This window comes from Chrysoperla carnea, chromosome 2, assembly GCF_905475395.1.
Source record: "Chrysoperla carnea chromosome 2, inChrCarn1.1, whole genome shotgun sequence".
NCBI lineage: Eukaryota > Metazoa > Arthropoda > Insecta > Neuroptera > Chrysopidae > Chrysoperla > Chrysoperla carnea.
Window position 1 is genome coordinate 21,041,095 of NC_058338.1, and position 144,179 is coordinate 21,185,273.

Genomic DNA, 144,179 nt, shown 5'->3' on the forward strand with positions numbered 1-144,179 from the left:
CGCATGAGTCAAGCTACTGAATATCATATTTTCCAGTGGTTCAAAGAAAGTTCTGTATAAAAATATCTGTAAAAAACAGCCAGAACTTTTCAAGTAGAATTTTGTTTTCATATCGTTATTATGGGAGAAATTCGAGCCGGTACTCATCCATGCTTCTATTGTTAACAACATAAATTTCACAAACTGAACCTTTGAAATTCAAAAAAACTTCAAAATTAACTTATCATAATAATTATGGTCTTTCATATAAACGAGAATTTTTCTTCATTTCTTTATCTCTCTTTTTTATATTTTGAATATAATTAATTTATGACATATGAAATAAATAATTGTTTATAAATAAAAGATTAATTTTTGGATGAATCATTAAGATATAAATTTATATATATTATGTAGACTTTTATTAACAGATAATAAAATATAATGTGTGTTAAGTTGCACCATCTTCTTTAAAATCAATAAATAAGAAGCCTCAAATATTTAACTTAACGTTAGTACAAATATGAATTAATTCTCTGCTAAATCTTATTCACTTTTAGTTAAGGCGGTAGCCTTGGAGGAAATAATAACAACTGGGCCAACATTGATTCGTGTTCGGGAGGAAACTGTTGAGCATTGGGTTAAGCTTGCAAATCAAGACTCGTCCAATATTAAACTAAAATCGCATTATAAGTAAGGTTAGATTAGAGTGGCTGTCCTGGGGTGGGACACACTTAGACCATAGAGTTCGTTGTGATATCGAAAAAATGTTGGCCCATCCCCGACCATTACTCCATGAACCATTTGCAGCTGTTTAAGAACAGTAGAAGAGATTTGACGTCGACGGACTCCAGGTCGGAGAGGTCGTCAAAGAGAGGCTGGCTCAAGTAAGTCCATCTCCTCATGACAAGAGCTGAGCAATGACAGAGAAGATGAGACAGCTCCTGCAGTAGTCGTGATACACTGCCAGGCCCAGGCGTTCAGCAAGCCTGCCGCTCAACCAGTGTCCTTTAATAGCCACCACAACTTTGTGAACAGAGGCACTTGGAAGTGATATAAGATCTTCAGAACGCCTGCGATTGTACTCAGACCATATCTGTCTTGTAGTACCACAAGTACGTTCCTCCCTCCATCTAAGATTGGCTCTTTTTAAGATATCCTCTTTGAGGAGCAACTTGTAGTTCGCAAATGGAATTCCCGGATATTTATTGATGCTCGTGTCCGGCAGCATTGTGTCATTTCTTTTATAAAGTTGTTAAGTTTGCATCTATTTTTACCATTTTTTAAACTTTAGTATGACTTAACTTTACAGCCTAGATCACACGATGGTAAAAAAAAGAAGTGCTAGCTTCAGTGACAATCGTAAATAATTATTTTTAAATTGTTGTTATGAATAATCAAATAATGATTTTGAGTGTTTAATCTTATATATGCTTAACAATAATAAAATAAGTAGAGAAACCAGTTTTTTTTTTTTGACAGTGATAGAGAGTTAATAAATTCATGGTACAAACATCAATTAATTAAAATATTATTGTTTATTTTATTTTTTTATTTTTTTCGAAATTTTCTTTAAGTGGTTTGTGGAAAGTTGGTACATAATACATTAATTAAATTTTTTATTATTTATTAATTTACCCTTGAATTGACAGTTAATTATCTAAATTATATAGGAATATTTTATGAAATTTTTCCTATCATTCGAATAATTTAGATTTGGTAATTATGTTTACAAAACAAGTGAAAACTAACAATTGACTAAGTTAATTGTTGAAATACTATGTATAGAAATTGTTGGATATCAGTGCTTTTAAAACATTCAGAAGCATAGCGAAATTAATCTTTGTAGTGCTACATTCTACACTCTACTATTTGGCTTTCTCTAAAAAATACATATGATTTATAATATTAAGTGAGATGATACTTCATTAAATATTTCCAAAAAAAACACTATTCCCTGCGTTCTTAAAAAAAAAACGCTTTGTAGGCAGTCTGAATTTACAAGCTTTTCAAATGAAATATTTATACCAAAGTTTATAAAATTTTTACCACAACTCCATATATATTTCCAATTCGCTCCGAATCACATTAATAACCCATTTTTTTGAGTTAATTATTCTCGGATTACATTAAAAAACATAATGGTGTTGTTTTGATACTTTGACCATAAATTAAGATTAATGTTGATTGCAACATTTGGCGTCAAATACCAAAAGTTAATTATATACACCAAAAAGGATAAATATAAAATAAAATTTACAACCATTAATTATATTGTCTGGTTTATTTATATTCAATAGGTTTTATGTTTATCTTTTTTTGAAAAAAAAAAATCAAAATTGTTATACCATATTATACAGGTATACAAATATAAGGTAGTATGGGTCGTCAACAGACCATCTTGTTTTTCAAAATTTTGAATAACGTACAAATTCAATACACACATTACCATAATTTAATCATATTAATTAAACTGATTTTATAACAATTAATAATACATAAAATTCTATTATAAAAAAAATAAATAGTATTTTGACCTATCATTTGATTAGTTATTGCAGTTATAATTCCTATATTATCGACATATTTTACTCTAGAAATCTTCTGTATCATTATGAAAATAATAGATTTGGCAACGTTACAACGATTAAAAGCGAGTTATGGTTCTTTAAAATTTTCGAAGTCGATTGTCTATTTAATAAAAACAATTTTTTGTGGCATATTAATTAAACTTGTCAACCGATGTTAACGACGTCTCTTAATGATTTTTAAAGTTACTATACCTACTGTTAATGAAACATACGGAAATTATAATGTGAACTATGCTTAATCGTTAATACTTTTCGATAATGATCGATAACATGTATTTTTTTGTATATATAAATTCTTTAAACACTAAGCTTTTTTTGGTGCGTTATTATGTTAACACGGTTTTTTGGAAATATGACAATTTTGGTCTTGTATAAAGAATAACGCACGATCCCATTGGGTCAATGTTAAAGGTACGATTTTTAATTTTCAATGTTTCATTAAAAAAGTCGATAAGGCATTCTCAAACTTGAATGAAACATTATTTAGATGCTTATATTTAATATAATAAAAGACTAACTGCTCTAACTGCTAAAGGCTAAGTTTATTTTTATATTTTATTCATACTACCTTAAGTATTCACATATATGGGTGTAATTAATGGAGTGACTAATATTATATTATTTTAATTTTAAAATGAGCTTCATTACATAAAATATTTGATAGGTAGTCGATAATATAGGCCAACCTTTAAATATATAAAAATTACAGGAACTGATATATAAAAATTGGTATCTACCTACTCTCATCAAATTACGTGAAATTTAGTGAAGTTTTGGGTGCAGCCATTTCAAGTACGCCAATTTTTAACCTTTCACCTATAGAATAAAATTTTCATAGACGCAGAAAGAAAAAATGGTAATTTCTACGTTTCCACAACTTTTTGCAATTTACTCGAAATGCATTTTAGAGAAAAACTACTTGTACTTTAGATTCAGCACAATGAATCTTGAATCTAATTTAATCCAAACTTAGGAAATATGAAGATTAAACTATGCCAGAAAAGAGTGCTAACATATACTCTTTTACCGAGCTGCAGGCAGAGAAAAAAATAGAAGGAGCATTGCTTAAAAAACAATCAAATCAATTAATTAAAACAAATGATACAAAATGATCTATCATATATATTTTAAATAAACAAGAAATTATTATAAATTTAATATCAAATGTTTGATTAAAAAAATCTTCCGATATGGCTGTCAATATATTAACATATTAATATCAAACCGCATATTGTTAAACAATAGTTAATTTTCTATTCAAAATAATATCATATATAATTTCTCATACAAAGCCATTGTTTTTAATCCGAAAAAAGAAAAAAAATTGATACGACATTTTTATGTTTTGAGTGTTGTTGAAATATACAAATCAAGTAATGCCATTGACGTCACGAAGCAAAATTTAATTAATACCTTTAAAAGTAATGGAATATATTAATGCAGTCTTTCATGTTTTCAGTTGCATACATTGAAATGTGAATTTGTATTATCGTATCAATTTGATTTTTATTGTTTTAAAAATAATTTTTTTTCATAAAAATATTATTTATCAAAGATAATAAATGAGAATTGTAGGATATTTTGAAATAATTGTCGATTTTGGCCAGAATTTCCTAGATCAACTTTTGTATTATATAAATATATATTTCGACTACCACGTAATCATCCTGAATATGTAACCAGTCAGATAAATTATGCAATATAAAAACAAGGATTTATGACGAAGCTGGTCATAAATATAATCAAATAAAACAAAAGAATTTCTTAATTAAAGCTATGGAATTCATTTGTGATATAAATATAAAACCTAAAAAAGGGGAGCTTTAAGATGTCGAAATAATGACAACTTCCTAATTTTGTATGTAGGTATAAGTCGCGTCAAATATCCGATTGATTATATACAAAATTCCCCGATTATTTGCGATTAATTTGAAATTTTATTGGCTGGGAGCCAAATCGAAGTGTAGTAAAGCAGATCTTGAAGAGGATTGAAGAGGAGAACAAAATTAGGAATTTCTATGATTTTGCAAATTGTAGATTTTTATCAAATAATTCGCTGAATGTGAAAGTTATTGGTCCAGCCTTCAGAGCCGATATCTACAACGGCTTGTTTATAGATTCTAAAATACGATATAATAATATATATACGATAGATATTAAAATACGATATAACATAATATTAACATTTTATTACAATTAATTGATCAATATCATAGAAAACCGGTTTAGTCTAGATCATTATTAATATTACATACTCATAAATTGTTGTATAAAAACGTATACCTATATTATATTAACAAAAAAATATTTTATATATGCATTAAAGTATGATTGATTTTAACAGAAATATTACAGAATACATCAAAAAAGGTGTAACTTAATCTGCGCTATTTCTCATCAAATTTCTAAATTTCAAGTGTGTTATCAAAATCATTTGTAATCAGAAAGAAAATTTTTGCGAATAAATATGAGGTTTCAGCGTATGAGGTGTATTTAAAAAATCGACTGTGACAAGTGAAATTTACAAAATTTAAAAAACCCCAACAAATGCGATTTAATTCTTGAAAACCGAATTTTGGAAATTTTGCTATAAAATGTTCTCAGTCAAGTCGGTTCGACCGCTTAGGGGCTACGATGACACTGAGAAACACACAGACGCACAAATAAACACTTTAAACTTATAACACTCCTGAAATCAATATCATAGTGATGGTCAAGAACATCAGATGAGATGAAAAGGATACATAGAGATCTATCATTTTTTTGGACCAATTTTTGGAAATATTTTTAATTAAAATTGAAATATTTGAGTTGAGTTTGTTCTTTTGAATTATTGTTTTGAATTACCTTATTATTTTACCATTTCACTTTTCGAAATGAATTGAGATTATCGAGATTATCGAAATGAATGATTGATTTTACTTAGTTCTTCGGATTGCTTTAATGGTAAATTTCGATCGTAAAAGGTAACAGATAAAAAACTTTAAAGTAAAAAATCTACCATAAAGGTGTTGGGTCTACCATTTCTACAATCATATTCATATTATTTCCAAAAATAATCTATTATAAATTATTCTTAAAAGAAGCAATTTCCAGTGGTAATGTATTTTCATGCTATAAATAATTCACACATTCTTTTTAAATTATATATAGCTAGTTTTACCTTGGCTGAGAACATTCCTTTAAAAGTATAAATAATACGTACACACAAAAAAAAATTAATTTCTTTTATGAAAGAAAACCTTGAACTTAATTTCGTTTAATTTACAAAATAAAAAAATATAATCGATAATATACTTATATTTGGTTGGAAATCTAAAAAGTAAAATATACAGAACCAAGATATTGTTCTAAATTTCAAACAGCTGTATCTCCCCGAAAAATCATCAAATTTGAAACTGCTATAGCTCGTTTGAAAACTTGTATTTTCTAGTTTTAGAATCTATTGCTAACAAATTCTTATCAACCCTTGCCACTTTGCAAGGAGGGCGGAAAAGGTTAGAAATGTTATCACTAAAGTTTATATAAAGCTTAGAAGCGTACCAAAATTTTAAAAGTTATTTTATAACAAACATTTTAAGATTACTCAAGATTACTCTTGAAAATGAGGAAAAAAATTTTGGTATGAGCTTTTTGGACTAAGATATTCGCTTTCAAAGCAAAATTGACACTTCTGGATTTATAATCCTGTATCATCTGAAATAATCATCGCACTGAAATTTTTTGCTGATATCATTCGAAAACTGAAACTGCCTTCTTGTAACCCCTTCAACATTTCTCAACTTTTCAACTCTCCGAACAAATAAGCGAGAAGTGATAAAAATATTTGAGCACTAGATTCCAAAACTAGAAAGTACAAGTTTTTTAATAAGCATGATAAGATTTTAAATAAGGCTTTTTTTGTATAAAATGGGGGTCAAGTGAAAAAATGCCTAAAATATGAAAAAAAGTCTGTTTTTTCACATGTTTTTAAAACGAAAATTGGGATAGCCGAAAAATTTTATACAAAACAATTTATAAGGGCTTACAAGAAGGCAGTTCCCATCACCTCCACCAAAGCTCGAAATTTCAATTTCCTAAGCTCTTCCAAGTAAAAAAACAGTTACAATTTCCTCGTCTAGTGGTATTTAGTCAAAGAATCATCAGAGGATTATTTCTGTTACATATGGTAAATTAATCAATAAGTTTCCACTGGCTTTTATGGATGAGAACAAAAAATATATATTGAAAATGAAATAAAATAATTTTGAACCTTGAATTATAATTAAAAATTGATTGAATTTGAAGATTAATTTGTTTCTTTATTATTTTTTGTAGATGTAAATTATTGAATGATTAATGTGCAAAACATAATATAAAGAATTTTTTAAATGAATACATTTATTGTGTGAATTTTTTTTTTTTTTTTTTGGTCACATAAAGGTTTTAATTTGCATAATTAGTTTAGTAGGTGTCAAATACATTGTATACAAGTATGTAAGCTATATATATAAATGCTATTATGCATATTGCTGTATTTATATTAATTATTAAGATGGTTTAATTTATTAATTCAATTTGTTTTTGAAATTTATTTCATTTTATTATTATTCTTATTAACATTTCACCTAAATGATCTTGAGTATACTCCACCGAGCGAGAGGATTTGATTAATCTTTTCTACATATACTTAAAAAAACCCTTCAGTATATAAGGTAATTTTGACCCAAAAAGTTCAAAAATCGTGTTCATTTTATGATTGGATGGGTAGTTTCTGAAATATCAACCAAAATCGAATATGAATAGCGATTTGCTCCGAAATTACCCATCCAATTTATATTATTATTGGATGGGTAGTTTCTGAAATATCAACCAAAATCGAATATGAATAGCGATTTGCTCCGAAATTACCCATCCAATAATAATATAAACGCGATTTTTGTGTTTGGTGGGTCAAAATTACCATATAAACTGAGTTTTATCAAAATTGGCTTCAAAAAATTTTTCTCGATTTTTTCGATTTTTTTTGAAGGGGTACCCCTTAAAAAAATTGCAAAAAATCGAAAATTTTTTGTCGTCTCCAATTTTGATAAAACTCAGTATATAAGGCAATTTTGACCCAAAAAGTTCAAAAATCGTGTTCATTTTATGATTGGATGGGCATTTTCTGAAATATCAACCAAAATCGCATACGAATAGCGATTTACTCCGAAATTACGCATCTAATAATAATATAAACGCGATTTTTGTGTTTTGTAGGTCAAAATTACCATATAAACTGAGTTTTATCAAAATTGGCTTCAAGAAATTTTTTTCGATTTTTTCGATTTTTTTTGAAGGGGTACCCCTTAAAAAAATTGCAAAAAATCGAAAATTTTTTGTCGTCTCCAATTTTGATAAAACTCAGTATATAAGGCAATTTTGACCCAAAAAGTTCAAAAATCGTGTTCATTTTATGATTGGATGGGCATTTTCTGAAATATCAACCAAAATCGCATACGAATAGCGATTTACTCCGAAATTACGCATCTAATAATAATATAAACGCGATTTTTGTGTTTTGTTGGTCAAAATTACCATATAAACTGAGTTTTATCAAAATTGGCTTCAAGAAATTTTTTTCGATTTTTTCGATTTTTTTTGAAGGGGTACCCCTTAAAAAAATTGCAAAAAATCGAAAATTTTTTGTCGTCTCCAATTTTGATAAAACTCAGTATATAAGGCAATTTTGACCCAAAAAGTTCAAAAATCGTGTTCATTTTATGATTGGATGGGCATTTTCTGAAATATCAACCAAAATCGCATACGAATAGCGATTTACTCCGAAATTACGCATCTAATAATAATATAAACGCGATTTTTGTGTTTTGTAGGTCAAAATTACCATATAAACTGAGTTTTATCAAAATTGGCTTCAAGAAATTTTTTTCGATTTTTTCGATTTTTTTTGAAGGGGTACCCCTTAAAAAATTGCAAAAAATCGAAAAATTTTTGTTGTCTCCAATTTCGATAAAACTCAGTATATAAGGTAATTTTGACCCAAAAAGACAAAAAATCGGGTGCTTTTGATGACTGATCGAATAGTTTCTGAGATACGGACTGAAATCGATCCAAATATTGCGATATCTCAGGAACTTTGCATCCAATAATTAAACTAACCTGATTTTTATAATTTTTGGATTAAAATTACCCCATTCACCGAGATTCATCAAATTCATAAACAAAATTTTTTTTGATGTGAAGGTGAATTAAGCGGTGGCTTTTACTTTTAAGCCCAATGAAAAGGACGGGTACCATGCTAGTCAATAACAAATTTCCAATTCAACAATTTGCTATCATCATTGGCGTACACAAATGACTATTTCTAGGGAGGCTCCAATCTCTTGATGTAAAATTGTGGTGAGTGTACATAATAGAAAATTTAAGTTAGTTTGCATGTCTGCTGACAAAACATATAGTCAGACAAAATAAGCATTTTCTTTCAAGAAGTATCTACCTACAATTTTTACATAAAGAAAAAGTTCTTCAAAAATTTCATAAATCACTTTTATTATATAAAATTGAGATAACCTTGATGGATTTATTAAATAATAACAATTATTATTTCTTATCAATATTTTATTTACATAAAAATTATCATATGAATAAACAAAATACATATATTGACAAAAGTATACCTACTGAATCATATTTATATAAATTGTATTTAATTTATTTATATATTAATAAAATTTTTATTGATATTCTACATGTGGTAGCAAATAGTTAAATAAATAATCACTCATTTTGTACATTCTCATTTCTCAGAAACTCATAATTAAATAAACTATGGAAAAAACTTATATACATACACGAAAAGTAAATATCAGTTAATAAAAACATGTTTAGTAAAAAAAATTTAATAAATCAATACACTGGACTTCTAGATTAAGAACAGAAAGGGAAAACTTATGAACTTCGAATAATAACTCTATAAATGATAAGATGCCGTGGAAGTATTTACATATATTCGTTGTGTGCGTAGTCATGGTAGGGACAATAAAATCGATGCCAGCGCTTCCAGTGAATTTTGGCGATAAAGGAGGCTGTTATGATTAATTTGCAATTATTTACATATTATTGTTATAGAAAATGTCAAATGAAAATTATTGAAAAATACAAATTAATTAAACTTAATGCATTGAAAATTGTGAAAATAAGAAATCAAATTGCACAAATATTATTTTTCAAATGTAAATTATCATAATTATTTATTTAAATTTGAGACACAATAATATTAAATTTTCAATGTAAGTCATAAATGCAACCCATACAATTATATATGCATCCATACAATTATATAATTATAGTAGTGTATCGTTACCATGGAAACGTCTTCAATAAAGCTCACACACGGTGCAAATATGTTTCTATGGTTGGTAAAAAAAGATTAAAAACTCATATAAAATGATCCGATCGTGAAAAGAAAAGTTTCATCATACCAGTAACTTATGAAACATTTTAAAGTTACGTTCACTGCGACCTGAAACCCATGTGGATTTAGGCTTTTTGGAACTATATCCCTTATCGCACGTTTCTAATATGTTTGCGGGTTGAGAGAACAGAAATTTTTTGTCTAATAAATATATTCTATTTCTATGGTAAAAAAATATAGTGCAACAAAAAAACAACAGCTATGTAATAATCATTAAAGCTATATAATTAAGTAATTGATTCTGATCTTTGGTAATTTCTGATTGTTCTGTTCAAAGATGGCATTTGATATAAAACTTTAAAATGACTTATTTTACGATTTCTTTATATTTTTATTATAGTAATAGTTGATAAGAAAATGTCTATTTTCAGAACTTGGTAAACGAAATAAAATCATTCAATACCATTAATACCATTTCGGCATGGTGCTTATTATTCAATAATACATAATTTATAACAAAAAGAACATAGTTCCTACCGGTTGCCCACGATACCTCTTGTTCTTTTATTATGTTATTAGTAGACTTTCTGTGTTAAGCTTTGATGTTTTGAGAGACTTTGTAACATTTTAAATAACACATCTTTAACTATGTATTTAATAATATGCTATAAAGTATGGCTGACTAACATCAAGGATTTCCTTGATTTAGGAATTCATTCACAGGTAATTAGTTCTCATTTATGTATTAACGATTTGTTTTAGATAATTATCCACATTTACTGCTGACTACTTTTCAATACACGAACTAAAGACAATGCATCGTTGATTCAAAGTCTATATTTAGTAAATCTTTAATTATTTATTTTATACTTTCAATAAATACAGTATATCAAAAGAAAAATGATTATTCTTATTACAAAGAAAAAATAATACATAAAGCGAAAAAAAAATACAATAAAAATTAATTAAAATAAATTTCAAAATAAAACTAATTATTATTTATTATATATTAATAAATAAATTGTAATAATATTAATAAATATTAATCATAAGTAAAATGTAAAAGCTTTAAACTAACTCATGTGGTGTTTGTTGTAATCTATTACAATATAATTTAATCTAAATACACAGCATGAACATGCTCTTACGTTTTTTAATTCATTTTTTTTTTAAATACTGTAAAAAAATAATATTATTACATACGAAGACGTATTATTATTCTAATAATGCAATAATAAAATAAATTATTTAGTTCAACTAGTCTCCAAAAATAATTAACAATTAGAAATGTATATTCTTACAAATAGTAAATTCGGTTAAATGTGTTTGAAATTGATGTGATAAAAGGTTCTGTAAACATTCTCTGTAGGATTTAACTCGTACCTCATGAAATAATCATGAAAAATTGCCAAGCTGGACGATAGAGTCAAGATCAGCTCTGCTGACATTTAAACATTGGATTTCGAGTAATAGTATTTTTTCAAACTTCTATGACTTTCCTTAGTCTCAGCCATATTTAATAAATTGATCCTTTATTTTCCTATCCAAATTAAATATTATTAACTATGTCTTGGGTTTGACCATTAAAATCATTAATCCAATCTCATAAAACAAGTCTTGGTCAACTTTTCCTTAAGTATTAACCAAATCTAACCCAATTCAGCTTTTTTATTATTATTTATATATTGATTTTTTTTGCTGTAGTAGAGTAAAGGCAAGTAAATAAAGTCTTAGCTTATATTAGTCTTTTATTACATCTAGAAAGTAGTTATAGCTCGGAATAATAGCCAGGATCCGTCATTTTAAGCTCCCAAAACCTCTATTAGCGAGAAACAGAAACCTCTTGTTATTACCGCATACCTCTATAAGAGAGAAATGCTACCCATGTACCTGCGTTAGCGAGAAACTCGGGTTAGTGAGAAACTTCTAGAAGCGTAAAATGGGATTGTGCTCCCTTGAACTTTCGCTTATCCAGGTTTGCCTGTATTTTCATTAGGCCAATTCTTATTGCATGTAAAAGCCATTATAATTTAAATATAAAGGCTCCTGTTAAAGACCTAAAGCAGCTTATGAAATACAAACAGCCTATCGAATGGATTCATTAAAATTAATAACAATTGTATAGATTATCTAATTATTAAAGCATAATGATAATTTAAAATGTTATAATAGTTCTTAAATATCTGTTATATTTATTTTAGATTAATTATAGTTACAATAAATGGAATGAAAAGAAATAAAATACTATAGAATTTGAATTGTTTAAAATAAATGTTACAACATTAGCAAAACAGACATTTTCTCACATAAATTTGCACGCTTAATCCCAATACAGTAATTAATGTGAATTTTTGTAATTGTTGTTGATTTTAAGTTAATATTGATAAATATATAATCGTAGTATAATAAAGATTTGAAAAATATTCATTTTCTGAGATGTTCGGAAATCAATGATTGGGTGAATTGATGATTTGGATACAGTTTATTTAATAATCCAAGTTTTTCACACATTTTCCGAAGATATTCGTATGAAATAATTAGCAACCTAAGTTTGTAGTAAGTTGGTCAATTGTAAGGAAAATTATAAAGCTTCAATTGCGAAACACTTACAAATATAAAATTACAAAAGTTTTTTGTGTACATGAAGTATTTGCGTGAAAATTTTTTTAGAATTCTTCTATTCGACATAAATAAATGTGATTTATGTATTGTACGCATTTCTTTTTTTAAATGTTTAATCAAATAATAAATAATTTATATATAAGCTATTATTATTAAAAAGATAAAATTTTTATTTTTATGTTTTTCGTCACAACTGAATTCTTTTTGTTTTAAACAATTTTATATCACATTCATTTGGATTTAGAAAATAGACTAAACAATGTTGGACTTGACATATTTATGTGAAGTTATCCTACACACAAAAAAAAGTTAAAGTATAATCTCTATATATTATAAATGCGAAAGTAAGCATGTTTGTTTGTTTGTTTGTTTGTTTGTTTGTTACGCTTTCACGCTAAAACTAGCGAATGGTTTTTAAGGAAATTGTACAGCAATATATGTGATATATCAGAATAACACATGAACTATAATTTATAAAGATATATTAATAAAAAAAAATAAATAAATAAAAATTAATTTAATTTGACATTACCACAAATTATGGATTTCTGTAAAAGTAGTCAATATAAAATATTTCACGGCCATCTTTCTGATATACTCAATGAATAATTACGATTATTATACATTTAAAAAAATAGAAAACCATACATATATTTTACCTAAGTTAAACAATCCTTACCATTATTTCGAGTGTTATAGAAAGGGGATAAGCGAGAGCAATCCTTACTTTTAAACTCAGCGAAGCGGATGGGTATCACTCTAGTTTTTTATACATTAACTATGCAAATAATAACACTTGACAGTGTGTAAATGTCATCCACGCTCTCTCTATATTTGCAAATATAAAAAATAATTAAAATAGAGCTGAAACAGAATTACCACACCTGCTTTTCATGTTCATACAAATTAGTTGTTTAGCTTGGATATTTTATGGTCATTAGAACAAGCAAATTAATTTTAAAAGAAAAACTGTAATTAGGTATTTTTAGAAATACTAATTACAAATGATTAATTTGTGCCTATCGTGGCCAATAACCGTGTTTGGAAGGTCAAAGAAGAAAAGAGAAAAAAACAAACAATTTGCGTAATCAGCACTGTCTATACATGGTATTTCAATAATTAACTTAGTCAATTGTTTGTTTTCACTTGTTTAAATTGAGTTTAATATAGAAGAACAGACTCGCACGGGACTGAATTTATTTGAAATATTTTGTTATTTATTTTATTTTGAATCAATTTTTCTTTTACGAAATGATTGTGTTGTTAAAAAAAATGTAATAAAACATTTAAACTAGATATTATAATTAGTATACCTAATTAAAACCATTGTAAATGAAACAATAAGAAATTAAGTCATGACAATTAAATAAACCTATGTAATTTAAAACTTGTTGGTTGACTAATTTTTCTAGACTAAATTAAATATGTATATAACTAATTACTTAAATTATTGTTTCTTTTGCAAAATATACCTACATGAAATCAAAACATAAGATTTATTGTAAATTTTTTTTCAACTATAACAAAGTATTACAAGTATTTGTAAATTTGTAATATTTTAACGTTGGAAATGATAGCGTGCAAAATGCATAATACCTACTGGATACAGCTCATGGAATCATAAACCAATCATTCTCATAAACCTCTACGAGTTTTGCATAAAAATTCTGTTTTTTTTTTTTTTTTTTTTTTGAACGGAATTGTCAAAAGGGGCTAAAATATATTTAAACCAAATTAGAATATTTTTAAAACAAATTACAAAAAAAAAAAAAAAAAATGAATAAATAAATAAACGACCGTTCTAATTACATTAAAAATACTAATTTTTGGAGTCTAAAAATACTCTTTAATTAGTACAATTACCAAATGAGTGCTGTATAAATAATTAAAATAAATCATATTTAATCGTCATTAAAAAAATTGTTACAAAAAAAGAAAAGAAAAAATACATAATTAGGTATCATAAGTTAGTGAACAACACACAGCATATTTTAATAAATAATTATGTGGTGTGTCTGATGTGCTATGTGTTCTGATATTTTAAACTATCATAAAAGAATAAAAATTCATTGGGCAACAGTTTCTAAATGGTGTTCTATTAAGGATGAATTTTTTGTGTGTGTCGCTATTTTAGTGCTTTGTATCTGAATTATTTTGACATGAGACAACTAAAAACATTCCGGTTAACAAGGAAGTCTAAATATTTGATACTTGAATGGTTGGTTGGGCAATCGAATAATCTCTCGTAGAGCAGAACGTAAATTGTTCGCCTAGACCTTGAGAATTAACACCCGTAAAATCTAAAAAAGGCGATTCTCTAACCATAGACGATTTGAAAATAAACATCATTTAAGGTATTGAAAAAAATGCAACGAGATTGCAGCATTCGTAATCGATTTTAGTCGCTGTCTCAGAAACCACATTTCCATTCTCAAATAGCCACGATTATTGCTGTTTTGAGTTAAAGTGACTCCAGAAAATGATTTTTTATGCAAGAAATCGAAATTGTAAGAGTTTAAGTAATTGGTTGCAGATGCCCCCTCCCGCAAAGATATGGAAAATTCCAAATAAAATTTGTTATCGGATTTTGATGAAAACTTTGAAGTTTAATTTTGACCCAAAAAGATATATTCTCAGTTTATCATTTTTCAAGAACGATTTTAGTCGATACCTCAAAAACTACATGTCTAAATAAACCGGTTTTTGGGAATCAAAATACCACTAAAACATGTCTTTTCACCCAAAGCAATGATTAAAAAACTTTCCCCGTCCAAAAAAAAAAAAAAAATACAAAAAATTCAACTCGCATTTAGGGTATTATTTTACCCAAACAAACATTTAACCAGTTTGAGTGAATAGTAGACATAGATTAAAATTCTGCACTAAAACTGTTATATTATAGCAGTTCTGAAATGTTTTCACATCTAAAAATGTGATCTAGAAATGTTTTTTTTTTTTTTTTTTTGACTAAATAACCCAAATAAACGAAAAAACATGTCACGTTTTTAGTAAAATAGTACTTATGGTTGATTTTTCAACGGGTTTTCTGACTCATTAATATATAATTATCATAATTAAGATTACATATGTATTATACAAAATATAAAAATGCATACACACATAATATGTATAATTTATTACTAGAAAATAAATAAATTACATATAAATTTTTATCTATTCACTATACTTAATATAATCATATTATAGATTATTATAATAAATTATATTGAGATTTTTATTTATTTATTTTATATATTTGTATAATTTAATAATTTTTGGGGAAAATAATAATATTTATAATTAATAACATATTTTTTAGAGAATAACCTTTGAAAGGCGTCAATACAATAATTTTTCATAATTTAATAAATTAATTAATTTCTTTTTTCTCTTTTTTAGCAATATTGCTTTAATTAATTGTACGTTTTTATCGGCCGTTTATTACGTAACAATTTCTATATTGAACGTGAGAATCTTTGAAATCTCTATCTCTATATATTATAAATGCAAAAGTTAGCATGTTTGTTTGTTTGTTTGTTTGTTAAACAAATTTATTAAAATTTTGAAATCAAAAAAATCGTATTGATATGGCGGTACTTGAAATGAAAAGTTCCAGAAATAAGTTGGCTCCATATGGAAAAATTTTGAATTATAAGGTTTACGAAAAAGAGCTATTCTCTATCAAAAACGCTTAATTCTCTCCGTGACAAAAGAAAGCAGAGATTTTTGTTAAGAATGACTTTTTTTCGTAAACATTATAATAAGAAAGGTTTCCAGATGGAGCCTTCAGATACAGAAAGAAAATATTGATTTTTATTTTGCGTAAATAACGTCAATCTTGACTATTAAAATTATAGCTTAATCTATTAAAGATCAAGTGACGTAATTCCAACATGTTTATTCATCGCTGTATATTTATTTAATTAAGTGACACATTTAAAAAAAGAAATTTTTAAAGATGTAAGATTAATTTAATTTAAACATGTAAAACATGATTACGTCATTCAAGACTATTAAGTTAAGCTTTAATTACGAGAAATTTGGTAATAATTTATTGTGTTTACATTCAATGTATGGATTTTTTTCAAATAAAATTTTTCTTGGACATTTTTTCCGCCACGTGTATTATAAGACACTGGGTTATCACAAAATACATTTAATTAATCAATGTAATTACAAATGTTTTGAAATTTATTTAAAAAAATGTAAATTAATTTTGTTAAGGTCCACTAACTTAATATTTAAAAGGCCATAATAATCATAATAATAACAATAATTTAAATTTTTAATCAATAATATTTTAATATAATTATTTAATTTCAAAAATATCTGGCGACGTTTTTATAACTTTAATGGATAATAAAAATTTTTTTTAAATTTATTTTTAATTTATTTGTGTTTGGTTGAATTCAAATCATAATTACTAATTTCCAAAGTTTCCATAAAAATTATTTTATTAAATTAAAATATATTTATTACAAGCTGAATACAGAGAATTACAAAATTATTGCCTTTTTGTATCCAATTATTCCATCTGGCAGTCCTGGAGCAAGCCCCTAAATCAACAGCCAAACCAATGTTTATGAAAAACAATGTGATTGGCAAATTCCATCTATGGGGTATAGGTATGGAAGTTAGCGAGCCATGCTCTAGCATCACCAAATAGACCCTTGCACTCTATCCCCGCTACGCTTTTCAGTGGCTATTATAAACCAACTGATGTACTGAAACCCAGGATTTGCCTAGCGCTGAATTTCTTAATTTCTTCTGGTTCGAGCAATTTATTTTTATATTTACACATCAATAAAATTGAAAAAAAAAACCCAACTCAACCCACTCCCACTCCCACTCCCACTCCCACTCCCACTCCCACTCCCACTCCCACTCCCACTCCCACACCCACACCCACACCCACACCCACACCCACACCCACACCCACACCCACACCCACATCCACATCCACTCCCACTCCCACACCCACACCCACTCCCACACCCACACCAACACCAACACCAACACCAACACCAACACCAACACCAACACCAACACCAACACCAACATCAACACCAACATCAACACCCACACCAACACTAACACCCACACCCACCCACACCCACACCCACATCCACATCCACACCCACGCTCACACTCACACCCACACCCACACCCACACCCACACCCACACCCACACCCACACTCAACCCAACCCAACCCAACCCAACCCAACCCAACCCAACCCAACCTAACCCAGCCTAACCCAACCTAACCCAACCTAACCCAACCTAACCCAACCTAACCCAACCCAACCCAACCCAACCCAACCAGAAATTACAAAAATTGTGTTTTTTTGAATTTTTTCGATTTTTACAAATTACAAAAAATGTAAAAAAAGTTTTTGTTTCCGATTTCGATAAAACTAAGTTTATAAGGTAATTTTGACCCGAAAATTACAAAAATCGTGTTTATTTTACCATTAAAAGAGTAATTTTCGAGATATTTTATGAATCTGACTGTAGAGCCAACATTTTCATTCCGTTCAGTCTCTTTCGAATTATTTTTGTCGTACAAATCACATCACGTTTTCGAGTTTGACTTCAAGTGTGAAAAGAAGATTCTGTTTTTTCGAAGACGGAAGTCATGTTCCTCAGAGAAATGCATGACGTTTACTACAATGCTGGTATGGTATAGAGACGGATACTATAGTAGTATATAGGTTTTTTCCATTAATTTCCAAAATTAATTTTAAAACAATTATCTAAACGTGAGAAATATTATCTTACTGATTATATTATTCTTATAAAAATAAAACAATGATTCAATAATGACGTTCAATTGAGCCACCGATATTTTTGACTTATCTGTTTAATTAATCCAAATATTATTAATACGTATAATCTTTAATTAGAATTTGTACAACCGATCCAATTTATTTCGGAATAAGGAATAATATATAAAGGAATAAGTAAGGTTTGACAAAATTTTATTTGTTAGCAATTAATACACCTAAATAAAAATCTTATATAACAATCAAATTTGATATTTTTGATAAAAATGGTCCCAAAATTTCATACGATCTTCATATAAATTTTTTTCTAATACTAATTTTGGATTAATATGTAAATAAAAAAAATTATTTGAATCAACAGGCTTCCAAGTTACATTTGTAAATAATGGATCGTTTAATGGATTTGGATTTCCATCTTTTGATTTTGCAAATGTGGTCCATAATTTTATCATACGATGCATTCCTATCTCCTCATCGGAGCTTGGAGTGAGCTGAGAAACTCCTTTTGGATTAAAATTAAATAAGTATGGTAAGTCATCGGCATGCGCCACATATTTTGTAGAATTTCCTTCAAAGTTAAGACTTGTGATATAATTGAAATTATAAAAGTAAACAGGAACATTTGGAAAAGATGCGGCTTGTAGCTTTGTAATATAATACATTTTATAAATAAACATCATATCAGAAACGTACTAAAAATTGGAAAAAACAATTAAATGCAGCTAAATGGTATTGGGAGATGTACTCACGAAAAATTTCTAGGCGAGATTATTGATTATTATACCTGATTTTAAAATAATTCGGCTGTCTCGGTATGGCTGTTTTGCAAAACAGTGAAAGATAGATAATAGACAGAGTCCTTAAAAATTTACTAGTTCCAGATTTTGTCCAAAGTGACTAATGGGTCCATCACAACCACTCTTCACGATGCAGCCATGTTGAAAAGCTTCCTGGAACTAGTAAATTTTTGAGGACTCTGTCCCCCCTCCGATTAAGGCGTAGGCATCGAGCCGACGATATGTTTGACTGGTATTAAAATATAGACTTAGTCATCTGGCATAGATTTTTCCAGTACATCTCCTGGATCATGTATTTCAGAAACTAATCTAACTTACTTTAATCCAAGGTTCAAGTAAATCGTTTGACGGTGTTTGATTTCCATAATAAAATTCCTTAATTTCTTTACCAATATTGAAAGCTTCGTTTGAACCTTTTTTAAAATTTATATCCTTTGGTATCAACTTTTCATAATCTGATTCAGTGAAATTTGGTCCAATACCAGGCCTGTCTTGATAATATAATGCAGATTCATTTGCACAAATTCCAATAATAAGTGGAACTTTATTGAAATTTCCTTTTTTAATATTTTCTTCCACGTGGTGTGTCATGAATGGATCGTTACTGTTTTCAGATTCTATTGTAAGAGCACTCATTGAAATTCCATCCACAAGCGTGCCATCCTGTTAAGAAAACGAGCTTTAAAAATGACGTGTTTACTGGTTCATTTTATGTTAATAAATCTGTTGTATTTGGTTCCTGTCTCGGGCTTATTTTAAATGTGAAAGAGTTCACTTGATGGCAGCTAGTTCCATACACTTTACATTGGATTTATCGTCTAACCATCTGTAAGTTCGCGGTCATTGGATAAAGGCAGAAAAAATGTTTGTTATCTCGTATAGCAGCTATCTCGTTTAGCTACAATTTTCTTTTCTTTTAATATTGTGCATATTTTAATAAAAAATTTGGAGACAACTAAAATACTAATAGACCAAATACTATTTTGTTTTAACGTAAAAATTTGGTGCCTTGTTTATTGCCGAGTGATACGAGCATTAAGACGACAAGAGTGATTTTCCGATAAATCCGATAAATTATAATAAATAATATCGAATATTTTCATACCGGAATACTCTTCAATATTATTCCGGCGTTAACTAGCTCCTTCGTTGATGTACCGTTAATACAGTTTACAATTTCATCTAAGTTATTTGACGAACAATTTAAAGCTTCAGCTAAATGGGTGTAATTACTGGCAGAGTAAACCCAAGTATTTGCACCAGATCCACTTTGAGCAATCGCTCGATGAAATAAACCTTTTGCTAAGGATGATACATACAACAAATGTACCGAAGCCCCACCTGCACTATCACCAAAAATTGTTACTTGATTTGGATCACCATTAAAATACTTGATGTTTTCTTGAACCCATTTCAAAGCCAACACTTGATCTTTTAATCCTGCATTACCAGGAATATTATATTTTGGATCGTCAAAACTTAAAAAACCAAAAATATTTAATCGATATTGAACCTCAACCAATACAATGTCTTCAGTCATTAAATACTGTGATCCTCGATATCCATTAATAGAACCCATTTCGAAGGCACCGCCATGAATCCAAACCATCACTGGTTTCGGGTCTGGCATCTAAAAGTAAGTGAATTATATTTTTAATAATTTCGAATGTTGAAAAGCTGTTTTCTTTATTTTTAATACTTCATTAAGTGACAATATATTATGAAACAGTATCAAATTATTTAAAACAAGAACTGAATTTTGAAGAACAAAAATTTCTTGATTCAAGTAATTGTTTTTCCTATGTAGAAAGGAAATACATTTTGCCACATCATGTGGTTAAGAACTACAGGACAGTTTGTGTTTTAATTAACCAAAATTATTTCCAAGAATAAATTATACCATTTTTGTATGAACGTTCAGAAACAAACAATCTTCATCATATTCCTCGTTAGGTCCTGCTTCAGAAGCGCCGACTTGTGGACAAGCTTTTCGTATTTTTGTTGCATCATACACTCCAGTCCACGGTTCTGCAGGTTCAGGTGCCTGCAATATATCAGGTAATTATTTTAATTTGTAATTTTTTAATTAATTTTTTGTTCTTTTTGAATTAATGTGTTTTTTAATTACCTTAAACCTTAAACGCCCCACAGGTGGTTTTGCATAAGGGATTGCTTCAAATATATAATAAGTATCGTTTAAATAATCTTTGGCTGAATGACCAACTAGAGAACCCTGTTTAATAGTGATTTTTATGTCTTCTTTAAATGTGTTTTTACTTCTGACACAATCCAAGCTAATCTATAAAATAAAAATGTAATTACGGCAAAAATATTTTGTACACAATAATTATTAGATTATGTTTGTAATTTCCAATCAAAGATAAATCACTCATAGTAATAGGTTACATGGGTATACCCAGGAAAATTTTCTTGTGTAATGGTTAAAATTATAATTTTATTTGTTATAAAGGGACTTTAATGAAACGTTTAAAAATTACTTACAATGATACAAATAACTAATAAAACAAATTTCATTTTGGATTTTTAATTTTTTCACATACTTATATGTACCGAAATGCCAAAAATATATTTATATATAAAACCTCATGCGATAAAGTAACATGTCATCAAAACACTTATAGATTGGAAAATATGGGAGAGTTTAAACTGATAATTTATTGATAGTTATTAATAGATCTCATTCGATAGTAGGTATGTCACTTCACATCACTACAAGCTACTTCAGGCACTTGTATACATACGCCACTTCCATCTAATTTTTTAAACTTTTTAGATAAATTTTATCTAAAAAATTTTTTATAAATGAAATTACGGGCTCTAAATATCGAGTAAATATCATGGCAATTGATACATGTAAATAGGAGGACACTCTTCATGTAAAGAAAGTGTCGTTATTGGTACCTAGCCGGAGTCAGCATAGAATTAGTTTACCGGATAAATTGAGTCACCATAAATGAAATGGTGACTCGATTGAAATGAATGAATGAAAAAAAAAACACATCGTGTTTTCCATGCGATTTATTTCCAACGTAGAGGACTAAAGACGATTGTATGAGTTTTTCTATTTTCTCAAAGAAGCTTTTTCTGAGAGAGATTGATATGATTGTAGTAATAAAAATTATAAAAACACAAATGAAATAAACAACTGAGCCGCAACTTTATCGTCATTTCATGTATGCTTAACGAGTATTATATTTTATTTAAACGAATATATTTTTCATGAAATAAAATAATTAATCTTAATAAATATTTCACAATAATTATGTTTCTTTTGTAAACTAAATACTATTTCAACAACAATTTGAACAATTAAATACTATGACAGATACTAACCGTTTTTAAGTACACAGAAACCGCTGAGGTTTATCTATTGTAGTTTTATCCATACATATTTTCGGAAGCTTTGAAAATGTTGGCTTGGTTTTTTAATTTGCTGGCAATCGATGCGGTAACGTTAACGTATCTTTGTATCTGTGCATATCTATGTGCCTATTGTGCCATCGTCGCTTCTAAACTGATGAACCAATTTTTTATTACCATAAGTAATTTGATCGAGAGTATTCTGCAGGTGAAAATTGTGGAAAGACTATTAGAGCATTATTTATATTGTTTTGTGCTTTCAGTGTAGAAAAAGTAAAATAATCTGCTTTGTATGTGTTTATAATTGTTGGTGCGGCGGTTTGTAACCGTATAAAAAATTGATTGAAATTGGCAAACATCTTGATTCTAAAATTCATGTGCTTTACCTCAAAGCGTATGCATTCTATGTTTGCATCCTTCGAAGTTGTCTTATGCTTCGAAGGTGCTACAAAAAGTACAACACTATTCAATTCTTGACATAATTAGGTAAGTGTCATCGACCATGAATAAAGTCGGCTCAAGTGAAAAAATTCCCTCACCGTGTTTGTAAACTCATTTTCGACTGGGTTTCCGCCTGCACGGGAAAGTTTGCGAAATTATTTATTTTGTTAATATTATTTAATATAACATTAAATAATTGAATTAACAAAAAATAAAATTAATATCATTATCAATTTCTCTTTGTGCATACAATAATACCTACAGTGTGTAATCAATTATTGTATGAATGTTTTTTTTAAAATAAATTTAAAAAAAATAATAAACACAGTTATTTACGTGATGTGAATATTACCAACAAGTTATCAAAAAAACAAAAAAATCGATATTCGTAAATTTCTAATAAAAAACATTATTTACTGGTTTGGCGAGTTATTTTCTGTTGGTAGCAACAGCTTTACTTGCCAAATTATTATTGTATGCGGTAGGATTTTCGCCTTAGAATATATACAGAATGTTCGATTTACATCTAGGCCTAGGCATATAAGTAAATTTCACGAATATGATAGAGTGTATGCGATAAGCAATGCATCTAAGGAAGAGGTATTATAGGTGTTATATGAAATTGCAGAAGTGATTTGTATCGTGGCTTATCTGTTGTAGTTCATCTTTTCAACAAAGAAACTCTCACTTTCCAAGCGTCTTGCAACTACCTCAACGCATATCGAGGCTTCAACACATGTTTATACTTGTCATACTCATATTGATATTTATATGCCTAGATGTAAATCGAACATTCTGTATATCGATAGCATGGATAAAAAATTTACATATCTTACACGAAATTACAGAGTGCAAACAATGGATATATGAGTTAAGATTTGTTCTGGTTTAGAAAAACTAATCTTTTCAAGTACTTAATACGTCATAACTCAAAATCATACTGGACAGAAAACATAATAAAGTACAGTCTATAAGAGTAAACTTTGACGATTCTTGTAGGGTCACTTATGCTAACAATATATAAAGTTGGGATATCAGAGGACTATAGCGTTCCGTAATTATGACATTAATTAATATGAGTATCAAGTGGTCATAGTATACAACAAATTCCCAACTGCGTTTTTTGAAACCGATATCTTAAATTAAAACGCTATCATGCTCCTTTGAAAACGCAGCACTTGAGAAAACAGTCGTAGATAAAAAGTTTGGTAGACTCGACAAAAAGAAGCCACTCACAAAGTTTCAAGTATGATCATTAAAAAAAAAGTTCTGTCCTGCGGACTAATCTGCTACACTCGTGACAGCACATCAATATTAACTTATCTAACCATATTATTCATGTGTTTTTTGTACCCTAGTGTATACACTTTTAAGGCTGAGTGTAGGTTGCAATAAATAGTTTTATTACATTGTAACATTACCTTTCCTTCTACCAACGCACCAGTGTACACTGAGACAAAAAGAACAGAAGCATCGAAAGAAACTTTGTGTAAAACTTATATGTAGACATAAATATACATATATTGTATGTTGTATATATTACAATTTCGTTTTTAAAATTACCAACATTTTTCACATATCATTGGACCCAAGGGTTTCTTTATATTACATTTACGAAAGACGGAACATATTTTGAGTTAAGCTGTATGTGTATACCCATTTATACAAGATGGTTCTGGTAGCCAAAGTTCACAGTATTATTAGGTAATGCCTGATATACATCTGTTATTTATTATTAATGTCAAAAACACTTAATATTTCCTATTATATATTAAATAATATTAAATTAACCTGTTTTTATACTTTTTAGATCAAAATTACCCCATCCACCGAGTTTCATCAAATTCCAATTTCAAATTTTTTTTTTGCGTTTTTCTCGATTTTTTCAAATTCCCTCAAAAAAATTGCAAAAAATCGAGAAATTTTTTTTATCTCCAATTTCGTTAAAACTCAGTATATCAGGTAATTTCAACCCAAAAAGTACAAAAATCGGGTGCATTTGACGACTGGTCGAATAATTTTTGAGATACGGACTAAAATGGATCCCAATGTTGCGATATCTCAGAAACTCTGTATCCAATCATTAAATTAACCTGATTTTTATATTTTTTGGATCAAAATTGCCCCATCCACCGAGTTTCATCAAATGCCAAAAATTTTTTTACGGTTTTCTCGATTTTTTCAAAGTTGTATTTTGGTATACATCTATAATCCGTGTACTACTTTCATACGCATTCGGTTTTTCGCTTTATACAAAATGAGGATCAGCCGTTTTTTCGTTCCATTAGTTAACCATAAATGCATGTTTGCTTGTATTTCGCCATCATATATGTAACATTGTACCCAACAGCTAACATATAATAATGGATAGTGAATACAATGGTTTGTACATATAAACACACATGCATACAATATATTTTGGCACAGTAGGCATCAAAATATGGTATTATTGCTCATAAACATCGTAAACTCAAAAGTATACACACGAAAGCAAAAAAAAAACAACAACTATTCATTAAAATAATGTATTAAATCTATTTGAAATTTACTCATGTATCAGGTCAACTATTGTGCCTGAAAGTCGTTGAGGTGCGTCAAACGTTCAATAAAATAAGCCGACCTTATAGATTTGGTCTTTGAGGTAAGATCAATAATTCTGTTTTTAAGAAAATTTGCAAAAAATTTGAATAAAACTACTAGCTGACTCGACTGCTTTGTGTTTTCGCGTAGATAGTGCCATGAGTATTAAATCTATTTGAAATTTACGCATGTACCTATCAGGTCAACTATTATGCCTGAAAGTCGTTGAGGCTCGTTCAATGAAATAAGCCCACCTTATAGACTTGATCTTTGGGGTAAGATCCATAATTCTGTTTTTAACCTCATGATTACTTTTGTCCCATATATATGTCACTAATAATTTGGTGATTTTTTAAGTTGTGCAAAAGTGAAATTCTGTTTTCATTATATTTATACCTAAGTGTTATTCCAAATGAAAAATATATATACATAAGAATGGAATATTTTAAGAATCCAATAGAAAACAAATCAAAACTTTTTGATTAATTCATGAAAGTTTAATCTTGATTGTATCAGGAGGTTGATGAACAAAGTCAAAAATATTTTAGTTTATCCATATTATACAAATGTTTAAATATTCTTTAACAACAACAAATATGTTATTTTTGCATATTAAGTATCATTCAATCTTGGTTTGAAGAATGGATTGGTATGTGTTTATTAAATCACTATGGCTAGGCACGTACGACAGCCGGGCGTTAAAGTATCGAAGCATTAAACTATGAAGATATTATTAAAATAGCATTATATACCTACGATTTTGATTTGTTACAGGGAACCTGATACCTTTAACGTTTACTTTCAATATCAACAAGTGAAAACAAACAATTGACTGAGTTAATTGTTGAAATACCATGCATAGTCAGTGTTGATTTCTTTATCACATAACACATACATACATGTCACACATACATAACTGATATTCAAGTATAGTGCATACTATAAAATTTCCGCCTAATTGGCCCCCACACGGGTAAACAGTGATGTTTACGAAAAAATGTTTCAAACAAAAGTTGTTTATTTTTTTATAAGGAACATTTTTTAAAATTTTGTTCTATCTCTAACGGTTTACAAGATGGGTCCTACGGATCCAAGACCCAATTGACCTATGATGCTCATTTTCGAACTCGACCTCAGATCGATATTTTTTTTTGTTTTTGAGTTATCGTGTCCACAGACAATATGTTTTAACAGAAATAAATGTAAGTTTCTACAATCCGATCAAAAATTAAGTTCTTCCAAATCCAACGAAAAGTTTAACTTCCTCGGTATAAAAAAACCATAGAGAGGGGCGGTAAAGTTTGCAGCATCTGTTATTTATATACAAGTGTTGAATATCATCAACACAGTTTTCCTAGGATCTGATGAATGATTAATTAACACTTCCATCCTATTTCTATTACCTAATTGAGTGTAGTGATAGCTTATGTCAAATGAATAACACAAATAGTGCCCAGTTCACACTCATCTAGTAATACACCGCATGAAATGCCTCTAGTATTCATACATATTCCATCGAAGAACAGAGGGTGGATTCCTCAATAAATAGTTCTCAATGATTATTTTATATTGCAGTTTCATGTTATGGCTCAACGTATGTTATTTTTTCACACACATTGTGAAATATTTCATTTATTTATTATAGTATATGAGGGTGAATTATTATACAAATAATATTTTTGCTTTAGTTTTCTCTAGTTTTCAGCCAAATTATAGTATGCAATTAAATTAAATGACAATTAAACAGTACATTGCAGTAATAAACCTGAATAAACGTTATTAAGCTCAAAATACATCTAAAAATCTGATTAATTTTTTAATTGAAAACTTCTGTATCGACGTTATCGACTTTTTGGTAGGGGTAAATGTTATGGGTAAGTATATGTGTTATAGCCAGTATATGTCTAGCTATACAGCAGACTTCTTGTGTAACATTAGTTCTGCGTACATAACAAATACATTGTTTATGTAAATACAAATACTATCCACAAATCATATGATTATATATTAATTGTTATTTCAATTGAATTGTATTTATACTTGGGCATAATCTTGTACAGCCCGTAATATATTTAAATAATATAAAACCATATAAACATGCATATAATTGTTGCTCGGAGTGTTAATAGATGTTAAAACCAGATTGATGTTGATAATTTTAATTCAAATATTATGAAATTTCAAATTTTTTTACTAAAAGTTCTAAGTTTTCACTTCTATCGGCAGTCCTAATGACTGTCAATTTTTTTTTTTTGATAGAAAAACATGCCTACTACATTTCTTTAAAAAATTTCTGTAAAAAATTATGATGTCTAATGAGAATTGGTTATGTGATGAACATATGCAAATTTAACTACGTTTTTTTTTTTACATTAAAAGTGGCCTCGATTTCATGAACGAACAAAATTGGTCCATCTACGAGGCCTATAAAAAACTTTCACTGAACTTAAAATATAGCAATAGCAATTCGCAAAGATAATAAATAACCCATATAGATACTTAAATTATCTCTACTAAATTAAAAATAAATATTATTGTATGACGGGCAATTTATTCTTACCAAACAGCTGGAAAGTTTTACTAGAAAGAGGAACACCCCATATAACAAAAAAAAAACATCGTTCTTGTAATATACATATAATGGTTTGTATACGTATATATGAGACTTAACGTGGAGTTATATGAGGAGAACGAATGGCTGGCTATACGAATTATATTCAGAAAATATGTAATATATATTTAGTTTATGCCCTGCAGTATAATTTTAAAGTTTCGGTTGAAATTATTATTCTCATTCAACATATAATTTATATTCATTTTATACAAATCTATATATTTGTAACTATTTGTTCCCGTTTCGCAGATACCAACCAATTTCTTAATTAGTTCTTTAATAATTTAACAATATTTTTTTCTACCTTAAACTTTTGAAATTATATAAAAGAATGTATAGTTCGCGTATGTCCTAACATGTAGCTTACAATCGAGTGTTTCGGGTATGAAATGAATCTCTTATGTTGCGTACGCCAAGCACTTAGTGACAACGTGAAATAAAACTCTTAACTGATGCTTCAGCACTTAGACAGGACACTTGATTCCATGTAACCTATAGAGAAAAAACATAAAGACAATTAAAAACATTGACAATTGATTGATTATAAGCGAAATTTACAAAATACCTCTCTACAAACTAAACTGATCTTCTTTAAGCATAGCTAGGAACACTCTTCATTAAATTATCATTCCAACAAACTATAAATAAAAAATCAAAACCGATTAATCCGTTCAGGAGTCACTGGTAGAAAATACATCTAAATTAATCCATGCATACATTGATAGATATTTGAAGTCTGTCAATTAGAATTTGATTTGGAAAATGCATAAATTAATTGCCATTCAATTTGACAAACAGATTACGAAAGATATTCCATCTACCCCATATTAAGCTACTATATCTAATTAAAGTTATATACATTATACGTCATACACGAAGTAAATTCCCTATATAGCATATAAAATATATATGTACAAATACAAAATGAACCCCTAGGGGGTAGATTGGTTTACATATACATATGTATAAAACTATAATTATTCTATACGTTTATTATATGTACTATGTATATAAGACATTATTTGAGATTTAAACAATAAAAAACTATTATGTTTTCGTGACTAAAATGAGTCGAAGCTTTTTTCCTGTGTACCATCGTAGTCACAAAAATTTAACCTGACATAATGTCCGTAAAATAATAATCATTGTAGAATAATAAATTCTTTTTTCTCTTTGTTTTGGATGCGGAACCCTAAATTCACTCTGACAACATAGCTAAACTTCCAAACGAAACACAACAAAATCAAAATGAGTTCATAAATTCTAAACGAATCAAAACGGAAATTTCGATTTTGATTTTATTGATGTTTTTGTGAAAAATAATTTCATCGAGATGGTTTTTAGTCATGTTTCAAGAAAATCTGCTCATTCGTTAGAAGATCATCGTCTCTTTCCTAGTTGTTAACGGGAGCGAAAACTAAAACTCGTACTTGAAACACAGCTAAAAGCACTCTCAATAAAATTACGTTTCAAATTAACAAAAATCAAAATTGATTCATCCGAGGCTTAAATATACTTGTGGCAACATTTTGATGGGCTTCTTGCAAAATATACTTCTTTATACTCCCCTCATCAAAACCTAACTATCTAAACAAAAACGTTCTGCTAAAAAACTTTAATTATCATGCGATGGCCTTTCCTACTATGAGTATGCAACGCAAGTTAACCCTATTCTGTGGCTTGGATTCAAAGAGTTAAAAATTTCTGAAACTAATACTTGAATTGGATCAAGTATAAACTGCTTAAGTGATTAGTATGGATAAAAGTAGCTTTTTCAAATTTAATTTACTACTTTCACAATTATTTAAATAATCGATTTACTTTTTATTTAGTTAATTTATAAATTTTGAAATAATTCATTTTTTTCGGTACAACGTTGTACACATATCAAATATTATGCATAATATATGTTATATGCGGTTGTTCAATTTTTAATCTTCAACAGAATGAATTCAGTTGAAGCTTAAACCGGGTGTCCCGTGACTCGATGGACATAGCTTAAGAGCGTGTTCTTTGGACAATTTTAAGTTGAAGGTGCCTTTTATATACTTTTGTCCACAACCCAATAGTTGAGGGATTATGTGCGCTCTTTTGCCCTATTTGCTATAAGTCTCCTCTAAAAAGCTAGGGGCAGAGTTATACCCACGCGAATGAAATTGAAAATCAATTGAAATTTTTAACCAATCATAGTTTTTAATATGTTATTATCTAAATCATAAGGATTTATTTGAAGTCATGCGTAAAAATTAATTTTATCGTTCAATGCTTTATCATTAAACAAGAGGTTTTACAACAAAACAATTTTGTAACGTAATTTATTATATTTTTCAGAAAGAATTATGAAAAATTTACGTGATTAAGTCAGAGAAATAATTAATTTTTAATAATAACAAAAAATTTATTTACCTTGTGGTGATTAATTTACAAAAAAAATAGTGTTTTGAAAGTTACATAAAATATTTAATTAGACACAGATTGTTAATTCTGTCAAAATTCAATTTCTTAATTTATAAGGTTTTTTTATAACCAATTCTTAGAATAAATCATGCTATTATAAAGGTTATAACTTAAGCAAACACTCATTTAATAAAAAAAAATTTGTTTAATGATTGAAGAAATAGCCGAAGTAGTAGTATATTTTACCACGGCTTCCCAGAAATTTAAGTTTTTACAAACTAAAGATTTACATGAATAAAAAATTATAGCGCAATCAATTGTTGTAAATTATTGTAACAATAATTTATTATATGTTAATTGTTGGTTAATATTATCATTGGTAAATTTTATTGTAAAACAGATATGTAATAAAAGTTGCCTATGTAAAAATAAATAAAACGATTAAAAATTTAATATAGGTTCTCACTGTATGCTTATCATCTTTTAAATCATAGTGCAATTTTTTTCATAGAAAAATACGTTTCTTATATAAATTATTTACAATTATTTAATATGTTTTTAGATGGGTTATGAATTATTGTGCTAAATCCATTATTTTATTTTTGGTAATAAATTACCCCGATATTTAAAAAATTTATTGTCACAATTTATGTACCTGCTAGACAGCGAAATTAATTTTTGTTTGTTGTGACTTTAGCAGATAAAGTTCCTCAATCAGTACACAGATGAAAATTATTCATCGTTCATTGATAAATTATACTTTTACAGTAAAAACCACACATATTAAAAATAAGACGAGTGTGCTTTCGACCTAAAGTAAAACTTCTTTAGTTTTATCTTCAGCATGACCTTGTTTTAGTAGAAAGAGAATTCCAATAATTGCAAGTGTATTTGTACATTTCAGGATTTTGCAAAACACAAAAATTCCATTTCAATAAAAAGAATCTAACTGCAAGAAACATTAAATAAGGAGGAAATTTGTCTTTAGTGGTGGATCTCTGCTACTCAAAAATTTTTTCAGTGTAAGTTCCCAATAATTCTTCGTTATGCTATAGAAAGTTCCTAGTTTCTCCCGAAAGAATTATGATGCTGATATTTTAGTATTTAATACATAAACATGTAATAAATACATCAATAAAATCAATACTTATTACAAAACATTGATATTGATACAAGTCCGTATACAAATAATGCGCTAATATATTTAACCATATAATTTCTGTCATATCAAACTATACATAATTACAGTTATTGTAAGTTAACTATCATATTATATTATACATTAACAATATATAATGTTTATAAATGTATTAATAACAAGAAATAAATAATTTCCTATCAGATCATTAGTAAATATTATTAACTTACTCTACCTAACAACATTAAGACTTAATAGTATACAAAAAACAAGTGAAAACAAACAATTGCCTGACTTAATTGTTGAAATACCATGTATAGACAGTGTTGATTATTTTATCAAATTACAAATATACTTACACATGTCACACGTACATAGCTTATAATCCCATATTAATACATACTACAAAATTTGCATCTAATGTATGCCCCCGTGAATAGACAGTAATGTTTACAAAAAAGTGTTTCAAACAATAGTTGTTTATTTTTTTATAAGGAACATTTTTTACATTTAAACTTTTTTACATAAAAATCCATCGGTTTGCAAGACCTCACTTTTTACGTCCTCAGCACTCTATAATAATTTCAGCTTGATATCTCTTTTCTTTTTTGAGTTATCGTGTTGACAGACAGACGGGCAGACGGACAGGCAATCGGAAATAGACTAATTAGGCGATTTTGTGAACACCTATACCAAAATTTTGTTCATAGTGTCAATATTTTTAAGCGTTACAAACTTGAGACTAAACTTAGTATACCTTGGTATATTTCAAATACATGGTATAAAAAGAAGAAAAAAAAATAGATTGCGTGAATTTCTATACATTTCTACACTTAATTCATTCTTCGTTTTAGTTAAACGACTAATGGTTATAAGAAATAAATACAAGGTCTTCAAACGTATTAAAATTATTTTCTGATTGGATGTAATGGATGTAAGGGGCAATGAATTCATTCGATTTTATATTAATGTCGATTCCATGGAAGCCATATACTATTTTTGATATCTATAGTTATCTTCGATTTCAGCTCGGCTGAAATATTTCGGCTTGTCCCTATGTATTATAAATGTTAAAGTAAGGATGTTTGTTTGTTTGTTTGTTACGCTTTCACTCAAAAATTAGGAAATGAATTTGAATGAAACTGTACAATTATATAGCTCATACATCAGAATAACACATGAGCTGTAATTTACAAAGAAATATTTAAAAAACATTAAATCTATTTGGACATTTTATTGCTCCATCTATGATCATTATTTTGAACCACAAATTAAAAACAATAAACAATTCATAGCCATCTTTTCTGAAATACTCAATGAATTATGAATATTTTACACTTATAAAAATGGAAAACTGTGCACATATTTTAGTTGTGTAAAACAATCCCTTCAAGTGTTAAGGAAGAGGGATAAGTTAGATCAAAAGAGGTGAAGGCTATAAAGCGGTGGTTTTTACTTTTAAGCCCAGTGAAGCGGGAGGGTATAAAGCTAGGTATAATATAAAGGTTGAGGGTATAAATTCCTACAATATGAAACAGTTGAATGATAAACCCTGTACATATACCTAAATATATAAATAAAATCGCTTAATGTAATTTTAAACATGTATAGCTAGTACCTACTCCGTCTATAAAAATATACCAATGTTCAATCTACCATGACTCAACAACAACCTTATAAACATAACAAATCATTCAAAACTCATTATGAAAATTGTATATCTAATAAGTTTTAAAATACATGTTTTATAAACATTATACCGTGTGGCTACATGCGGAAAGACGTTTCGTTCCGTATATTTTACTCAAACATTTTTTAGTATTTTTATTCGATGATTCTGCATTTGGAATGCTAGATTTTCGAAAATCGCATCATAAATTGATTATAGCCAAATTGAATTTTTCCAATATGGATAAGTACAACAATTACGAATCAAATGTATTTTGAAGTTTCTATTAGATCCAAAGTTATCCCAAAAGACATACGCGCCACTTGACCCATTACGCTCACTTTCTTGCTCATATCGTCTCTTCTAGCAGAGCGGATTGTACGGCGATTCATTTTATTGAGGATATCTAAAAAAAAAAAATACATCACTAATTAATAACGTCTCTGACGCAAAATATTACGAAGGAAAATCGAAAAAACGAAAAAAAATATGTCGAACCTTTTTCAACTCTTGTCCTTATTTGCAACATTTTTAGATAGAATTTGCATCAGCATATATAGAATTTGTAGTAGCATAGACAAATAACCTAGCAAATTTTTAATGCGATTCGTTTTCAAATAAAAAAAAAGCCAGTTTAAAAAAAAAAAAAAAATTACTAATTAATTAAAAAAATTAATTTTATTTTGTATAAATTAGAAGTTCGAATAATTTTGAGATCAAATAAAAAACTTGTAGTCATACACTAATAATAAAATTATTTTTTATTATTTTAATTATTTATTATAATATAGTATGTACTACCAAAAACCTAATATAACTTCAATCAAGGGAAAAAAATTTTACATTTTAAACTTGAATTTTGTTTTACATTATTTTTCAATTTTTTAGGCAGAAAAATTACGTATTTAATGATTTATATACCTAGAAGAGTAAGAACATCAAATGAAATTGGATGAGTTTCTTGATATTATTTTGCATTGATAATGAAACAGTTTTTTTTGTGGACCAACGTGTAAGTATGTATATTTAAAAAATAATAATTACAGACTCATAATTTTATTTTTATTTTTTGATAATGTACGCCCGCTTTTATGTTATGTGTACGCCGATGAAATATTTAAACAACAAAATTACTACTTAATTTTTAAAACAAATCAATTTTATTAGGTCTGTTAATGACAACCTCATTCCTCAATGGGAATGAATGGTTAATAAGTTTTTGGTACATTTTTAAAACCATTTGAGATAGGTACATTAAATCGGCAGCTTTAAGTGAAATAATAATAACTAGCGTATCTGGGAATGTTTCTGTTTTTATGAAATTGTACTTTTTAAGGATGAAATAGTAGATACTAAGGAAATAATTTAGATTCAAAATTTTTGTAATTCAAAAGTTTGTGATTCTCGAAAAATTTCTAATCCTTGAGAGTGAGGTGGGCGAACTTAAAAAGTAAGGGATACATTTTTTTTTAAATTCCTCATTTTCAGTTAGTATTTAAATTTGAAGAAATAATCCCCAAGAAGTTGACAAGGGATTACAAAAGTCAAGCGATGTTTTTGAAAAGTTTCAAATTTTATTAGGTGGTTTTGATCATTCAGACGACGTAAGTAGACGTCCCTAAAATTCCTAAAAAATGTTTTAGTTACAAGAAATAATCCTTAAGGGGATGGAAAGGTCTACAAAAGTTAAGGGATATAATTTCTTTTCGTGTTTTTGGCCATTAATATTTGCGTTCTTAGATTACTTAAAAGTATCAACCTACAAAATTTTTTGCAAAAAAAGATGCGACTTCAAAAAAATTTACAAACATTATTTTAAAGAAAACAGGTACTCCTATCAATAACTTTCTTGTAAGCAATTACAATTTGAAGTTGACGCCTACCATATCCTTAGCAAAAATTTGATTCATTGGTATCGATTTCAAAACGAAAATATCTCACAAAGAAATTATTGATAGGGGTATTTGCGGTACCTACAATTCTTTTTTTTTTTTGTGAATTTCTATTTTTGAAAAAATTGTACTTCCTCTTAATAGTGCTTTCTTTGGAACTTTCGAACGTCTATCTCGAAAACTATAGGTAAATGTGGAAACAGAATTTGTCGTTAAAATTGGACCTGGTAATTTTGAATATTATCATCACTTACTTTAAGGTGAGCTCCCATTAAATTTTCAATAAATAATTAAAATTATATTACCGTTTCTTTTGTTTAATAATGGTAGGTACAACAAACGAGTACCAAATACAATAAAAATATTTTTACAATAACAATTTTATTGAAATAAAACAATTAAAATTCCAAACAACATATGTTTTTCCTGACAAGTAAGTTTCCATTAGTTGCCATAAATAAAATAAATATAAATTACAATTAAAAAATGTGACATATTCCATCATAATTCTGAAAAATATATAATTTTATTTATTATTGTACACACACATTAATTCTATATCTAAGCTGAGGTGTGTTTATATTATATCAAGTTATTGCAGTTGTTTGTGTGTCCGTTCTTATTCCGAATGCCTTTTAAAATTTTACGTTAACATTTTCTCAATGAATTCGTCAAATATGTCATCTAGTTATGATAATGTTTTTTTTTTTTTTTTTTTTTTTTTTTTTTTAAATATTAATTTCTAAACTACGAAATAAATGAACGCTGTTGCGTAAAATATATAATAAGCAAATACATCAAACTTTATACTAGGACAACACGCTTTTGGCCAGGGATTTTACATTTATAATTGATAATAGTCAACATTGAATAGTTAAATACCTTCTTTTAGATATATTATATTATGATAGGAGCCTTATAGTCTAAGATATGTTATATAAGACGATTTGTGATAGCTTTTCGATAGACATTGCTATTTTAATTTAATTCTTATCAATTTTGAATGCATTTGCCAATGTTTCTACCATACCTAGGAAGAATTAAAATACACGGAAAGTACTTTAATTTTAGCCGGTGTAGGTACAGCTACAACTCATTTCGGCTATAGAGCATTGAATGTGCAAAATCCGAATACTGCTTTTTGTCAATTGGTTATTGATCAGAAACGCTTATAGATTAACTAGCGACCCGCCCCGGCTTCGCACGGGTGCAATGCTGATACTAAATACACTACAGAAAAACTGTGAACGTTGTATATAAAAACATAGCGGCCCGCTATGTTTTACGCGCTATTTATAGACACGCTCTTGCCGCACCGGGCGGCCGACCGTTACCGCCGCAAACGCTACGTCCTGCAATTTTTAAATCTGTAATATCTTCGAAAATATTCACTTAAATCATACGGTGTAAAGGGCCATATAGATCTATATTAAATGAACAATGTATTCAAGGTATTTAATTGGTTAAGGATTAATGCTGTATTGGTTAAAATCGCTTCGAAAATTAGCCATTATTTGTCGTAAAAAGTAAATGACAAAAAAAAGTTATTGTGGGTTATCCGGCCATAAGAGATAGACATATACCATCACGGACTTTTCTGTAGACCTTTTCAATGTGTACAATACTTAGTACATTATTTTGATAAAACTCGTAGGGTTCAGCCTGCGTTTGCAATGTATGCGGAAAAAATGTAATTATTTACGACATCATATTAGAAACCTCAAAAATAGCAGTACTTCTCCACTATTTAATGGATGTTATTATACATATAAACCTTCCTCTTGAATCACTCTATCTATTAAAAAAAACCGCATCAAAATCCGTTGCGTAGTTTCAAAGATTTAAGCATACAAATGGACATAGGGACAGAGAAAGCGACTTTGTTTTATACTATGTAGTGATATTCCAGTTGTCAGAAATCCTAGTGGTCCAATTTTCATATTTCTCTCACCCTACCCAGAAACAGTCAAAGCTACTAACTTAAAATCTGAAAGAGCTTTTCAAAATACGAAGTTTTATTTGTCATGCAGTATTTGAATTTTTTTTTTTGCTTCATTTGTTCGTAGACTATGTACAGACATCGGATACAGCGAATATACGCGGATATACGAATAGGATTTATTATATCAGATGCAATGTAAGGTATTGTAACATACATGTATATGTATTAAAATTCTATGTTTGTATGCTTTTTTTTTTTGAATACAATAATATAGAAATAATTCCATGAAAATGTGACGTCTCTGTATAATGCTGGTTTGTTGTGTTTGTTACAAGGCTTTACTTTAGTCACATTTCTAGATACGTATTATATTTATTGTTATACATATAGAATCATATGCGGCCCATTTATAATTATTATAGAAGGGTTTGGTTCAACTATATATGTGTATACATACGTAGAAGGGCTTATATAATATTTTGTAATGGGTGTTTCAAAAATATTGTCTTACACGTAAAGCGAATCCAGGCCAAATGGATGATAATGCTGTAATTTACATTATAATGAAAGCAAGTCTAAATGGTCACAAAAATCTGTCATGCGCTGCTGCAATGTTCATAAAGATCGGCGTTAAGATTTTTAAGCCTGGAAAAAATAGGCTTTTTAGGGCTAAATTTTAAAAATTGGTTTATACGTTTCATTAGTATCTGTTCAAATACCAATTCAAATTTACTTCATCAACATTGTATGAGTGCCATGCCGTCTTGAATGACATCACGATTTGACATACAAGTATTTTTGTTTATGCTAGTTGAAGCAGTTTTAATCAAATAACGTCCTTCGTTCTATTAAAATGTAATGTTGTTAACATAGCGTTCGTCATGGCGTGACGTAATACTATCAATACATTCTGATTGGTGTTTGTAGTCACGTGACTGAATGTTTAATTTTAGTAAAATAATCCATACGCTTTATTCATTATTTTATCATGATTACTCATTAAAAACTTTTATCCAACCGATTTATTCTTAGTGGACAAAAGCGTATTACAAGCGTATACCCACTATCTATTTTACTATTTATACGAGGATATTTTGGCTCTTAAGCAGGCGGATCACTTTTATTGTATTTTTTCTTATTAGAAGAAGAGTTAATGCTCTTTAACTATTCTGGATGAAAATTTAGCAAATTTTCGAGCAATATATTTAGTAAAAATATGATTTTCCTTATTAATGGGATAATCTTCATAAAAGTCAGAAAAATTCAAACTCAAATCAATGCTTTGAAGGTCCTGCAACATTCTGAAACATGTAATTGTAAGGATATTGACAATGAATTATCTATAATATCTATAACAAGAAGGTTGGGGTAAATGAAAAGAGGCAATTGTGGAGAAAACTCTCAAAATTGATGTGCTATGTTTCCTGAGTCAGATACGGGCATGGTTATGGTATACCTAGTATTAATCTCAACCATGCAAAAAACATATTATTTACAGATTTTTAAACTCTTGGTACCGTATTTTATTTTATACGTTATTACGTTTATATATTTGGCATGACCTCAACAATGCAATGACTATACTAGGCATATAATACCATACTCTCCTCTATAGCCTTATACACATTGTAATATGTGTCTATATTAAATGTACCGAATGTACATTTATAAAAATATGTTGCGTAGTAATTATTCACAAAGTTGCCTTATTAGTGAATCTTTAACGTAGAATTAAAACTGTAACGTAAAATTTTCACAATTCATCATTTTATCTTATTGAGTATTAAAACGGTATAAAACCAGATGGTTTCTTCTTTTGATTCATATTATAATTGTCTCTAAAAATAACATTGGTGATTACGAAAGAGTAAAAAGATAAAAAAGGAAGTATCAAGGGCAACTTGATTCTTAAGAAAACTCAAATTTTCAAGTGTGTCTATCTGCATTCAGCACATAAAACCATTATCCTTTAATAAACCAGGAAAAGTTAAAAACTAAGAATACAGTTTTATCATTAGCTAAGTAGAGAGATTATTTGATTTGATTTTAAATTTCGAAACGAAATGGTATCAAATTGTCAAAAGTTTAAAGGATAGTAAAATTTAGCGTCCTTGCACTGTCACCCATTCGGTTTTTCAGTGTTTCATTGAAATTTTAAATAAACAAGTGAAAACAAACAATTGACTGAATTAATTGTTGAAATACCATGCATAGTCAGTGTTGATTTCTTTATCACATACATACATGTAACACATACATAACTGATATTCAAGTATGGTACATACTATAAAATTTCCGCCTAATTGGCGCCCTCACGGGTAAACAGTGATGTTTAAGAAAAAATGTTTCAAGCAAAAGCTGTTTATTTTTTGATAAGGAACATTTTTTACCTATAAACTTTTGTTCTAGCTCTAACGGGTTACAAGATGGATCCTACGGACCCAAGACCCAATTGACCTATGATGCTCATTTACGAACTCGATCTCACTCTTTACGTCCTGAGTACGCTGTAAAAAGCGTACTCAGGACGTAAAGAGTGCGTACTCAGGACGTAAAGCTTTCAGCTCGATATCTTTTTTCGTTATTGAGTTATCGTGCCCACAGACAGACGGACGGACGGATAACCGGAAATGGACTAATTAGGTGATTCTATGAACACCTATAGCAAAATTTTGTGCTTGGCATCAATATTTTTAAGCGTTACAAACTTGGGACTAACCTAAGTATACCTTGCATATTTCATATATGCATGGTATAAAAACGCTTTTACGGCACCTTCCTACACAATAATATATGTTAAGCAATACTTTGTACATGATATCATGCGAATGAAATATAATATAACGAGAACAGAGTGCCAAGCCACACCACCTTCGATATTGCACTAATCTGGCAAGTTTTACCTCGCCCATATCAATACCAAATATGTTGTGGGTATATATAGAGAGATAGATTATCTGTCTACGTATTTTTAACATATATATGTGAAGCTTCTAATAGTAAATTCCGTGTATTATATTGGCTATACATATATATAGATATTTACGAATTATAAAACATATCCTATCTATTTACATCGTGTGATTTATAATGTCTAGTAACATACATTACCGGGTGATTTGACGACATATTCAAATTGTATAATATTAAATTAAAAATAAATCTCCGACACAAGAAGGTTGGGGTAAATGAAAAGAGGCAATTGTGGAGAAAACTCTCAAAATTGATTTGCTATGTTTCCTGAGTCAGATACGGGCATAGTTATGGTATACCTAGTAGGAATCACAGCCATGCAATAAACATACTATTTACAGATTTTTAAACTCTTGGTACCGTATTTTATTTTATACGTTATTACGTTTATATATTTGGCATGACCTCAACAATGCAATGACTATACTAGGCATATAATACCATACTCTCCTCTATAGCCTTATACACATTGTAATATGTGTCTATATTAAATGTACCGAATGTACATTTATAAAAATATGTTGCCACACCACCTTCTATATTGCACTAATCTGGCAAGTTTTACCTCGCCCATATCAATACCAAATATGTTGTGGGTATATATAGAGATAGATTATCTGTCTACGTATTTTTAACATATATATGTGAAGCTTCTAATAGTAAATTCCGTGTATTATATTGGCTATACATACATATAGATATTCACGAATTATAAAACATATCCTATCTATTTACATCGTGTGATTTATGATGTCTAGTAACATACATTACCGGGTGATTTGACGACATATTCAAATTGTATAATATTAAATTAAAAATAAATCTCCGACACAAAATAAAGTCTGATCTATTTGTCTGTGACATCGTAGCTCCTAAGCGAATAAACCGATTTGGATTTTTTTTTTTGGAAAGCCAACTTAATCGAGGGTGTTCTTGACTATGTTTCAAGAAAGTCTGCGCAGCCATCACCTCTTGTTTAGTTATAGACTCGAAGCATAGTTGAGAACACTCTCGATCAAGTTATCTTTAAACAAACAAAATTTAGTTGGTTCAAGCGTTTAGGAGCATTGATACCGCAGGCAGACACACAGATACACAAATACGTTAAACTTATAATACTTCTATTTTAGTAGAGGGTTAATAAAAAATTCAAGTTATGGTAAAAATTGATCATTTTGCAACAGGTCAATGTATTTAATCAAAAAATAATCTTTGAACCTTACATGAAAATTCTGAATACAACTTCAAATATTTAAAAGAAATAAACATCCGATAAACTTTGTTTTCATCATAACTCCGTCAATTTTCATGCAAATGAGTTGAAACTTCATTTTCATGGTTTTTTTTATAGTACTTTAAAAACTGTACGATATACTTTTTTTCAAAAAAAAAAAACCTCAAATTTTTTTATTATTTGACGTTAAATATTTCGAATTTCTATCGGCAATAACTCGGAGAGTATTGACTTTTCGAAATATATTTCAATGGCAATGCTTTTTGCTTAGAATTCATTCTCATATCGATTCCCGTTGTCATTCAAGCATAAATTATTCCACCTACGAGAAGGGGTGACTCCCACACCCTGGACAAGATCGCACAAATGTATGTTTTTAACTTTTGAGTAAGCTTTAAACAATGCAGTCGCACAGTTTTCATAAAGTTTCATTGACTTTTCCTGGATTCCAAGAGCCTAAGTAATTATACCTGAACGGCTCTCTCTGTTATATATTGTAAAATAATTTGTTATTTTCCAATTCGCACCGTGCTTGAGTTTTATTGGAGACATTTCCATGGTAACGATACACTACTTTAATTATAGAATTGTATGGATGAATATTTAATTGCATGGATTGGCATTTATGACTTACATTGAAAATTTAATATTATTGTCTCACAAATTTAAATAAATAATTATGATAATTTACATTTGAAAAATAATATTTGTGCAATTTGATTTCTTATTTTCACAATTTTTAATGCATTAAGCTTAATTAATTAGTGTTTTTCAATAATTTTAATTTGACATTTCTTTAACATTAACATGTAAAAAATTGCAAAATAGTCATAACAGTCTCCTTTATCGCCAAAATTTTTCACTGGAAGCTCTGGCATCGATTTTATTGTCCCTACCATGACTACGCACACAACGAATAGTTATAACTAGAAAAACCTCAATAGTTACAGTCTCACATTACCTATTGTTGTTAATCTGTTAAATTATGAATCAGCATATCTAATATTGTTTTTAATATAATACAGTCACATGTGTATTACTGATATACATTTATGTACATATTAATAATACTTCAGTATGTTAATTTAGAATGAAAATTTGGCCTTTGTTGTTTTGTCATTATTATTTGAAATTTATTCTATTTTTTTTTTTAAAACATTGTTTGTGATTATTTATGCATATTATGTTGTTTACCCGTATTCTTTTTTAGAATATTTAAATGAATACATATGCATTTTTTAAAGACTACTTTCATTGAATAGCAAATACTAAAAATAAGGACATAGTTAAATTTTTATATACTCTACATATACTGAGTTCATTCGTTCTTAATTTTAAAAAGTACCTGGATGACCGCTTAGCTCGGTATTTTTTTAGTTAAAAAAAAAAAAACACAAATTTTATCACTAATATATGACCCTTTAAAATGCCTCCACACAAATACCAATTTGAATGTCCCGGTAATGTACTTTATTTCATTAACTATGATAAATATCAGTAGATGTCAGGAAGAGTCATATTTTGCAGTTTGTATCTGTTTTTCCTGAAAACATGGATAAAACTAAATTTTCTAAAAATGAAACCTAGCTAGATCAATTAATACAACACTCAATCAAATTAGTTTTTTTTTTTTACCAATTGACTCGTTTTGATCCAAGGTTTACGAACAGTACAAACAAATTTAATCGTATTCACATTTTCAGTGATTAGTCAGTCATTTTCATGTCTACTCACTTTTTCATGGGTTTAACGCTTATTTGTATGGTGCTGAATGGTATTGTTGTCTAGGGGGGGGGGGAGTGTTAGCCACCTCATCTAGAGAATGGAAAACTGTATGTGAAACCTAACGGAAACCGATAGAGGAATAAATTCTAAGAAAAGAAGTGTCATTAAAGCATATTCTAAATTTACTCTATAAGCATTTTTTTGTAACTTTATAATTTTTTAAATTCACCGAATTCACCCCTCTATCGCGTTGTTGTTTTCAATATATATTTTTCGACGCTCTATAAGAGAGTGCTTACTACTCGGCATCATAAAATTTTTGTTTCTTGAGGTCTTATGTACTTTTCCTCAAATTTTCAACTCTATATGTAAATGAAAGAATTTAGTTGTTTAATCCTCGTATACGGTAGGTACTATATCAAAATTTATGGCAGCTAATAGAAAAATTAAAACGTTTCAGTGGGGCCTACCTATATCACTTTCCTCTATGTATATGCTTATCAAGTTATATATGTATAATCCGTAACCATATCTTCCTGCCACGTAAATATGATGAAGCACCGTTGAACGCATATACATATACAACGTAGTTGGTAATATCACATTTTGAATTGAAGATGATGAATTGGTATACTGATGGTCTAAACTGTATATTAATCTATATACATAGGGTGTCCCAGAAATTGGAATGGATGCAGATGTCAGCTTTCATGTTTAGATGGTAATATACTAGTTTTCACCGCCGTTTTTATCTTAATTTTAATAAATTGGGTCTGCACGATAATCCTGTATAAATAAGTAAAATAAATATTTTAACAAAAAACGGACGAAAATTGAAAAAAAAAAATTGTAAGTACCGACTCAAATCAATACTTTTCTGGTGAATAATAACGCTAACGCTTATCCCAAAGAAAACTACTGATTAAAGTCGATGCTCTTAAATTATTTTTAGTAAGTTGAGGCCTATCTTCATAAGTAATTAACAAAATTCATTTCACGTATTAAATTATATTCTAAACTACAAAGAATTGAGAAATTAAGATACATTTCAAATAATATTATTCCTCCAGATTTCTTTCTTGTTTTTAACCCCCGAACCAAAGAATGGGTGTTATAAGTTTGACCGCTATGTGTCTGTTTTTGTCTGTCTGCCTGCGTTTCTGTGTTATCGTAACGCCTAACCGGGTGAAACGATTTAATTTTTGTGTTTTGTTTGAAAGGTAATTTTTAATACTTTCAATGCGTATAAGTCTAGTTTTTTTTTCGGGCCACCCGCTATATTTAGTGTAATATATAATAGATTAGAGTCAGAAACAGCGTATATAGATTGTTACACAATATTCAATATTTTATTGTTTGTACGGAACATAAGAGATGTATGTTACATAATTTATATTAAAAGTCACGCAAACTTAAAACTATTATAGATCCAAAGGGGTTTGTCTTACATACCGTTCATGCCAATCACAATGAATAACAACAATTGTTATTAAAATTGGTAAATAAATTTCCCCTTTTTAATGGTAATCCATTTAGTATATTGAACATTGTAGAAGGTCATAGAATGAATAAACAAGGACTTATAATTCAGTTCATTAAACTGTCAAAATTATTTCAGAGACTGTTTCAAGAACTGGTCCTAGAAAAGTGCTCTTGATTATGTTTAATAATAGGAGAATGTTTAATTATAAAAGGTATATATCTTTAAAAAGAGTAAAGATATATATCTTTTAAAAAAGTTTGGAGAAAATGGACACCAAAGTTTTTGTCCTCACACGAAAAAATGTTTCAAACAAAAGTTTTTTTTTTTTATTAGTTACATTTTTTTACATTGAAACTTTGTTCTATCTCTAAGGTATACAAGATGAGTCCTACGGATCCAAGACACAATTGATCTATGTTGCTCATTTACGAACTTAGCTCCACTTTTTACTTCCTATTCACTTTTTACGCTATATATACTTTCAGCTTGAAATCTCATTTCATTTTGGAGTTATTGTATCCACAGGCAGACGAGCAGGCGGGCTGACAACCGGAAATGGATTATTTAGGTGATTTTATGAACACCTAAACCAAAATCTTGTTCGTAGCATCAAACTTGGGACTAAACTTAATATACCTTGATATATTACATATATACAGGGTATAAAATTGTGAGATTTCAAGACAGTCGGAAATACTGTACTGACTATTAAAATTGTAGAGAAACTTTTTTCATTTCTATTTAGATTAAAAAGTATGATTAAACAATTTGATAATTATTCATTATCTACATATATTTTTGTAGATAATTAATGCTTTGTATGACTTTATAAAATTGAAGTAGATATAGAATTATAGGGCGTCATAGGTAAATATTTTGGTAATAAAAACGTATGATATTTTAATCAAGTTGATATTTTAATCAATGAATTTTTAAGGTCATCTCAAAATCGATTATTTAGACTAATTTTGTTATTTAGCAGTTACTTATTAATTTTTACTTGAAATATATAACATCTTTTCGAGGTTACCGATGTTTTAGGCTGCACCCGGAATCCACTTTTACTAAATTCATGGCGGCACCTCTAGTCTGTTAAATTGCGAGCTCGAAATTATTGAAAAATTTAAAGCTTTGTACCAATACTTTTTACCAAAATCTGGACTAATTCAAACTACAAAAGAGTTTGTTGGCCTAAAATTTGTCTATAGATAGTTCCTAGTGTTTGGATCAATATTATCAACCAAATAATTTTACTCTGCTTTTTTAACATAAATGAGATTTTATTAAAGCAAAAAAATCATGAACATTTCTTATTAGTAAAACAAAAAATAAATATACAAAAGCTAAGGGAACGTGTTTCGAACTTTCGAAGCATTTTCTTTGAAATAGAACCGTTTGGCTTATTGTGAGTTTAGCCTAGCACTCACTTTTATGAGTGCTATCCTAAAAGGTGCTGCTAGGATTTTAGATGCAAAATAATGCATTTAAAGTTGGAGAAAATTATTTTTTTTTTACTTGTCATATTGCGCTTAGTATTTTGCTTATGGAGTTCTATGTGGTATTGTAATGACCTTGAATTTATTAGATAATAATTATTCCTGTAGAATCAACGGCTTTAGATTTATTTGTTTAATGCTGACTAGTTTTTCTCATGTTTACGCGATTTAAAATGGTTTTTTTTTTCAGAAATTAAAATTGTATATCATATAATATAATTGTCTCCCCTCCGTAGAGAAAATGTCAAATTTCTGCCCGCTGTGCAAAACTAAGTTGCCACTCTTTGCCTCCGTCGGGGAGAAAAATATTATACACACCAGGGGAGCAATGTTTATCACACTCGGCTTTGCCTCAAGCGACAAAGAACATGAGATCTGAGACATTCTTTACTTTTCTGCTCTCTTTATGTGTAATATACTATTCTCTTCATTGTCATTACAAAGATATTATTCAAAAGTTATGCATCATGGCTCCACTTAAACTTGTATGTAACCTTCAATCAGTGGAATATTTTGGAAAAAAAAAACTTGTTAATTTTTTTAATCAATTAATGGCTCATTATCTCGCTTAGTTGTGATGAGTGTTTGATATTTATAAATATCGTTGTGTGTATAAATACTTAAAATTCGGAATAGTTATGTTTTAGAATTTATAAATTGTGTTCAATATGAATTATTTTGTGACTTTAACTGTAAGTACAATTTTTATTTTACTAAAATAAAAAAATTGGTAATTTTTAAAAGAATATGAGGTGCTGCTTAGAATCATATTTGTATCATTCAGTTGCAAATATAACTTGTTACTGTTCGGCGACATCGTATTTTCGCATAATTCTTATTTCTTCATTCTTGAAAATGTTATATAAGTTTTTCTTTACTCATGCAAGCTAAATACACCTTTTTCGCAAGGAAAATAGTGTTTGAAAAAACATATTCAAAGCAATGTTATAATTAATCATGTTATACAGAAACATTACCTATATTATTTTGCCCAACTTTTGGATAAAATCTTTGGAAAACTATAAACCTTTGAGCTTGTGATCATTGAGACGCCTGTTCTACTTTCTTTTCCAATGGTTCAGAAATGTTGGCTGTAAACTATTTCCCATAAAGATGCTGCGTGGTTCCAAATCACATTCAATTGGGACAGCTATATATTATCACACAAAAAATCGTAAAGAAAGATATAACTAATTACACAGTTGTAATAAAAATTGTGTACAACACATGCAAATTGTCTATTTTCTCCTGGATTGGCCGAAACTGCATTTTCGTCTATAATGATATAAATTAATTTTTTTTTTATAATAGATATTTTCGATCATTTTTATAAGTACTTTTAAAAACGGACAAACAAATGCTATTAAAGATGTCCCCACTGTGACAATTAGTCAAGGAACATTAGTTGGTAAAAAATCATTTGATTATTGGAATGAAACATTTTATAGCTTTGAAGGCATACCATATGCAAAGCCTCCGATTGGGTCGTTACGATTTAAAGCACCTGAGCCAGCAGAGCCATGGGCTGGAACTTATGATGCAACGCAAGTAAGACCAATTTGTCCACAACCTAAGGGAAATGGAAATGAGTTATTAGAGCAAAATGAAGATTGTTTATTTTTAAACGTTCATACAAAAATGGTATATAAAAATGAACTATTAAAATAAGATTTAGGTACTGATACTAATTCAAATTTAGTCTACAGAATTAAAACCAGTTATGGTTTGGATTCATGGTGGAGGCATGCAAGAGGGCAGTATATTTGAAAATAATTATGGGCCAGAATTATTAATGTCTGAGGATATTGTTTTGGTGAAACTTACATATCGCTTAACAGTTTTTGGTAACTTTATTTTAACATATAAACTCAGTTTTTCGTAACGTAATTTATCATTTAAAATATTTTAGGATTTCTTAGTTTGGACGATCCAAAATACGAAATTCATGGAAATGCTGGCTTAAAAGATCAAGTAATGGCCTTGAAATGGGTACAACAAAATATTCACCATTTTGGTGGAGATCCAAATCAAGTAACAATTTTTGGAGAAAGTGCAGGTGGAGCTTCAGTGCATTTGTTATATTTATCACCTTTAGCCAAAGGTTTATTTCATCGTGCAATATCTCAAAGTGGAGCTGCTGGCAATCCCTGGCTTACATCACCAAATAATTATCATGAATTAGCTCAATCTTTGAATTGTGATTCAGACAATTTGGATACCATTGTAAATTGTATTAATAGTACCACAGCCGATGACATTTTGGCAGGATTTCTTAAAATACAAGAGTCGGAAGAATTCAATGAAGTAAGTTGAAAATTAATTTATTATTTATTATTTTAAGCGTTCGAAATTTTCTCGAAACCTCTTTTGGTTCAATTACTAATTTATATAGGATTAACGCCTGTCCAATTTTTAGAAACTGAGAAATGGGGAAGTTATAAAATACAACAGTTTAACAATTGAATCGCCTAAAACTTCAAACAGCTTCCTTGCAGAAAATCCTGAAGATATTGCAAGAAACGGAAAATTCCAAAGAGTACCCATTATTATGGGCTTCAATACCCATGAGGGAACCATGTTCATTGATTTAAACTGTGTTAAACCAAACGTTACAGACTATCGAACTTTAATACCAAGGGATATTAATGTCGATATGTCATCTAAAGAAGCTTATGACCTAGGAACAAATATTAAAGAATTCTACTATGGTGATCAAACTCCGTCAAACGATTTAGTTGATCCTTTTATTGACGTAAGTATAGATTTGTAAAAAATATTTAGTGAAAATAATCTATTTGCAGTTTTAGTTCATTTTTTTAATTTTTGTTCTTGTTATTTCAGTATTTAACTGACACAATGTTTTTCTATCATATCTACAAATTTGCAAAATTACAATCCAATGTTGCAAAAGATGTACCGTTGTATTTCTACCACTTCGATTATCGCACAAAATTAAACTCTCAAAATTCTAAATATAAGAAGTACGTTAATCATTTTGATGATGTTCAATATTTATTTTACGTCAAGGGTCGCACTCCAGAAAATTTGAGCACAGACTCTGATGAATATATTGGCATACATCGTATGGTTAAATTATGGACAACATTTGCAAAGTCACAAGATGCTGATCCAAATCCAATAAATGATCCCTTATTGAATGTAAAATGGGAACGAGTTGAACCGAATAAATTTAATTATTTAAAAATTTCACAAAATTTAGAAATGAAACAAGATCCATTTCATGACCGCGTAAAATTTTGGGAACAAATATATGAAATATATAATGGAAGTTACTAGTTTAAATAAAATATAAAAAATATTTCACAAAAATTTTCATTTCATTTTTCCAGTCTTGTCTTTTATGTTATATCTCTGCCTAAAATTATAGACATTAGTGATTGATATCGATATGGTATTAGTTACAAATGACTACATCTTCTGAATTTTTCAATTAGACGATTTAATGAGGATATTTCGTAAATGAGTTTGGGTACAGAAAACAGCAGCCAGAAACCTATTAATGTTAAACGAGAATTTGCTTCGCAAAACTTAAATTCTTCGAGAAGTATTTTGAAAAAAAAAAATTTTTTTCTCCAATTTTATACTTTATTTTATAAGCAATTTTATACTTTATTTTATACCATGTATATATGAAATATACATAGTATATTATATTTAGTTCCAAGTTTGTAACGCTTAAAAATATTGATGCTACGAACAAAATTTTGGTTTATTTGTTCATAGAATCACCAAATTAGTCCATTTCCGGTTTTATGTCCGTCTGTCCGCTTCTCTCCAGCGGTGTGATTTTAAGGGGTACCGTTTGATAAAATCGAGAAAATCGCAAAAAAAATTTTGTTTTGGAATTTGATGAAACTCGGTGGATGGGGTAATTTTGATCCAAAAAGTATAAAAATCAATTTAGTTTATTGATTGGATGTAGAGTTTCTGAGATATCGCAATTTTTGGATCGATTTAGTCCGTATCTCAAAAACTATTCGACCGATTTTTAGATCAAAATTACCTTGTATACTGAGCTTTATCGAAATTGGAGATTAAAAAAAATTCTCAATTTTTTTAATTTTTTTAACAATTATTTTATTCAATTGTTATTTTAACTTGTTAATAATAGAACGCAAGTATTTCATTGCATTTTCATGACAAAAATTATACAAAATATAATCTTCCGAAGGTATGGCAAAATTATTGCTTACGCCGACCTTGATTAGCTCCCCTTTTATATCTCAAAAACTAGAATCCCTAGAATTTTATCCATAGCTAGACATTTGATTAACTCATCAAGGATGAGTTAAATTCATAGTTTCAGAAAGTTTGGCCAAGAGTCATTTTCCAAAAAGAAAAGTGCAGTAGTTCATATTTATGATATTCAATTATCTAGTAAAAAATATTTTTCATGCCATACTTTTCATAAATCTCACCCCAAAATGTCATACGATCGGCGTAAATATTTTGAAGCAACTGTAAATTTTGATGAATATGTAAATAATACAGATTATTGGTCTTCATAGGTTTCCAAACAACATTATTGAACATTGGATCATCTTTGGAATTGGGATCACCTGATTTAGCAAAAGTTGTCCATAGTTTTACCATTCGACGCATCCCAGTATATTCTTCAGAGTTTGGATCTAATCTATTGATTATTGCGTCTCTATTTCCATTGAAAATATATGCTAATTCATCGCCATGGTATATATAAGAATCATTTCTTTGGAAATTTGAATTTAATTTTGTAAGATAATTAAATTTATAAAAATATAATGGAATTTCAGGTACATGTTTAATTTGTACCCTAGCAATGTAATTAACCTTTTGAATAAATTGTAAATCTGAATTGAACTGAAAATAATAACATTATTTCAGAAAAATATTATTTAAATTATTTGTTATAAATATCTTACTCTAATCCAAGGATCCAATAGGTCATATGAAGGTGTTTGATTCCCATAATAAAATTCTTTGATTTTCTTGCCAGCCTCGAATGCTTCTTTACTACCTTGTATGACATCTAAATCTTTTGGTATTAATTTTTTATAGTCAGATTCGGTAAAATTAGGTTTAACATTTCTATTAAACTTGAAAAAAGCTGATTCATTTGCACATATTCCCATTATTATTGGAACTTTGTTGAAACTACCGTTTTTAATATATTCCTCTACTGGCGCAGTTAGAAAAGGATCTTTGATATTTTTATCCTCAATTGTTAAAACACTCATTGTTATGTCATCGACAATTGTTCGGTTCTAAAAACGAATTTAAAAGTTTATATTGACATATAAATAATTATATTATGCGTCATTAAAATTAAAATATTAGAATCTAGTTTTTGGCACGTAAAATGTGGTCAAGCTCGCAAAATTTGAACCTATGATAAGGAGAGAAACTACAAGAGGAGTTATCTTCTATTCGCCTCAATTTCTAAGACCATGTTTACGCATGAAATGGTTCAAAATGTTCAAAATTACATGATCTTGTTTTTTATCAAGAGCTTTCAAATTCTATGATCTACACGTTATTATCTAAGCAATACCAAAAAAAGTGGTCGTACCGAGTTAGCTAGTAAAATTGGAGTAGTATTTAATAACTCATCTGTTGTTGAATCATTAATGCATTTTACTGTTGCGTCCAAATTGTCCATTGTACAATTCAATGCTTCGGCTAGTTGTGGATATTTAACTGCATTTTCTAAAAAATTATTTGCACCAGTACCACTTTGCGCTATGGCACGATGAAATAGTCCCTTTGCTAATGGTGACACATACAACAAATGAACAGATGCACTCCCAGCACTACCTCCAAAAATTGTTACTTGTTCTGGATCACCGCCAAAACGGTTTATATTCTTTTGGACCCACTTAAGTGCCATCACTTGATCTTTAAATCCAGCATTGCCATGTATACCATATTTAGGATCATTAAAACTTAAAAATCCTATTCATGAAATATATTTCTATTAAAGTATAAGTTTAGTCCTAGTAATTTCATTATCTTTACCAAATATATTCAGGCGATATTGTATTTCAACTAACACAATATCTTCAGTCATGAGCCATTGTGATCCCTGGGACTTCGAGCTTATAGAACCCATATCAAATGCTCCACCGTGTATCCAAACCATGACTGGTTTTAGTTTATCGGTCTACAGATATAAAACAATTATCAATTCGAAATTTTCTATATATGTTAATCAATCGTTATTATCTCTGTGTAAATTTATTTTACCAATTTCGTATGAACATTTAAAAATAAACAATTTTCACTATATTCTTGAGGTTCTGGTCCCAAAACATGTGGACATGCAGGTCTAGACTTCGTTGCATCATATATTCCAATCCATGGCTCTGGTAATTCTGGAGCCTATAAAAATAGTTCATGTTATTGCTTTGTATGATTTATAACTTTTAAATTATTACCTTAAATCTCAGTACGCCTACGGGAGGTTTTGCAAATGGAATCCCTTCGAATATATAATAAGTATCATTGTTGTAATCTTTTGTTTTTCGACCAACTAATGTGCCTTGTTCGATGATGACGCTTATGTTTGTTTCAGCTTTGTATCCTGCATATATTAAATAAATCTAAAAATATTAAACAGTTTTATTAGCTGTAATAACACATTTATATTAGCTGAGTTGAGGGATTGAAATCTAGTAAAGAGGGATCTCGCAACAAAAAGCAGATGCTCGCATACTTGATAGGAAGTATGGTTTTGGAGGGAGTATGACTTCATACAGATTTGGTATCTTTAAAGTAATAAATTATAATTAATAAATATTATTATTATGAACAGTTATCACGACTCATAGACTTTTTATTTGATTATACCAATAAACAATCAAAAATTAAAATAACTGCTGTAATTTTTATTGAAGGGACGGTAATTAGTGGCCTTTTAAACTGACCTTTTAACAAAAGTTATCTGCTTTTGTGGTAAAGTGGTACGCATAAATCTGCGTCTAAATTAAGTTACCACTCATTTTCTGTTATTTAAAAAAAAATTTTATTAGATACTTACTATCAGAAATAGTATATACAGCCAATCCATTGGAAAAGGAAAAAATTGTATACTTTTGCTTATAACAATTACAATTTAACAAAATATGGTATACATAGGTAATAAATTGTTTATCAAATTATGAGTTATGGAACAATTATGTAAATATTTATTAATTATGAGTTAATATCTGAACAAATGATTATTGTTGCACTGTTGTTAGTCAAATATACTGTTTGATTATAAAATCTTTACTCATATTCCGTAAAAACATGCATATGTATACATATGTTAATAGGAACAATTTTATTTCAAGAACTACTAAGCTCGGGTACAACGCTTTTGGAAAGGTTTAAGGTAGGTCGAAAATTTATGTAGGTACTACTTAGCTCATAACTGATAAATAGATATCGGTTTCTCTTGTATTTTAATAAGAATATTTAATCAAAACTAAATGCCAAAATATCATGTGCGTCACTCTACAAAACAGCATGTTTATCATCTGACATCCCCGAAAATATGAGGGTGTCTTCTTATTTATAGGAATATCGATTTGAAATTTTTCAGTCATACAGGATATTGGGTAACATATTTTAAGATACATAAGCAAAATCTGAACTTTAAACTTAGCCTACTAGAAATTGACAAATCGATTTGTCGATTCTTAAAATTTTGCCTAGCGTCAGAGATGGTTAGGGATATTGAAAAAAACTATTTGAAAAAGTTGCTAAGAATAATGTTTAATATCAAAATTATTATATTATGTCGGTCATTACTTAAAGTTATTGCAAGTATTTGAATTCGTCGATATTCAATCCAACGTTTTGAACATGTAAATTACGCTAAAAAATTCCGTTACCTATATATATACCAAGCTAATAAAAGCGTGTTAAAAACATACACTTGCTCTTCCTTGAATTTGCTACAAAAACCTATAAACATTAAAAAAATAAATTATGTTGACAAGCTCATCCTGTGTATTATAATAATATGCCATCTATAATATGTCCTTCAATTAAATATGTCGTAGCCTTTATAATTAAAAATTATTTAGTATTTATTTATGATAAATAATTTAAAAATTAATAAAAGTATCTACACGGTGAGAAATGCATGACGTTTACTACGATGCTGGTATCGTATATAGACAAGTACTTTAGTATCTATGTTAGCATAAAAATATTACAGTCAAGAACATTAAGGACGCGAAACCTCCTGTATTTTATCGAGGTGTAGTTATCGGTCGTTGCGTACTTTGTAGTGCGCACCGGGCTGGTTAAGTGACTAAAAACAATTGAAATTGTTCATTTGATTAAAAACAAAAGACACCTTGATGCGCAGTACGCAACGACCGACTCTAGCCGCTATTTTTCCAGTTACTCTCTCCACTCTAGTTTTACGTTCTTAATATTTATGTTATTAATTACAGCATTGAATTGAGATATCCACCAGAACTATTGTGTGAATCGCCATTCAGTATGGGCCTGATGCCCATTATGCATTGACTCGAATCCAGCATGACTATTGCTACTGTACATAGTGTGATGTAGGTGCACGAAAATTTATTACCGTGTACTTTCATAACAATTCACTGGTTTTTTCCATGAATTCCCAAAATTTATTTTAAAACAATTATCTAAACATGAGAAATATTATCTTACTGATTATAGTATTCTTTATAAAAATAAAACAGTGATTCAATAATGACGTTCTATTGAGCCGCCGATATGTTTTTGTACAACCAATCCAATTTATTTCGTATAACCAAGTAGATAGTTTTTTCTAAAGATGATTTGAATTTCAAAAATTTCAAAAGTAGATAAGAATAAGTAAGGTTTGAAAATTTTTTATTTATTAGCAATCAGTACACCTAAATAAAAATCTTATATAACAATCAAATTTGGTATTTTTGATAAAAATGATCCCAAAATTTCATACGATCTTCATATAAATTTTTTTCTAATACTAATTTTGGATGAATATGTAAATAATAAAAATTATTTGAATCAACAGGCTTCCAAGTTACATTTGTAAATAATGGATCGTTTAATGGATTTGGATTTCCATCTTTTGATTTTGCAAATGTAGTCCATAGTTTTATCATACGATAAATTCCTATTTCCTCATCGGAGTTTGGATTGAGTTGTGAAACTCCTTCTTGATTAAAATTAAATAAATATGCCACGTCATCGCCATGCGCCACATATTTTGTAGAATTTCCTTGATAATTAAGACTTGTGATATAATTGAAGTTATAAAAGTAAACAGGAACGTTTGGAAAAGAAACGGCTTGTAGCTTTGCAATATAATACATTTTGTAAATAAACATCATATCAGAAACGTACTAAAAATTGAAGAAAACAATTAAATGCAGCTTAGTGGTACGGGAGATGTACGGTTAGATCCTGTGTTTTAGAAACACTCTAACTTACTTTAATCCAAGGTTCAAGTAAATCGTTTGACGGTGTCTGATTTCCATAATAAAATTCCTTAATTTCCTTACCAATATTGAAAGCTTCATTTGAACCTTTTTTAAAATTTATATCTTTTGGTATTAACTTTTCATAATCTGATTCAGTGAAATTTGGACCAATACCAGGCCTGTCTTGGTAAAAGAATGCAGATTCATTTGCACAAATTCCAATAATAAGTGGTACTTTATTGAAATTTCCATTTTTAATATTTTCTTCCACGTGATGTGTCATGAATGGATCGTCACTGTTTTCAGATTCTATTGTAAGAGCACTCATTGAAATCCCATCCACAAGGGTGCCATCCTGTTAAGAAAACGTGCTTTAAAAATGACGTGTTAAATTTTTTCAGTTTTCAACTCACAATATTTTTTTTTTAGTTCAATATTTTGTACATTTCAATGGAAATTTGTCATTAAGATAAGAGAAAGAATACTTTTAATTTTTCTAACTCAACTGAAAACTTAAATAGTTTTGTTAATTATTTAAGCGAGAGTGATTTTCCACCCGATAAACCATTTATAATAAATAATATCGAATGTTTTCATACCGGAATGCTCTTCAAGATAATTCCAGCGTTAACTAGCTCCTCCGTTGATGTATCGTTAATACAGTTTACAATTTCATCTAAGTTACTTGACGAACAATTTAAAGCTTCAGCTAGATGGGTGTAATTACTGGCAGAGTAAACCCAAGTATTTGCACCAGATCCACTTTGAGCAATCGCTCGATGAAATAAACCTTTTGCTAAGGATGATACATACAGCAAATGTACCGAAGCCCCACCTGCACTGTCACCAAAAATTGTTACTTGATTTGGATCACCATTGAAATTCTTGATGTTTTCTTGAACCCATTTCAAAGCCAACACTTGATCTTTTAACCCTGCATTACCAGGAATATTATATTTTGGATCGTCAAAACTCAAAAAACCAAAAATATTTAATCGATATTGAACTTCAACCAATACAATGTCTTCAGTCATTAAATACTGTGATCCCCGATATCCATTAATAGAACCCATTTCGAAGGCACCACCATGAATCCAAACCATCACTGGTTTCGGGTCTGGTGTCTAAAAGTAAGTGAATTATATTTTTAATAATTTGCGAATATTGAAAAGCTGTTTTTTTATTTTTTAATACTTCAGAGATTATTTAAGTTTCATTTAGTGACAATATATTATGAAACAGTATCAAATTATTTAAAACAAGAAATGAATTTTGAAGAAAAAAATTTCTTGATTCTAGTAATTATTTTTTCTATGAAGAAACGAAATACATTTTGCCACATCACGCGGTTAAGAAGTACAGGACAGCTTGTGTCCTAATTAATCAAAATTATTGCCAAGAATAAATTATACCATTTTTGTGTGAACGTTCAAAAATAAACAATCTTCATCATATTCCTCGTTAGGTCTTCCTTCAGGATCGCCGACTTGTGGACAAGCCTTTCGTATTTTTGTTGCATCATACACTCCAGTCCAAGGTTCTGCAGGTTCAGGTGCCTGCAATATATCAGGTACTTAATTTATAATTAAACTTTTATTCTTTTTGAATTAATGTGTTTTTTAATTACCTTAAACCTTAAACCTCCCACTGGTGGTTTTGCATAAGGGATTGCTTCAAATATATAATAAGTATCGTTTAAATAATCTTTGGCTGTATGGCCAACTAGAGAACCCTGTTTAATAGTGATTTTTATGTCTTCTTTAAAAGTGCTTTTACTTCTGACACAATTCAAGCTAATCTATAAAATAAAAATGTAATTACAGCAAAAATAACTTGTACACAATAATTATTAGATTATGTTTATAATTTCCAATTAAAGATAAATCACTAATATTAATCGGTTACATGGGTATACTCAGGATACGTGAAAACAAGTTCGTTTCAATTGACTAACTAACAAAGTCTAGCCTGTGGAAAACTTTTTTTTGTTACCCTTCAAAAACTTTTGTTCAATACTAGCTCATATATGTATTGAGTATGTATTACATCTGTATGCAATAAAATCTTTAGTCATTATTTACATAAAATATCTTAGTTTCACCTTAAATAGGCTTCGTTTTTGGAAAAAATAAAATTTGAAATCGTTTACGACATAAACTGCTTTTTAGAAAACTACTTTCTAATTTAAAATTTAACAATTGCAATATGATGAGTAGGGTCAGTAGATCCTTTTACATAAATGATTTCTAACAGGTTAAATTTTTTATTAAATTATTTAAAACAATTAGAAGTATGAAGCTATTGATTGAGAAAATCCTCATAAATTTGTGTTAAGAGAAAGTTAGAAATTATAATCGTCAACGAATTTTTGGGAAAAAAATTGTCAATTTATTAAAATTTTAAATGCAAAGCAGAGTACTTAACCAAACATTTAAAAATTACTTACAATGATACAAACAACTATTAGACTAAAATTCATTTTGGATTTTCAATTTTTCCACTTACCTACTTATGTGCCGAAATGCCAAAAATATATTTATATATAAAACCATACGCGATAAAAAAGCATTTGATAAAAACACTCATAGATAGGAAAATAATTTAAAATGATAATTTATTGATAATAATTAATAGATCTCTAATAGATAATAATTAATAGATAATTTATTAAAAATAACGTAGATGCACTCAACTTCGCAACACGCTATTTCAAGTGCTTTTACACGCCACTTCCATCTAATTCTTTAAACTTTTTAGATAAATTTTATCTAAAAGCATGTTTTTAAACAGTTAATATGAAATTATGGATTTGAAATATCGAGAAACTGATACATGTATATAAGAGGATACGCTTTTCTAGAGAAAAGTTAATTATTCCTTAAAAAATTTTCTAGAAACGCGTATATTTCATTCGAATCTAGGTATAGATGAATTAAAAGTAAATTTGTTGCATACAATGTGCAAGTTACTTATTTAACAAATGAAAAACTGGTGCTAAAAAGAGTGTTGAGTAAAGAATTAAAATTAAACATTAGATGAAAACAAATTTAATTAAACCACTAATTTTGTACACTCAGTTAAATTTGACCATATTTGCGATAAAGTTTATCCCAAAATGTCATTTGATCTTCATATACATTTTTTTCTAATTCTAAATTTGGATTAATGTGTAAATAATAGAAGTTATTTGAATCCATAGATTTCCATGTTACATTTTCAAATAATGGATCATTAATAGGATTCGGGTTACCATTTTCAGATTTTGCAAACGTTGTCCATAATTTGATCATCCGACGCATTCCAATAAATTCATTGGAATTTGGATCCGATAATTCATTTACTTGTTTTTGGTCATTGAAAAATAAATATGGTAGATCGTCAGCATGATATACATAATTGTCAAGATGAGGATATCCAAGAAAATTTAACTTTGTAAGATAGTTGAACTTATAGAAATACACTGGTACTTCCGGTGCAATTGAAACTTGGAGTTTGGCGATGTAATTTATTTTTTGAACAAACTTTATATCTGAAAGATACTGAAAAAGATAAACAGATGAAATTAATTTAAATATAATAAATTTTGTACAATTTGGGGGAAAATGGATGTTAAATGGAAAATATAATTTTTCTAATAATTTTCTCTATTTGTAAATCAACTTGAACTATACCTTTTTAAAAATGCTTAAGTCGGTTGACTTTTGAAAAGAATATATTTTTAACGAAAACAAATATTGAAAGTTGATCATTTTTATGGTAAAACATTTGTTCTAAGGAAATTTTCGGTGAAAGGTGCAAAACTTATAACGAACTAAGCTGTTTGTGACATTCAAAACGACAAAGTTAAACTAAGACCTCGTATTTCCAAAAACACTTAAGGTACAATACGCCGTACAATAGTAAATAAGTTGTTAGTTGTTAGGTAAGCTAGTCAAGAAAAATTTTTATAGTTAAACTGTGGAAAGCCTTTTTATAAAAAATTTCGGCAAAAATTAGTGTAGAATCAACAATTGAGATACATATATCTATGAACAAATTATTTTAATTTACTTACCCTGATATAAGGATCTATTAAGTTTTCAGAAGGTGTTTGATTTCCATAATAAAATTCTTTAATTTGTTTTCCAATATTAAATGCTTCTGGAGAACCTTTATTAACATTCATATCTTTTGGTATTAAAGACTCATAATCGGCTTCTGTGAAATTAAGGGGTAGCTTGCTCTCAGAGACAAATGGAACTGATTCGTTTGCACATATACCCATTATAATTGGCACTTTACTAAATTCTCCTTTTGTTATTATATTTTCAACAGTATCTGTTATAAATGGATCCTTGCTATTTCGATCTTCGATGGTTAAAACACTTATACTGATGTCATCCACAATTGAGTTATTCTGGTTTAGAAAAAAAATTTTTTAAATGTGCTTTGAAAGGCTCCAGCCTTTTCTATTATGAGAAACATCTAAATAAACTGTGATTTCTAGCAATTTTTGATGAGTAGAAGAAAAAATTGAAACGGGGCATAAAAATTTGAACAATTGGGTGTTTTGTTGACCAGATATACTTGAATTCATTAAAGGCTTATTTCTAAGGCATATCGAACAGTTCTTGGGATAATAAAGGATCCTTAGTTTTAGATAATAGACCCTAAGATAGTGATAGTATTTCAGTTATTACGAAAACCTGCTTAAAATTGCGAGTAGTCAGTGGTATCGGCTTTTGTAAGCTCCACGACTTACGATCTTACCGGATTCTTTTTCAACGTTTGTGTTATGGATAATAATTCATCTGTCGATGAACCATTAATACATTTCACAATTTCATCCACATTGACAGAACTACAATTTAATGCTTCAGCAACTTGTGGATATTTGTTTAATGACTGAACCCACGTGTTCGCACCAGAACCACTTTGAGCTATGGCACGATGAAATAGTCCCTTAGCCAAGGGTGACACATATAATAAATGTACGGATGCTCCCCCAGCACTTTCACCAAAAATTGTTACTTGATTTGGATCACCACCAAATTGTTTTATATTCTTTTGAATCCACTTTAATGCCATCACTTGATCTTTTAAACCGGCATTGCCACGAATATCGTATTTTGGGTCGTCGAAACTTAGGAACCCTGCAAATATACTTCAGTATCATTTCGAATTTTTTTGTTGTTGTTCACTCATACAAGATGGAACCTGTCATCTCGAAAAGCCACCCTAAACTTAAATGCTCACAATTTTTTATATTTTAAAAGGAAGCGAAAAATAAATTCACAATTTCAACAAAAATACAAAATACTTAATCCTCTTCAATTTCTTTTTTTGTTAAGTGACAAAACTGAAACTAGTTTCATTATCAACGTCCGTACATTAAACTGAATGTGATGAAATTGATATAATTAGTTAGGCAGCCTTACTAGAAGTAAAAAGTCTACAAGGATTTTGTCCTTATATTCTTCTTTATTAGGAGAAGTATTTGGCGGTATATCAGTATCTACTTCGTACATATTTTAATAAATTTTTATAACTATAAAAATAATAATTTTCGCGCTCCATTGCATAAGGTATCATTCAACTTATCTTAGGACATTGTGAAAATTATATAAGGTTGCTTTTTTATAATTGGACAACAGAACCCTAAACAATTCTACACCGCGTTTGTGTGCAGAATTATAAGAAATTTTCTTAAAAAAAGTGTCTAGCTTTTATAATACTAGGTGACATAATATTAGTGAACAATTTCGTTACCAAAAAAGGATAAACGGTATTGAATTTCTACAAATACGATATCTTCTGCCATTAACCATTGTGAACCTCTATCTGGCATACTTATGGATCCAAATTCAAAAGCACCACCATGAATGTAAACTAATACTGGTTTCAATTTATCAGCCTAAAACAATAAGCTTAGAAGTAATTATATAAGATTAAAAAAGGATAAAAATAAGGTTTACCATTTTTGTATGAACATTCAAAAATAAACAGTCTTCACTATATAACGGATTTGAGCCCATAAATGGTGCTTGTGGACAGGCTAGTCTTGAGATTGTTGCATTGTATACGCCCAACCAGGGTTCTGGTGGTTCTGGAGCCTAATTCAAAATATTATATCTATTAAGAAGCGAAAACCAATAGACATGGTGACTGCAAGGGTCATTGTTAATCCTGTCTATCGACTTTAGCTGCTAAAACCTTACATAAAATGATCGAATATTATAAAATTAATTAAGTATTCCGTAAAAATGTTACCTTGAATCTTAGTTCTCCCACTGGAGGCTTTGCATATGGAATGGCTTTGAAACTGTAATAAGTATCATTGTAAAAATCTTTAGATTGTAAGCCAATTAACGAGCCTTGATCAATTGTTACTCTTATATTGTCTTTGTTAAAATTTATAATTATACATTGAAAAGAACTTAAACTGACCTAAAAATATGTACAAATTTAAATATTAGTTATAACAAACAAATACTTAACAATCACTTACGACAAATAAATAAATGAACAGTAATTTCATTTTGTAGTTTTAAATTTAATTGTAGTTTTAAGTAAATCATTTTCAAATATTTATATAGTAAATGATTAATTAATTAATCAATTTAATATTGATTAGATGGTTTGATAAAAAATTTTTAGGTACCTATAGTAGACTAGAAAAAAATTTGTGCGAACATAATAATATAGGGTAAGATACTTTGTAGGGGAAGGTGGTCTATAATGATCCCTCTAAGAAAAACTGAAATTTATAGCCAAACTATTCGACATATGTATAACGTCGAAATATTTTTGAGTTTTTTATTCAAATGTTACAATATTGGCATATCAATTTTTTTTGATCTGTTCAAATTTTCGGGAAACTGTTCAATAATTCTCAAAAGGAATCGTTTTGACCGACCTTGTAAGAATATTGGGTAAAATGATACTCTTTTTTTGTCAAATCTTGACACACCAATGAATTTTAATCTATTTAAGGATGAAAAAAGTAGGAGTAGTAATAATATAACTACTTTCAAACAAGTTTTCAAAATACTTTATTTACAGGATTCTAAGCCCTCTGATTATATTTACGATAAAGTTTCTCCCAAAATACAAAACGTTCTTCATTTGGATTGACTTCCAAAACTAAGCCTGGCTGAATATGCAAATAATTAAATTGTTGTTGCTCCACTGGTTTCCATTCAACATTCTTAAACAACGGATCATTATCAGGGATCGGATAAGCATTTTTTGATTTAGCAAATGTTGTCCATAATTTAACCATGCGATTTATTCCAATGTATTCATTTGATTTGGGATCCAGATTTAATTTCTCACCAGTAGAAAATAAATAATGCAAATCATCACCATGGACCGTATAATTTTTACCAGAGTACAATGGTATCGGGTATAGTGTATTCAGTGATGTGTACTGATTTAATTTGAAAAAATATAATGGTACTTCTGGTGCAATTTTTGCTTGCATTTTGGCATAATGATACAGCTTTTCGATAAATTGCACATCGGATAAGTACTAAAAGAAAAGAACATTTTTAGTGAAAGGGAACAATTGAAACGGATTCACAAAAAGGTGTAACACAAGTTAATTCAGCCGAATGAAGACTTGTTCAAAATTAAGAGCATTGAAATTTTGAGCATCTTGGTGGTTTATTGGTAATTCGGATGTAATAAAACTCCTAAAAAGATACATCCTCAGTAATACAGAATTCCACAGCTGATATATTTGATAATATATTTCAATTTAAGAGTCATGATCTAAAATTTGTTCTACAAGAACTGCATAAGTTTAACTTGAAGCCAGTGACAATCAGCAGGAGTTGCAAATCATACCCAGAAGTCTTTTATAAGCTAAATCAATTTGTTTTCTTACTTTTACGTAAGGATCTAATAAATCCGAAGATGGATTCGATTCACCCCAATAAAATTCTTTTATTTGTTGAGCAACTGCAACTTCTTCATCGGTGCCTCGTTTAACACTAAGATCTTTTGGTATTAAATATTTATAATCAGTAAAATTTGGTCTAAAATGTGGAAATTCATCAATCATATGAAATAAAGCTGATTCATCAGCACAAAATCCAGTCATAAATGGTAAACGGTTAAATTTCTTTTTCATGACAGTTTCATAAACACTTTCTGTCATAAATGCATTCTTGGTGTTTGGATGCTCAATGGTTAGCACATTCATGATTGGTCCTTCTGCAACAGTGTAGTTCTAAAAAAAGTTGAATGTGAATTTTTGGGGTATAAAAATATTAAGAGTTTAATTACCGGATTTTGTCTTAAAATAGTAAAAGAATCCACAATTTCTTTCGTCGATTTGCTATTAATGCATTCAAATATAGTATCCACATCATTTAATGGACAATTTAAGGCCTTTGCCAATTGTGGTGATTTATTTGGCCCCGTTATCCAAATATTTCCTGCAGAGCCACTTGTAGCAATTGCTCGATGGAAAAGGCCTTTTGCAGCAGGTGAAACATATAACATATGTACCGCTACCCCTCCAGCGCTTTCTCCAAATATGGTAACCTGATTTGGATCACCACCAAAGTACTTAATGTACTTTTGAACCCATTTTAAAGCTAATATTTGATCTTTGAAGCCAGCATTCCCAGGAATCTTGTATTTTGGATCATCAATACTTAAGAATCCTAATAACAGTTTTAGGATATAGAAATTGGCATAAACTATTATCGCTGTCATTATTACCAAAAGCATTTAATCTGTATTGCATTTGTACCAGAACTATATCTTCTGCAATTAAAAATTGAGGTCCGGTTTTTTCTATATCTGCGATCGAGCCATGTTGGAAAACTCCTCCGTGAATCCAAACCATTACTGGTTTCAACTTCTCAGCCTATAAAGATAATTTCTATCAACTAATCGAAAAGTCAACTTCTTATTTGTCAAATTACCATTTTAGTATAAACATTCACAAATAAACAGTTTTCACTTTGCTCCACCTCTGGATGCATTTGTTGTGGGCACATTGCTCTTGATCTAGTTGCATTATAAACACCAATCAATGGATCTGCTGGTTCTGGTGCCTTGTAAATAGTAAGAAGTTTTTGAAATAATCAAAGTATAGTTATATTAATTTTATACTTTAAATCGAAGTCCTCCTACAGGTGGCTTTGCGTATGGAATACCTTCAAAACTGTAATAAACACCACCCTTCCAATCCAATGACTTTCGACCGATTAGTGTACCTTGTTCAATTGCTATTTTTATTTCATCTTGATTGAACGGTAAACTTAGGGCTCCATCTACCTAAATTAAAAAATATATTGATCACATTCCCGTGAAAGGCAAGAGTTTAACCATTTTCTTCTGGCCAACTTAAATTACAGAATAATAGAATTTTGGTGTTGATTGAATTCAGAATGTCCTTCAGGATTTTTATTATTTAGCTAGTATTGAGTAATGTTCGGTATTCACCGCATCTTTCTAGAATTTAAGGAATTGAATAACGTAATTTCGGCGGGTTTTTTTTATTCATCTGTATAGCATGTTTACAACTGTAAAAAGGTAATTTTGAGAGATTTTTTCGATTTTGCGGGAGGTTCCGAATGTTTAAAAATGTGTCAATTTGGAAGAAAGGTGCATTCAAATATATATATTGGTAGGTGTATTCAAATATATACAAAGGTAGTGGAATGAATTTTGTATGGTTGTCAAGATTTTATGGTTTTTTGCTTTCGATATTACATAGCCGACAGAAGGTGTCTGTCTGTATTAATTTAAGGTATTTTACAACATTCCCTAAAACATACGTAAGAATCAGTCCTCAAAATGAAAGTACAGTGAGTACAATTTTTTCTGTTCCTCTAGCACCCGGTACTTCAAAATCAGACATCGGCACAAGGAAGTGGGTATGTAAGCGTCTATACTGCATACACTGAAACTAACATACTCTATTGTACATATTTTGTCCATCACAAAATAATTGGATCATGGAGGGTATACGTGATTCCAAGATCCACCGAAATTTTGTTAGCACCAGTCAATTTCTAGCTATCCCATGTTTTTACCCTTAGTTATAAATATTCTATTTTAGTTTTAAAATCTTAAAATGTAAATAATATAAACTTACAAAATAAACAATCACAAAAACAAAAAACAGCTTCATTTTATGAAAAAATGGCAAAACTATTTCTTTCTACAAGAAATACGTTTTATATATTCTTAAATTTGCTGATATCGGTTTGCATGTTAAATACCCTCAATTAAGGATTCAGAAATCCTTGATTAAACTTTGAAAAAATTTGAATTACATCACTGTTAAGTTTTTATGTTTTATTATTTATCTTCTGGGGGACAGCGTCTTACTTAAAGAAGTCTCGATTACGTGAAGTTCTTTTTCACAAGAAAATATTTAATATTGATTATGTCCGCAAATTACAAATTTAGATACCCGTTTTTTACAGGGTTTTCAATAAAGCGTCGTGTCCGTGGTTAACTGATACTTTGCAAATTACCTTAATAAAGTATTATTTAATGATAACTGATAAGCTGATAATTGGTAAATACTACTTCTGATGTTTATATGACAGCAAATTTAACAAGGTCCTTATTTATTTACTATTGATCATTACACGGGCTATAAAAATTGTTTATCAAAATTTTAAGGGGAAAAATTATTGAAATATTTTTAATCACTCAAAATAACTATTTATATGTATACATTATCATGCCGATAATTTTTTTAATGTCCTCCAAAATTTTGAATTTCAACTGTTTGTATCATTTATATCCTGAATCAGATAAATTGATTTGAGAAGTACATACACAGGCCTAGTAGGTACATTGTTCTTAAATAAAGCTTAAAATGATCAATAAAAAATTTATAATATTCAGTATACAGAATGTTCGATTTACATCTAGGCATATAAATATCACGAGTGTGACAAAATACATACGTTAAGCAATGCATCTAAGAGAGAGGTATGATATACATGTGTTGAAGCTTCGATATGCGTTTAGATAGTTGTAAGATGCTTGTGGAGTAGGAGTTTCTTAGTTGAATAGATGAACTACAAAAGATACTTTGCAGAACGCATGTACTCTGCCATACTCGTGATATTTATATGCCTAGATGTAAATCGAACATTCTGTATATCTGAAAACACGATAGTGTCTTGTAAAACGTAATAAGGCGTGTATTGAAGCATGTATGACTTATTCTTTCAGACTAGCATATGACAAATGGCAGGATCTATTTGGGAGTTTGTATATTTCGCAGAAAAAAATTAAACTATGAATTAAAAAACCCGCTTTTATAGCTAGCTGAACTAAAAAGTAGAAAATAAATAAAAGTTATCAACAAATATCATTTTCATTTTATTTTTTTAAATATATTTTATAATGACTTTACTTTTATCAATATCGGTCAATAAAATATTTACAATAATTGAAATCTACCTATTTTTTTTTTTAGCTTATAGAAATTATTTTCTACTTTTTAGTTCAGCTACTTAAAAAAACGAGCTTTTTAATTTTTAAACTATTATTTATTGTTTCAAAAATGAGAATAGATGTCAAAATATAAGAAAATCAAGAAAAATTGTAGAGCTTGATAGAATCTAAATTGGCAATTAAAGATACCCGAAGAATTAGGTCGAATCTGATGTCAGAAGATGATGTGCCCCATCAAACTCTACAATTTTTGTTGGGGTCATTTTTTAATAGGTGTCTTTGGCGAGATATTCAGATGTACAGATTAAAATATACCACCCTGTATATATAAAGTTTTGACCAAGGTTCTTGTATTCGAGGGCTCCATCTCTTATTACTTTCATTCCCATTCCAATACATAATACTTTTCCAATCTAAAAGTAGCATGTAAACTTATGCAAGGTAACAAAATAACTATGTGAATATATGTATAACTAGAGTATTCAACTATAACATTGAAGCGGATCTCCCAACATCCCATTGCTAATCAATCTTCTAGAATATGTAAGTACGAGTACAAACCGCTCTGGAATTAAACTATAAAGTACTTATACCTACATATAAAACTCTATCATGAATGCATGTCGAGTTGTTGGTTCGTTATGCTCAAGCTTTTTCACTATTCACCTAGAATATATTGTTATAATATAAAGGATTTACCAAGTATTATAAAAGTATGATTCATAATTTTGAACTAGTGAGGGTAGATCAAATTCGAAGCTTCTGAGTCATTGACCCTCGATTGACAAGCCATGTTCAATGTAGGTTTTCATGCTCAGAATGAGCCATTTACCCAAAAATTAGTTCAGGCCATAAAAACATTTTCCGACCATAAAAACATTTTTGTTGTTGAAATCAATAGCTTACCTAGAATCATTACATGTTATCGAATTTTTAGTTTTAAACAATGTGTGTATAGCGTGTATAGCTTATTATGTAAGAATAGAATGTATTGGCATCTTCAATTTCTATAGCTGAATCAAATTGAATGAAACTATGTGCAATCGATTCAGTTTTGAAGCAAGGACGCTACTATCAGATTTTTGGGTCATTTCCTGCATCCAAATAAGGGTAATCTCGGCTGTTTTTATTGTCTTAATTCTCTGTATTACTTTAATTATATCTGACTATCATCACAAAGGTTTAAATTAAAATAGCGATTTACAAACTAGGTAAGCTATGATCAGGATAGGAAAATTCACTACCATTTTTATTAAAAATCGGCAAAACTGGTGTCGGTTTATAAAAAATGACTAATAGCTCCTTATGCAACTCGTACTTTTATATAAACTGGCTAATATCCTTCTGTACCGTGTTATTATGCAATAATCACAAGGAACAAAAGTATTTTAGAATTAAAGTTCCTGTCTTGTAGTCACTGTTTTTTGAATTTTACGAAGTTGTTTGCAAACATTTTTTAAAATATTTCTTGTTTAAAAAAATTAATATAACTTTTATGCAATATTAAACACATTTATGTAAATCAAGTTGAAATTAAAATTCGCTGTAAAACTCTTCATTATTTTTGTTAACTACTTCAATGGTAAGCAAACATTAAAAAAAAAATAATCGTTTGTAAAAAATGCCTATCATGTAATTATAATAATAATTATCATTATTTTTATTTCTTTACGTGGTTGTAGTTGTGCAAATTGCTTCAATTTTTTTAAAATTATAGCTGGTGGATAAGGTGTTTCGTAGGAAATTGTAAAGTTTTTCTATCTCTCGTTGGTCGTATCCAAGTGTAATAGTGAGAGTCGATGATTTAATGGAGACTTTCTATTTATTCAGAAGCATCATGAGTCAAAATGAATTTTTTTTTTAATTTCTGTTAGTGTTTTGTAAAAAATAATATTTGTATAAATGTTTAAAAATTCTTTATCGGCCTCCTAACATAGTAACATTCAAAATAACATAAAAATTGGCCATTCAACTCTTTTCAATGTTTTTTGAACCGAATCGAAAATTGTGAAATTGTATACAATTAAATTTTAATAGGATTGATTTTTTTTATCATTAAATTTTTTTATTAACAAATGATTTGAACTTCGAATATATTTTAATATTTTGAATTTTAATTATAATAAACCACACAAAGCGTATCAAAATTGACTTGTTACTGAAAAGCAGGTTCTTAAAAAAATGTTATAGTAGATCAAAACACGCCAAATATTTATACATCAAAAATTTGTTCCTGAAATGCTTCTTCAGAATATATAATTGCTCCAGTTAAATAATTAATAGTTAATTAGTTATTTATATTTGAAGTTGGGAAATAAAAATTATTATTTATGAATAACAAATTAACTATTAATTATTTAAGTGGAGCAATTGTAAATTCTGAATAAGCGTTTCCGGAACAATTTTTTGATATTTAATTTGTTGTTAAATATTAACGATTAAAATATTAAATGTAAATGTAAATGAAGATAATTGGAAATTCAAAGTTTTTAATCATTAATAACTAATTATCTATTAATTATGTAAATAGAGCAATTATATATTGAGAAAAAGCATTTCAGGTGCAATTTTATGACAAAATTTTTTTTTTTCAAATATTAATATTTTTATGGTAGCTAAATCTCAATTTTAATACTTACAATATGAATAGGAACATAGTCAATCATGAATAGTGTTCATGAGAGGAAAGAAAAAATTAAGTAGAACTTTTATAGAATCGTAGCTCTCTATTAGTAGTTCTGTATGAAATATTCTTTCTAAGATATTTGATTTTGTAAGTAAATCTATTATACTGTAGAAATCTATACAGCTGTGAGAAGAATAATTAAAATTCACTGTTAGTATTTTAAGCCACTTGAGGTTAAAAAAACTTTAGTAACATCACAAACATGCAAACGTTGATCTATATTTGTCAATCAAATTTTTAACATGAGTTTTTTTTTTTCACCCCCTTAGGAGTAAACTATTTTGGAAGATACTTTCTTATCGGATGCCTACGTCGTACAAAATCTCTCATCAAGTTTCAGGTCTTTACGATAAGCGGCTTGAGCTATGCATTGATCCGTCAGTTATTCACGACAAAGCATTTTATATGTATAGATAGATATATTGTAGCTTTGTATGTTATTTTTTATTATTTATCGTTATTTTTGATTGTTATACTTAATTTATTTACCAAATAATTGAATTAAACTGAATGTGCAGCAAAATTTTTATTATACCTACATTGGTTTAATTTGCAATTAAAATTGTATTTTTAAACATTCATAATAAATTTTCCGCGAAGAATGTGATAACGAAAAATGGTCGCAAATAAATAAAATTCACAAATTATGTTTTTTAGTCTACATTTAAATTGAATTTTCGTAAATTGAAGTATCGACCTGTAATCAATCGACAGAAGTAAATTAGTCTCGAATACTTTGTATGCAGTTATAATTAGTGTTATCACTTTCAGTAGTTCATCAAGGTTTAAGTATAAAAATTCACTTAATTACGGATATTTAAATTGAAAATAGTTTCATTCAATTTCAGTGAACTTGATTGTTTGACAACATAATGAAGTTTTTAATAAACAGTTGGGTAAGTTTTAGTTTTAGTTTTAAAGAATTTATAAATAAAACAAACAAATTTTTTAATGCAGATTTTGCCAATTTTAACGTTTTTCATAATCCAAAAAAGTAGTAGTACCAATTTCATTAAGGACAATGTTACTCTAACAATTGAACAAGGTACGTTGTTCGGAGAAAAAATTTTGAATTATTTGGATGATGAAGTATTTTACACTTTTAATGGAATTCCATATGCAAAGCCACCACTTGGTGCACTTCGTTTCAAAACACCTGAACCAGCCGAACCGTGGATTGGTGTTTATGATGCTACACAAGTGCGACCTATGTGCCCACAAATTTATGCTCCGGCGTTAGCAGATCTCTTGTCGTTGGGAGGCTTAAACAAAAGTGAAGATTGCATATTTTTAACTGTTCATACAAAAATGGTACGTTCAAAACCAGAAATTAAAATACAGAACTAAAATTATTTTTTGAATTCTTTGTAGTCAAGCAAGCCCAAACCAGTTATGGTGTGGATACATGGAGGTGGATTGACTTATGGTAGTATTTTTGAAGAAAATTATGGCCCAGAATTATTGATGACTGAAGATATTGTTTTAGTCAAAATTGCATATCGTCTAAATATCTTTGGTAAAAAAATTAAGTTTATCGAATTAAATAAAGAAATGGGTGTTTTTACTTCTAGATTGAACAAACAAGACGCGCTTCTTAAAAAATAATACCAAAAATAACTACTTGAATACACTTTGTTCTAAAAATGTTCTTTAATCTGTCAGTATGACGAAAAATTATGAAAGTGAAATTTGCAAACAAAAGCGTGCTTTATGGGGATATATCCAGTTAGGATTTTTAAATAATCGATATTTTTTTGCATTTCTGGAAGATAAACGCCTAAAAAATAAAATTTAACTGAGAGTAAACGTCTTTTGAAACTTTAAATACGTTTTTCTTGAAACAACGTTTTCAAAATCGGTGAGCAAGATTTCTCCAAAACGACTTGGCCGATCGGTTTGGAATTTTTCGAATCCTCTTTAATATTTTCCTCCGTTATTAATCGTAATAATTTGAAAAGAGTTTTTGTCGATGTCTCAGAAAATTATCGTTCAATGATAAAATAAAGCATATTTTCGTGCTTTTTTTCTAAAATAATAGAATGAAAATTATAACTCGCATGAAAAGTTGATGTTGCTCTATTCAAAAAATTTTGTGGATCCACACTTGTTTTGTACTAAATTAGAAATTATTTTTAGAAGTTTAAATTGTTTATCTAAAAAATCAACTTTATATAGATGATTAATCATATTTTTATCGTTTTAGGATTTTTAAGTATTGATGATTCGAAGTATGATATTCCTGGTAATGCTGGCTTTAAAGATCAAGTTTTGGCATTAAAATGGGTTCAGAAGAACATTCATCATTTTGGTGGTGATCCGAATCAAGTAACAATTTTTGGTGAAAGTGCTGGCGGTGCAGCAGTACAATATTTAATAATGTCACCATTAGCCAAAGGATTGTTCCACCGTGCTATTTCTCAAAGTGGTGCAGCTGATAGTCCATGGCTGACATCTCCGCATAAATACCCCGCACTGGCTAAAGCTTTAAAATGTAGCTCTGAAAAATTAAATGATATTGTACACTGCATAAATGGTACAACTACTGATCTTTTAAATGCTTTAGAAATAATAAATGAATCACAAGAATTTAATAAGGTAAAGTATTACCTTAGTATTATTATTATTTTTATGATTTACCAACAGGTCTTGTTAAAAACAATTTTTCGAAAATTTAACTGATGCAAGAGAAATCCAACACGTACGTAATGCAATGTTGCCCACGCCGCGCCTGTAGATCCGAACGGGAACGTTTCATATATATGACCTATACTATAGGCCATTTTTTTCGATACACGCGGTATAATACATTTTTGCCACAGAAAGCAACTGATTATTCATCACAGATAACTGCAGTTGTTTGCTGTAACAGTTTTAGCTTTTGTTTATATCTGCAAATATAATTATTTTAAAAAAAGGGCATCCTGAAAAGGTTTTCAGTTTTAGTATCATCAAGGACCATTTTAAATGAATTGTAAAATTATTTTCAGGAATTGAAAAATGGTGAATTAATGAAATTCAACTGTCTTACTATTGAAAAGGAACATCCAGATAGTTTTATTGCTGATAAAACAGAAAATATTATTAAAAGCGGAAATTATAATACTGTGCCAACTATGATTGGATTTACAAGTAATGAAGCTGAAATCGTTGTCAATTGGAATTCTATAAAACCAAATTTCACAGATTATCGACAGTTGATACCAAAAGATATTAAAATCGATTTAGAATCAGAAGAAGCATATCAATTAGGCAAGAAAATTAAGGAATTTTATTATGGAGACCAGAAACCATCGTACGACTTACTTGATAACTATATTGATGTAAGTATTACCCATTCATAATCAAATAAAACAGATGCACGAACGCCAGGGCAATTTTGGATTTTTGATAAAAGGCTTGATCACACAATTTCATCCTTTTGGCCACAAACTAGTTTGCAACTGGTAGAAACTAGCTTTTTACTACAAAAATTAAAATTTCTAAGCAAATAATCATGTAAATCGACTACAGTTTCAAATCAGTCACAACTCATTTAGCATCTCGTATTCAATAAATCCCCTTTTTTTTTATTATAATATGTTAGCCAGATTAATATTAATAAGTAATAGTCCAGGATTAGATTATAGTTTTTCGCGATCTATAAAAAAAATACATTTTTAAGTATGTGCGATTGGCAAGCGGTGTGAGATTGATATCCCTTTAATGTTGTGTTGTGCCGCCAAAATATGCAAGGTAAAATTTTTATTTTCCAGTATATGACAGATGTTTTGATTTTGGAAAAAGCGTACAGGTTTGCAAAATTATATGCAAATACAGTCACCAAAGTTCCAACTTACTTTTATCAATTGGATTTATTCACAAAATTGAATGTACGTTACGCAGCCAATCCCAATAAACGTACGGTAGTACATTTTGATGATGTACGGTATCTATTTTATTCAAAAGAAACGATACCAGACCCTTATTTTGATTCACAATCAAAAGAATTTATTGGAATTCATCGAACGATAAAATTATGGACGGCATTTGCTAAAACTGGAAATCCAAATTCTGTAGATGATCCGTTAATGGATGTTAAATGGTTACCAATTGAACCAAACAAATTTTATTATTTGAAAATATCTGATGATTTAGAATTGAAACAAAATCCAGCTGAAGAACGTATGAAATTTTGGGAAGAGATTTACTACCAATATTTAGAAAATCATTAGTTCTAAAAGTATTCTCCAGAGCAATGTTCATAAAAAACATATTTATTTCCACATTTTTTAACCATTTTTAACAGTGGAAAATTGTTTTTCCCCCGGTCTATTTCTTAAATAGCGGCTTCTTGTGAGGCTATTTTCAATTTTTTTTTTCTTGATTAATTTACGGTTAAATAGCAGCTAATTATTGGACTAAACCGGGAAACCGGCCAATTTAGCCGGAAAAAATTGCTTTCCTAACTTGACCATACATGAATTTGTTTATTATTTAATGTTTTTGAGGTTTAAGCATTTTTAACTTGTTATTAAAATAAAAATTTGTTAATTGTAACCAAATGTAAATATTTGCAATGTAAATAAAAATTTATTGTATATACAATTTTAAATTTATTTCAAGGTAGCAAATATTTTTAGTGCGTTTTACCTAAAAAATTATTTATTATAAGTAAGATTTTATGGTGATACCTATAAATACCTTGGATTCGATATACGAAAAATTGCCCATTTCGTATTTTTCATTTTTTTATACAATAAGGGGTTAATGATGTCGGGCAGCTTTTAAGTGGTAACAATAATAAAAAGGTTGGAGTAATACCCCCAACTACTCTTGACCTAATTTGATTATTGTTTTAAGTAAAAACACGTCAATTTAAATATGAAGCAAAGAGTATAGGGTAGAGAAGAAACAGGAATATAAATTTAAGTGACATCTGGAGTCTGTGGCGATCAACTATTAAGTTTGTAGGCCTTTGCGGGTATGACTATTAAGTATAACTACTTTGCGGGGGCGACCATTATCTATTAAGTTTGAAAGCCTTACTCGGTAGAGGCGCTGAAACTCGTATACTACGATTTTACATTAGCTCATATGGGCTGCTTCTCCTCTACCCTATGCTCTTTGATATGAAGGAGGAAGTTCAAAAATGGTACCTAGAGAATTTTAGGTTTCATCCCTTAACTCCGCCCATACAAACTTTGAAATTTCAAATGACACCTCCTACCTTGTGATACCTAATTAGATATAAGCATATAAGATGCCTATCATATTTAATTACTGAGCTGTTATATCTTTTATGTTGATCAATCGATTTTAATTTTGATTTCAGATCTTAAATAACAAAAGATACATTGAAATGACATCAGGACAAAGGCCTAAATTATGAGCGATGAGTTTCAACAAAATACGAAACATCTCTTCTATCAATTCTGTCTGTTAAGGAATGTTTATGCAAAACTTGAAGTATATTGGATTAAGGAATCACGTTGTGCCATTCAAACTTTGTTGGCGAATGCCTACGTTATTCAATGAACACACCCTCCAAGTTTCAGGTCTCTGATCAGCAGTTTAGGCTGTAGATCCGTCATTCAGGACAAAGCATTTTATATGTATTTTTTATTTATTTATTTTACTTTGCAGTAATCTACTAAAATAATAAGCTTGAAAACAATTGTTTGAAAAGTGTCTTAAATCAAGACTAAACATATGTAACAATAGATTTTTAGTAAAAAATCTTATTATTATAGTGGATTACTGCAAAGTAGGTAAAATAAATAAAAAAAATTAAAAATAAATTACGTGTATATTTCTATTATTAAAATACAATTCCACAAAGTAAAGCTCGACACGAGTGGAATACCTCTATAAGTGAGACAAATTTGCAGATCCCTTGATGTCTCACTTAACCAGGTTTCACTGTATATGCAAAATTTGTTACTCGTCGAATTAATTGTTAAAATATTTTTGAAACATAACCTTTCTCAACCGCCTCCTAACATAATAACATTCCAAATAATATTAAGATTGGTCGTTAAACTTTTTGCAATATTTTTTGAACCGAATCAAGAACTGTAAAATTGTAAACAGTTTATTTTTGATAGGATAAATTTGTTTATCATTAAATTTTGGTGATAAATGATTTGAACTTCAAACATTTGTATATATTTTTTGGATTATTAAATATAATTAGCTACACAATGTGAATCAAAATTGACTTGTTAATGAAAAGCAAGTTGTTAAAAATGAAAATTGTTGTTCTTGTAGATGGAAATGTACGTTACCCAGTGATTTAAAATATTTTTTTAAGTGCCATAAACGAAATTTTGAGTGTTTTTTTGCTTAATTTCGATTATCTAATGATCGAATTTATAGAAATCGAGTTTTTCAATTTATAGTTCTTTATATATTAAATAAAAGCCTTTACAAGTATAGGGTCAAATAGCCCTTCTATTTTTTGATTCCTTCCACAGTTACAAGCCTGTTACCATTTGTTTTTACGTATTGCGATGCTAATAATTTCACGAAAACTGAATAACTTTTTGACTTTGAACTTTTTCTTTATAACCAATCTTAAGAAGTAGGAAAAACATTGGAATGGTTGAAAGAAGGCTGTGCCTGACAAGGCTGAAGGCTGGACGAAGGCTGTACTTTCAATGAAGGACGAAGGCTGTACTTGCCTAAATGGGACTTAAATTGATTGTCAGTGCAATTACCTTGTGTTTCTCAATGAGATTTGAACAAACAATAATCAGCGATAATCTAAAACTGCTTGAAAAATATCGTTTTCTTTATCCACGACCGAAAGTACGTACTTACTGCTTCTGTTGGTAGGCAGATAGTTCGAAATTTATGCTTTGGTACTATTATACCTGTTGGTTTAATTTGCCATTAAAATTGTAATTTTCAACATTCATAATTTTGCCATGAAAAAGAGACTGTTATGTCGAAAAATGGTCGCAAATAAATAATTTTTACAAAAATTGTTTTACATTTAAAATGGATTTTTATCTTGTATCGGCCTAATCCATACAGAAGTGAATAAGTTTTAAATACTTTGTAGGCAGTCATATTATTAATATTATCACTTTTACTAGTTCAAGGTTTTAGTATAAAAATTCACTTAAATACAGATATTCAATCTGAAAACAGTTTCATTCAGTTTCAGTGAACTGAATTGTTTGACAACAAAATGAAGTTTTTAATAAAAATTTGGGTAAGTTTTATTTTTAATTAAAAAGTTATAAATAAAACAAACAAATTTTTTAATGCAGATTTTGCCAATTTTAACGTTATTCATAATCCAAAAAAGTACTAGTACCAATTTCATTAAGGACAATGTTACTCTAACAATTGAACAAGGTACGTTGTTCGGAGAAAAAGTATTAAATTATTTGGATGATGAAGTATTTTACAATTTTAATGGAATTCCATATGCAAAGCCTCCACTTGGTGCACTTCGTTTCAAAGCACCTGAACCAGCCGAACCGTGGATTGGTGTTTATGATGCTACACAAGTGCGACCTATGTGCCCACAACTTTTTGCTCCGGCATTAGCAGATATTTTGGCGTTAGAGAATTTAAAACATAGTGAAGATTGTTTATTTTTATCTGTTCATACGAAAATGGTACGTACAATCCAGAAATTAAAATCAAAATTTAAAAAAAAATAATTTTATTAAATTACTTGTAGTCAAGTAAGCCAAAACCAGTTATGGTATGGATACACGGAGGTGGATTGACAGTTGGAAGCATTTTTGAAGAAAATTATGGGCCAGAATTATTAATGACTGAAGATATTGTTTTAGTCAAAATTGCATATCGTCTAAATCTCTTTGGTAAAAATTTAAATTTATCAAATTACAAAAAAATGGGTGTTTTTACTTCTAGGCTAAGAAGATTAATTCGAAAAAAAGCGTGCTGCTTAAAAAATAGCCCCAAAAAACAACTTGACTCCCCTTTGGCTATTCTAAAGTTTTTATAAAATTTGACGAAATTTTGTGAACTTTGAAAAAATGTTCTTTAATCTGTTAGTATATTGCTCCATTTAAAGAGTTTTGGAGTGGCAAATTTTAAAATTATTTTTTGAAGTTTGAATTATTTATCTAAAGAATTGCCTTTTTATTACTAATCATGTTTACCGTATTAGGATTTTTGAGTATTGATGATCCAAAATATAATATTCCTGGCAATGCTGGCTTTAAAGATCAAATTTTGGCATTAAAATGGGTTCAGAAGAACATTCATCATTTTGGTGGTGATCCGAATCAAGTAACAATTTTTGGTGAAAGTGCTGGCGGTGCAGCAGTACAATATTTAATAATGTCACCATTAGCCAAAGGATTGTTCCACCGTGCTATTTCTCAAAGTGGTGCAGCTGATAGTCCATGGCTGACATCTCCGCATAAATACCCCGCACTGGCTAAAGCTTTAAAATGTAGCTCAGAGAAATTAAATGATATTGTACACTGTATAAATGGTACTACTACTGATTACCTTTTAAATGCTTTAGAAGTAATAAATGATTCACAGGAATTTAATAAGGTAAAGTATTCTTACTTATGACTGTATGAAAGGCTACATATATTTTAAAAATATGTCGAGAGGACATTAAATTTAATCAATTTGCAAGACTTCGAAATATTGATACTAGAAACCAAACTTTATTTAATAAATACTTCCATGGCTCTCATAAATGAAGTCATGCAGTTTTTAACCCGTCAACATTCGCGCAATGCCCATTTTGCTCACGTTTGATTTAAAACATAAGAGACTTTTATTTTTCAAATGGTATATGTGGTTGAAACTTTTGCGACTAAAGATTATGGAACGGTAGACGCGAGTGCTGACGAGCTTAATAATTCATATAAAAGTGAACTCTTATAAGCATGCCATTTTAATTGATTTATAAATTATATGCAGAAATTGAAAAATGGTGAATTAATGAAATTCAACTGTCTCACTATTGAAAAAGAACATCCAAATAGTTTTATTGCTGATAAAACAGAAAATATTATTAAGAGCGGAAAATATAATACTGTACCAACTATGATTGGATTTACAAGTAATGAAGGTGAAATTGTTATTAATTGGAGTTCCATTAAACCAGATTTAACAGATTATCGAAAGTTGATACCAAAAGATATTAAAATCGATTTAGAATCAGAAGAAGCATATCAATTAGGCAAGAAAATTAAGGAATTTTATTATGGAGACCAGAAACCATCGCACGACTTACTTGATAACTATATTGATGTAAGTATTACCTATTCAAAATCAAATAAAACGAAATTAGGGAGCTATTCAATTTGTTTACGGTGAATAAAAAACTCTTATATAGTCTACCTTTTATAGCTCTCTAAAGATATGTATTAAAGCTCGCTAAAGATCGTATGAATTATTGAATCTATTTGAATCTTAAACCAGTATGTATTAAAAGTCATAAAATCCATAGTTTTAGAGATTTTGAGTGTAACCCAATTTACAAATAACCTTGGGATAGAAATGAATCCACATTTTCAAAACTGGCCATAAAGTATAAAATAATTCTGATAATTTTAATGTAAAATTAAATGTTTAAAAGCGTGGGGTGGGTGATATCGCAATAAGAATGCCAGGCGAGCACCACATGCTGTATACCATTAATTATTTTATACGATTTGAAAACGTAGTGCATTAAAAGGACTATTTACTCAAATTCAACCTTTGACTACAAACTAGTCACTAACTTCAACTAATTTTTTACCTCCAAAATGACTGATAACTATCTGCGACTGGCGAGCTACAGCTCAGATTAATATCACTTAATGTTGTGTTCTCTCCAAAATATGCAAAGTATAATTTTTATTTTCCAGTATATGACAGATGTTTTGATTTTGGAAAAAGTATACAAGTTCACAAAATTACATGCAAATACAGTCACCAAAGTTCCAACTTACTTTTATCAATTGGATTTATTCACAAAATTAAATGTACGTTACCCAGCCAATCCCAATAAACGTATGGTAGTACATTTTGATGATGTACGGTATCTATTTTATTCAAAAGATAGGATACCAGAACCTTATTTTGATTCACATTCAAAAGAATTTATTGGAATTCATCGCATGCTGAAATTATGGACGACATTTGCCAAAACTGGCAATCCAAATCCGGTAGATGAACCATTAATCGATGTTAAATGGTTACCAATTGAACCAAACAAATTTAATTATTTGAAAATATCCGATGATTTAGAATTGAAACAAAATCCAGCTGAAGAACGTATGAAATTTTGGGAAGAGGTTTATAGCCATTATTTAGAAGATCATAAGCTCTGTGAATCTTCTTCAGAGCAATGTTCGTAAAATACATATTTATTACCACATTTTTTAACAAATTTCTTTGCTGTTACCACATACTTATTTAAGGTAGATTGCATTAGAAATAAATTGTATCAGACCTTCACCATATTTTAAAGAATAACAAGCAAGAAGAATAGCAATACATAAGCAATTTTATTTACCACGAAGATTTCTGATAACTTGTTTAATTCACTCGCAGATGGCGAGACTATAGTTCGCAATCTACCTTAAACCGCACTGAGTAATAATATGTGAGCATATGTTTCATAAATATACCGCCAGGCTTCTAGACTTCTAAAGAATGAATGGGACATCAAAACAACCTACAAACTCTAGCAGTTTTTCGGTATATTTTTAATAGACACATACAGACAATCCATTTGATTTTTGTCTATTATTTAATGTTTATAGGCCTAGACATTTTTAACTTGTTATTAAAATATTTAAGTTTGTTGTTAATTTGTAATCAAATGTAAATACTTAGAATGTAAATAAAAATTTATTGTTTACATAATTTTGAATTTACTTCAAGGTAGCAAATATTTTTAACACGCACGCTTTATCTAAAAAATTATTTATAAGGTAATTATTAACATTTTATGGGTGATACCTATAAATTCCTTGGGCTCGATATACGAAAAGTTGCCCATTTCGTATCTTTGTACAATAAGGAGTGGATGACGGCGAGTGGCTTTTTATTTTTTTAATAAAAATAACAAGAAAATGGTAAGAGAATAAAAAATGAAAAAAGTATTAGCAAAAAATATTTTTCACTCTAGCTACTTTTATTGCATTGAAAGTCATATGCAAAACGGAAATGATGCATGTACGTTAATTTTAAGTTTACTGCTAAATTAAACTTCTGAGCAATGTCAAACACAATGTCACATGAGTTTTCTCAAATGAGTTTTTATGAAATTCATTAAATAAAAAATATTTTGCGCTCGTTATAAGAAGTCAAATATGATGTAGTTATAAAAAAAGCATAACCAATTTAACATACTTAGAGAAAAGTGGGATGAAAAATTCTTGTAGATTAATGAAAAGTACAATCTGAACTTCCTTCAATTTGAAGTTCCCTCAAAAATTTCGACTGGGTAAACCGATTTTGATGATTCTTTTTCTATTTGAAAGCTGGTGCTTCCCGTATGGTCCTGTTTCATTTTGGTCCAGTTATGACAACGGCATCCATGAGAAAACCATAAAAGTCCTAAATGTTCATTAAGTATGCACCACAAGAGAGCGAATAACTCAATATCACGCCAACCGATTTCGGTGATTCTTTTTTTAGTGACAAATTAGTAAGTGTACTTCAGATTCACTAAAAATTACAAAATAAAAAAAAAAACTTTTAACAAAAAGAAAACCGACATAACGATAAAAAATAACGATAATATAATGTTGTTAAAATTATTGTTATTTTTGGAGCCGGTGTCAGCCAAGTTAATGTCGCAAACTGTTCTGTCATAGTTGTTTCCTTAGCTGACGGCGACTCCAAAAATAACAATAATTGTAAGTACATTACATTATCGTAATAATTTGATAGTTTTTTGAAGTCGGTTTTTTTTGTAAAAAGTTTTTTTTATTCAAAATCCAAGCAGCTAGGTCTGTGATCAAAATAGCCAACCCTTGTGTAATTTTTTGTACAAGACAATCAATTGTTTATTTATTTAAGGTCAGATAAAATAATTAAATTATGTCATGAATTTCTACCACCACCTTAAATGCTGGCTGAGATTCATTTTTGACCTGAAAAATGAAATTTATAACAAAAAAAAAATCTATAAATAAATTATGACTTGAAATGATCTTATGGGGTCGAATATTTTTAAGCAGAGATAATCAAATGTTTCATTATTTAAAACAATATTTCAAAACAATCATTTAATTAAACAGCAAAGTAATACTACTGTCCAAGTGTTGCTACGCATTAGAAAATTGGGATTATTAGCTTTTACTGCATCAAGCGATCAAGGAGAGAGAATCAAGCTTTTATTTGAGAATCCTTTCCCAAGGTTCATAACTCAAGCCTGGGTTTGCCAAGGATGGGTCAAGGCAGGGTTTGCCAAGGATGATAAATATGGACTTGGTTTGTCAGTCGTTTGCCAAGCCTCACGTTAAACTTGATCGAGGCTAATGAACCAAGTTGTCTGTTAATTCACTTTTATGTTTCTGAAAAGGAAAAACCGTGATAGTATAGGCGTCCTACTAACAGCAAGAATATATATATATTCTGAATCAAACTCCGGGTGTGGCCAGCTCGTTTATTTAATGTTTTGGCCCAATATTTATAAAAGTAAAGTAATTCAGATTACCCTTGCTTGGGGCAAAATTTTACACCTAAACTTGAAACACTGTTATAATTTGATGTGAATTCAAAACTGGCTCACTCTTAGTTACCTAGATTGGTAAAATGCTTCACAATCTCATCTCAGACTTTAACAATCTCCTCTTATGCTTAATAATCCTTTCTTAGCTCGCTTGTCTTTTCTGCTATGAGTAGCAAATTAATTATAATCATTGAAATGACTTTCATCGTAAGGAATTCATCGTGTGTTACCCTATGACTCAAACAAACTGAATTCATGCAGTCGATATATTCTACTGCGTCCAATTAAACACGAAACTGCAATCGACAGCTCGTTCGGCTGCAGTCATAAGTCCAACTACCTGCTATCATATTTCAAGCTGCCTTTTTTCGTAATATTAAGCTGTTTTGTAAAAGAAACATTTAATTAATATAAATATTAAACAAAAAAGTGTGGAAATTATAAAAATAATTTACAGAATCGAAGGAACACTTTTCATTAGCACGCTCTTTAAACTTAATTCCGTTTTCTTTGAAATTTAGAAAGCTGCTCCATATAATTCTAAGGTTCTTTTTTATTTCATGGAATTACTTACAAGTAGTCTGTAATTGCTACTAGTTCCACCGAAGGGAAAAATTATCCTAAAAGGGTAAAAATTTCACCTGTTCTTCATTTAGAACCAAATTATTCGAAGTGTTTTTAATATATAAAAAAAGGAAATTTCTAAGTATTAGATAAATTTCCACTTAATCGAATTTCTAAAAACTCAATGTTGATTTCTTGACTATATCAGAACAATAAATATCTCTTTTAGATGCAATTTAATAATCTAAAATTAGAGAAAATTTTACCAATGAAATTTTGCGTCGAAAATCAGTTAAATATTGTTTATTAACATAAAGTTGAAACACATTAAGTTGTATTTCACCCATCAGGGCAATTTGGTCTAATTTATCCTTACATTTATGGTTTTATATAAGGTTTTTGTTGACATCGATGGTTGCGAATTTGCATAGAATGTAATTAAATCACTCAAGGAAATCCACTTAAAAATTCAAAAGCTATTTTAATTAAAAGAAATTATTTTTCAATTAAATTCAAGGTCTTTTAACAAATAAGAAATAAACAGATAAAATATAGTTTTAAGATTTATTAAGTCTGAAGTCTATAAAAATTTTGTCATTTTTTAACACCTTTAATATGTAATTATTTATTTATTTCACACAGTACTATAGAACTGTAAAGTATTAAATAATGCTGAGTACAGTGGATATTCAATTAATTTTAAAATAATTTAATTTAAAAAATAATTAAAAATTTAACAATTAACTGAGCTAATTGTTGAAATACTCTATACAGACAGTGTTGAACTTCAGTACTTGTATTATTATACCAATGTATATGAAATATACATAGTATATTAAGTTTAGTCCCAAGTTTGTAACGCTTAAAAATATTGATGATACGAATAAAATTTTAGTTTAGGTGTTCATAAAATCACCTAATTAGTCCATTTCCGTATGTCTGTCGCCTGTCGTCTGTCGTATGTCGTCTGTTGTCTGTCGTCTGTCATCACGATTATTCAAAAACGAAAAGAGATATCAAGCTGAAATGGTGTGCTTAAGATGTAAAAAGTGAGGTCGAGTTCGTAAATGAGCAACATAGGTCAATTGGGTCTTGGGTCCGTAGAGCCATCTTATAAACCGTTAGAGATAGAACAAATGTTTAAATGTATGTATAAATATGGGAATATTAGTTACGTTTGTGTGGCTATTTAAGAGTGAAAATCTTTCTTTATTTACGTGACGTCAAAAAACAAACGATTGCATCATCAAAACTGTCTACACATGGTATTTTAACAATTAATTCGAAAATTTAGCCTTTTGACCCGTTAATATTATCGAATGAGTTTAAAATGAAATTATAATTAATAGAATTACTGTTTGAAGGTAAAAACTTTTTGCTACATACTAGTTGTATGGAAAGTCGTTGTGTAATCATTTGGTTTTTTCACATACCATGACAACTTGATCACAAGTATTTAAAATACGCTGCTTCTTCTGAACAGAAAATTATATTTAGAAATCTCGGTACTCAATGATAACAGATTCTCGTGAGTATAACAGATTTGTTAGTGTGTCATTTTTTTGGAACTATGTTCCTTATCGCACGTGCGACGCATGGAGACTAGACACATAAAAAATGAGCCGACACTTTTTTATAGTTTATTCTCTTCTCATTGAGAAGGTCGTCAGCTTGAAACACATCCACGTCAATAAATGTTTTTTACATTAAAAATTATTAATTTTTTTTAAATTAAAAATTATTACTTTTTTTTATTTAGAAAAGAACATAGTCGGATGTCTAACCACATCTTTCGATTAACATGAATTGAAATGAAATTCTACATCCAAATGATATTTTTCGAGGGAAACATTTTTTGATGTCTACATGTTTTGAAACGAACTTTAACATATAATATCGCTGATTCTAAAAAACTACCAAGATCCAAAAAGAAAATTTCTATAACATGAACACAGATTCGCCGTATGTTAAAAAATTATTTTTGTAAAAAAACTACTTTCTAAAGATATGCAAAATAAGATTGAACATAGTTTTAATATAATATAATAAGAGAGTTTTGATACTGCTGGGACACTAAAAAGTCTAAACTAAAATAAATAATAAAAAAATAAAAACCCTGCGAAATTTGAAAAAAAAAAAGAAGTCCAGTAGTTTACATTGCGACTTAAACAGTCGGGGCACATAAAGTACTGAACTTGCTTCTTTCTTTTCAGATCTTATGTAATGCTATCGTGTTTTTTTATTTTTTTTAATTATTTGGTTAATTTTTCTATCGCTTTTGCATCGATAACTACACTTGTTCCAACCACCTTCAAAGGCATATTTTCACATCATTTCACATCAAGTTAATTAGTTACCATTTTGAAGATCATTAAAAAGAAGATATATGCGTTTTGTGTCAAAGTAATAAACATTGAATAGTAAATTTTTCGGGGTCACTGTCATTGATTTGTTTAACTTAATTTTACATAAATTCTTTTAGCCAACTACATTGGTTGGCTTAAACTGGTTTTCTACAGGGTCATCTTTTGACGTTCTCCCAAATATTACAACTAAAATTAAAAATTTTTTTCTGATATGCAAGATTTTAATAACTACCTTACAAGCTACCTATTATATATAAATAAGAATTGTAAAATTCCTTGGCAGAAATTTTTTTTTCAAAATGCAATAACAATTAATAAAAATATAAAAAAAAAAAACCTATTCAATTTATATAAGAGATTTTCCCAAGCGCTCTTAACCTTCAATCAACAGATCAGATAAAAACATAATTCTTCACAAGTCTCAAATTTCAAGAATACTTTAAAAATAAAAGATGATAATTTTTTTTATGCCATTATTGTTTACAAAATTATTAATTGATAATAAAAATATATACAATTAATGAATTATTAAATGAGTGACCTATTATTTTAAATTTTATTTTAAATATAAAGTTTTTTTTTTTTAAGTGATGGATTTTATTTGTGTATATATAAGTGTTCAATATACAAATATTGATTAATTTCATGTGGTGCATAAATAATAAATTAATAATATCAATATTAAATGGCAGTGCATTAAAATATAATAAATGTGAGAAAGTAATTAAAAAAACTCTGTTATCAATATTATTAGTTATGCTCGTGTAATAATATTTTTAAGTTTTGTTTCTTATTGAAAATATTTTATTTTGGAATTTATAACGGAATTAATAATTGTAAACATATTGTTTTTGCACAATGTATATAATAATGGTATTTTCAAAGTGTATTTTAATTGTGAGTATTATATTAATTTCATTTATATATAATTTTTTATTCGATTTTTTTGGCACTTGACTATAAATAAATCCAAATACAAAGTGTTTCTTACTCTTAAAAACAATAAATTAGGCTGACTAAATCTTACAATAAGTTATTCACTCAATTGCTACGTTTCGTGTTTGACTATATTTTGATATAATATGTTACATACAGGCGTAAACTAAATATTGACAAATATCTTGTCTAGTAATCTTAATTAAAGAGAATTGAAAAAATACTAATAATATAGTCGAATAGACCATGATGTAAATATCGTGTGCATGATTAAATGTAAACAACAACAATAAGTAATAATAATAAATAAGTGGATAAACAAATTAAAAAATTCATTGAGTTGAAAAAATTGCATTCGTGTCTAGAACTCGAATAGATTAATTGGTAGGGCGCTTTACATGAATCCAAGAAGTCCGGATTCGAGTCCTGGTTCGAGTTTATTTTTTTCAATTCTCTTTAATTAATTTTTGTTACTTTAATAATATTATATTAAAATATTGATAGTAATTACATTTGCCAACCTTAGTGACTTTATTATCCGCTCCGTATTTCGAATGCAGCCAGATCAAAGCTCACACTATCTTATAAAAAATTAAAACAAATTTTCTTTGAAACATTTTTTTGTAAACATCACTTTTTATCTACGAGGGCGCTAATTAGGTGCAAATTTTATATTATGTATTAATATCGGTATATCAGTTACGTCTGTGTGGGCTATTTAAGAGTGGATATCTTTCTTTACTTACGTGACCTCAAAAAGGAACAATTGCCTCATCAACACTGTCTATACATGATATTTCTACAATTAACTCAGTTAATTGTTTGTTTTCACTTGTTTTATATTTTAGATTTGTATGATAAATATTCATAACGCTAGTGGATTCAATTTTATAGAAGAAAATGTGACTCTAACAATTGATCAAGGCACATTAGTTGGAAAAAAGTCAGCCGATTATTGGAATACAAGTTCATTCTACAGTTTTGAAGGAATACCATACGCAAAACCACCCATAGGCGTATTACGATTTAAAGCACCCCAGCCGGCAGAACCTTGGTCTGGAATTTACAATGCTACACAAGTACGACCCATTTGCCCTCAAATTAGCAGTCCAATGTTTGAATTTGATAAGAATAAAAATCTGGAGCAAAGTGAAAATTGCCTATATTTAAGTGTTCATACAAAAATGGTAATTTTCTAAAGTAATTTAAATGATTCAATTATTCCTTTTTTTTTATCATTTTCATATAAATTTCCAGTCACCGCAATTACTTCCAGTAATGGTTTGGATTCATGGTGGTGGATTCGAATTCGGTAGTATATTTGAAGACACATATGGTCCAGAATTATTGATGACCCAGAATGTCACTTTAGTAAAAATACAATATCGTATGACTGTTTTCGGTAATTCAATTTTTGTAAAATTTAATTTAACGTGTATTTAACATTCATTTCGTTGTAGGTTTTTTAGGCATTGATGATCCTAAATATGAAATTCATGGTAACGCGGGGTTTAAAGATCAAGTTTTAGCATTAAAATGGATACAAAAAAATATCCATCATTTTGGTGGTGATCCAAATCAAGTGACAATTTTTGGTGAAAGTGCAGGTGCAGCAGCAGTACATTTGTTGTATTTATCACCATCAACAAAAGGCTTGTTTCATCGTGCAATAGCTCAAAGTGGTGCCGCAACTGTACCTTGGGTGACATCACCTAATAACTATCCTGAATTAGCTAAGGCGTTGGAGTGTAATTCAGAAAATTTAAACGAAATTGTCAAGTGTATTAACAGTACATCTATGGATGGAATTCTTGCTGGCCACAAAATAATGACCCAAAATGAGGAATTAAATGAGGTAAATAGTAGAATTCAAGTAATTTCATAAATTCACTAATATATCGTCTCTGACTTAGACAATTTTCGTCGTTTTTCATAAAATTCAGAAACGTCCTCTTTTTGGGCTTGATAGTCCGCTGGTTAAAGGCTGTGTGATGTCACATTAATTTGAATACGGTGCCCTATAGAGAACATCAAATGATGAACGAAAAACAAATTTAATTTAATCATACTCTGTTGAGGATCAAATGAAAGGGCTTAGAATATTTCATAAATATAAATATTCTTATACTTTATCGCGATATTATATCCCCAAAATAATTTAAATAAAATAGAGTTTAAATTCTGAAAACCCCGACGACTTCAAAATCATCTTCTAAAAATTATGAAACAGTAAAATATTATCATCTGAAATCGTTATGGTAAGTAACATCGAAATTACAACCGGAGGGCATCTTTTCCGTTCTGTGGGAAACTTTTTAATATTAGAGGTCTCATGACTGTAGTGACGATTTTACTTATCTTAACAGTTTCAGATGGAAGCATATTCTTGTTTTCATATTTTTTAGAGCGTGATTTTGTAGTCGTCGCAATTTCAGTTTTGAACTGTATTTTATTTTACTGATATGATTTATCTAGGAAATGAGAGTTGGAGAAGTCGTTAAATTCAATAGCTTTACAATTGAGCAAGAAAAAAATTCAAACAGTTTTTTAACAGAACATCCTGATGTTATTATGGAAAATGGCAAGTTCAATAAGTTACCGTTAATTATGGGTTATGCAACACAAGAAGGTTACTTATGTATAAATCCTGACAATTTAAGTCCAAACTTTACCGATTCACGGAAACTAATACCAAGAGATATACTCGATCTAAAAACAATCGATCTAGAATCAGAAGAAGCTTATCAATTGGGTAATAAAATTCAAGAATTTTATTATGGTAATCAAACACCATCTTGGGATCCGTCTACATTTCCGGCTTTAATAAATGTAAGTATCTATGCTAGATCTATTTCCTAGTAGCTATCTAGAAAATATTTTTTAACAACCTTAAAATATATAAAAACGCATTTAAAAAAATTATTAGGTATGTTGTAAAGTCGGACTTTTTCTTGTGAGTTTACCCGAATATTAGGATTGGGTACGAAAAGTTTTAGGCCTTTAATGATCAGAAGCTAATTTTCAGAGTTTATCGATTAAACAATTAATTTTTTTGAATGCATTTTTTATGACGTTTTAAGATGATAAAAAACAATTTTATTTTTTTGTACAGCATTTTGTAAAATGCTCTTTAATCTGCCTCACCTTTTATTAAAATTTATCTATAATCCCAATTTTATCAATAAAAATTAATTTGTTTTTAGTACTTAACTGATATATATATTTTGAAAAAAATGTATCAAAGCGCTAAGATACAATCAATTGTTGCTGATACCGTTCCAATATATTTCTACAATTTTGATTACTACACCAAATTAAATGGAATTCAAACACTACCAGTTGTGACACATTTTGACGACATTTTGTATTTATTCAATGTAAAGAATCGTACGGAAGGAATTTTGAATCCAAATTCTTTAAATGGAAATACTTCGGAATATGTTGGATTACAACGCATGATAAAATTATGGACAACATTTGCAACATCTAAAACTGCAGATCCAAATCCTATTGATGATCCTTTATTAGATGTTAAATGGTTACCAATTCAACCAAACAAATTTCATTATTTAAAAATTTCTGAAAATCTTGAGTTAAAAGAAAATCCCGCTGAAGAACGTATGAGATTTTGGGAAAAAATTCATGAGGATTATGGCAAAAGAAAACTTCTTAAAAAATAAAATGTTATATTTATTTCTATTTATTTGTATATTTCTATTTTAATTTATGAGTGCAGGGTCGAACTAAGATAAAACGGCGGCGCTTTGTTAACAGGGGCGGTCCTATTAAAGTTTTAAAGATGTGAGTTTAAAGGTGTGAAATTTACATATGTCACCGCCAATCCCCACCATCTTCATGGGCAGCGTTTTCATTCAGCAACCAATTACAGATTAAATTAACAAAAGTCTCTCTTTATATGCAGTGTTTGAAAAAATTTACTACATACTGTCTAAATTTGCAGTCAAATAATTGTAAAATGAAAAATCAGAGTGTTCATTAGGTTAAAAGTGCTTTTTTTAATAACGGCACTCACCCTAGGACTGACTTTGACTGTAAAAATTGTAATTTGACTACTTAAATAGACAAAACTAAAAATTATCTTCTTTTGAAAATGGGAATACTAAAAAGTACAAACATGCGATAACAATTGTTAACGTGATAAAATTCATAATTAAATTTAGTAATTTTCAACTTTTAAGAGCTTCTTAAATTTGGTCTAAAAAAATTTTAAAACCGACCAGAGTTTTGTCTGAAACTGAGTGTGACGTGAATTTAGGTACGATGGTTAAGTGTAAACGTTTGTGCTAAAATTTAAGCACATATATTATGTACTTAATTTTATAACCTAAGGGTACCTACACATTTATATTATACAAATATTGTGTAATCAGATTTACCTACAAAGAACCCTTGTATCATTCCCAGGTTTGGATAAAAAAACTTAAAAAATTCGAAAATAAAATTACGAATCAGCAAAATCTCTATTTATAAAGTAAGTACAATAAGATAAAAATTTAATGATAAATTATGGTTTCACAATAATAAATTTTGTACATTAAAGCTTTGAAATGTTATTCAAAATTTGATTCATTCATTACATCCACCCCTCCCTCCTTCCCTCCCCCCTCTCTCATGACATAGCACCTTAATGTTACTTATAAATAAACAATAAAGCGTTCATAATGATGAATTGAATCGTTATATCTCAGAAACGGTGGCTCTTAGGAAAAAAAGGATTAATTTTTTTATATTCAATTATCTGATCTACAATTTTGTCTGAATTAATTTTGTTATCAAACTTACCGTTTCGCTGAAAATTGCAAAAAACACGTTTTGTGAAATTTGACCCCGCGTTAATTTTTCTCCACAACTCGGATCGATGAAATTTCATTTAAGAAGATTTAGATTTCATTTAAGAAGGTTTTTTGATCAATCTTACCAAAATTCAGCCGGGTGTGAATTTTTGTACCTTCGAATGTTTAAATTGACCGAATTAAATTGGACCGGATTATATTACAGTTCACTTAATATATTACTGACATAAACAAAATCCCTCAAATATCTTTGTGCAGGGTTGACCTTCATGTGATGAAAGAAGACACATTTGTGTATAGTCAACATTTAAACTACTCCTACTATTGCAATATTATTGATCTCAACTCTTTTAAAAAAATCGCACTTCTTTTCATAATAATAAATATATCAATTGATAGCAGGGGATTTTTTTAGTAAGATGTACTTTTTCAAAGAATAATAAACTTCCCAATTAGTTCATTCACTATTGAAATTTATTATAAATACAGCTTACATACAATTTCAAATTTTAATAGCTGTAAAAAATGACAACATTATTTTATTTTACGGTAATTATTTTAAAAATTTGTAACAATATCTGTTTGTATTGTTACATTTAATAATATTGTTGTATTATTCATTTTCTTTGAAAAAGTGAACAATGTAACCTCTGAAATTGTGTTATTTATTACATTTTTAAGTGAATTTTCACGTAGCGCGATTTATTTTAAAAACGACAGAGCAATATCGGGATAAAACAGTGTAAGAATCCTTCTCGGAATGTATGCAAGTGTATATGATATATTATAAATTTTTTTAAATTGTCCACATGGGTTCCAAAAAAAATGGTTTTATAGGAATTAACCAACAGCTACTAATACAATTTTTGAGCCGTAAATGCCCTTGTGATTAAATTCGTAATTCAAAGAATTATATTGTACTTTTCATGTATTTAATTGTCATGTATCAAAAAATTCTAATTCTTAATCAAATGTTCAATATTTCAAATAACAAAAATTCTTTAAAGCTTTCGTAGCTTGATCGGCACTAAAATTGTTTTAGTAGCTACTGATCTAAAAAATTCAAATTATTAGATTTTGTATACTGTACTGTGGGTGACTGCAAAACATGAATGCGGTTCAAATTTGGTTAACGAAAAGATTAGCGTAACAATTGATCAAGGGACATTATTTGGGAAAAAATCATTAGATTATTGGAATGGAACATTTTATAGTTTTGAAGGAATACCATATGCAAAACCACCAATTGGTGAATTACGATTCAAATCACCAAAACCAGCTGAAAAATGGTCGGGTATTTATGATGCCACAAAACTAAGACCTGTTTGCCCACAACTTCCAAGCCCAGTCATTTCAATTGAGGGTATGGAACAAAATGAAAATTGCTTATTTGTAAATGTTCATTCGAAAATGGTAAGCAAAGCTACAGCTATTGTTCTTTGATACTATTCAATAATCCTGTTAATTAATTGTTATAATTTAGTCAAAAGAATTAAAACCAGTAATGGTGTGGTTTTTTGGAGGTGGACTGCAACGGGGCAGTATATTTGAATCCCGATATGGTCCAGAATTACTTTTATCTGAAGATATAGTTTTAGTGAAAGTATCACATCGCTTAAATATTTTTGGTAAATATTTCATCACAATCACTATTTTTTACAAAGCAATGCTTCAGTTTTTTGTTGTCCATTTACCAACGCTTGAATTAATTCATCGATATTTGCTTCGCTTTAAAACTAACCATTAACGTTAATATAGTAACCAAAGATCAGAATCGAATAGTTAATAGTTAATTAGTTGTGCAGCTTTCATTTTTATTACATAGGTATCGTTTTTTCGATTGAAGTTTAAGTTTACTAAGTTATAGTGTTATATCTGTAGCTCTATTCATAGCATGTTGCTGACGCATTCGCATGTTGCGAAATCAAACTATTTTACCATACCAAATATTATTCATTATATATATATATATATATATATATATATATTAAATATTATAATTCATAACAGCAGTGCTTTCATTATCATTTTGTTATATTACTTAAATTTCATCTGAATGGTTCATCTGAATATTTGATGATATTTTAGGTTTTTTAAGGATTGATGATCCGAAATATGGTATTCACGGTAATATGGGTTTCAAAGATCAAGTTTTGGCATTAAAATGGATACAAAAAAATATTCAAAATTTTGGAGGTGATCCTAACCAAGTTACAATTTTTGGTGAAAGTTCTGGTGGTGCTTCTGTTAATTTGTTATGTTTATCCCCATTAGCTAAAGGATTATTTCATCGAGCTATTATACAAAGTGGTTCAGCAGAATCTTTCTATTTAACTACACCAAAGAAATTTACTGACATAACTACATCTGTAAATTGTACTTCGAAAAATTTACATGAAACTGTTAAATGTATTAACGAGAGTTCTACAGAATACCTAATAAATGGGCTGAAAGCGTTAGGCAATGAATTATCTTACAATGAGGTAAAATAAACTTATAAGTATAAAGTATAAGAAATCCGTACTCATTATAAATTTTTTAGATTCTTAATATAACTCAGCGTTTTGATTCTACTATTCTGACAATTGAAAAGAAATATCCGAATAGCTTTTTATACAAACAACCAGAAGACATTGTAAAAACTGGACAATTTAAAGCAGTTCCAATTATAATGGGTTTCACTAGCGATGAAAGTGCAGGTGCAGCCAGAAATTACTTTTTCCCACCCAATTTTACGGATTATAGAGTTCTTATTCCTTCAGATATCAAAATAGATTTACAATCTGCTGACGCTTTTAATTTAGGAAATCAAATAAAAGAAGTATATTATGGAAAACAAACACCCTCGTACGAGTTAATTGATCCTTTAATTGAAGTAAGTGGAATTATTTTAACTTGACAGAAGCACAATAGCTCGGAATTAGATCAAAATTACCCCATCCATCGAGTTTCATCAAATTCCAAAACAAAATTTTTTTTTGCGTTTTTCTCGAATTTTTCACAGGCCCCTAAAAAAATTGCAAAAAAATCGAAACATTTTTTTTATGTCCAATTTCGATAAAAATCAGTATACAAGGTAATTTTGACCCATTTGCGACTGGTCGAATACTTTTTGAGATACGGACTAAAATCGATCCAAATATTGCCATATCTCAGAAACTGTGCATCCAATCATTAAATGAACCTGATTTTTAAACTTTTTGGATCAAAATTACCCCATCCACCGAGTTTCATCAAATTTCAAAACACAAATTTTATTTGCGTTTTTCTCGATTTTTTCAAAGGGGTGCCCCTTAAAAAAATTGCAAGAAATCAACAAATTTTTATTATCTCCAATTTCGATAAAACTCAGTATATAAAGTAATTTTGACCCAAAAAGTACAAAAATCGGGTACATTTGATGGTATTTCAAGAATTAACTCAGTCAATTGGTTGTTTTCATTTGGTATAGTTAAATAGAAAAAAGTCGTGCGAAAGAACATAATCTAGATTTAACATGGACATATTTTAAAGTCAATGATTTAATTTTTAGTAAATAGCTTTTAATCATGCTTGTTTTAATTTTTAGTATTTAACCGATTTAATGGTTTTGCAAAAAATGTATAAATATGCAAAGTTATTATCAAAAACTGCAACGGTCTACTTTTATGAATTCAATTACTACACAAAATTAAATCCACAACAAAATACACCAAGAAAATATATAACTCATGCAAGTGATGTGCCATATTTATTTTATCAGAAAGGTGTAACGCCTGAAAATATGGATAATAGTTCTGAAGAGTACATAGCAATTCATCGTATGATTAAACTATGGACTACATTTGCTAAAACTGGAAATCCCAATCCAGTAAATGATCCCTTATTAAATGTTAAATGGCTACCACTTGAACCAAATAACTTTATTTATTTGAAAATTTCACAAAATTTAGAATTAAAACTTAATCCAGCCGAAAACCGTATGAAGTTTTGGGAAAAAATATATAGGCAGCATAACTCTAAATAATTAACAAGATAGTAGTATTTACTCGACTTAAGTATAAAAATTAATAAAACAAATACAAAATTTTATTAGTTTTATTTTCATTAAAAATGATACTCTAACAAATTATTGTCTATAATTTTATTTTTATTAATGACTAGCTGACCCGGAGATCTTCGTACCGCCTAACAGTCAATTGTTTTTTTTTTTTTTTTTGGTGAAGTCACTGACACACAACACTTTTTTAAGTTTGTAGAATTTTGTAGCTTTTAGATTTAGTAATATTATAAGCAAAGAGACGTATTTACATTTCAATTGACATTTTACCACAGACAATTTACATTTTACGTATGATATTAAAGTTCAAATTGACTTTTAATTATTATTACGAATTTTCTGTATGAGAATGTAGAAAAGTGTTGTTTTTAGACTTTTTCAGTTAATTTTTAAATTTTTCTCTCCTTAAGAATCATACTCGTATTTGAAGGAATATTATAAAAAAAAAAAAAAATACGCGAAATCGGTTCAGCTGTTTCCAAGATTTGCGCTTAGCAACACATTCAGCTATTCATTTTATATTATAGATAAGTGAAGCAAGCCACCAAAAACATTATTAAAAAATATTTAATACTATCAGAAGATTAAACCTATTAAAAAGCTAGTGCTTCTGATGCTAAAATTATCTTTCAAATTATATTTCTCAAAAATCAACATCTTAAACTCTTTATACTTGACCATGGAGGACTGTTGATTTGTTGACTTTATAATACATGAAAATAATAAATAATGGAGAAATTTATTGATGTATCAAACGTTTAAGTAATTTTTTTATCACAGTGAAAAGTAATTTCGCGTATGCAATAACAGTCGAAACGTGTAAATGTATTTTATTCGCAACTTTTCATCGAATTACCACTCGAAAATTCATTGATAATGTTCAACAGATATTCACTTTTAAAGATTCCCTGATTCCAAAAAACCATGTAAGCGTAAGGATTTGTCTTTACAAATTGATTTTGCTCCAAACTTATGCCACCACAAGTCTCTCATGGAAAGAAAGGTGTATTTTAGAATCCATTTCTTAAAGCTTTCTTCGGGAAAAGATCCTACAAAATTTATTTTCTAAATGACTTTTCATTTGAAAAACATAGGTAAAATCTCTTTAGAGGTGAGTAGATGTTAAAGAACATCAAAAAACAAAACGATCTATTAAATACTTTTAAAAAAATGTTTATGCCAGCTTAATAGACCTAGAATAATCAAAGAGTACGTTAGTAATTGGTTGATTTACAGCCGTGTATTTGCATATTTATATAATATACTGGGAATTTCATTCATTAGTTTACTTTTCGCCTACGAAGTTTAAGCAGAGCCGATTTTTTTATGTGATTTCAGCTTATCTTGGAAGAAATGGATGATAACCATATATTCTATTAACTTAAAGTGAAGATGATGAATTGCATCACGTACAAGATTGAGAAATCTTAAGAAATTTGTATAATCAAAACTTCGTTCTAGCTCCGTTTTGCAAGAAAGAGACGGACAAGAATCTTTAAAAGTTTATCAAATTTTAAAGTAATGTGCAAATTGCGATTACTTATAGAAATAATATAACTCGCATTAATTGTTAAAAGAAAGTTATTAGCAGCAGGATACGTGAAAATAATAGCTGGAAGTTTGTAAGTGAAAATTATTATTGGAGATAAAATATGTCAAAGGTGTATACGTTTCCATATTTAAGATTTTCTGCGAGCGGCGTTAAAAATTAATAGATTACAACTAAACAACTTTTGCTATTTTACAAATCCGGTACTGTTTTAAATTTTCATCAATCAATTTACCTACAATGATTAAGGGATCTTTTATCCACACAATAATTTTTATGCAACAACAAAATTCCCAGAATATTAATGGGCATTAATTTGGTCAATTGGTTTGTCGTAGTTTCTGGTTGAAACACGATAAGTATAAATAGGTTTTGTAAATAATTTGCCGTTTTTATATGTAATAGTGTGTCAAAAATGTCAACATTATTTTATTGTTCGGTAAGTATCAAAAAAAAGTTTTTGTAACATTTTGAGAATTTAATTTCATATTATTTAAAGTGGATACTTTGTCTTGTTACCCAAAATTGTTCCACAAAATCTTTAATCTTTTAATAATCTTTTTTTATTACTTAGAGAATATATAATAGTAATAATAATAAATAATTGCATTTTAACTTCCGTTTCTTCTTATGCTAATTAATAATTATAGATCTATTATGCATTTTACAAGGAAAACAGAGCGACTTTAAATTACACTTGATTTTATTTTAGAACCGAACTTTTCACGCTTGTTTTATTTCTTAGATCTTTAGCGTGTTATGGATGGTAACTCGAATAGAATGTTACGATAATTTTATAGAAGAAAATGTCACATTAACTATCGAACAAGGAACATTATTTGGGAAAAAATCATTAGATTATTGGAATGGAACATTTTATAGCTTTGAAGGAATACCATATGCAAAACCACCAATTGGCGAACTGCGATTTAAATCACCAAAACTAGCTGCAAAATGGTCGGGTATTTATGATGCCACAAAACTTAGACCTGTTTGTCCGCAAATTGTATTTTCTTCTATTGTGGGAATGGAACAGAATGAAGATTGTTTATTTGTAAATGTTCATTCCAAAATGGTAAGCGAATAAAATTTTGGATCTAGAATCATTTTGGATATTATTATTTTTATACAAATTAATTTTCAGTCAATAGAATTAAAGCCTGTAATGGTGTGGTTTTTTGAAGGTAGGCTTCAACAAGGTAGTATATTTGAATCTCGATATGGTCCTGAATTACTTTTATCAGAAGATATAGTTTTGGTTAAAGTATCATTCCGCTTAAATATTTTTGGTAAGTTTCCACCTTCAAGGATTGTGGCTTAGACATAATTCAAAATGCTTTTATATTAGCTTCTTGCATAAAATATCTCCTGTTTACGTGATAACATGTTATTGAACAACCCTGTATATGCGTTCGATTATTTCTAGGCTTTTTAAAGGATGATCCTATGTATGGTGTTCATGGTAACATGGGTTTCAAGGATCAAGTTTTAGCATTAAAATGGATCCAAAGAAATATTCACTACTTTGGGGGAGATCGTGATCTAGTTACAATTTTTGGAGAAGGTGCAGGTGGTACTTCTGTTAGTTTATTATGTTTATCGCCATTAACCAAGGGATTATTCCATAGAGCTATTATACAAAGTGGTTCACCAGAATCTGTTTGGTTAGATACACCAAAAAAATATTCGCATATAACTATACCTAAAATGTTGCATCAAAACATAAATTGTAGCAACGCCGTTAAGTGTATTAATGAAAGTACTACAGAAAGTGTTATAAGCGACGTAAAGCAATTAGATCAAATGAAGTCTATCGATAAGGTGCGTTATAGTGTTATTTTGTAAAATATTGGAAATTAACATTAAATTTTTTCTAGATTTTTAACATAACTCATATTCCATCTAGTGTTCTTACAATCGAACAAAACTGCCCTAATAGCTTTTTATCAGAAGAACCAGAAAAAATTTTGAAAAGTGGTAACTTTACTAAAGTTCCAATTATAATGGGTTTTACCAGTGATGAAGGTGCATGTTCCCAAGAAAACTATTTTGTCCCACGGAATTTCACAGATAGTAGACTTCTTATTCCCAAAGATATTAATATAGGTATAGAATCTGAAGCTGCTTTTGATTTAGGAAACAAAATTAAAGAAGTATATTATGGAAATCAAACACCATCGAACCAGCTAATTGATCCGTTCATAGAGGTAAGTAAAAGTGATTTTTTTTTTGAAAATAATAAATATTTAAAAACACACTCTTTTCACCTTTTGGGTTGGTTCATTACATTAGAATTATATGAATATTTTTTATTTTTAGTACTTAACTGATTTGAAGTATTTGACCAAAATTTATAAATATGCAAAATTATTTTCGGAAAGTACGCCAGTGTATTTCTATGAATTCAATTACTACACAAAATTAAATCAATACTCGTCACCAAAATATATAAGTCATGGATTTGATCTACCTTATTTATTTTTTAACAAATGTGTAATGCCAGAAAATATGGACAACAGTTCTGAAGAATACATAGCAATTCATCGTATGCTTAAATTATGGACTACATTTGCAAAAACTGGAAATCCTAATCCAGTAAATGATCCATTATTGAATGTGAAATGGTTACCAATTGAATCAAATAAATTTAATTATTTGAAAATATCACAAAATTTAGAAATGAAACAAAATCCAGCTGAAAATCGTATGAAATTTTGGGAGCAAATATATAAACAATATGGTATAAGAAATAGGTATATAAGATCTATACGCCGTGTGAATCGACGAGCGATATGTATTAACCCTTGGGAAAGGAGTTATGAGCAATAAGTAAATGACTAAAAATATAATTTTTTAATAATATAGCAGCTAACAAACTTATTATTAGCCTTAAAAACTATTAAAGTCGATAATTTAGTGTAATAACGTGTAAACGTTTTGACAGAGAATGGCTAGGCACTATTGGCATAACAGGAGAGACTCCAGCATAATTTTATAAAATCACTACTTACGGGAAAGCGAGCGTACAATGTTTTGGGTTCGTGCTTGCTTTTAAGATGCTTGAATATAGAAATAATTTTAAATATTTACGTGATAATTTTAAATATTTATAATTTTTAAACAGGTATTCATTTTTAAATTGTATTTTACTAATGTCTTTTTGTAGAATGTTTGAAGAATTGATTTATGTCAATAAATATTTAATAATTATAATAATTCTACAGGTATTCTGTATATCAAAAAGAACCGTTAAAAACAAAAATTAAAATATAAATGAAAATTATTGCATTTTTTTTTTATCATACCCTATGACCTCTGCAAAGTTTCCAAAAATTTCAGAAGACCAAACCCGATAGCTTCGTCATATCGTCGTCATATAATTTTATAATCATTTTAAGGAGATTAAAATCAAGAAAGTTGGACAGGAGATACATACTTGAAGAGAGAGGAGAAATTTCATAAAATATGTCTCATCTGGTTATCAGATGGGTGAAGACCGACCTTATGCCATCTCTTAGACTAGTATTCGGCCCTAATCAATAAAAAAAAATAGTAGAAGGTGTCACTGAAGTCAAAAAAGACTATTTGATTTCCATTACTATATTTTAAAACTATTTCCATTATTATATTTCCACTACTATTTCTATTATTATATTTTAAAAAATGACTATAAAAATAGAAATTTTTATCCCTGGTACAACGTTCTCCTCTGTTATATAAAGTGTGTCCAATATTAAGTTGATATGCAAAGGTGTTACGATTCCACCACACTTTGTTATAAATTGGGAAATTTTTATTCGAAATAGTTGTTTTCCTGTCCCTCCCCTTCCCGTTCTAAGTTTTTGTAACATTAACAGTGGCGGATCTAACTTGCAAGTATATAATATTTACTTTTATCCTTTGATCAGTAAAAAAAAAGGAAAAAGTTGTTGAGAATTTGTGTGGGGTCAATAAGTTATTTATTATCTATTAGTTATTCATTTAAAATCAGCCGAGTATTGACGACTTGTCATTTTACGATAGAGGTATTAATAAATTAATCACAATTTAGTCGAGTCAATGAACTGAACAAACGTTTTAAGTCTCAGCAACAGCTCCGATTTTGATTTTTTTTAATGCGTGTTTTTTAATAATATAAAAAATCAGAAACATTTCAATTTGAGGAAATTATTTTTTTTATTGCAATTTTTTACAATAAAAACGATTTTTAAGACAAAAAGTAGTTTGAAATTGTTTTTTTGCAATATTTATGAAGAAAAAAATTTTTATTATTATTTCTGGCGATATTTATTAAAAGGTTAATTGTTTTTATTGCCAATCTAGCACACAAAATAAATAGAATTGTTTGTTCTTAATGATTATTATTTATTGATATTATTTATAAAAACGTCATTATTTAAATATATTTACAGAAAAAAAAATTTATTTTAAGATAGGTACTATATTTTTTTATATAACCCAAAGAAGAAGTATTAAATTGTCATCCAAATCCATAGATTTCATGTCTTGGGTCTCTTCACTGGAAGTAAATAATTTTCTTTTGGCCAATCCCAATTTTCGGGACATATTTGAATGCAGGAAAAGTGGTTTGCGTTGCTCACCTGCATGCATTGTTTGTAGTGGCAGTAATTGTAATAATCATAATTTTGTAAATTTTGTCAATGTTTAGAAAAACCAAGCAAAAAATAGTTCAACGATTCTTAGTTGAATTTTGTTTAAACCGACACTGTTTAAAATTTTATTTGCATTTCTTTTCATAATAAAATAACTGTGATAGCGGGGTATCTTCTATTTACAGATAGTGTTTTCAAAGAATAACAAACTTCCCAAAGTGATCATTAACTGGTCAATGTTATTGAAGTTAGTTATAAATAGAGCTTATCCATCAATTACTTTACTTTTTAATAATAGTGCGTTTAAAATGCCAACATTGTTTTACTCTACGGTAAGTACAAACACAAATTTCAATAAAATTAACAATAGTTTATTTACAATTTTATAAAAACAATGAGTTTTTGCTCGAGATATATTTTTTAAGACACAATTTTGGGGTACCTAATAGTGATGGGACGAGTGTTGAATTTTGTGTTCATTTCCATTATTCGCGGATGCGAATGTTCACTTTCAAATCGAAGCGCTCACAAATTCTAATGTATCAACTTAATTAATCCTTATATAATTTTCCTCCAGCATGTCTTTTCTCTCCATACTTAATCTTCCTTATTACTCCAATTCCATTATTCACCCCTTATTTTCTAGCTTATCACGTTGGCTTCTGACGAAAAATATACAAAAGGACTAAAATTGTACCGCTTAGGAACAAACAAGCTAGTCAGGCTAGAAAAATAAATAATTTAAACGAAAAAATACATGATATTTTAAATGAGTTAGCTAATATTCGATGGTGTAGTAAATTTTTTAAAAAAATTTCAAATCCACCAGTTTTTTTTTTTGCCATTATTTTTAGACAGCTTTAGAAAGCAATTCTAACTCGAGTAAGCAACGTGATTAGGTTTTTTTCTTAAACCTTATTTTTTTAGTACATACGCTTTTTTTTTACGTAGATTTTCTGTAGTGTTTTATGGTTGGCCACTCGGGCAGAATGTTATTCAAATTTTATTAAAGAAAATGTCACTCTAACCATCGACCAAGGAACCTTGGTTGGTAAAAAATCATTAGATTATTGGAATGAAGCGTTTTATAGTTTTGAAGGAATTCCCTTTGCAAAGCCACAAATTGGTGAATTGAGATTCAAAGCACCAAAATCAGCTGGAAAATGGTCTGGAATTTATGATGCTACAAAACTAAGACCTGTTTGCCCACAAGTTTTAAAGCCATTTATTTGGATTCAGGGGATGGAACAGAATGAAGATTGTCTTTTTGTAAACGTTCATTCAAAAATGGTAAAAAAATACCTCCTATTTATTAATTTGCGTAGTACTAATTATAAAATTTTATTATTTAGTCAAAAAAGTTGAAACCTGTAATGGTCTGGTTTTATGGAGGTGGATTACAATGGGGAAGTATATTTGAATCGAAATACGGACCAGAGTTTCTTGTATCAGAAGATATTGTTTTAGTTAAAGCAGCTTATCGATTAAATATTTTTGGTAAAGACTTTTTAAAATATCTTATAATTAAAAAAACTTTTTCCGATACTTTCACAATAACAGTTCAAATTTGTTTAGGCTTCTTAAAGATTGATGATCCAAAATATGGTATTCATGGCAATGCAGGTTTCAAAGATCAAGTGTTAGCTCTAAAATGGATTCAAAAAAATATACATCATTTTGGAGGTGATCCTAACCAAGTTACAATTTTTGGTGAAAGTTCAGGTGGTGCCTCTGTTAACTTGTTATGTTTATCACCTTTAGCTAAAGGATTGTTTCATCGTGCCATAATGCAAAGTGGATCAGCAGAAGATATCACTTTAGTCACGCCTAAAAAGTATACGGATATAGTTGCACCCTTAAACTGCACTACGAATAAGTTCCATAAAATTGTCAAATGTATTAACCAAAGTTCAACCGAAAATCTAATAAACGGTTTGGAAGTTTTAGAAGGAAAAGTTTATTACAATGAAGTGCTTAACATATCTGAACTTTTCGAATTTAGTACTGTCACAATTGAAAGAAAAAGTCATAACAGTTTCTTGACGGAAACACCAGATCGCATTGCGAAAACAGGAAATTTTAACAAAGTTCCTATTTTGATGGGTTTCAATACCGATGAGATGGCATATTTAGCCACAGATTATTTTATTCCACCAAATTTCACAGATTATAGAGTTCTTATACCGGGAGATATAAAAATAGATTTAGCATGTGATGAGGCTATAGATTTAGGCAAAAAGATTAAAGAAGTGTATTATGGAAGTCAAACACCATCAAATGAACTAATTGATCCATTCATAGAAGTAAGTAGGGAAGTGAGAGGTTTTTAATATTCCTATAAACCATGTTTTTTATTTTTAGTATTTAACTGACTTATGGATTCTGGAAAAAATGTATAAGTATGCAAAATTATTTTCAAAAACTACTCCAGTCTATTTTTATGAATTCAATTACTATACAAAATTAAATTCAAAAGAAGGAACGCCAAGAAAATATATTTATCATGCAGATGAGCTACCATATTTATTTTATCAAAAAGGCGCAACGCCTGAAAATATGGATAAGAATTCTGAAGAATATATAGCAATTCATCGTATGATTAAATTATGGACTACATTTGCGAAAACTGGAAATCCAAATCCGATAAACGATCCATTATTGAATGTTAAATGGCTACCAGTTCAGTTAAAGAAGTTTAATTATTTGAAAATATCACAAAATTTAGAATTAAAACAGAATCCAGCCGAAAAACGTATGAAGTTTTGGGAAAAAATTTATAATTATTGATGCTCTAAGTTTGAAAGGAATGAATTATGAATTTTATTTATTTATTACATACAAAAAATTTAATAGCTATAGATCAGGCAGGGGCAAAAGTGACTTACAGAAATCCCCTAAGACTTCTAACCTAATATACGAGTAAGACAGTGACAACTTTACCACTGACAACCTTAAATAAGAGTAAAACAGAGAGACAACCTTTTTTCTTCTACCTATCTCATTACTATTAGAGAAACAGAGATAGGTAGAAGAGTTGTCTACCTGCCTCGCTTCCTCCTCTATGAGCAATGTGGACTTGGATAAAGAGACACACAATAAAGTTATAACAATGGTGACTTCGACTTAAAATAACTCGCCCATGCCTGCTGTAAATAATGTAAATGCGATCCTTATGGTCCAAATCATCAATTTCCCAGATAATAAATAATATTAATAAAATTATTAAAACACAGCCATGTTGCTTTGAAGTTAAACACGTTTTTCAAGAAGCAAGGTAATACAATGGAGCTCGCAGCACGAACCCCACATCACTAGATTGGCATTCTTTGTGATTTAATAATTTATTGATTTTTTTGTATTGTATTGTGTTCAAGAAGTCTTGGAATCAACACTCGATCAATCTAACAAAAATTTTTCAATAATATAAATTCATAAAATTCAATGTTTGTAAATATTTCCTCCTTCTCTTCAACATCGCAATTTATATGTGCCATTTTTGTCAATTTTTACAACACATCATTGCTGTTATTTGGCAACTATTGGACACAACAACTACAAAGTTGAAACTACACCAAAAAACCAGGTACAGGCATAGAATTCGAGTATGAAGACATCGCTCCCAGACTAATAGGATTAGGTATTGATAATGAATAATGAAAAAAGCCACCTCCATACCCCTTCCTTAGATCCTCGCTTCTTTTATCGTTCAAATTTATTATCAGAAATTGTTCACCATTAAAAATTGATTGAGAATCAAGAAATAAAATTACTTGTATAACTAATAATTAAATACCATTAATGTGTAAAATAATCATTAAATAGCCAAAAGTCACGATGAATAGTAAACATTTATAATGACTTATCGAGGTAGTTTGAAATTCTTATATCATCTGTCTTTTTTGATCGCTTTTAATTTCGCTTTCATCATCTCTTTTACGGTATTTTCAAATTTTAATAAGAAGAAATGCGAAAAAAAATCATTGATATTCTCTATTGTGAGACAAATTTACATTTTTGCAAACTTGAAAATGCTTTGAGATTGAGATCAATGATTTTCTTTACTAATTATTGGAAATGCCAATAATTTTTAGTGTCATGATCTTTATACATATTTTAATTATATAATATTCAATTTTTTATTTTTATTTATTGTTTAATCTGTGAGTTATATGTAGAAACAAAATGGCAAATAAACAACGCTAAGCAAAATTATATTTTATTGTTACCTTTGCCGATTCCATCGGCCAACATTCCAAATTAATCATTAACTGATTATTATTAATGTTACGTTTCATCCTTAATTTTATATTTAATAGTGTATTGAAAATGTGCACCTTCTACCAATTCATGGTAAGTGGGCTTAAAAGCAATCAATTTCACATATTTGTACCGAAAGTTCTTTTCGACTCTCTCTCATATTGAACTGCTTTCTTTCATTCTCACTTTGTATATTTTTCTTTATGCAAATTTTTGGTGGTTCTTACCTAAGAATTTTGGGTACAATTTTTCAGTTTAAAATTATTTTTCAAACCATGTGACTTCCAAAAAACTTTCAAAATTTTCATATTTTACAGTTCTCAGAAAAATTTCGTACTTTTTCGTAAATATGATAGGCTCAAGCTTTTAAAAACTGATTATAAATTTTCTAAATTTTGTACTATGGCAAATTTGTGAACTTTGAACAAACATATATCATCGCTAACTCAAAAGTCGATGGATATTCTTAGGATCCTGTGTCCGTGTAGACTTGTAATTCAATGCATGGTTTCATAAAGTTAAACAAAAAGCCATTACTCTCTTCTTATAATTTTTTGTTTTCTTAGATTCTCTTATGGATGGCTGCTCAGACAGAATGTTACTTAAATTTTATTAAAGAAAATGTCACATTAACCATTGATCAAGGAATGCTATTTGGTAAAAAATCTCTAGATTATTCAAATGAAATCTTTTATAGCTTTATAGGTATACCATTTGCAAAGCCACCAATTGGTGAATTACGATTTAAAGCACCAAAACCAGCTGAAAAATGGTCTGGTATTTATGATGCGACAAAATTGAGACCTATTTGTCCACAAACTATATTAAGTGAAAAAAATGTATTTAAAATTGAGGGTCTAGAACACAATGAGAATTGCTTATTTATAAATATTCATTCAAAAATGGTAAAAATGTTACTGTGTTCGTTTGATACACGTAGTACTAAATCTATTATGGTATTCTTTTAGTCAAGTCAATTGAAGCCGGTTATGGTTTATATTACTGGAGGTGCATTTTTATATGGAAGTATATTTGAATCCCGATATGGTCCCGAATTTCTTGTATCAAACGATATTGTTTTAGTATTGCCAGCACATCGTTTAAATATTTTTGGTAAAAATTTTTACAACCTTTCGTTTCGTCTATCTAATAAGAATAAAAATTGATAAAAATATGATTTAAAGTTTTACAAATTTAGTGCTAGAAATTCTAGAATGTGATGGGTTTCAAAATCCTCTTCAGATTTGTTTCGTACAGTCCATCTAATACTTTGACATAAAATTTTTATTCAAATCGGATAAGCTCATTTTATTCTTTCACGAAGAAATTAATTCGAATGGATACAAGTTTTTTTTTTAATTAATTCGACATTTTATTTAATTGAATGCGTCGGCATCACAAGTTTGCAACTATTTGCAGGTTTTTTAGCGATTGATGATCCAAAATATGGTATTCATGGTAATATGGGTTTCAAAGACCAAGTTTTATCATTAAAATGGATTCAAAAAAATATTCATCATTTTGGAGGTGATCCCAAACAAGTTACCATTGTTGGTGAAAGTTCAGGTGCTCTTTCTGCTTATGTGCTGTGCTTGTCACCTTTAGCTAAAGGCTTGTTTCATCGGGCTATACTTGAAAGTCCTGTCATGGGAAATATATTACGTAAGACAGAGGCAACTAGTTTTATGGAGATAACTACACCATTAAATTGCAGTACGAAAAATTGGAACGAAATTGTCAAATGTATCAATGAAAGTTCAACTGAAAATCTTTTAATTGGTTTGGAGGAACTTTTAGAAAAAAAAATATTTTACAATGAGGTCTGCTCAATCGTTTTTCATAAAATTTGCAAATCACATATAGATTATTTTACTTTTTAGATTCTCAATTCATCTAAGACTTGCAAAATAACTTTTTTCACAATGAACCCTTTCACAATTGAGAAAAAAAATCATAACAGTTTTTTATCAGAACAACCAGAGAGCATTATGAAAAAAGGAAAATTTTACAAAGTATCAATGATGATGGGTTGTGACACGAACGATATGGCGGTTTTTAGGCACGATTACCTTTTCCCACTAAATTTCACAGATTATAGAGTTCTAATACCTGTAGATATTAAAATAGATTTAGCATCCGATGAAGCATTTGAGTTAGGAAAACAAATAAAACAAGCATATTATGGAAACCAGACACCATCAAATGAATTAATTGATCCATTCCTAGAAGTGAGTTTATAGCTTAGAATGTTAAAAATGTCATGACAACCAAAATAAATGACTGTCGATTACTATTCAAAAATCGAGCTTGAAACTTCATTTCCATATATCGTTATCTTCCCATCAGCAAATATTGTTAACATTAAAAAATAAATCATTTATCGCCAACCATAAAAAATAAAAAGACTAACATTTTTTTATTTTAAACATATTTGCTACAGAAAACGCTTTAGCCAAAAGTTGTCAAGGGCAATAGAGGACAATCACCTGTGCCCATGACTTTAACCTGAAATTCTAGTTTCAAGTTAAAGTCATTCAATGACCTTTATTTTCCGTAGTAACTTTTGTCTAAATCTATCTTCTTTTTTTTCGATTAAATGCAATAGTGACATATTTTTAGTCTAATGATTTTCGAAAATCATTATGTTAGTTTAATATTTTCTTCTTTTTAGTCCGTATCGAAAACGTGATATATGAAAAAGTATTTTTTATTTGAAATTTAATTATCTTATTTGATTGTATTAATTGGCTTTCATTGGCTTACATAATTCTTAAAGACAGGATTTACATTCAAAGATTTAAGCTCTCAAGAAAAAAGCAAAAATTGAGAGTTAATAAAATCATGTTTAAATAAACAACACCTATACATAAAAAAGTAATTTATTTAAAAAAAAATTTATTTTAGTACGTAACAGATCTGTGGGTTGTAAAAAACACGTACAAATATGCGAAAGTATTTTCCAAAACTACACCAGTCTACTTTTATGAATTCAATTATCACACAAATTTAATAACGCGACCAGGAAGATACGTAGAGCATGCGGATGAGATTCCATATTTGTTTTATGAGAATGGAACAACGCCAGAAAATATGAAAGAAACTTCTGAAGAATATATAGGAATTCATCGTATGACAAAATTATGGACTAATTTTGTTAAAACTGGTAATCCGAATTCAGTAAATGATCCGTTATTGAATGTGAAATGGTTACCAATTGAATCAAATAAATTTAATTATTTAAAAATTTCATCAAATTTAGAATTAAAAGAAAATCCACCGGGAAAGCATATGAAATTTTGGGAAGATATTTATAAAGAATATAATTCCAACTAGTTGGCTAATACAGTTTACAATTATAATTCTGTTTTTGTTAACTTTTATTATGAAAAAAAAGACAGCAAAGCACAATATGTATATCCTATTATGCAGTTAAAAATAAAAGGCATAGTAATGATGATGAAGTGTATTATTATTAAATTCCGACAAATGTTGCGGGTACGGAACCCTAAACTCACACTTGAAACATAGCTACGAACAGTCTCCATTAACTTACCTTTTTCCTTATAGTCTTCTACTTGCTGAACCAATTTTGAAGATCTTTGCAACTTTTATTAATCTATAATACGTAAACTAAAAAATACATACCTTTTTATAATCTCTAATCAAAATTTGACAAAAATCGACATGAAATACATCTGGTATCGTGGGGGCCGCGCAGACCTCAACACATTAAATCTTAGTTTATTAGAAAACCAAGAAACCGTCATGCGTGGGGAGCGCGTGGCTCGCACGATACCAGTTAAGGGTTAAATAAGGACTTACTATATTATGAAGTATAGTAGATATTGTTTTATTAATAGGTGCAAACAAAAACATGGAAATTCCATTAATAAATTTTATAGTTTTTTTGTTTTGAGTAGATAACTGGGGATTTTTTATTCATAGACATTCCCAAAACGTATTGATTATTCTACACTCATTGTAAGTTTAGCTATAAATAACAATTTTCAAATAAATTTTACAGTTCAGAACTTGTGTTAACAATGGCAATATTATTACATTATTGTGCGGTAAGATAATAAAATTGTTTTGAATGTTAATTTTCTGTTTTATTTTCCAGCTTAGTCAAGTATTGCAAATTAATTATTTTTGTAAAATTACGTCTATCTATCTATTTAAGAAAAATAAATAAATCCAACAAGGTTTTTTTATTAGGGTCACCAACATGCACACACTTTTTTTTTGTCATCAAGTACACCTCTGGGCAATTTTTCGTCCATGATAAGGTAGGATGCTTACTTGAACGAAATTCTTAAATAAAAACTTTTACTTTTCGAAAATTTTGGGGAATAAATATCATGTGACTATCTAGATAGAGTAAAAATAGGTAATATCTTACAAGAACTTGCTGGTGCCAATGATCACCATGGGCGTAGTTAAAGAGGGCTATAATAGTCAATACGAACACTCCTAGGCTGCGCCAATGATGGTTTTATCTGCTTAACCTCAGTTTGTCAAATTCTGTAGAAGATGTTACAAAGTTTTAAACCAATCAACGAAAATTGAAATTGTCACTTTTTTTTGTAAATCCATAAGAATTAACAGGAAAACATTTATAAAAATACTTCCATTGTCTTTTCTAACATTAAATCGCAATATAAATGGAAATAAAAATGTAAAAAAAGAACGAGAGATATCGTGGGATACCCGGTAAGAGCTATGTTATTTTCGGTATAATAAGAAAATTAGTCGCTTTTGGACACTTTTTTGTCTATCCGTTGAACGCGCGATAAAGAACAGTTCCAAAATATCTTTATTGGATGTAAATACATTGGTATTTAAAGGACATTACACCACTACTGTGATTGTGTGGGCATTCCGTAGCAGCTGCAGCGCTCTAATTAATTGAGTTATCAAAAATTAAGTTTGCAACACTTGATTAAACTGAACTGTACTGCGTTTTTTAATTTTAAAGAAAATAACATTTTTGTTACCGTCAAAGTAATTAATTTAAATATGTATAACCTTAATTTAATGACCTAATAGATATTCTGTGGTGTGTTTCTGATTACCTTCAAAGGTTGTTATTCAGAATTTATAAAAGAAAATGTGACACTAATTATTGATCAAGGAACGTTAGTTGGAAGAAAATCATTAGATTATTGGAATGGAACATTTTACAATTTTGAAGGAATTCCGTTTGCAAAGCCACCAATTGGCGAGCTACGATTTAAAGCACCCGAACCAGCTGAGCCATGGTTTGGTATTTATGATGCCACAAAAGCTAGACCCATTTGCCCACAAATAGAATTTCCTTATATTAAAGGAATGGAACAAAATGAAGATTGTTTATTTTTGAGCATTCATTCAAAAATGGTAAAATTTTTGTCTATTTAAAAAAAATTTAGTTGTACAATTTTTAACTAATAAATTTTAGTCAAAAAAATTACAACCTGTAATGGTTTGGTTTTTTGGAGGTGGTTTTCAGTACGGAACAATATTCGGGCATAGATATGGGCCAGAATTTCTTATATCCCAAGATATTGTCTTAGTGAAAGTATCATACCGTTTAAATACTTTTGGTAAGTTCGTTTTGAATTGTTTCAAAAACTTGTTTTATTTGCCGATTATTATTTTAGGGTTTTTAATGATTGATGATCCTAAATATGGTATTCCTGGCAATGCAGGTTTTAAAGACCAAGTGCTGGCGCTAAAATGGATACAAAAAAATATTCATAATTTCGGAGGCGATCCCAATCAGGTGACAATTTTTGGTCAAAGTGCAGGTGGAACCTCTGTCAATTTATTAAGTTTATCTCCACTAGCTAAAGGGCTATTCCATCGAGCTATTATGCAAAGTGGTACAGCTGGCGCTTCTTATTTAACAACACCAAAAAAATTTACCGCCATAAGCTCATCCATAAATTGTACTGCAAACCAAACATTGGATGACATTGTAAAGTGCATTAATGAAAGTACTACAGAAAGTCTTATAAATGGCTTAGAAGTATTAGATGGGGAAATGTTTTACAATGAAGTAAGTACGTTTAACATATTTTAGTAATAGATCAGTTTATTTTCCTGGAAATAATCATGGAAATTCCTATATTCATTTAGCTAAATTAAGCCTTACCTAGCCAGGATGATGCAGCAAAAACGTAGCTATTTCCTCGCACTTGAAACATATCTAAGATCACTCTGAATTAAATTAAATGGCTTTCTCCTTAAAGCCATTTCCAAGCTGAGCCGATTTTGAAAATCGTCCTCAATTTGTTAGTTTTTTTCGGGTACGGAACCCTAAACTCGCACTTAAAACACAGCTAGGAACAATCTCCATTAAATTACCTCTGAAACAAAACGAAAAAAAAATCCAAATCGGTTCATCGCTTTAGGCGCTTCGATGTCACAGGCAGACAGACACACACACATAGCTGTCAAATTTAAAACACCCCTTTTTTCTAGCCCGGGTGTTAAAAAACACTGTTAAAATGGTAACCTCTTCAAAGTTGTGCTTTCTGTTTTTCAATGATTCGATAGAAAATGAATGCTTATATTAATGTATTTCAATCAAAATAACTTCAGGTTGGATTCCAACAAATTTTTTTCGACAGATTGCTTGGCTCTTTTAGTTTAAGAAGTCGGTATGTACTTCGAACTTTTCAATATGCACCACGAATATTATTTTTAGATTCTCAACATATCTGTACCTGATGATTTTAATATTCTCACCATTGAAAAGCATTGTACTAATAGTTTTTTGGAAGAAAGGCCAGGATGTATTATATCAAAGGAAAACTTTGAACCAATTCCAACAATTATGGGTTTCACAACCAATGAAATTAATGAGGATGATGCTAGAAATTATTTCTTCTCTCCAAATTTCACAGACTATAGAATATTAATACCGTCAGATATTAAAATAGATTTAAAATCTGACGAAGCTTTTGAGTTAGGAAAAAGAATTAAAGAAGTATATTATGGAAATCAAACGCCATCAAATGAGTTAGTTGATCAATTCGTTAAAGTAAGTATTTTTACGATGTTTCTTATTTGTCGGCAATTTAAAATTACCAGCATCAATGTTGTTGTTCTAGAAGTTTGAAATATTTGTTAATGAATTAAAAAGAATTAAAAAAAAAAATTTCCTCGTAAATTAATTAATTTTATCTCTGAATTTAGTATTTAATGGATACAAATGGTTTGGCAAAAATGTATAAATATGCAAAGATATTGTCCAAAAGTACATCGGTCTATTTTTATGAATTCAATTATTATACGAAATTAAATCCACAACAAAATACGACCAGAAAAAATATAAATCATAGTGATGACCTATCATATTTATTTTATATGAAAGGAACAACACCAGAAAATATGGGAAAAATTTCTGAAGAATATATAGCAATTCATCGTATGATAAAGTTATGGACTACTTTTGCTAAAACTGGCAATCCAAATCCCGAAAACGATCCACTATTGAATGTAAAATGGTTACCAATTGAGTCAAGTAAATTCAACTATTTAAAAATATCACAAAAGTTAAAATTAAAACAAAATTTAGCCGAGAAACGTATGAAGTTTTGGGAACAAGTTTATAAGCAATACGATTCGTAATTATTTACTAGAAGATTTAATATTTCATAGCAATATACTCCTTTTCCGATTATTGAGAATGAGATGTTTAAAAAAAATTTTTCTTACAAAAGTTGTTTATTTTTTTTCTTGATATACAATAAACTCAACATTTGTTTTCAAAACGATAAACATTACCTATACTTACCACTATGCTTAAATCTGTTATAGCATTGTAGAAGCATCGTACCGTAAATATTTTTTCGGTTTTCACGGGCTATAATTTCTTAATCAGATAGCTAACATAATAAGTAAATTAAATCATTTTCAATATTAGTGGTAGCCTTGGTTGGTCGTTTAATTAGACAACACAATTGCGATTTGTTTATATTATGTTTGATAAAATTTTTCATGAAAAATACAGATGAGTAAAGGTCAATTTAAGGTAGTAAGAATAAGTTTAAAGAATTTTTTGAGATTACAAAATTTCAAGCCGCCATAATTGACAGGGCATTTCATTCTTTCTATATAGGATATTTCAACAAATAACTCAGTCAATTGTTTGTTTTCACTTGTTATTACTACTTTAAGCAAGCTAAGTTTTATACAAGAATTTATGAGATATTTTAGACTTCAAAATGATCAAAGAATACGACCTAAAAGATTATGAATCGCGAGACATTCTGTATATTGCTTAAATTTCGAGGAATAAACACCCAAAATAAGTAATATTGTCTAAATTGATATACTTCAAAATGTTTTCCTCCCTGTTCAAAAATGGTAAAGAAAATATATTTTCGTGGGCACTACCTTAACACAAGATCTTATACTATAAAGATAAGTATTTGTATTTAAGGTCAAGATCTGCTAATCTGTTGTTTGTTGTTATTTTTATTATTATTTCTAAAAATGTATAAATAAACTTTATAAATATAAACTGTAATAAACTGTTGTAATAGAGTCAAGAAAGATATTAGCCCTCCCCTTCTAGATTCATAGTTCCGGTTTTAAAGACGTAAGGACCTAAAAATATCTATATCGTTGGAAGACTGTGCAAACATTTTTGAAACAAATGTTTATTTTTTTAATAAAAATTTAGCACTTTTTGCACTTAAACTTTTGTTCTATCTCTCTAAAATGGGTCCTTTGAAAACAAGAGCCAATTAATTTGTTGCTCATTTTGGCCTGAAACTCATTTTTTATGTCCTGAGAACGCTGTAAGTATTGTTGAGACTTTTTGTTATTGACAGCTTTTTTTTGGAGAGATATTTTGGTAAATAAATTCAAATGACCCACCGTGTATAATGTTTGTATATACGAGCATGAATTAAGAGACTTGACGGTACTGTGATGGGCGTACTACCTTAAACAAAAATGTTATCGGTTAAAATCTTTGAACCTTTTATATTTTATTATTTTCCTAATATAAAGGAGCTACTTCACAGCGCTAAATATCAAAGTAGACGCACAAAGTTTACAAAGATAAGGATTTAGAAAAACATAAAGTTATAAAGTAGCTTATGTTATATTTCAAAATTGGTGTCTACAATGAGAACATTATTCAATTCTACAGTAGGTGTAAGTACACAAAATTATATATTAAAAAGTGAAAACAAACAATTGACTCAGTTAATTGTTAAAATACAATGTATAGACTGTGTTGATTACACTGTCACATTACTCATACATACATGTCACACATACGTAACTGATATTCCCATATAATACATTAATTTGCGCTGTCACGGGTAAACACTGATGTTTACGAACAAATATTTCAAACAAAAGTTGCTTATTTTTTTATAGATTAATTTTTTACATTCAAACTTTTGTTCTATCTGTGACGGTTTACAAAATGAAGACCCATTTGACCTAAGTTGCCCATTTACGAACTCGGCCTTACTTTTTATGCCCTGAGCACTTTATAAAAATTTCAGGCAGACGGGCTGACAAACGAAAATAACTAAATTATAGGTGTTTTTATGAATACCTATATTAACATTTTTTCATCAATCTTATCAATTTCATCATTTCATCAATCATAAATCTTACCGTTAAAAACTTATGACTAAAATTGGTGTATATTGATATATACTTCATATTTATAGGGTATAAAAAGTTAAAATCTCCAAATCATGGTGGGCACATGAAGAATATAGTGGGAAAATTACATGAATGAATAATTTAATGAACTTTTTATCAGTTTTTAGGTACAGTGTTTTTAATTACACAGAAATTTGATCTGAAAAATGTCACAGTTACTATTGATCAAGGAACAATACTTGGCAAAAAATCATTAGATTACTGGAATGAAACATTTTACAGTTTTGAAGGAATACCATATGCAAAGCCACCAATTGGCGAGCTACGATTTAAAGAACCCGAACAAGCTGAGCCATGGACTGATATTTATGATGCCACAAAACAAAGACCTGCTTGTTCACAAATTGGGGATTTTTTAATTGCCGGAGTGGAACAGAATGAAGATTGTTTATTTTTGAATATTTATTCGAAAATGGTAAATACCAACTTAAAAAAAAACAAATTATTTTCTTACTATAATTATTAAATTTTTAGGCAAGAGAATTAAAACCTGTAATGGTATTTATTCATGGAGGTGGATTAGGATATGGAAGTATTTTCGAAGCAAGGTATGGACCAGAATTACTAATGACTGAGGATATTGTATTAGTTAAAATAGCATATCGCTTGAACGTCTTTGGTGAGTTAGTTTCGATTATCCTTTTGTAATTCTTGCAAAATATTCAACGCAGCAAGTACCAAAAATTGTATTTTGTATCGTGTAGAGAATTAACCTGTGTCGAAAAAATGACTCATCTGTACCGCGCAAAACTAACGCCATAGCGTTTAAACTTACTTTTTCATAAAAGAGCATCCTTTTAAACATGATTCCTGGAGGTTCATTTCACCCGAAAAACTTCAGCATGGGCTTGTAGTCTATTATACTTCGATTCCTCTAACGTTTCATAAAAAATATTTCGATGCGCGAGTTTTGTATTCTCAAAACTGTTATTTCAGGTTTTGGGGTACTAGATGATCCTAAATATGGTATTCATGGTAACATGGGCTTCAAAGATCAAGTATTAGCATTAAAATGGATACAAAAAAATATTAACCATTTCGGTGGTGATCCTAAACAAGTTACAATTTTTGGTGAAAGTGCTGGTGGTTCTTCGGTTAGTTTCTTGGGTTTATCACCATTAGCTGAAGGATTATTTCATCGAGCAATAATGCAAAGTGGTGTCGCAGCAAACTTTCCAATTACAATAAAATTAATAGATTTGGCTGAACCTTTAAAATGTTCTTCAGACAAATTGGATAAAATTGTCGACTGTATTAATAAAAAAAGCACACGAATGCTTTTAAATGGTTTGAATGAATTGCAACAAAAAAAATGCTTTAATAAGGTTCGCTATATTTATTCAAGTTACATCATTTAAAATTATACCAAGGCCAGGACTTTCTACACAAAATTTGTGGGTATCATATTTAAAGAATTATAATATTCTTTTGGCGAAATTTAATTGTGCCTTATTTTATTGAAGTCTGTAAAGATGTCAATCATTCTAAATAAAAGCGCCCCTTTTTCGAAAATTATACGCACTTTTTCTATTTGGTAATATAAAAAGGTTCGCTATAATGTAAATATAGATACTTTCATTTACAATTGCGAAATGCAAAAAAACAAATACTGCCACTAAACATCAAAGTTTGCCATACACTATCAAGCAAATTCATGAAAGATGTCACGCAAAGTGTTGTGTAGGGTATGTCTGTTGAATTTGTTGGATATTGTACGGAACCTTTTGAACTGATCTTATAACATTTACTTTTAGGTTCTCAAAATACCAGAAAAATGTTCATTCAACTCTTTCACAATAGAAAAAAATAGTTCCAATTGTTTCTTGACTGATAAACCAGAAAATATTATAAAAAATGGTAAATTTAATGCTGTTCCAGTGGTCATAGGTTTTAATACGGACGAAGGCTATAATCTTGTCAAATATTATGATGTAAAACCAAATTTCACAGATTATAGAGTTTTAATACCAAAGGATATTAAAATTGACTTAGCATCGAATAGAGCTGTTGATTTGGGAAAAAGAATTAAAGAATTGTATTATGGTTCGCAAACACCATCGAATGAATTATTTGATCCATTTTCGGCGGTAAGCAAAATCAGAATTTATCTCTTCTGTAGAATATAGTTCCAGTTCCAGTAACTAGCTCCAGTAGTTATTATCCCGAACATGAAGTGTTTGAGTAGAATTTTAGAAATTTTAATACCAGAATTGTTTATATTTATAAACCTACTGGCGTCAGGGCTTAAATATAGCAGTCGTAACATGCGTTTTACTAATGAAAGATTATTTGTCTGTTTCAGTATTTAACCGACCTAATTTTTATGAAGAAAATATATAAGTTTGCAAAATATCATTCACTTGCATCACAAACTACACCAGTTTATTTTTATGAGTTCAATTATTACACGAAGTTAAATCCACAACAAAATACGCCAAGAAAATATATAAAGCATGGGGACGATATACCATACTTATTTTATAAGAAACGTGATACACCTGAAAATATGGATAGGAATTCTGAAGAATATATAGCACTTTATCGCATGCTTAAACTATGGACAACTTTTGCTAAAACCGGTGATCCAAATCCAGTGAATGATCCATTATTGAATGTTAAATGGTTACCGATCGAATCAAATAAATTTAATTATTTAAAACTATCACAAAATCTAGAATTAAAGGAAAATCCACTTGAAAATCGTATGAAATTTTGGGATGAAATTTATACAGAATTCAGTGAATAATATTTTGTAAAAATATGAATTATTATTAATTATGAAATTTATGGATTGTAAAAATTTTAAATAAAAAAAATGAATTTACAAAAAACATTAAATAAATAAAGTTTGAAAACTAAAACCCCCACAATTACAGAATCGCGCTCTTAAAAGTATAAAAACAAGCAAATATTTTCATCCGAAATTGTTATGATAAGTAAAATCGTCATTGCAGTCGGCGAACCTCTTTTCGATCCTGTAGAAAACTGTTTAATCTTAGAGGCCCTTCGATTGTAATGTCGATTTTACTTATCATAACAATTTCAGATGAAAACTTCTTCTTAAAAAAGGCCTTAGTCTAACTATGCTAAAAAAACCCTGTATATGCTACCGTATATTTTATTTAAAATATTTGTCATAAAAACATATCAATCGCTTTTATAGAAAAGTCCTTGTTATTTCATTTATAACTTCAGGCCAATAAATCTACAAATAACAGTAATTGTAAATGATTGATTCCCATCATCGTCCTCAACAACCCTTATAATATATTTCGCCTTGCAGTTTCATATATACAGTTAGATTGTATGTACACAGATTTTATTTATAATTTCGATTGAAATAAAATACACATCACCATAGTGCCATCCATAGTGAAGGGTAGAAATTTTCGGGCGCCATGAGAGATCTCTCTATACATCTCATATATTTCAATTATGATGATTATTATTATTATTATTATTATTAAAATAAGGGTTATTTGTATCATGAAAGGAGCTAGTGATCTTGTTTAATATTTGTATATTTATACAGAAACACTACATAAAAGAAGTAGGGTAACGGGTTACTGACTTAGTTGATGGAACATATCTAACATTTATAATTAAACAAAATGCAAGAAAAGTACAACTATTTTATCAAATCCCCTTTATTTTTTCAAAATCTAAAATCCGTTAAAGCAACCTTAAATGTGGCTCCGGGATAATGTTGAGGATTTTGCCTTGTTGGTCTTTTGAAAATAATACATAAAGTATATACTCTCCTAAAACTGTAAAAGATTTATCTTCCATAGCAGTTTTTACTGTGCGATTCAAAAATCTGTAAAAACTCTATTATTAATCATATAAAGATACTTGCTAAATAACTTCATAAAAATGTTTTCGTTCGAGGGTGAACGCATTTTATTGACTAAAATAAAAAGTTTCTTTTTATTCACCTCCTCTGTATGAGGTACCTACCGGACTCGTAACGTAATTTCAAAATCAAAATATTCAGGCACCTCGTCACAGCCGTAATTCATCTTTGACCTATTATACCTTCTTTCTTTCCAAAATACGCCAGGGGTCTCACAGTATTAATAAAATTCAGGATAAGTCTGGGAGACACTTCATTGATTTCTTCTAAGTGCATATTATAGTCCATCTCAAGTGATAATGTCATGTGGGAGAGATGCTTTCGTATTCACACGTTCTCTACGAAATTAATTTTGCGCATACTTTTTATGAGTTTACAATGGCAAGTTAGTAAACCCGTAAGTATCGATCGCTAAATGATTGTTTGCTCTAAGAGCTTTTGCAAATAATCAATATTCTGGACCTCTTAGTTGAATTCATACTCATGGGCTTATTTGTCAACTTGCTCGGTTTCATCGATTCCTGAGGATGCGGTTACCCAGCCAACTGTAACTTTGTAATGTTTATCTATATTTTTCAGAAAATCATTCCAAAACTGTGTATTTCAGATGAATTTTCCACTTTTGGCGAAGCCTAATTATCAGAAAAATATAAATTGCTATATTTTTTAGTTTGCACATCTATTAATGCCATGCACTTCAACGAACTGTATAATTATCATAGAATAGTCATGATCTGTCACATATTTAGACTTAAAATGTATCTGTCATCTCATCAATGTATCAGTTCCAGGTACCGATTAAGAAAAGTCACTTTTTTGAGAGCTACCTGATGATGTTTTCTTACTTTAGGCGGGGCAATGTAACTTTATTTCTGAACATCCATCTATTAGATCACATACCCTATATACGTAAATATTCCTACATAAATGTATATAATATATTTTAGGGTTGCAGTTATGTTATAGGGTGTGTGTATGTTTATTATAGCCAAAGCAACACGCGGGCGGACGTGTGTTTCCGATTATTTAAATAGAGATGTAATACCACAATTCACGTTTACGCTACGTTACCTTTTGTTCTCTTCTCTACGTGTATGTATTATACTTTAGAATGTATTAATTATTATTGTTGGAATAAAATTTAATGTCTTTCACATCATTTTTAAAAAAAATTATTATTAGATTGACTATCAAGATTAATGTTTTAAATCACATTATATTCAATCATTGCTTGTTAATAGATAATCTTTTATGCCATGCCTCAGTTTTTTTTGTGGAAACAAAGTTTGGAAAGAATTATCTTTGGGTACCCGCTGTCGATCGTAGCGTCTCCGCCTCTACTGTTATACGTATGTGACACAATTATTTGTGTAACATGTTCATGTCTTATTCTATCGGTATGGTTGTCATTGTATATATTACACATAAACAAGTTCACACTGCTCATACAAGTGATAGGTAAAGTTAGGTTAGGTTATATTGGCTGTACACGAAGAGCATGTACCTATGTGTTTTTCCACCTTTTCCTCTGATAATTTCATTTACCAACTCCTCAATTATTTTGAGAGGTAAACTAACAAACTAAGAAATTTGGTTCGAAAATGTTTTATTTTAAATGATAGATTTAGATAATACTGGTATAAAATACTCATGACTGTCAAAAGTGATGAGAGTGTCATGAATAACATTTTCAACTTTAAAATTCATTTATATTTTGAAAACTAAATGCATTACAAAATGTTTATTTTACTTTATCCATAAAAACAAATTTCATATTATTATTATTTTTTTATAATTTAAAAATAAGCTCCTAAAATATATTTAACATAATCCATTCATTACTAAACATAAAGAATTAAATCTATGGCAACATTTATACATAATTTATTTTAATATCAAATTATCATAATAACAGACAGACAGACAGAACGAAGTAAACTTATTTATTCTGAATTGTATTTAAAATATTTAATTTGAACATGCAGTCTGTAAAAAGGGTGTAACAAACCCATTTCTTATTTATCTTGAACTATAAAAACTATAAAAATATGGCTTAATATTATATAGAATTTATTATCCATAATTCATATGTAAAATAGAATCCTTTTTTGATAGCTATTATTAAAAATATCAGGGAAGATATTTGAGGTTCCGTGAAAATTTGTATCAATGACAGTTTAAGCATTACGACTTATTTATACCAAATTTCCGGACAAAATACAATGAAGCTATTTTTATGGTAAAATGTTATGGTTTTCATCATATTTGTCTCCAAACCCAATTATTTCATTTTCTACTCCAATTGTTTTAAAGTTTGTTGCTTATGAGCCACTTTTTTTCTTATCTATGCTTGCTTCTGTTTCCACGTAAGGTAATTTTGGAAGTTTCACTGGAAAACTGCTTGCTCCTTTTTTCAATTTTGCCTTAAGCTATCTTAATCTCTATCTTACTTTTAAAAGAAAAGGTACAAGTTCGAGCAAGTTTTTTTTTCATAAGCATAGTAAAGAATATTTAAACTTTGCCTTGTTAGAATAAATTTTGTCGGACAGACCGTGATGCATTAACAAAAGCTTTGAGTATGATAACGAAAAAAATGACTTTTTTTAACACAAATATGAATAACAAATATTTAATTATGTTAATTGAAACATTAACATTAATTACTAATAAATAAAGCACAATCCTTCGACTCCAATATAAAAAAAATTCTTACTTAATTGCAAACTATCAAACACAGTAAATGTTAATTGAATGACACGGTAATTCGAGAGCGACAACAATAATAACATGCATCCGTAAGAGCAGGTAGATAGCGACTTACAAAGCAGTCGGGGGGTGAGGTTGAGGTACCTCAAGGGACGTGTTTGTGCTAGAGTTGTTATCTAACTACACCAAAAAACAACTTTTAATGCAAAACAAAAGAGTTGAGTTTTCTGACTTTTGCCCGGAAATTTGGTATAAATACTCCATTGTGCATAAGCTTGATATAGTCAAATAAACGATTACCTAAATTTTTGCTGATCTATTTGCTTCTTGTATTTTATTTTTGCTTCTTTTATTGATATTTTGAAAAGTATTAGTTCATGAACATGAATTTTTGCTGTATGTTAGTTAATTTGAATTAAAAAATTTCTGTCACGGCTTTTTAGGATGAATTATTATTATTAAAAATATTGTTGATTTGAATTCTATCCAATAAAAATGATGGTATATGATAAAAATATAAATAATTTTAAAACATATTCTGTATAAATGTCATTCCTAATGAATGATTTTTCAAGTAGTCTTATATTCGTATTCGTTTCGAAAATTGTACAGAATGATCTGCGAGTAGAAAAAAATATTCATTGTAGGAAATGCTTTTAAATAAAATTAATCAAAGCAATATCAATCAAATCAGAACGATACCATGCGATAAGGAATATGGTTACAAAAATTTGAATAATCTAGCTACCGTCTTCAGCCGTGAATACCAGATAGGCACTCAGAAATGGGTATACACAAGGATAGAGAACATTTGTTTGAAAAGCTGATATCTGCGGTCTTATAAGCATGAGAATATCTTCCAAATTTTCAAAGTATTTATATCTTTTATCAGCTACTTGATGTTCAAGATAATTCCTCTATTTTAGTTTGTTCGTGTTATTTTAGTTTTGATTGTTTTAAAACTTTTTGTTTCTGTTCTTTTTTTATAAATATTAACTTTATCAGTTGAACATCATATTAAGCCGGATCCAAACGATAAAATTAAATAAACCTTAATCGATCATTCTATAAAAATAATAACTTTTTACCCTTATTAACTTTCAAATAAATTATAATAAAAGCACATATAAGAGTAAGAATATTATAGAAAAAAAAAACAATATTAGAAATGAGGGTTAAAATTTTATGTTAGTAAACTAAATGCTATTAAATAGCACTGATTGTTTCGTATAAGGGTGTTAGTTGTATACAATATATAAATTCAATTTTATATTTGTTCAAAATTTTAAATGTATTTGCTATACTCCGTTTCGTAAACAGTATAATTTACGTCATTACTAAAACCATGCTAAATATTACAAAAAACCATATTAATACAAAAACTCCTGGTTTCAAGGGGTGGCAAGGGTGTGAAAATTTTTATTTTCTGGACTACAACTTATGACAAATATTATAACTCAGAAACTCTATTTTTATACTTGGATCAACATAACCCTTCCCACCGAGTTTCATCAAATTCCAAAACAAAATTTTTTTTGCGATTTTCTACATTTTATCAAAGTTTTATCTACCCTTTAAAAAATCGAGAAATTTTGTTTACCTCCAATTTCGATAAAACGCAGTATATAAGGCATTTTTGACCCAAAAAGTACAAAAATTGGGTGAATTTGACGACTGGTTGAATAGTTTTTGAGATACGGGCAAAAATCGATCCAAATATTGCCATCGACCGAAAAACACTCTGTTGTTCATGCCCAACAGGTGGCATGATTTTCTCAAAAACTGTATAAGTGTTTAAAATTAGTTTTGAATTGCAGAAAATAGCTCTCCAAAAGCGTGAAATAATGAAGCGTCAAATTTTATTACCAGAAATCGTTAAGTGGGAAAGAATATAGTTTTAAGCATGTTTTCGAGGTTATCTATCACACGATGCCTACGGTGTTACATAATTAAAAGACTTTATAACACACTAATCCTTTAAATATGACGTATATAACCTTCCACTAAAAACATACTATACCTAATGTTTCTCAATACAGATACCCAAGTCACACAAAAAGATTCTTTCATGTCATATTTGATTAGCATTATTATATATCAAACAGGGTGTCTCCTCTTGGCTCGATGTGCATAACTTAGGAATGTATTCTTTGGATAATTTTAATTTGAAAAAGAGCCTGATATACTTTTGTCCAAAACCAAATATTTATGTGCATTATTATGTCCCTAAACATAATAGTCAAGAGAAGTAAATTTATCTGGTAGGTCATGTAATTATTTTTGCAATTTAATTTAACAGTTACGTTTAAAAATCAAGAATATCCCAATATTCCCTTTTTTTACGGATATTGTGAAAAAAAATGCAAGAGCTACAGTGATATTCCTCTCATAATCAAGTGTTCTTAAATATGCATCGTCATTTGGCAGAAAGAGGCAATTTTCCGAGAGCTAATGCTGAACGTCTCATATAGTAAGAACTTTCCAACGAAGAAGCTACTCTTAATATGGTCGAAAATTAGTAGTATACTAGTACATCTGGTAGTGAACGAAGAAAAATTTTTATTTAATTAAACATTAAACTGCTTTACTCAAAAATATCTTAACTTTATTGGCTAAATTCAATAGAGCCAGTAATTCGACTAAACTATTGTGTTTTGGACAAAAATATACAAGACACTTTCGACTTAAAATTATCCAATACCTAAACGCTCTTAAGCTATGTCTATCGAGTCACGGCCATCCTGTATACATATTTTACAATAGGTACATCACATCTCGTTTTTTGTAACTCTAAGGCAAATAGTATTATGATCGTTCTCATTATTATTTAGGGACTAATAAATTATGTAATTCAAGTGCCAAAAAAAAAAAATGTTTTAGATTCATCATAGGGTGTGTGAGTACTAGCTATCAACTATTTGTAAAAAGGGGTGACCCTTTTTTCAAAACCTTTATATTTTGATCTATTACTTTTCAATTGTTAAAAAATTTAATTAATTAATGGTATCATATGCAAATATACGGATTGTGTTTTTCCGTATGTTAACAAACCGTACCTCTTTCAAAGTGATCTTTAATGTAGATCATTCGTTTTGTCTTTTTAACCGACGAAAACATGGAGGTAGTTCTCAAGTTATACTAACAATTTTTTGGTTGTCAAAAGCAAATAATTTTGCTGTGACATTTTTGTTTCAAAACTAAATTCAAAATTAATTTCAGGTCACAAGGCCGGAATAAATTTTTATTAGACTTTCTCCCTCGTCAATGGGTTAAAATTTTTGAAGAAATAGTACCCACACAAAAAAGTCAAAAATAATTTTATAATACCGTCTCCAATCAAATTCCTAGTGAGCAGTTACACTTTGTAGTCGACGCTAATCCTATCTTCACCTAGAAATCGAAAGTCGATTTTAAGCTGTTTTAAGAATTATTCGAAACGAGTGGTTTTAGAAGTTTAAGACCCTGTATCTAGATTTTCAAGGAATTTCAACAAAAACCCAATTTCAACATAAAATTTAGTAGCAGTTAGTTGTGTTTCATTTGTAAGTAGTTTGTTAATTTAAAAAAGTTCCTTGAAAAGATAAATTGATCATAATAAAAAAATTCCTGGCAAAACCAAAATATCCTTTTTTTTCACAGGAAAACATAATAAATAGTAACAGAAAAATGTCTTTGAAGTTATACAATAGAATTTCTTATAAAATAGAAAGAACTAAATAAAAGAAACTATTTACATTTTTTTGTTTTGTTTATATTTATATTTTGTTCTCGCTCTTCGTTTATCCCTGCAAGCAGCAGCCACTTATTGTTGATGATAGTTTTTTTTAGAATTCTTTATACAAAATACCTTATTCACAGTTTTTAAAAGAAGAACAAAAAGCAGACACGAAGAATGCATTGTTTGTTTTGCAATATGTATACATTTTTTTAATTTTAAAAAAACAAAACAAACTTATATTAAGATCTTATGTAATTTTTTGTTTTTGTCTTTTAGATACTGCAGTATCCTATCCTAAGAAAATTTAAAATTGTATAACCTAGTAGGTACTATTAAGGTAGTTCGTACAACTAACAGAGAGGCCAATATTTATAAAATACAAAACACCCTATATACAGGCTGATTCATATACAGCGTGTCCAATTAATTCGGCATAAGTAATTTTATAAAAAAATGTAAAAATCAATTTGACAATTGGACGTGAATCTCCTGAGATAGTAACATGGTTTTATTATTGGTAATAAAACGACAACTTTTTTTAGTAGCATATTTAAAATGATACTTTTAATTATAGTAAGGTTTTATAATGATAGGAAAAGGTAAAGCAAGTAAAAAAAAATTGTTTTGAAAGAGCGGAGTAACTTTCTTTTGCAAGTTCACCGTATCGTCAATATAGAGCTGCGGAGCTTCATATAGGACAGCTTTAATGGATGAAGATCAAACTCAGAATAATGTTAGTTGGGAGATCTCAAAATTGCAATATTTTTGGTCGTTTAGATCGCGCAAAGAATTTAAAGCTCGCTGCCCTCCCGGCTCTTCTACGATATAAAATAAATTGTCTCGATTGAATGGAAAAAAAAGTAGGTAAAGATAAAATAGTTGTTTGTAGAAAAAAAAATGCATCACGTCTTTTTCAATTTTGACGTTAATTGTCTAAATTGGCAACTTAGGCATTAATTATCTCGTGTTTTCAACGGTTAAAATTTCTGAAACTTTCGGATTTAATAGTGACCTAATTTTAAAAAGTGGGGTTTATCAGAGTTTTAGCATAGGAACTGTAAATACCATGCTGGAAATATCTTAAATACTTGAACATGATTGTTTCACTAATGCTAAGTCCATAATATCACAAACGTTGTAACATGATACTGTAGTTTCAATTTTGAAACCAATGAAATACCTTTAACGTCATGGGTGAATTTTCCATTGCAATTCTTCTACACCAATGATCTTAAATAATCGTTTTTTCTGGCTAGATAATTTCTTAGTATTTTTGCTATTATATATATATTTTTAATATGAAGGCACCCCTCTGTGATATTCATCGTAGAAATTTACATCTAATTTAGTTTTATAATCATTCAAATGAATTGAACATTGAATTTAAATCTTACATGCGTTGTTGATTCTCTGTTGGCTTGTTATTAAATTAAAAATTATTTTGTAATACCTTCATCTAAATTTTTTCTACAATTTACTCCACAGTATCTATAACCTGCGTCATCTAATTATCTATTTTAAACCAAACCAAATACATTTCTATGCATCTATTTGGTACTTAGGAAATTGAAAATATTTTATCCGCAAGTTCTTTTATGGTAGTTTTATCCGAGTTATCCAGCAAGATTTCATCGAAAAGAAATCCAATTTTTAATTTTTTAATCTTAATTTAACTTTAGTTGTTTCAATTGTCAGCATTTTATTCTCAGTTTTGGTTCGGCGCATTTTATTACCAAAAATTACAGTTGATATTATATTTTTGATGTTATTCAATAAAATATACACACTTGCTTTGTGAAATGCCGCAAAATAAAAATGACTTTATTTATTTATTATTTTATAGCTGATTATTTTCTTTACAATGAATTCATTAATATTTATGAAGTGTTTTTGTTAGTTTTGTGCCCGTTTAGACTTTGGATATACTTAAAAAGAGTGTTAAAAAACGACAAATACTAACTAAGTACATTTTTCAACGTTCTATGCACATTTATTATATAATTTTCTACACAGCACAGGCAAGAATTCTGTAATTTTATGTATAATACTGTATGAGAATATTATGCTTTCGAACAAAATCCAATTTTAAGAAAAACATATTCTACTTTAAATTAATTTATGTAAATTATTTAAGTTATTTTTGTATATTTACCTAGTGAATGTGTACAAGGTGGTCTAAGCCATAACTGCTGGACTTGGTTCTACCAAATGGATAGAATATTAGCCAGGAAAGCCTCCTTTTCTAGAAGATTGTTGAAATTTTATGAAAAAATTATATTGGCAAACCCGCTTAACCTGCTCGCTTCTGATTCTGCAAATTATTATGACGTATAAAATGTTATAAAAATCGGATTTGGTTAGTAACATAAATATACTCCTCCTTAAAAAACGTCTCAGAGTAGCTATGGTGAAATACCCGGTATTTAGAAAATAAATGTTATAAACACAATATTATGGTTTTTAGGCGCCAGTCAACGTTCATATTCTGGTGAAATGGACGCTGTACAACTACATATTTACTATTTTGTACAGAAAAAGACGAAAAAAGTTTTTTATTCGGAATTTTCGGCATTGGTCCGAAAATTAACGAATAGAACTTCAATCATACCAAATGCAGTTTCATAATATCCGTCGTGATCCAACTATAAACGGTATTATTTGATACGTAATTAAGTTTTACATTCAGTCATTAGGTTGAAAATCACTTACAAAACTAAATTAAGAAGTGAAGATCAAATTGACATTGTTCATTTCATTTTCAATGGAAAATATATAACAAATGTTAGTAATAAACTACTCGATCATGTAAAATGGATATGCCTGAGAAAAATTTATTTTTTGCATAAGTATTTTCATTAAAACAAAATTAGAAGGCGCGTCAAAACGTCAAATGAGTATTTATGACACGTAGAAGCACTAACTTTACATTAAGAATGTTACAATCATGTAGCCAGTCATTAATCAAAGGTCATTTGTGTGTAAAAAAAATGGAAAAAGAAATTGATGTATGTTATAGTAAAACTCACATATATCCACCCACAATTCTTCTTAATTGTATTTTTTCAACTAAAGAAATATTGAGAAAAAGTAGCATTTAAAAATGTAGAATACTAAATATTTATCTGTTATAAATCATGTAGTAGAATTTACAGAGGATTTCAAACTAACAAGGTATTATGAAAGGCAGCGTTAAAAGCTGCTTGTATACTATGAGATGTTCCTTGCTGCTCTTATATTCCTGTTTCCCAAGAAACGGCATAAACTTAATAAAAAAAGTATTTTCGGCTTTTATCTCTTTCGACTTTTTTTAAGTTGTTCTTTAAAAAATGGCAAACAAAGAAGGAAATTGTTAGAATCTGAGATTTATTACGACAACGCTTACTAGCACTTACAAACACTAACAGTTAGGTGAAACTACTCTCTAGATGTTTGGTTGATAAATGATTGAAGTAGAGTCTCAAGGTGTCTGCCTAAATAAATCAAGAAATATAGGTAAATCACTAAAAAATAATCTTTGATGTAATTGTTTACATAGTGGTATTCCTAATCAAAAAAGTATGAAGGATAAAAAATACAATTTTAGTCTGATTTTAAAAACACGAATCTCGGACAAACAAACCTTTTTTTTATTAAATCTTTTCTAACATAGCCAAATTATCATTGGCTATTGAAAGGCTTGAAGCGAGAACTCTGGAAAATTAGCCAAATTGGCAAATTAGCCAAGCTCTCAACTGAAAGAGTGACTCCAGTTGGGATGTGGCTCAGAAATACGCTAAGATTTTTTTTAAACTATAAAGACACCTGGAAGATTTTTGAAACAAAACACATACAATAGATCAAACTAAACACCTTACAGAAGATTCTCAATAACACCCAACTCAATAAGGAACACTGTACCAAACGTATGTCTCATTACACTTCCAAATGTAACCACAATCAGCTTACATAATACATATACATTATAATCGCATTGTACTTCGTTCCAAATACCCAGTCTTCATGTAAAAGTTTCTTATGAGATTAATTTTATTTCTGTGAAAAGATCTTAAAGCGATGGAATTAAAGGACGAAACTGTCATTTGATTTGAAAGATCACCCAATTCTATATTGCTATCCTTATTTATCACATATATGAAATATATACAAGTATATAAATATAATATATATTTAAAGTAGAATATAGGCGGTTACCACCCGCCATTCGCTTCGACTCATTCATCAAAAGGATTTAAGATATATCTTATACGTACTATACTGTGCCATATAACTATGGTTCTGACTGACTATACTTTATGGTTGTGTAGTAAATACGGAACGTTTGTTATATGCTATCACATGTATAACACCATATAATATAAGAACTACTCGGGATTAACAATAGAAAAAACTTTGAGCATTATCCTCTTTTCATCGTTCGAAGTAGGCTTTATTCGGTAGTATTGGCTGTCCACGAGATGCAGACCTTTGCCACTTAAGCTCTTAAGTCGATGTAATAAATTTCCAATGGCGTACCCATATTTAATCTCAATAGGGCAAAATTCGAATTTCTGGTCTATATACTTTCATGAATTCAACAGCATTAATCAAAAACACAAACTTTGCAAGATAAATCAATGGTAAGTTGAGGATCAGGAGGGAACCTGCTGGGATATGCTTGCATTCATTATGATTAGTTTATAAGCTTGAAGGGAAGTCATATGGCATCCACATCAGCATTTTTGGGCTTTAATCAGAATGTCACTTTAAAAATCCATCATAGCTTTGATCTTCTACTACTAGTATTGATGTTCAGAATTTCGTTCTTAAAGATCCATTTATGAATGGTTTATTTTTGGAGTTACTTTTAATGGAGTTACTTGCATTAGAAAAGCTATTTGAAATATAAAAAAAGGCCCTGCAGTCAGAAGCATTGTTGATTTCCGTTTTATGGCCACTCCAGTGTGATTTTTACAGATCCAATGAATAAAGAATGCTCGTATAAATCCATCAATGGATGTTTTACTATTTTATTCTAAGTTCAAACAGACACTTTTATAAATGTTCTGCTCCCTGCTTTTCGTATACTCAACTGTCTGTGATAGCTTTTCTACGTATTTTATTACTACAACAGGCCTGCCAACATTGAATAAAGACGGAATAAAGCGATATATATATATAGAAACTTTCTTATACTTTAACATGACATTTATTCTCCACCCATTATTATTTTGAATGTTCTTATCCTATGACGTCTTAAATATGAAATTCTTTTAATATTTCATACGTACACATAAAATGAAATAAATATATATATTAGAATGAAATAACAATAGATATTTGTGTATCCTATTTGATATCAAGGCTTCATGAACATTAAATGAAACCCTATTTTATTGATAGAAAAGTTCATATGGTATTTATTAGTGATTCGTGTTTGAATGAAACAGGATTTTTATTAAGTTCTAAAATAGGTTGTATAGGGTGAAAAAAAGTACCTGTCTCTAGTTGAGACCCTATACTGTCAATCATTTTCTGGATATTGTAAGATATATTTTTCTAAGACATTAAAGAAGGAATACAGAACAAGAAGCCGTTACAGGAGAGCTAACATAAAGCTATTTATAGTAATGTATTATAAAAAAGGACTACCAAGTTAAATGTTTCAAAAAATTTCTACACGTTTCACAGAAATTTCAATCATCCCCCTTTTCTTTCATTTCTGGGGTATTTTTTAAGTATTCTTTAATAGGTGATATATGATCCTGATGTCGAATTGGCCATATTACCCATTAAAATGTAAAACTAGACTTGAAACCATCACAAAATTTGAAGGTGAAATTAAAATTGATATTGTTTATTGTTATAAGTTTAAAATTGATTAAACTTATAACACTCCTTCTTAAATGAATATCAAAGTGATGGTCAAGGACATCAGGTGAGATGAAAAGAATACTTCGAGAGCTATCATTTTTTAGTTCATGAACTAAACTCTGGGTAAACCCCTGCAGGGGTTAAAAAATATATACGTTCCCAATTTAAAGCTAAAACCTTTTATTGTTATGGTGTAAAGGAATGCCTTCTGGTAAGCTTGCGACTATAGCACTGAGAAAATAGTATTCCAGTCATGTTTAATTGCTTTAGAAAATGTATCATTATCGTTGAAAATGTTTTAAATGTTAAATATGCATAAAATTCATACATGAACTTTAACTCTTAACGTAATATCCACACAAAATATGTTTAATAGTGAACTATTTGTGTGAAAAATATTATATTGGTACTTGTAAACATATGAGGTTTTGTGTGCTACATCCAATATAGACAAACATTAATGGCATTACTATAGTATAGTAAACCAGGCACAGGCATATTGCCAGACAATTGCCAAACCTATACAAACAAAATAAAGTTACATTCAAATGGTCGTAAAATTCTACTTATATACTTAAATGTATTTAGGTTATTACCCGGAAATAGAGTAATGTTAGTAAATGTAATATTCTTTCTGTATATATGGTATATAATCAAAAACCGAATTTCGTAAATACTTAACACCAGGCATGGGTTAGTTATTTTAAGTCGAACCATTGTTATAACTTATTGTATACCATAAACTTCATAAAGTCCGCTTTGCTCATAGAGGGGGAAACGAGTATACGACTCTTCTACCTATCTCAGTTTCTCTTATACTAATGAGACAGGTAGCAAAAACATGTTTTCTTTCTGTCTTACTGTATTTTTGGTTGTCACTAGTTAGGTTTTCACTGTTTTACTCGTATTTTAGATACAGAAGTCTGAGGGACTTCTCTAAGCCACTTTTGCCCATGCCTGCTTAACACTAACCAACAAGTAAATACCTGCGAAGTTTCATTATACACGATTGTAAATATTACAGGAAGGAAACTGAACCAGTGGCAATTTTAGATTCTGTCATTTTGTAAGTTGAAAGTTTACAATTAAATTTCACTTATAATGGTGGGAAAAAATTTACCTTCCAAAAAGCATGGCTTCTATAGGCCAACAGCTCTAGACCAGCAGATCTCAAATTGTTGTGATGATTCTCGAAGAGAAAGTCTACGGGCAAAATCAAATCAGAAGGTGAAAACAATGTAATAATAATCTCGTAGAACAAAGCGTGAGGGCAAGCTCTTAAAAAACACTCCATTTAGTGAGAGGCTTTTAACAAGTGAAATTTACAAAATCATAAAAACCCCGACCAATTTTTCGAGTACGGAGCCCTAAACTCGCATTTGAAACATATTGTAGAACATTCTCCATTAAATTACCTTTTTCCTTGAAGCCTTTTCCAAACTGAGTCGATTTAACGGATTTAACGGAACCCTAAATGCGCACTTAAAAAATATTTTGAGTGAACACTGGGAAACTACTGGGTCTTGAATGTATTTTAACATTTGCATAATCTTAAAAAACTAGTATTGACTGACGTAATCAGCATTTCGCTCAGTGAACATTTATCTATATTTTCGTTACATCTGTATTTGTAAATACATTTAGTTTTCCTGTTCTATACGATAAAGAACACAATATACACAATGTTTATATAATAAAATGGAATGGATACGAGAAAATTGTACATGCTTTAATGATGTTAAAAATTTCCAAATGTGTTTCTTTATGGTCTACGCTTTTTTCCATATATATATACATACTAGAGTGATACCCACCCGCTTCGCTGGGTTTAAAAGTAAAGATTGATAAAGATTGCTCTCGCATATCCCCTTTCTCTCGAAATAATGGTAATTATTGTTTTACACAGGTAAAATATATGTATGGTTTTATATTTTTTTAAACGTATAATAGTCGTAATTATTCATTGAGTATATAAGAAAAGATGGCCGTGAAATATTTTATATTGGCTATTTTTACAGAAATCAGTAATTTATGGTAATGTAAAATGACTACTTTTACAAAAATCTGTAATTTATCGTAATGTCAAGTTAAATTAATTTTGAAATTTTTTTAAATTTTTTTATTAATATATCTTTATAAATTATATCTCATCTGTTATTCTGAAGTATGAGCTATATTGCTGTACAGTTTCATTAAAAACCATTAGCTAGTTTTAGCGTGAAAGCGTAACAAACAAACATGATTACTTTCGCATTTATAATATATAGAGATACATATATGCAATATAACATCATAAGTACTTTTCATATAACATATACGTATGGATGTGTTTAAAGTGGATTTTTCCATTTTTATTTTGTTATTATTTTCATTTATTAGTTATTTCATAGTGTAGTTCTTTTTTTTTTATTCGGAAAATTTAATTTTCAGGAAATTATGATACTGCTTATTTCAGCAAAGATGTTAAAAAAATATTCGGTTTAAAAACGAAATAAACTTTAATAATAAATTATTTTAACATTCTTATTGAATCTTTATTTTAAGTTTTTATGCCATGTATGTAATATATGTCAAGGTATAATAAGTTTAGTCTCAAGTTTGTAACGCCTAAAAATTTTGGTATATGTGTTCATAAAATCAGGTAATTAGTCTATTTACAGTTGTCCGTCTGTCCGTCTGTCTGACAACACGATAACTCTAAAACGAAAAAGATATCAAGCTGAAATTTTAACAATATGCTCAGGACGTAAAAAGTGAGGTCGAGTTCTAGGTAAAGACGTTCGTAAAATATTCTGGAATATTTTGGAAAAGTTAAGAAACACGTGTTACTGTCGGTCATCATAACCAGTTTAAATAGAAAATATATTTGGTTACGGAAATATACCAAAGTAAATTTAAAAAAAGGTGGAGGTTTAAAAGCTGCTCCCATGGTGCACAGAGGCATTGCAAAACATTCTGCAAGAAGGTTGAAAGAATTCTTCATTATTTAGATTACCTTGAAAACTTTGAAGTAAAAGGAACGAAATAATATTTTTCACCATAAGAAAACGGACGCTTCTTAAATTAATAAAATCTCTTACATTTTAAGCAGTATAAGAGCTAGTATTTAATTTTAATTGACATAGACAATGGTTTTATGGAAAACTATTGTAATCGGGGAATGCACATATTGAGGGTATTTTCATCACATAGTTTGTCCATACACTGAGGTTAAAACTTTTGATCCTATCTAGGGTTGATTTTATATAATTCACAGAAAATGATTAATTTCTGGTTAATTTTTTTTTCACTATCGTTGATATCAATTCGATTATAATTACAACCTTCCCCTTGAAAGAAAAAAGTAATATCATTTTGAAATTTTCCATGAAATAATAAAAACTATACACTCAATAACAAAATTATAAGCTTATTCCCTAGAGTTCTATGCGAAAATACACGCCTCATTTGTTGTAACATGTAATGTATGTCGTACAAGTATCGATCCAAGGACTTTACACTGACAGTTATATAGTTTACCAACTGGTAGGTAGTCTATAACAACTATTCATTCAGTCAAGTTTGAAGTGTCTCCTCTTATGTTAACTAATATACATAGACATACGAACACACATATACGTTTGATATAATACAGAATATCCCACAGGAATCCATACAAGAAAACTAACAATGAGCAGAACTATATATTGGATGAAATTTAATTATTTTGTGGTGAATGATCTTTGTTCACTACATTCTGTGAATGTCAACTTCTTGTTCTATGAATAATGTCAACTTCTTCTTCTGTGTATTTCACAATCATACTTACGTCTAAAGGTTCCCTGGAAGAGCGGTGTCGTTATATAGTGATGGTAATGTAGGTGAATATAAATGCTATATAGCTTTTGTAAATTATCTGATCTTGTCAATATATTTTTTGACCACTATAAACTGACTGTTATCTATTGATTCTATTGATCTACATTGTAATATATTAATCAAATCATTAGTCTTTAAGGTAATGTACTATATTATTTATGTTTTTGTCTACTTGCTTGCATACAATTTTTAAACGTCAAAGTCTCTAAGATTATAATTGATGTTTATTTGTGATACAATAGCGTAAACTATTAAGACAAATAACTTTGCCGTGTAATCTTAATTAAAGAGAATTGAAATAAAATACACACGCATCAGGACTCGAATCCGAATCTTTTGGATTCATGCCAGCAGCTTCCAATCTTTCTTTTATCCACTTGTTCTATACGAGCTCTAGACGCAGAGTGTAATCTTTTCAACTGAATAAATTTTATTGAGTCACTCATACACGACTATTTGTAAAAGCTTGAGGTGCTCAATTTTAAATATCAAGAATGAATCGAAGCGCCTCATCCACTCCTCACACTCCTTTATTTTAATATATTCATTCTTGATATTGAGTTCCTCAAGCTTTTACAATTACTCGTGTATGAGTGACTCATACAAAAAATTATTTTCTACTTTTAGTACAATAAAAGCATGCCCCTTAAAAAGTATTTTTGTTTTTAATTTAAGACTAAATATATGTTTGACGAAAACTGCTTCAAAATTGAGTTGCAATATTCCACCCAGACGACGCATAAGTAACAATCGAAGATTATTTATGTATCAAGAAAAACTTGAATGTCATCCTGTACATAGATATGAATCCTACTCCTGTTTCTAGGCCACTTCTGGCTGAATGGCTGGCATATCACATACACATACACACATACTGAATATCTGAAATAGTATACAATCATTCTCAAGTGGACAATATTCTATATCCTTACATCATGTTACAACAAAACTTATATTACACAACAACTCCCCTAATAATAAGTGCCTACGACCAATAAACCACCCATTCTCATCACAACTCTTAGAACTTCTCGACATACAGTTATAGTCTTCTCTATCATATTTTCCTATCAAACTACGTGTCTATGTAGTTTGTATAAAGTGAGAAGTAGTTAGACTTCATTCTTAGTGTTCTATAAATCGAAATTGTTAGGAGATAGTTGTTCTAATAACACATAAATTAAAAATTTAAAGAAATGCGGACACAAAACTAGATCTGATCGATTCGTTTATGGCCTCGAATGAACTGATTTTATATACTGAGTTTTATCAAATTTGGAAATACAAAAGATTACTCGATTTTTTGCAATTTTTTTAAGGGGTACCCTTTAAAAAAATCAAGAAAATCGAAAAAAAAAATTTTTGTTTTTTAATTTAATTTGTATCAAAAAGTATAAAAATCAGGTTAATTTAATAATTGGACCTATAGAAAGTTACAATGCCAGCGAGTATCATGGGCAAAATTGTGAACAAAACGGTGGATAAGTGAGGGTTATTACGTGATAGTCTAAAGGAGAAGGCAAAGCGGCTGATATCTGCCAGTTTGCTCATATATTGGTTAAAGCGACCAATGATGGTCAGAATTAGCGGCCAACATGTGGTACATATGCACTTTAATGTAAAAATGAATAGTTTATCGACTTTTACGACCATATTTGTTGTTTGTTTCAATATCGTTACATCTGATTTTTACTGTATTCATCTCAAGCAAAAAAATTAAATAAGTGTTGAACGTATGCGTTATTTAAACCTATCGAATAAGATTTTATAAAAAAAAAATAACATGTAGTCGAATACAGGTGCTAGATTTCGCAACTTAATGTTAAAACACAAATGCCATAACAGCATAATGTATTTACTATTAAAATAAAGGGACATTGAAATATATAAAAGAAAGGATCTTTTTGTGAGTACGGGAGTTGCTGAAAATAATCAAAGCAAAAGATATATGATAATTTTTTTTGTTTTGTTATTTTTACTGCATAGAACTATATCTGTTACCCAATGGACTTCACAAACAACTTCCTATAACTTACATAAATATTTTCATGTAACAATTTGTCTTTAAAAATGGAAGGAAAAAACGTAAAGCCAGTTAACAAAAGTTACAATAAAATTTAAATAAAAAAAATTTTTTTTAAGCACATTCTTTTATTGTACTAAGTAAATAGTAGAAAATAATTTTTTCTATGAGTCACTCATACATGACTATTCGTAAAAGATTGAGATGCTGAATATAAAATATCAACAATGATTCGGAACACAAAATGTATACTTAATTCCATAAAAATCACATAGTTAAAACATTCTAAGCGTACTCATCATATGTTATGTTATAATAGTAACACTTAGAATGTTTTAATTCGAGCGTTTTTAATGACATAGAGTATATGTATACAACTATGATTGTTCGGATGAAATCTTTCAATTTTATATAGAGCGCCTCAAGCTTTTAAATATAGTCATGTATGAGTGACTCATAGAAAAAATTATTTTCTACTTCTTAGTACAATAAAACTATAACGAATGAAATTTGTTCCGATAGTATTTTTGACCTATAGAAAACTATTTTACTTTTCAAAATGGAGGAAATTATAGTAAATTTCATAATCCAATAAAGACAAATGTTAAAAAATCAACTAAAATCGTATTCCTTGGCCTAAACAATTACGATAAAAAATTTCCACCATGTTAGAATAAAAAAATTTATCTTCAAGTTCAAACGGCTTATTACAGTTAGTTAAGTTAGCATTCTGGGCTCGATTGAAACTGTCAGGCAGAACATATGACTCGTTGAGCTGCTTTTAAAGAAAAATTTATACCTTTAGAGGTCGTTATTTTCTCAGTGCTATTTACCATTTAAATACATTTTGTTTCTTCCAAATTTCTTTCTTCGTTTGCGGCTTTCTAATACCCTACATAATTTATCACTTTTATCGTTTCGAGAACTCCCTATTACGTAACAATTCACTAATATTTCAATAATTGTAGAATACAGTGTCGTATTTATTCTACATAATAGTCAAACATTTAGAAACCTAAGGAAGGGTATTGTATCACGTTTTTACGATCTCTAGAGGGCAAAATGTCAAGTCGACATTTGTTCACATCTACATACAACACACATACGAATTTATTTTTAGTAAAAAGGACGACGATTACCGTATACCTAATTTTAGAATTTCTGTACTTGAATGGGGTATTGTCTTTTCAATATACATATAAAATGTCCATTCGTATACAAATATTATAATCTGTTTTATTTATAGAACCCGTAACGGGTTGTATTATTCTGTATTTTCTTACTTTAATCTATCGATGAATGCTTCCGCTGTTTTATAAACGAAACCCTTGTCAATCTTATCTCAAACAATGAGAGTTTTTACCTATTTTCTCACCGTTTTTTATATTTTTCATGTTTCTTTGAAAAGTTTCTGTATACAGAAAAAAAAACTGATTTACTTTTTAGTTTTTTGATGAAATAGAAAATTAGAAAGAATATAATTTATCGTATGCACTTCCAAAGTGACAAAACTCATGGTTCTGGCATTGTCTAACTAGGTATACCCCATCAATTTCCATTTGGGTTCCAAAGTGTACTTACTATAGGCCAATTTCTAGTCGGCTGGCAGCACAGCTCCTACTTCCTTAATTTAAAAAAACAATACAGATGTTCATAAACATAAAACACAATAAAATTCGTAGCGTGGGAGCTGCGTTAGCTAAGCAAATTCCCTAAGAAAATAAAAAAAATAACACATTTTTCTTTTTTGTTTTTCAAGAGTTTTTATTTCAAAAAATAAGCATCCAGTGAAAATATCACTATTGTACTTTTTTGCTCAAAACTGATCAAAAACTACAAAAACCTTCTTGATACCCAATTTTATTCAAATGGGACTTAAATTGGGGCTAGAAAGCCGCTTTTATTTATGTTTTTATTTTAGCAATGATCATTTTTGATATCTATTATTTAGAATCGATGACCATTTGAAGAAAGTTTTCCAAAGTTTCATCATGAATACAAAAGCAATAGCTCCATTTCCTTCGGCAGGTCGCTATAAACAATACTATTTATAATTATTAACTGCACACAATATGGATAATTAGCCTGATTAGCACTTGTTTATTAAAAATGTATTGTTTTAAGGTTATCATATAAAAAAAACATAAATAATTCATACGATCGAGATACTTACAGACGTAAATTGATTAATTTATTTTGAATACATGTACTCTAATGAAAGTTCAGTTCACTTTTAATGAAGTATTTGCGTGACACGTGATCGTAATTATCGTTAACACATTTTTATAAGTTTGGGAACTATATTTCTCGTAGTTTTTAAGATGTACCAAAGTTATTTGTTAAATTTAATTTGAAAAATATTTCATTTTGATATAAAAAATATAAAAAAATCATTTCGTACTGACAATATTAATTACAAAACTTCACAGGGGTATTATTTAAATCGTTCCGGTGATTTGCAATTTAAATATTTTAAAATAATGTTGCCCAACCAAACAAAATATTTTTATTTCTATGATAACTGTGACCAAATAATTATTTACTAACTGTATTAAAATGGTAAATTAAAACCAACATACAATTTACCTCCTACAGTTTATATTTAAAAACATATACAACATCGTCTGCGGCTGTCTATCTGATCATATAGAAAAAATCTACTTGTTTGGAAACTTTTTAACAAACAAAATTGTAACCTACATCAAAAAAATATTTTATAACATTCTTGTAGTAACGAGTTGTTGGTTGCTAATGATCCAACTTTAAGCAAAAAATAAAGAAGTTGTAAATGAGATCTACTGACAACCGTAAATCTGTTACACAGCAGCGGTGTAATTTATTGGAAACTAATCCTGCAACAATTTCTTAATTTTTCTCACAAATCCTTAATTTTTTTTAAACAAAATGAGGGCTTAGTTTCGAACAACTTACAGTGGAAGACGTGATTTACATGGGCAACATATCACTCTTTTGAAAAAAGTTACTGAAAAAAGTAACCTTGAAAAAAGTTAATTGGTTTAGTAAATAATTAGACTATAGGTGAACGTCGTCGATTACGTGCTGTCTAATCTGGTGCCCTTACTAGTAATCACAAATAATGCTATCGATTATATCGAGCCCGATGAATGCGTTCGAGTTATCCAAGAATTGTATTTTTCGCATAAGTGCTACACAAAATGATACAAAATACTCTTTCTTAATTAAAATTCCGATAAAAATTATACGGTATTGTTCAAATCATTTAAGAAAGATTATTTCAAAGTGGTTTTACCAGTGCAGTACTCTATTGATTGAAATTGTAAGAAAGTACGCTCTACAAATCATTTTGTAGAGCGATATTTGTGAAAATAAGCACCCTTTGTTGAGCCACTGCGGGGAGGATGTGGTAACTTTGTTTTGGGTAGCGTCACAAAAGTAACTACTTTCACCTAGCAGGCTCGAAAAAAACAATAAAAAACTGGAGGCATTACATTTTTCTGAGACACATAATAAATAGATAAGTAAGTGATGACCTTGACAAAAGCGCAAACATCTAACAAAAATGCTCCTCCTTTTCCATCGGTTTCAAAAGATTTACAAAAACAAATGTCTGATCACGAAAAAGTTAACATCTTAAAAAGAGTTTAGTCATCTATAAATGGTTGAATACACAAATATCCTTCGGTATAAATATTTATTATTTTTTATAAAAAACTTTGCAGTTTACAATTTCGCAACATATCCGAATAGTTCTTGCTAGAATTTTTTATTTCAAACTTCAATAAAAAAAAAACAAGGTAAAAATTCTTTATAAAAATAATGTGGAATTTTAAATAAATTACTTTTATTTTTACTTTTTAGATTGCATTTTTACAAAAACAAAATGTTTTTCAACACTTTAATATTGTTAACATTGTATCAAGCAGACAAGATTCAAACATTGGAACCATTGGAAACACTGGAACATTCATTGGAAATTAACGGAACAACAACAACAACACCACAGTGTTACAATAATATTCAACCATTACAAAATTGTTTTTATGTAAATGAAAATGAATGGATTCAGAATTTCGAGAGTACAGGTATTCCTTATTGGTATTATTCCGTATCATGTTATCATTGTAATTTAAAAACAATACCATTTCAAAATTTACACGTCGAACGTAAAAAATATTTAGAATCAATAACAATTATTGGAAATTTAGAAAATAATATTATTCAATTGGATACAAAAATTTTCCAAAATTGTACAAATTTAAAACGTTTATTTGCTTCGAGTATTCAAGTCAAAGATATTCAAACAGATTATTTTACAAATTTACAAAATATTGAAAAAATTACTTTACGAAATGTTACATTAATTAATTCTATAATACCAAAAAATATATTTGAAAATTTTCAAAATTTAAAATATTTATCAATCTACGAAACTAATTTAACAATGATTTCAAATGTTTATTTAAAATATTTAAAGAATTTAGAAAAATTATTTTTAAATAATAATCAAATTGAATTAATTGAAGCAAACATATTTTCGGATAATTTAAATTTAGAAGAAATTGATTTAAGTTTTAATTCAATACAAACAATTCCAGTTGGGTTAGTTAAAAATTTAATTAATTTAAAATCGATTGATTTATCCAATAATCCAATACATTCGGTGGATGTAAATGATTTAATTTCTAATAATGTAAAATATTTGTTTTGTTATAATTGGCCATGTGATACATGGAAACCGTACAGCAATACATTAGTGAAACAATTTAATTGTAAAAATTATGATCAAAGTGGAAATACGTGTATTGAATTGTATTTGTCAAGGGAAAGTAATGATAATGATATTCAAATTTATGAAAAAAATTTAACTTCGAGTTTTTCACATATTAATCATTTACCATGTCTTAAGTCCAGTTTATTGTAAGTACAGTTTCGTCTTGTTTTTTCACATATACGAAGTTTTTTCAAATTAATATCTGTTGGGCCAAGAACCAGCAATAAAATACGTAAATTTATTAATTGAATTTATATTAGGTTTTTGGTAGTACCTACTATAATAAATATATTATAATAAATAATTAAAATAATAAAAAATAATTTTATTATTAGTGTATGACTACACGTTTTTAGTTAACTTGCGTTCATTCTCAAGAGATTCAATCAACATAAATTTGTTTATCTGTCGCAAAATTGTTAACTATCTTCAGACATGTCCTGTAAAAGACTTACAAACTCATTTTTACGAATTATTTTGAAAACAACACCTCCAATAAATATTTCTTTGTAACTCGTTCTGGCGTTTCTTCTTGAAATCTGTATTTTGGTATCAACAAATCCTCAATTTGTAGCCCTTTTCAAATCTTGTTCGGGGGGGGGGGCTTAAATGTTTATTGGTCTTTCATTTCACCAAAAAAATTTACGATGCCTAAAGTTCTGATTTCGATTAAGCATCTTAAAAAATATGACGCATTACCCTATGACTGTAAAATTTCATGTCAATATTCCTATAAATAACGAAAGTATAAAAGTGTCAAAGCTCGCATTTAACTGTAGAAGTGAATCTGCAAATAATTTGCTCCTTAGCAAAATTTTGAGATTTAATATAATTAACATTGATGAAATTTTGTGAACCTACTAATTCTTTCTGACGTTTAGCTATATTTATTTAATTAATAAGCTTACATATTTATAATGATTGATTATTTTTAAATTTCATGAAACAATTAGAGTAATAAGGTTTATTATTGTTATCATACACTCAGAAGCAAAATTAGTCGCCCACTCAACATTTAAAAATTAACATAGTCTTTCAAGGCTAAACGAGAGAGTCACATATAGTGATATCAAAATATCGTTTCAATAAAAGTTTGAAAATTTTATATTTTTATATAATTTTTGGGTAAATTTTGTTTAGATAATGTCTACAGAGCTTGATTATAGAGTTTGTTTTTGGGAAAAATTAATAGCAATTTTCCATTAAGTATTTTCTTTAGAGCTTAAGTTACGCTTTCTCTATGGATACACTTATCTCTGAATTATTCTTCACACACATGGACTTCACATGGAAATAAACATTTGGTTAATAGGTGGTGGTTAATTTTGCCGATATTATTATGCTACTAGTGTTGGCATAAGTAAAATAAGTAGATGGCATAAATAGATTAAAAAATGGCTTACAAGCTAAATTCTATTTACAATACTCATTGACATGTTTTACTAAGATGTTAAACTACATTTTTAACTAAACTTTTCCCTGATCAAATACAACTATCCATGTAATTATTTTAATATTAGTTTGTTTATCTATAATGTAAAGATTTAAACAAGAATATTTCCACAATAAATAACTTATTCTTTATTTATATTTTTCAATAAATAACTTATGGAAATAATATCAGTATATTATTTCCACAATATACTGATATTAAAAAATAATAATACAGTAGAACCTCGATAAGTTAAAGTCCAAGGGAAACACAAAATATTTTAAGTTATAGAGGTTTTAAGTTATCAAGGGTCTATGTTAGGTAAAGGTTAATATAGAGGTATGTACATGTTTCTATGTACCCTAGTTAATATAGAGGTATGTACATGTTTCTATGTAGTTACTGAGGGCCTATACAGAGATTATTTATTTAAGTTATAGAGGTTGCGTATTTTTAGTTATAGAGGTTTTGGGCTCTGATGGGAAGGGAACTTAATATTTTTTGAAGTAGCAGAGGTTTTTATGTTACCGAGGTTTAAGTTATCGAGGTTCTACTGTATTTACGTTTGTTATTTATAAGAATTTTGTATCGTAAATATTTCTGAGAAAATTTAATTAAAACATAAATTTCCTAAAATTATTTTGTAAATAAAAAAGTTTATTGGATTTCGGAGAATTAAAGGTTATCATTATTGTACTATTTTTGCAATATTTTTACAATTAAAAATTACAGTATGTGCTTTCAAAATTTTTAATATTAAATATTATAATTAATAATAAATTTTTAATGTGAATGATGTTTTATTAAACACTCACGCTGTAAAAAGCTTAAGCTAATTTCTTATTTTCAAA

At 28.9% G+C, this 144,179-nt stretch overlaps 9 protein-coding genes and 1 long non-coding RNA gene across 11 annotated transcripts; 6 read left to right on the forward strand and 4 right to left on the reverse strand.

Moving 5' to 3' along the window:
* Positions 1–18,595: 18,595 nt before the first annotated feature.
* LOC123291808 (juvenile hormone esterase-like) lies at positions 18,596–21,720 on the reverse strand. The gene is made up of 6 exons (XM_044872226.1): positions 21,670–21,720; positions 21,296–21,466; positions 21,068–21,211; positions 20,273–20,797; positions 19,486–19,830; positions 18,596–19,062 (listed from the first exon to the last, which is right to left on the reverse strand). The coding sequence occupies exons 1-6, from the start codon at positions 21,700–21,702 to the stop codon at positions 18,613–18,615; spliced, it is 1,668 nt and encodes a 555-aa protein (XP_044728161.1). The 5' UTR covers positions 21,703–21,720; the 3' UTR covers positions 18,596–18,612.
* An 8,439-nt stretch (positions 21,721–30,159) lies between these two features.
* Positions 30,160–42,009, reverse strand: LOC123291809. Its single transcript, XR_006534980.1, has 3 exons — positions 42,000–42,009; positions 38,520–38,522; positions 30,160–30,231 (listed from the first exon to the last, which is right to left on the reverse strand). It is a non-coding gene; the product is annotated as an uncharacterized LOC123291809 (long non-coding RNA).
* Positions 42,010–46,794: 4,785 nt separating this feature from the next.
* On the forward strand, positions 46,795–49,443 carry LOC123291806 (juvenile hormone esterase-like). Its single transcript, XM_044872225.1, has 6 exons — positions 46,795–46,824; positions 47,444–47,773; positions 47,832–47,976; positions 48,042–48,436; positions 48,549–48,884; positions 48,974–49,443. The coding sequence occupies exons 1-6, from the start codon at positions 46,801–46,803 to the stop codon at positions 49,427–49,429; spliced, it is 1,686 nt and encodes a 561-aa protein (XP_044728160.1). The 5' UTR covers positions 46,795–46,800; the 3' UTR covers positions 49,430–49,443.
* Positions 49,444–50,223: 780 nt separating this feature from the next.
* Positions 50,224–62,106, reverse strand: LOC123292533. Its single transcript, XM_044873247.1, has 19 exons — positions 62,057–62,106; positions 61,819–61,995; positions 61,524–61,661; positions 61,318–61,462; positions 60,319–60,701; positions 59,624–59,965; positions 58,650–59,108; positions 57,197–57,367; positions 56,982–57,125; positions 56,169–56,693; positions 55,580–55,924; positions 55,064–55,491; positions 53,169–53,226; positions 52,567–52,731; positions 52,376–52,510; positions 52,148–52,292; positions 51,702–52,084; positions 51,055–51,396; positions 50,224–50,992 (listed from the first exon to the last, which is right to left on the reverse strand). Exons 1-19 carry the CDS (start codon positions 62,084–62,086, stop codon positions 50,528–50,530), a joined length of 4,980 nt encoding a protein of 1,659 aa, XP_044729182.1. The 5' UTR covers positions 62,087–62,106; the 3' UTR covers positions 50,224–50,527.
* Positions 62,107–62,583: 477 nt separating this feature from the next.
* On the reverse strand, positions 62,584–65,698 carry LOC123292534 (esterase FE4-like). Its single transcript, XM_044873248.1, has 7 exons — positions 65,663–65,698; positions 64,675–64,839; positions 64,485–64,616; positions 64,279–64,426; positions 63,838–64,220; positions 63,437–63,781; positions 62,584–63,079 (listed from the first exon to the last, which is right to left on the reverse strand). The coding sequence occupies exons 1-7, from the start codon at positions 65,696–65,698 to the stop codon at positions 62,615–62,617; spliced, it is 1,674 nt and encodes a 557-aa protein (XP_044729183.1). The 3' UTR covers positions 62,584–62,614.
* A 4,788-nt stretch (positions 65,699–70,486) lies between these two features.
* On the forward strand, positions 70,487–80,434 carry LOC123291804 (carboxylesterase 1F-like). 2 transcript variants are annotated; one of them, XM_044872223.1, is made up of 6 exons: positions 70,487–70,566; positions 70,628–70,981; positions 71,042–71,186; positions 71,874–72,265; positions 78,572–78,904; positions 79,504–80,434. In XM_044872223.1, exons 1-6 carry the CDS (start codon positions 70,543–70,545, stop codon positions 79,993–79,995), a joined length of 1,740 nt encoding a protein of 579 aa, XP_044728158.1. In that variant the 5' UTR covers positions 70,487–70,542; the 3' UTR covers positions 79,996–80,434. The 2 variants fall into 2 exon arrangements, with proteins under 2 accessions (XP_044728158.1, XP_044728157.1); XM_044872222.1 differs by lacking the exons at positions 70,487–70,566; positions 70,628–70,981; positions 71,042–71,186; positions 71,874–72,265 and adding exons at positions 76,780–76,865; positions 76,924–77,277; positions 77,343–77,487; positions 77,799–78,193.
* Positions 80,435–85,970: 5,536 nt separating this feature from the next.
* LOC123292535 lies at positions 85,971–104,240 on the forward strand. The gene is made up of 21 exons (XM_044873249.1): positions 85,971–86,149; positions 87,037–87,375; positions 87,446–87,590; positions 87,649–88,043; positions 88,664–89,017; positions 89,392–89,862; positions 92,077–92,415; positions 92,486–92,630; positions 93,091–93,485; positions 93,545–93,877; positions 94,571–94,992; positions 97,473–97,665; positions 97,735–97,879; positions 98,017–98,411; positions 98,468–98,797; positions 98,910–99,185; positions 101,389–101,535; positions 102,155–102,493; positions 102,556–102,700; positions 102,779–103,506; positions 103,565–104,240. Exons 1-21 carry the CDS (start codon positions 86,111–86,113, stop codon positions 103,988–103,990), a joined length of 6,501 nt encoding a protein of 2,166 aa, XP_044729184.1. The 5' UTR covers positions 85,971–86,110; the 3' UTR covers positions 103,991–104,240.
* On the forward strand, positions 96,995–99,806 carry LOC123291805 (para-nitrobenzyl esterase-like). The gene is made up of 6 exons (XM_044872224.1): positions 96,995–97,029; positions 97,336–97,665; positions 97,735–97,879; positions 98,017–98,411; positions 98,468–98,797; positions 98,910–99,806. Exons 1-6 carry the CDS (start codon positions 97,006–97,008, stop codon positions 99,417–99,419), a joined length of 1,734 nt encoding a protein of 577 aa, XP_044728159.1. The 5' UTR covers positions 96,995–97,005; the 3' UTR covers positions 99,420–99,806.
* A 1,200-nt stretch (positions 104,241–105,440) lies between the features above and the next one.
* On the forward strand, positions 105,441–108,793 carry LOC123292536 (cocaine esterase-like). Its single transcript, XM_044873250.1, has 6 exons — positions 105,441–105,553; positions 106,027–106,365; positions 106,429–106,573; positions 106,880–107,280; positions 107,341–107,688; positions 108,365–108,793. The coding sequence occupies exons 1-6, from the start codon at positions 105,485–105,487 to the stop codon at positions 108,791–108,793; spliced, it is 1,731 nt and encodes a 576-aa protein (XP_044729185.1). The 5' UTR covers positions 105,441–105,484.
* A 696-nt stretch (positions 108,794–109,489) lies between these two features.
* LOC123292537 lies at positions 109,490–119,599 on the forward strand. The gene is made up of 14 exons (XM_044873251.1): positions 109,490–109,530; positions 110,507–110,836; positions 110,898–111,042; positions 111,100–111,497; positions 112,149–112,484; positions 112,640–113,070; positions 113,264–113,283; positions 115,141–115,190; positions 115,236–115,550; positions 115,610–115,754; positions 116,072–116,460; positions 116,890–117,222; positions 117,438–117,873; positions 119,568–119,599. Exons 1-14 carry the CDS (start codon positions 109,504–109,506, stop codon positions 119,597–119,599), a joined length of 3,387 nt encoding a protein of 1,128 aa, XP_044729186.1. The 5' UTR covers positions 109,490–109,503.
* The last annotated feature ends 24,580 nt before the right edge of the window (positions 119,600–144,179 follow it).

What these genes read in the sequence shown, in the direction of transcription:
- LOC123292536 (XM_044873250.1), top strand. Translation starts at nt 105,485, where the DNA reads ATGTTACGTTTCATCCTTAATTTTATATTTAATAGTGTATTGAAAATG. An exon ending in GCACCTTCTACCAATTCATG is followed by an intron (nt 105,554 to 106,026) that starts GTAAGTGGGCTT and finishes TTGTTTTCTTAG; the next exon opens with ATTCTCTTATGGATGGCTGC. An exon ending in TAATTGATCCATTCCTAGAA is followed by an intron (nt 107,689 to 108,364) that starts GTGAGTTTATAG and finishes AATTTATTTTAG; the next exon opens with TACGTAACAGATCTGTGGGT.
- LOC123292533 (XM_044873247.1), bottom strand. Translation starts at nt 62,086, where the DNA reads ATGAAATTACTGTTCATTTATTTATTTGTC. An exon ending in ATCGCAAATATGGTCAAATT is followed by an intron (nt 57,368 to 58,649) that starts TAACTGAGTGTA and finishes TTTATTTTATAG; the next exon opens with ATTAGCTTGAATTGTGTCAG. An exon ending in TATTGGATCCTTGGATTAGA is followed by an intron (nt 50,993 to 51,054) that starts GTAAGATATTTA and finishes TATTATTTTCAG; the next exon opens with TTCAATTCAGATTTACAATT.
- LOC123291804 (XM_044872222.1), top strand. Translation starts at nt 76,842, where the DNA reads ATGAAGTTTTTAATAAAAATTTGG. An exon ending in ATATCGTCTAAATCTCTTTG is followed by an intron (nt 77,488 to 77,798) that starts GTAAAAATTTAA and finishes TTACCGTATTAG; the next exon opens with GATTTTTGAGTATTGATGAT. An exon ending in ATTCACAGGAATTTAATAAG is followed by an intron (nt 78,194 to 78,571) that starts GTAAAGTATTCT and finishes AATTATATGCAG; the next exon opens with AAATTGAAAAATGGTGAATT.
- LOC123292535 (XM_044873249.1), top strand. Translation starts at nt 86,111, where the DNA reads ATGTATATAATAATGGTATTTTCAAAGTGTATTTTAATT. An exon ending in TTTCAAAGTGTATTTTAATT is followed by an intron (nt 86,150 to 87,036) that starts GTGAGTATTATA and finishes TTTATATTTTAG; the next exon opens with ATTTGTATGATAAATATTCA. An exon ending in ACATCGCTTAAATATTTTTG is followed by an intron (nt 92,631 to 93,090) that starts GTAAATATTTCA and finishes ATGATATTTTAG; the next exon opens with GTTTTTTAAGGATTGATGAT.
- LOC123291806 (XM_044872225.1), top strand. Translation starts at nt 46,801, where the DNA reads ATGAATTATTTTGTGACTTTAACT. An exon ending in ATATCGCTTAACAGTTTTTG is followed by an intron (nt 47,977 to 48,041) that starts GTAACTTTATTT and finishes AAAATATTTTAG; the next exon opens with GATTTCTTAGTTTGGACGAT. An exon ending in AGTCGGAAGAATTCAATGAA is followed by an intron (nt 48,437 to 48,548) that starts GTAAGTTGAAAA and finishes TCCAATTTTTAG; the next exon opens with AAACTGAGAAATGGGGAAGT.
- LOC123291808 (XM_044872226.1), bottom strand. Translation starts at nt 21,702, where the DNA reads ATGAAATTTGTTTTATTAGTTATTTGTATCATT. An exon ending in TAATATTGAAGAGTATTCCG is followed by an intron (nt 19,831 to 20,272) that starts GTATGAAAATAT and finishes TTTTCTTAACAG; the next exon opens with GATGGCACGCTTGTGGATGG. An exon ending in TACTTGAACCTTGGATTAAA is followed by an intron (nt 19,063 to 19,485) that starts GTAAGTTAGATT and finishes TCCAATTTTTAG; the next exon opens with TACGTTTCTGATATGATGTT.
- LOC123292537 (XM_044873251.1), top strand. Translation starts at nt 109,504, where the DNA reads ATGGCAATATTATTACATTATTGTGCG. An exon ending in ATACCGTTTAAATACTTTTG is followed by an intron (nt 111,043 to 111,099) that starts GTAAGTTCGTTT and finishes TTATTATTTTAG; the next exon opens with GGTTTTTAATGATTGATGAT. An exon ending in GGGAAATGTTTTACAATGAA is followed by an intron (nt 111,498 to 112,148) that starts GTAAGTACGTTT and finishes TATTATTTTTAG; the next exon opens with ATTCTCAACATATCTGTACC.
- LOC123292534 (XM_044873248.1), bottom strand. Translation starts at nt 65,698, where the DNA reads ATGAAGCTGTTTTTTGTTTTTGTGATTGTTTATTTT. An exon ending in TGAATGTTTATACTAAAATG is followed by an intron (nt 64,427 to 64,484) that starts GTAATTTGACAA and finishes TTATCTTTATAG; the next exon opens with GCTGAGAAGTTGAAACCAGT. An exon ending in CTATTTTAAGACAAAATCCG is followed by an intron (nt 63,782 to 63,837) that starts GTAATTAAACTC and finishes AACTTTTTTTAG; the next exon opens with AACTACACTGTTGCAGAAGG.
- LOC123291805 (XM_044872224.1), top strand. Translation starts at nt 97,006, where the DNA reads ATGTCAACATTATTTTATTGTTCG. An exon ending in ATTCCGCTTAAATATTTTTG is followed by an intron (nt 97,880 to 98,016) that starts GTAAGTTTCCAC and finishes GATTATTTCTAG; the next exon opens with GCTTTTTAAAGGATGATCCT. An exon ending in TAATTGATCCGTTCATAGAG is followed by an intron (nt 98,798 to 98,909) that starts GTAAGTAAAAGT and finishes TTTTATTTTTAG; the next exon opens with TACTTAACTGATTTGAAGTA.